The sequence below is a fragment of the Calliphora vicina genome, chromosome 5, assembly GCF_958450345.1.
Source record: "Calliphora vicina chromosome 5, idCalVici1.1, whole genome shotgun sequence".
Classification (NCBI taxonomy): Eukaryota; Metazoa; Arthropoda; class Insecta; order Diptera; family Calliphoridae; genus Calliphora; species Calliphora vicina.
This window is the reverse complement of record NC_088784.1, coordinates 6,784,010-6,928,188: the sequence shown is the minus strand read 5'-3', so window position 1 is coordinate 6,928,188 and position 144,179 is coordinate 6,784,010. Positions and strand designations below refer to the sequence as shown.

Sequence of the window (144,179 nt, the reverse complement as noted above, 5' to 3'; positions counted from 1 at the left end):
AAAATATATTTTTTTGTACAATTTGTTGTTAGAACTCCGAAACTACTAAAACGATTAAAATGCAATATATAAACAGATTAAAGGCTATGTAAATCTAAACTTCAGTAAATTTATTTTAATAATGTCGGATGAACCGGTTTTCAGTTATCACTAATTCTGTGGAGGAACGTTTTAAAAAATTTATAATTTTACTAAAAAAAATTTTTTTTCATTAGAAGAACGAAAAAGTACTATTAGTTTGCTCTATGTTTGATTCGAAATTCACTTTTATGTTGATAAGTTTAATAAATTATAATATTAAACAAGTAAGAGAGCTATATTCGGCTATGCCGAATCTTATATACCCTTCACCAAATTATACTTCAACATACAAATTTTTAATATTTTTAATTAAACAAAATTTATTTTTTTTAATTTTTTGGAAAAAAAAATTTTCGAATTGTTTTAATTTTTTTTTTTAAATTTTATTTTTTTTTTTTTTAAATTTAAAATTTAGTTTGACCCATTGTAGGTCCAACTTATTACGGTCTTATATACGTCGTTGCAAAGGTCTTTGAAATATCTATCATTAGATATCCATATTGTCTATATTAATAACTTAGTAATCCAGATATAGGTCAAAAATCGAGGTTGTCCTGGTTTTTTCCTCATATCTCAGCCATTTGTGGACCGATTTTAAATAGGAAACTTCTCGAAAGCATGTCTGACAGAATTAATGAATATTTGGATCCTGAAGATATCTGGGGCTTCAGAAAAACAGACAGACGGACATGGCTTAATCGACTCCGCTATCTATAAGAATCCAGAAGGAAAATTATATTGTGGAAATAACAAACGGAATGACAAACTTACCCTTCTCACGATGCCACAGTGGTTTAGAAATTTTTTTTTTTGGAAATAATTCGGTATCTTGTGAATTATTGGATATATTGTTACGAAATTTCACATGGTTTGAGCTGAGGTGTTGACTTACGTTTGTTCAGCTTCCTAGCGATAATGGGGGCCAGTGCGTAGCCCCCCAAAGTTGGTCACCACGGGTCTCATTTTTTTTTAAAAAATCGCCAAAAAATCCATTTATGATCCGAATTAGTTGAAATTTTAAATATAAATAGATCTTGAGAAGGTCTACAAAAAATACCCGTACAAGTGTAGGTTATCTCTATTAGTTGAAGAGATATTCAGGTTTATTGATTTATTTTTTTTTTAATTTTGGTCGATCTTTTTATGGTTTTTTATATATGGCGGGCCTACGGAGGGTCGAAATTTATTTTTAAAATATCAGCTGTATTGACGATAAAATTCTAAATAAAACAAAACATCCAAAGTTGGAACTTGTAAAAAGAGCCGTATTTTTACGTTTTTTCCCAAAAAAGTCCATATTTTTCTTTAGTAGAAAAAAAAAATTCTTCTGGACTATATAGAATTTTTATATGATCCGGAAAGATAACTTAATGCAAAAGCGTGTAAAGAAAAATTTGGCTCAGTTAATCGGACATATCACCTCGCAGACCTATCCAAACTTGGCCAATTTTTAAGAAAAAAATTCAGTTTCAGTAAAAATATCAAAAATGGCAAAGCACGGATCCACAATAAAGCTCCATATTTGTATAAATCCATATGTTTCTTAAATACTTACTAAGTGTTTTTACTATCACACGGTATATAACGTCACAGTATGCACTTTTCTGAAAAAACTCAGTTTTTGGAACACATTTTCCCCGTTTTAGGAATTTCGGTATTTGAAATTTAAGGACATTTGAGTCTATATTGCTTCCAAATTTTGTTATTAGATATTTTGATATAGATATTTGGAGTTTCAAAACTCCATCTTCAAATTTTTAATATTTTTGTTAAAAAAATTTCAGAATTTTTTGATCATCACAATGGGATTTTTTGAGAATATAATGGAGAATAAAAATATGAAAAAATTATGACAATAAATCCTATAGTTTTTCTGTATCTGCGATTTAAATTTTGAGATTTTTGAGAAAAATTAATTTTTTGGTCATATTTTGGCGAATAACCTATTCAGAATATTATAGTCCAGATAATTCTAAATATACTCTGAAAGTTTTACTAAAATTGGATAGCGAAATGTTATTTATTTTTGGGCCGATTTTGATGAAACTTAAGAAAAATATGACAAGAAGTCTAGTATTTGTAATAACAGCACAAAAATATAAATTAACCCCTAATGGAACTTTGGGGTTAAAATGACACTCAAATTTTACACTGTATGTATATAGATTTCATGCACTGTAATAGTTAAACTCCAAGGCTGTTTTTACCATGGTTTAAGTCATCAGTTCGTCATTCATTGTTAATGCATAATCGCATGAAAATATCTTATCATTTAGTCAACAGCACTATCTTTAAGGAAATCTTGAGAACATTGTTTAACATTTTAAAAGATTTCAATCACTTAAAAGAAATTTGGAATTGGCAAATATATTTTAATATATTTTATATATATATATTTTAAAATTGTGGTAGTTTTCAACTAATAAGATAAGCCAAAACAAGTTTTTAATCCCATTTTTCTTCATTTGTATAAAAGTGAAGCATTCCATTTTATTAATTTAGTATTTTAAAAATGTTTCAATTGAAAGTGTTGCAATTTATATTGTTTGTAGCTTTGCTATATAACTCACGGGCATGTCAGGATAAAGCAGAGGAGCAAAAGCAATTGGATTGGTGGCAAACTGCCGAATTCTATCAAATATATCCGCGTTCATTTATGGACTCAGATGGTGATGGTATAGGAGATTTAAAGGGCATTACCTCAAAGTTGCAATATCTTAAGGATATTGGTGTGACAGCAGTTTGGCTGTCACCCATATTCACCTCGCCTATGGTGGATTTTGGTTATGATATTTCCGATTTCTATGGCATTCAACCGGAATATGGCACCATCGAGGATTTTAGAGACATGATCGAAAAGGCAAATGAACTTGATTTGAAAATTATTTTGGATTTTGTGCCCAATCACAGTAGTACGGAGAATGAATGGTTTAAGAAATCAGTGAAACGTGAAAGAGGTTATGAAGATTTTTATGTGTGGCATGATGGCAAATTGGATGCCAGTGGTAACAGAATACCTCCCAGTAACTGGTTGTCTGGTTTCCGTGGCAGTGCCTGGCAATGGAATGAGGAGAGACAGCAATATTATTTACATCAATTTGCAGTGCAACAGGCAGACTTGAATTATCGCAATCCTTTGGTGGTGCAACAAATGAAACGTGTGTTGAGATATTGGCTAGATCAAGGTGTGACAGGTTTTAGAGTAGATGCTATGGCCTTATTGTTTGAGGTAAATATGGATGCAAATGGCCAATATCCTGATGAAGAGGTCAGTGGCTTGACCGATGATAAGGATGATCGTAATTATTTGAAAATGGATTTGATGGAAAATCAACCAGAGAGCATTGATATGGTATATCAGTGGCATGAAGTTATGCAAAATTACCAGAGTGTTAATGGCGGTGATACACGTGTTTTACTTATAGAGACCTATGCTCCTCCGGCATATTCAATGCAAATGTATGGCAATGCCACTACCGAGGGCGCTGAGTTGCCCTTTAATTTCAATTTGATCACTGAAATTGGCAAGAGTGGTATGTCGGCTAGAAGCATAGAGTCCGGTGTTAGCAATTGGCTTAGCAATATGCCAGCGGGCAGAACAGCCAACTGGGTTATAGGAAATCATGATCAGCGTAGAGTTTCTACACGTTATGGTGTAAGGAATATTGACGCCATGAATATGTTGGTTATGATGCTGCCTGGGGCAAGTATTACTTACCAGGGTGAAGAACTGGGCATGTTAGATGGTGATATCACATGGGACGATTCCGTGGATCCAGCTGCCTGCAATTCCAACCCCGATATTTATAAGCAATTCACTAGAGATCCTGCCCGCACTCCCTTCCAATGGTCGGCCGATAAAAATGGTGGTTTTTCAACAGCCGCTAAGACCTGGCTGCCAATGGCTCCCGACTATGAAACCATTAATGTGGCCACAGAGTCGGCTGCCTCAAATTCTCATTTGAAAATCTACAAGTCATTGGTGCAGCTGAGAAAATCTTCAAAGACTTTACAACAGGGTTCTTATAAGTATCAAGCTTTGAATGATAATGTATTTGTTTTGGAAAGGTGAGATGATTTATGAAATTGTTTACTATTTTTACATTTTAATCGATTTTAATTTGTTTCCTTATTATACAGATATTTAGCTGGTGAAGATACTTTGGTTTTTGTGGCCAATTTCGGTGAAGGCTCTTATAGTGCCAATATTGTGTCCAATTTTGACAATAGTTTACCGGTGTCCATGAATGTGAAAATCGCCAGTTTAGCTTCTACTAAGTATGCAAATGCTCCTTTGTCAACAAACTCCATATCTTTGGCTGGCGGAGAGGCTGTTATCTTGGGAACTAAATAAGATTATTCATTTAGCTTCTACAATCATATCTTCAGTTGATGGAGAGGCTGTTATACTGAAATTAAAATTATATAAACTTAGTTTTTAACCCAAAACGAAAAAATAAACCATTTGGCAGAATATGAAATTTATAATGTTAACAAATGATGTAATACATTTGTGTTTTATTTATAATTTCGTTTTACAGCAATTATTTATTTTATTCTCCCTTATAGTTATTAGAGAGCAATTATATTTGTTACTCATGCATAGTTGCATGAAGTGATCTTATCAGGCCGTAAACATTTCTATCACCCGTGTTTCATTTTACAGCTAATATTTACCGTATTCTTCTTTAAAATTATTAGAGAGCAATTACAATTGTTACTCATGCTTAATTGCTTAAACTTATTGTTTCAGGCAGTAAACATTTCGATCACCCGTGTTATTTCAATATAAGAAAATCTTCAAAACTTAAAAGCTGTCCAAATACTGTTAAGAGTCCTCCAACGTTTAAAGATATTATTTTGGACTGTTAATGTTACGCATTAGGGCGGCTCTTTTTTTATCTTGAATTGTTTTCCGTCTTCTGAAAAATCAAATACTGAAATTTTGATGAACTCATCAACTCGACAAGGTAAATTGAAACTGTCAATTCACTTGTGTTTTTTGTGTGCGAAAAATACAACAAACCTAACCTAAACCTAACACCAGGCTACTTTGACTATTGTAAGTACTTGTTTTGCCTACTTCTATAAATTCGTCTTGAGTTCTATCTCAGCTGACTTTGACATATATGAATCCAGATATAAAATGATTAAAAATGTAATATAATTTTAAATTGAAAATCCTAAATTAGCAACCCAATAAAACAATCTAATTATACCCTACACCACCATAGTGGGGAGGGTATAATGCCTTTGTGCAGATGTTTGTAACGCCCAAAAATATTAGTCTAACACCCACCTTATATATACCGATCGACTTAGAACCACTTTCTGAGTCGATTAAACGAAGTCCGTCCGTCTGGCTGGTCGGCTGGCTGTCCATGTATACCTTGTGCGCAGAGTACAGGTCGCAATTTTGATGATATTTGGATAAAATTTGGTACATATAATTGTTTTGGCCTAAGGACGAAGCCTATTGAAACTGGCAGAAATCCGTACATTATTTCAACTATCCCCCATACAAATGTCCTCCCGAAATTGGACTTGATCGGTCATAAATGTTTACTTTATATAGGTATCTACACAAATTTTGCTCCAAATAAGTTTTAAATATACAAAATTCATGTCACCAAATTTTATTATGATCGGTCCATAATTAGTCATAGCTCCCATATAAGACCCGCATCCGAAAATCACTTTAATGTGCATAAATCACCTAAAAATATTGGTATACACATAAAATTCAACATAAATAACTTCAATACAGACACGCATCACACGACCTAATTTCATTATGATCGGTTTATAATTGGTCATAGCTCCCATATAAGGCCCACTTCCGAAAATATCTTTAACGGGTATAAATATTTTAAAAGTGTTGGTATATACATAAAATTCAACACAAATAACTTTCATATAGACATAAATAACACAACCAAATTTCATGGCGATCGGTTCATAATTAGTCATATCTCCCATATAAGGCCCATTTCCGAAAATCACTTTAACGGGTATAAATCTCTTAAAAATGTTGGTATACACATAAAATTAAACACAAATAGCTTTCATATAGACATAAATAACATTATATAATTTCATGGCAATCAGTCCATAATTAGTCATAGCTCCCATCATAGCACTCTTCCGAAATTCATTCACGAAAATAAATTATTGAAATTTTAAAAGAAAAATTATTTTGCTCATTCACTTAGTGTAGGGTATTATGTGGTCGGGCTTGACCGACCATACATTCTTACTTGTTTTTTTTCTTCTTAACCAGCACTCAGGGGATGACCCCTACTCATGGAAAATAGGTTATGGGAGGGGGAAAGAGGGATTAGTGTTTGTGGACATTAGATTTGAACTTTCCATTGAAAATGACAGGAAACACTTCAGCGGGAAGTTTGTTCCACATACGTACAGTGCGGCTAAAGAACGAATTTCCTCTGTAGTGTGTTGTGCCGTCCACTGGCCAATCGACCACAAAGGGATATGTTCTTGATGAAAAACGTGTATTACGTAAAAATCTTCAGATACCTGCAAGTTCCCTAATTTCATCAGAACACATTCCATTGTAGTATCGATAGAACAGTGAAACGCAGCCAACATTGCGACGGTGTTCCAACGAATCAATAGAGTTGGATACCTTTCTGCCACCGATAATAACCTTCGCCCTCTCCTGTACACGGTCGAGAAGCTCCAAAATAGACTTTGAAGCACTGGCCCATACATGAGAGTTGTATTCCATTTTCGGTCGGATATAGATGGTGTAAATAGTGAGGAGATCAGATGGAGTGAAGTAATTCCTACACCGTTTCAGAAATCCGAGACACTTGAATGTTGCTTTCGACACTTGAAAAATGTGTTTAGACCAGCGGACATCACATTGTATTCTCATGCCCAGAACATTAAGAGTGTCTGATTCCACAATATTTACACCACCCATAAATACAGATGAAGCGACATGGTCTGTCGTTCGTTTATGTGTCAACATGCAACACTGAGTCTTGCGACCGTTGAAAGCGACCCTATTCGCTTGACCCCATTCAGAGATTGTCAGAAGGTCCCGATTAAGGAAATCATTCATATTTTGCCTCATTGCCCTAATCTCTGACAGGCTTGGTCTGCAACTGAATGAATATGAATGGCAAATGTTGCTGTCATCTGCAAAAGAATAGATAGGGTTGGAAGTTTGACGTAGAAGGTCATTTAGAAAAATAAGAAATAGAGTAGGAGAAAGAACGGAGTCCAGCTAGTCTGAATTTGTTTTGTTTACAGTGGGTCAAAGTTTTAATTTTTTGATCGACGGCAGCATTATACAAACTGAAAAAAATGTTTTAAGTTAATGTCTAAGAGAATTCTTATTGTTAGACTTATATTGTGGAATTTGATGGGTATAATTTTTGTGGAAGATATTAACCCTCTAGCTCCTTTCTTTAGGGGTCAATTTGACACTTTTTTCGGGAAATTAAAAAAAATTCTTTAAAAAAGGACAAGGATTAAAATATTCCACGAAAATGTTTGCCGGAAAATTTCAGTGGGGATCACCGAAGTTACCAAAGTTGTAAATAAAGCTCTTTACGCTTAATTATCGAAATAATACCCCACCTTGGGTCTCACATTTTTTAAAAAAAATCGCCAAAAATCTATTTATGATTCGAATCAGCTGATATTTAAAATATAAATAGCCCAAGAGAAGATCTACAAAACACATTTTTTGTTACAAAAGAAAAAATATAGGGATGATGCCGTTTCAGAATAATTTTTGCAGCAGAATCGCTATTCTGCTGCAAAAATGCTGTTGGACAGTGATATTAAAAAATATTGGCAACGAAATGTTTTTTTTAAAACAAAAATTTAATCAGAGCTTATTGGGTATATAACTTAAATATTTTTAAAGTAGTTTTAGTCTTTAATAACTTGTATATCATAAGGGTAAGTATCTTTTATTTATTTTCACTCAGATATTGAACATTAAAGTGTAAACAACAAAGTTTGTTTACTTCGAAACTGTTGAATTTCGTGCCAACAAAGCGTTATATGCGGGAAGTTTTGCTTTACTTCTTTTAATTTGAAAAAAAACTGCAGCTGAAGCACACCGAAATTTATGGTAAATGTGTTCCATAGGTTTCAATGAGCGAGAGCTGTTTTGTGCGGTTCAGAAGTGGTGAATTTGACACGGAAGTCAAATATCGTTCAGGCCATTTAAAATGCGTCGAATCTTTACTTTCGATGAAAAATGGATTCATTACAATAACCCAAAGCTCAAGTGATCATATGTGAATCCCGGCCAATCAGCCGAAACGACAAATATCCATGACGCTAAGGTAATATTCTGTATTTGGTGGGACTAAAAGGGCTGAAATCGGTCCACACCATCACAAGGAACGTGTACCTAACTCAACTGTTTCGTTTGAAGCGAGCATTGATCGAAAAATGCCCAGAATGTGCGCATGAACACATGAAACAGTAATATTACATAATGGCAACGCTCGGCCACACGTTGACTGCCTTATAGTCCAGATCTTGCCCCTTCCGACTACTATTTGTTTCGATCGATGCAGAATGCTGTCTCTGGTATACGCTTTACTTCTTTGCCTCAAAACCAGTTCCATATATCGAAAGAAAAATGATTCGAACAAATTTGTATGAAAACTATTAAAACGAATTTTAAAAACCGAGTGTCTTTCATACAATTTTTTTCGACTCATTTTCGACATCAATTAAGTGCAACGCTACTACACATACAAATGCATCTCAATAAAAAAAATATCTAATTCAAATAACGTAATATCAACTCGAAAATTGTCGTAGGTTTGAAAAACAAACAAAGATATCTGTGTGAAACTAACAAATGTAGCTAATTATATATAAAAGTGTTTTGTACTTAAAACTCATTTAGTAGTTTGAAAATGTTTCGTTTGAAAACATTGCAATTGCGTCTTATATTCTTAGTAGCCCTGCTACATTGCAGTCTACAATGTCAGGATACCGGCGGGCAGCAGGAGGCTATGGATTGGTGGCAAACTGCCCAATTCTATCAAATATATCCCCGTTCCTTTATGGATTCAGATGGTGATGGTATAGGTGATTTGAATGGCATTGCTTCAAAACTGCAATATCTTAAGGATATTGGTGTGACAGCTGCTTGGCTATCACCCATATTTGCCTCTCCTATGGTGGATTTTGGTTATGATATTTCCGATTTCTATAGCATTCAACCGGAATATGGCACCATAGAAGACTTTAGGAATCTGATTCAGAAAGCCAATGAAATTGGTTTGAAAATTATTTTGGATTTTGTACCCAACCATAGTAGTACGGAGAATGAGTGGTTTAAGAAATCCGTGAAACGTGAAAGAGGCTATGAAGATTTCTATGTGTGGCATGATGGCAAACTGGATGCAAATGGCAATAGAATACCGCCCAGTAATTGGTTGCAGTCTTTCAGAGGCAGTGCTTGGGAATGGAACGAGGAGAGACAGCAATATTATCTGCATCAGTATGCAGTGCAACAGGCTGATTTAAATTATCGCAATCCCGATGTGGTGGAACAAATGAAACGTATTTTAAGATATTGGCTAGATCAGGGTGTGGCTGGTTTTCGTGTGGATGCTGTGCCCGTTTTGTTTGAGGTAAAACCTGATGAAAATGGCCAATATCCAGATGAGGAAGTAAGTGGTTTAACAGATGACACTGAGGCACGTAATTATCTGAAATTGGAGTTAATTGAAAATCAACCAGAGACTATAGATATGGTGTATCAGTGGCGTCAAGTCATGGATGATCATCAGCGTATTTATGGCGGTGACACTAGAGTGTTGCTTATTGAGACTTATGCTCCTACCTGGTTTAGCATGGAAATGTATGGCAATGCCACTACTGAGGGGGCTGAATTGCCTTTTAATTTCAATTTAATCACAGAAGTAGCAGCCAGTGGCATGTCGGCCACAACTGTTGAAAAAGCTGTTGTCAATTGGCTTAACAATATGCCAGCGGGCAGAACAGCCAACTGGGTTATAGGCAATCATGATCAGCGCAGAGCTTCCAGTCGTTATGGTGTGGCTAATATAGATGCCATGAATATGTTGGTTATGATGCTGCCCGGTGCCAGTGTCACCTATCAGGGTGAAGAATTGGGCATGTTAGATGGTGAGATTTCGTGGGAGGATACAGTAGATCCAGCTGCCTGTAATGCAAATCCTGATATTTACGAACTATCCACTAGAGATCCTTGTCGCACTCCCTTCCAATGGTCGGCCGATAAAAATGGTGGTTTCTCAACAGCCGATAAGACCTGGCTACCAATGGGCCCCAACTATGAAACTATTAATGTGGCATCAGAGTCGTCAGCCTCAAATTCTCATTTAAATATCTACAAATCCTTGATACAGCTGAGAACTTCGTCAAAGACTTTGCAGCAAGGTTCCTATAAATATAAAGCTTTGAATGATGGTGTTTTTGTTTTGAAGAGGTAAGCAATTTTGTTTAATATTTTGTATTTGCAAATTCTAATAAAAAATTTTGAATATTTTTTTAACAGATATTTAGCTAATGAGGAGACATTGATTTTTGTGGCTAACTTTGGTGGAGACTCTTACAGTGCCGATATTAAGTCTAATTTTGATGCCACTTTGCCGGAGTCTATGAGTGTTAAAATAGCCAGTTTAGATTCAACAAAATATGCAAATGCTCCTTTGACGACCACATCTATATCATTGTCCCCCGGTGAAGCTGTTATTTTGAGTGCGAATTAGGAAATCATTTAGAATTGTTTAAATTAATTTGTTTAGATTTTTAAGGCAAAAATATAAAAATTATATAAATAATGTAACGAGCAAAAACAATTTTAAACGTTTTTAATATATTTTATTTAAACCATTACTAGAGGTACTGCCCGTCCAAATTTAAATTGTCCGCAGATAAAAATGCTGATTTTATAACAGGCGCCAGTACCAAAGGCTATCTATTGCGTTAGACTATGAAAGGATTAATGTTGTCACAGAGATTACAGACACAAATTCTCGTTTGAAAATATGCAAATCTTTGATGGATCTTTAATAATCTTCAAAGGCTTGAAAACGGGGTTTTCATAAGTTTCAAACTTTGAATGATAACATCGTAATACAAAAAAGGATGTTGTAGAAGTACTTGGGAATTCTAGCATCACTTCCCCAATTTCTAGTTGGTTTTGTCGAGTGCAATAGGATTATGGAAATTTGCGTTAACATATTACAATGACTTTTTGATAGAACATGTTAAGTTGGAAATAGATATATGATAGAAAGGGGATCATGAGCCATAGGGGCACATTTGCCAACACCGATTAACTAGAAAGCAGAGCAATTTAAAACAATAGTTAAATTTGAACTAATTTTTTTCATGCTACACTTTTGGGGTACTTTAAAATAAAATTCTTAATAAATGCGAAATTAACCCTAAGCTCACTTTTGTTGTGTCTAATTTCTGACTTTCTGGTTAAATTTTCCGTTTTGATGTATTCAGGGACTTATAGTAAAATTTCGCAGATAATATTTTTGCGGAACATTTTAATCCCTTAAATCCCTGTTTTAATTGTGTTTTCTGCTCTATTTTAAAATAAGGACAAAAAAGACCCATGTCTTGAGGATTTAGAGGGTTAACATATTCTACAAAAATGTTCTTCGTAACAATAAGAATGTGCCAGAGTTGGGAAACTTTAACCCCCCCTCAAATGAAATTCATATGTAAACTTTTAAAACGCCGATACACGTTTTTTTTTTGTTTCCTCTATCAAAATTTATTGGTCGGACCTAGTAATTATACCCTTCACATTTCGTTTGTAATTTCTACATTTTTCGTTTCCGACCCTATAAAGTATATATCGCACTTGATCAACAAGAGGGTATTAACTCAAAATTTTAAAATTTTCAGTAGAGAATAAAAACTGTTTGTGGTTACATTTTAAGAGAATTTGATAATCTGAATACATCATTGTATGTAAATTCCATTTAAAAAAATAATTACTTTGTTTTTCTTTTAAATTCTTCCAATTATTGCAAAAAAATCTATTTTTTGAGTTAATACCATTTTTCTGACAAAATGTAAACAATTTTATTATAAAAAGAGTCACATTTCGAATTAAAATCATAAAATAAAACCAATTTTATCAACAAAACAGTATCAACTCAAAATATTTTAAAATTCTAAATTTAAAAAAAAATTTAGCAAAAATTTAGCAAATTTAAGCATTATCTATTACAATGATATAACACAGCTTTTAAAGCTGATACACAGTTAATGTTTGTTGCCATAATTAAAACAAGTAAGAAAGTATAGTCGGTCATGCCCGGCAATATGATACCCTACACCATTCTAATTATGGACCAATCGCAATAAAATTAGGTAGCATGACTTCTGTATATATGAAACCTATTTGTGTTGAATTTTATTAAAATACCAAAATTTTTAAGAAATCTACTCTCATTTAAATGATTTTCGGAAGTGGGCATTATATGGGAGCTATGACTAATTATGCACCGATCGTTATAAAATTTAGTGACATGACTTTAGTATATATATAAATTATTTGTGTTGAGTTTTATAAGAATACCAATATTTTTAAGAGATTTATGCTAGTTAAAGTGATTTTCGGAAGTGGGACTATATGGTAGCTCTAACTAATTGTAGAGCGATCATCACAAAATTTGGTGAGCTAAGTTTGACTTATATAAAACTTATTTTTGCAGAATTTGGTTTAGATATCTATATAACTAAGGTATTTATTAGAGCTTAAATATTTTCAGATAGGGCAATCGTATGGGGACTAGGAGAAATAATGGACCGATTCTTACCAAATTCAAGAGGCTTTGTAATTGATGTAATAGAATAGTACCAAATTTTATCGAATTATATTTTAAATTGGGACATGTAGTTTGATTACAAGTTTACATGGACGGATAGACGGACGGACGGACATCGCTAAATCGACGGACATCGCTAAATGGGACAATATTTAGGCATGTTATAAACATCAGCACTAACATAATATACCCTCCCCACTATGGTGGTGTAGGGTATAAATAATAACAGTTTACTATCAACATTGTTTATAAGTAGAAGTTTCTAATGATTGAAATGTTGATAAACATGAATGTTACTAGGAGCCGTTACGGACCGTTAAGTTCAAATTGATAACACAATTTCGTAACAGTATATCGTCACCTAAAATGCAAAAGGCCCTATCAAAACTTTTTAAATTTTACAGGAGCGACAAAAAAACATAATAAAATTTAAAGTGTTGTTGTTAAAAATATGATTATCTTTCTTCAATAAAGTCGTTATTTTTAAAAATAGAAAGCTAAAAATTTGTAAAGACGTGTGCCTTGATGCGCATTTTAATTTGTTGGTTGTTACGTAAGTATAAGGAGTGCTCCTATGATAAGAAAATTTGGTACACTTGGCTAGTTTCATATAGAAAAGCTAAAATATTAAAAATGGTTTATATCGGATAGTCCCTAGGGATACCTCCCATACAAGGGTCCTTCCAAAATATCGTTGTATCAGTCATAAATTCTTAAATAATGCAGCGATCTTATTTAAATTTTGCATATTTTAGTTCCAAGTGCTCAGATATTATACTACAAAGTATGAAGAAAATCCGTCCATATTTGAACCTAATCCACCTGTAGGTCCCTTTCTGAAAATAGTTTTATCGTTCAAAACTCACATAAAAATAATAGTATCGTGATGAAATTCGACATAAACAAGTTTTATATAAACCCAAATCTAACTGTTAAGTTTCATAAGGATAGGAGCATAATTGCTCCTATCCCTCATATAAAAAGTAAAAGCCTAAAAATATGCAAAACCTTTTATTGTAAATATTCATAAAAAATACGTGAGTTTTATCACAAAATTTATAAGTTTGTTCAGCGATCGCAAAAAGTGGCAAAATTTTTTTACATAAAATAAAAGAAAATATTCCAAAATTTCATTTAGTAGTAGTACTAATACGGAGGTAGACCGAGCTAACTTATTTTTTTTCTAATGAAAACTGCAAATGCTAAATTTTTTGGAGCCATTTTGATTTGCTCAGATCTCTTAAACTATATGTATATGTAATTTAAATATTTTTTCTTTCCTATTAAATTCAAAATACTACATTTTAATAAAAATGCTCTAAAACTATTGGAAAAAATGCTCTGAAATATAGTAAAATTTTCGAAAGTTTTCTTTGTATAATATTTAGATAACTTTACCACACTCTCTTTTATACCCATCACCTTCGTGAAAAGGGTATATATAAGTTTGTCATTCCGTTTGTAATTCTTACATTTTTCATTTCCGACCCTATAAAGTATATATATTCTGGATCCTTATAGATAGCGGAGTCGATTAAGCCATGTCCGTCTGTCTATCTGTTGAAATCAATTTTCTGAAGACCCCTGATATCTTCTGGATTCAAATCTTCAATAATTCGGTCAGACATGCTTTCGAGAAGTTTGCTATTTAAAATCAGCAAAATCGGTCCAAAAATGGCTGAGATATGAGGAAAAAACCAGGACAGTCTCGATTTTTTACCTAAATCTGGATTACTAAGTCATTAATATAGACAATATGGATATCTAATGATAGATATTTCAAAGATCTTTGCAACGACGTATATAAGACCATAGTAAGTTGGACCTACAATGGGTCAAAATCGGAACAAATATTTGTTACCCCGAATTTTTTTTAACAAAAAAAAAAATTTAAAAAACAAACATTTTTTTTTAAATTTAAAAAAAATTTAAAATTTAAAAAAAAAAATTTGAAATTTTTTTTCCAAACAAAAATTTTTTTTTTTAAGTAAAATTTGGTGAAGGTTATAAAAGATTCGAATATAGCTCTCTTACTTATTTATAAAATTTTTTTCGAAAACAAATCATGGTTTTCTACTAATGAAACATTTCTCTACAGAATTGCATCATTAGATTTCTAAAAAATAACTGTAAAAAATAGACTTTTTGCCAAAAAAAAAAATACCACTATGCCCCATTTTATAATTGCTATTCCGTTTGTAATTCTCACATTTTTCATTTGCGACACCAAATAACTTTTAGACAAGATTGACACATTAATATTTCCGCTATAGTCCAAAATAGATTGTTATTAAATCGATTTTTTTCAACTATATCCTACCAAAAATTGTTTTCCTTAATTTTTAAAGTGTTCTTTGGTGAAGGGTATGTAGGGTGCATTTTGAATGTAATCGGTTGTTAAGTTATGTCAGATCCAATTTATTATAACATTTTTAAATGCATATATTTTATTGTACCAATCAAAGGCTTTGTGATTTTGCCCCACTACACAGAAAAAACTATTTCTTAAACCATTTCAATTCAAATATTTGTCACATATTGAACTGTTTTCAATTATTTCATAATTAAATCAAGTATTCATTTGCTCAAAAACAAAATTTCTTGATATTTTCTACTCAATAATTCAATAATTTTTGTATTTGAAATTCAACCGATAACGAAAATTTTATATTCAATTGTCAAAATTATCAAATTCAAAACTCAAAATTCAATAGAAAATATCAGAAAATTTTGTTTTTGAGCACATGAATACTTGATTCAATTATGAAATAATTGAAACCAGTTCAATATGGGATAAATGTTTGAATTGAAATATAATTTTTTTCTGTGTATGCAAGCTGCTAGAAAGAACAATTACTCGCTAAAGGGTTATATGATGAGCACTTGTTCTTTTTAATGATTTCGTTTGAAGATGACAACGTCAACGATATAGTTACTTAAGTAATATATACTTCCTTAAAGAGAGTAATTACATTAATTAGTCATGCATAGTTGCATGCAAGTATTTTATCAGGCAGTAAACAATTCTCTCACCCCTGTTATCTAAGTATCAGAAAAACTTCAAAAGTTAAAAGCTCTTGAAATGTTGTTAAGTGTCCTCGAACAACTGAAGGGATTAGTTTCAATTGTTGTTGCGATACATAAGTGAATACAAACAGCTCAATAAAAGAAATCTAATTGTTATAACTTAATAACAACTCGAAAATTGTCGTAGGTTTATCAAAAATACTAAAAGATTAGTATATTTATATGAAAAACTTAATGCTTTTTATATATAAAAGTGTTTTGTACTTTAAAAAAATTTAGTTGTTTGAAAATGTTTCGTTTGAAAACATTGCAATTGCGTTTTATATTCTTAGTAGCCCTGCTACATTGCAGTCTACAATGTCAGGATACCGGCGAGCAGCAGGAGACTTTGGATTGGTGGCAAACTGCCCAGTTCTATCAAATATATCCCCGTTCCTTTATGGATTCTGATGGTGATGGCATAGGAGATTTAAATGGCATTGCTTCAAAACTGCAATATCTTAAGGATATTGGTGTGACAGCTGCTTGGCTGTCACCCATATTCACCTCGCCAATGGTGGATTTTGGTTATGATATTTCCGATTTCTATGGCATTCAGCCAGAATATGGCACCATTGAAGACTTTAGGAATCTGATTCAGAAAGCCAATGAAATTGGTTTGAAAATTATTTTGGATTTTGTACCCAATCACAGTAGTACGGAAAGTGAGTGGTTTAAGAAATCTGTGAAACGTGAAAAAGGCTATGAAGATTTCTATGTGTGGCATGATGGCAAACTGGATGCTAGTGGCAAAAGAATACCGCCCAGCAACTGGTTGCAGGCTTTCAGAGGCAGTGCTTGGGAATGGAACGAGGAGAGACAGCAATATTATCTGCATCAGTTTGCTGTGCAACAGGCTGATTTAAATTATCGTAATCCCGATGTGGTGGAGCAAATGAAACGTATTTTGAGATATTGGTTGGAACAAGGTGTGGCTGGTTTTCGTGTGGATGCTGTGCCCGTATTGTTTGAGGTAAAACCGGATGAAAATGGCCAATATCCGGATGAGGAAGTAAGTGGTTTAACAGATGACACTGAGGCTCGTAATTACTTGAAAATGGATTTGGTGGAAAATCAACCCGAGACAATTGATATGGTGTATCAGTGGCGCCAAGTCATGGATGATCATCAGCGTATTTATGGCGGCGACACTAGAGTGTTGCTTATCGAGACCTATGCTCCTCCATGGTATAGCATGCAAATGTATGGTAATGCCACTACCGAGGGTGCCGAATTGCCTTTTAATTTCAATTTAATCACTGAAGTAGCATCAAGTGGCATGTCGGCCAGAACTATTGAGAAAGGTGTTAGCAATTGGCTTAGCAATATGCCAGCGGGCAGAACAGCCAACTGGGTTATAGGCAATCATGATCAGCGCAGAGCTTCCAGTCGTTATGGTGTGACTAATATAGATGCCATGAATATGTTGGTTATGATGCTGCCCGGAGCCAGTGTCACATATCAGGGTGAAGAATTGGGCATGTTAGATGGTGAGATTTCGTGGGAGGATACAGTAGATCCAGCTGCCTGTAATGCAAATCCTGATATTTATGAACAATCCACTAGAGATCCTTGTCGTACACCCTTCCAATGGTCGGCAGATAAAAATGGTGGGTTTTCTACAGCCGATAAGACTTGGCTACCAATGGGTCCCAACTATGAAACTATTAATGTGGCATCAGAGTTGGCAGCCTCAAAATCTCATTTAAATATCTACAAATCCTTGATAGAGCTGAGAAAATCTTCGAAGACTTTGCAGCAGGGTTCTTATAAATATAAAGCTTTGAATGAGGGTGTTTTTGTTTTGAAAAGGTATTTGTTATATTAGGAAATTTCAAACATTTTAATAATATTTTCAAATATTTTTCCGACAGATATTTAGCTGATGAGGAAACCTTGGTGTTTGTGGCCAACTTTGGTGAAGGCTCTTATAGTGCCAATATCGTGTCTAATTTTGATAGCACTTTGCCTCAGTCTATGACTGTTAAACTTACCAGTTTAGATTCTACAAAATATGCAAATGTTCCTTTGACAACTACATCTATATCTTTGGCCGCAGGTGAAGCTATTATTTTGGGTGCAAAATAAGTATTTTTAATTGAACAAATTTGTTTATTGTAGATTTTTACAGCAATAAAATAAAAAAATGTAATTAAACCAAGTAAGAGAGCTGTATTTGGCTGTGAAAAACAAATTTTAATATTTTTAGTTAAACAAAATTTAAAAATTTTTGTTTAATTTTCATTTCAAAATTTTTTAAAATTTTTTTTTTTTAATTTTTCATTGAAAAATTTTTTGCCAAAATTTTTTTTTTCAAAATTGATTTTTCATAATTTTTATTTTGAAATTTATTAAACACAATTTTTTGGTGAAAAAAAAATTTGGGTTTAAAAATATTTTTTTCGGTTTTGACCCTTTGTAGGTCCAAATTAAACAATTTTTGTTAAATACTAATTTCAAAATTTGTTTAAAAACAAAATTATTTTTTTAAATTTTTTGGTGAAAAAAATTTTATGGCAAAATATTTTTTCCAAAATTGTTTTTTTAATTTTTTTAATAAAAAGAAATTTTAAATTTATTAGCGAAAAAAATGTTAAAATAAACAATTTTCTTTGGTGAAAAAAAAAATTCGGGTTAAAAATTTTTTTTCCCGAGTTTGATCCATTGTAGGTCCAACTTATTGTGGCCTTATATCGTCGTTGAGAAGGACTTTAAAATAGCAATTATTAGATGTCCATATTGTCTATATTAATGACTTAATAATCCAAATATAGGTAAAAAATCGGTCAAAAATCGAGGTTGTCCTGTTTTTTCCTTATGTCTAGCCATTTGTGGGCCGATTTTCTCTACTTTAAGTATCAACTGAACCGGGTTTATAGCGGACATATGTATGTAAGTTATTGGGTGATACAGAAAGTTGATTTCAACATACAGACCGACAGTCGGCCATGGCTATTTCGACTCAGAATATATATATTTTGTGGGGTCGCAAATGAAAAATGTAGAAATTACAAATGGAATAGCAAACTTATATATAACCTTGCCACTAATGGTGAAGGGTATAATAACGAGTGTAGAATTCGATATAAATACATTTTTTTTAGTTTGTCTTATATCTTGGTCCATAACTCTGGTTCTACATTAGCGATTTTGCAGATTTTCAATACCAAACAGCTTAGGGCAATAATAAACATTCCTTTTGAAGTCCTAATAAGTTTTTTTTGTATATTTTCGACGTGAGAGTTGACTTAGAATTTCATAACGATATAATTTTCATGGGTCTTAGATGAATATTTCTCAATGTTACACTTATAAATATCCCCATTCACTATTTATGGTGGATTTTTAATTTTTCCATTTTTTTTGGAAATTTGCTTTGACTTTAGTTTTATATCTGAAGCCTCTGATAGCTTGCTGCTGACATTAAATCTGATCCCAATATAGATGGCTATTACTGCTAACAAATAAAACTCAGTTTTTATTTATATTTTTAAATACATTTATTTTGTTATTTTCAATATTAAATTTTTCTGATTTTTGTTTTCATTTTATAAATCTTAAAGATTTTATTTGTGATTTTTTTTATTTATTTACTGCAAATTTATAATCTTTGCTGCAACAAATTGTAATAATTTAAATATAAATAAAGTTTTTGCACAACATACGTTTTGTATGTTGTAGATCTTTTGTTTCATTTCTTTTATATCATAACAATTTAAATATTTTTAAATTTTATTTAATATTTTTTCTATCAAAGACAATTTATTTTTAAACTTTTATTTGTTTAAATATAATAGATTTTAGGTATACAATACAGAACTCATAAACTTTATAAGTTTTCATTTATTATTAAATATTTATATGTATTTTAGTTTTATCTCAAACATCCTAAAGGTATGCTAAGTATTTTTCATATATGTATATATTTAAAGTTTCTTTTAGGCGTTGGTTAGGTTACAAGAAGAGGATTTGTAGTTTTATTTCAATTTCTTTTATATACAAACTTATAATAATTTAGAAGAGTAGAAAAAAACACTTAATTTTATATAATAAATAATTTTGTGTAGGGTTTTTTTTACATTTATAAAAATTCATTAAGTCTAAAAGTATTTGTATTAAATTTATATAATTTTTTTAAAATAAATTTATTTATTTAAACTAACCAACAATTGTATATGTATTTATATTATGTTAAAGTTTAAATTTATTACATTTAGTTTACACACATTTACACTTATTTGTATATTTACAAGGTAGAGAGGAAATTTATTTACATAAATACAATCTAAAACCAAAGTAGCTGTACGGAAGAATATTGGTTTTAGTTGAAAATAAAATTCATATTTATTTCTCAATTTTGTTGATTTATTAAGCAAAGAGTTGCTGTTTTAATTAAAATTAGATTTACAATTTGTTTTGATATCGACATGGTGTATAGTGTTATAGAATGTAAGAAAATTATTTCTTATTATTTCTATTATTTACATTTTTAATTTTTTTTGATTTATTGAATTTGAAATAATATTTACTTGTTTTTAGCTATTTATTTGCTTTGGAAGTGTATTTTGAGCTTTGATTTGTTTTTTGTTGTTGTTATTAATTTGTTTAAATATTTGCACAACAATTAGATTTTATTATGTTGCTGGGCTCAAAGCAACATAAATAAATTAATTGTTGACAATTGTTTTCATAAATTTTATTATTTTGTTTGTAATTTAATTAAAGAAAATTAAAACTGTGATTTATGTATTTGATTAGTGTAGCAAAATATTTTAATATCAATAAAGAATATCACATTTTTTTTTGTTTGAGTAAAAACAAAACTAAAATTTATATTTAATTAAAATGTCAATAAAATAAATTAAACATTAATAGAGAAATTGTGCAAATAAATTTTATTAAAATTGTTGCTGCAGAAAAACGTTTTCTTTCTGAACATTAGCATAGAGTTTTCATATAAAATTATTTTCTTTAGACAGATAAAACAGATTCGTAGAGCAATCGAATTTATTGCCGATCGAATGATACGGTTGCACACATAGAATTTTTGGGTTCTATTAAAAGAAAGTCTGTTCATATAGAAGAATTTCGCTTGAAGCAACCAAACTGTTGTTACCTCTTCTAAAATTATGTAGCCATAGCTGTAAAATTCAGTCACTAAGGTAGAATTATTCTGTTGCCAATCGAATTCTTTTTTTTTAATTTATTTGGGAATAATTATTTTTTTTTAATATAAAATTTATTTTTTTTAATTTATTTGTGAAACAATTATATAAACAAGTAAGAAAGTAATACCCTACATTAAGTAAAATGGCAAAAACATTTTTCTTTTAAAATTTCAATAATTTATATTTTTGAGTGATTTTCGGAAGTGGGCCTTATATGGGGGCTATGACCAATTATGGACCAATCACCATGAAATTAGGTCGTGTGATTTATGTCTATATGAAAGTTTAGTATGTTGAATTTTGTGAGTATACCAACATTTTTAAGCGATTTATGCACGTTAAAGTGATTTTCGGAAGCGGGTCTATATGGGAGCTATGACTAATTATATACCGATCGTAGCAAAATTTGGTGACATGAATTTTGTATATATAAAACTTATTTGGAGCGCAATTTGTGGAGATACCTTTATAAATTAAACATTTATGACCGATAAAGTCCAATTTCGGAAGGATATTTGTATGGGGGCTAGGTGAAATAATGGACCGATTTCAGCCAGTTTCAATAGGCTTGTGCCGAAGAACTAATATGTACCAAATTTGATCGAAATATCTTCAAAATTGCGATCTGTACTCTGCGCACAAGTTTTACATGGACAGCCAACCAGACGGACGGACGGACATTGTTTAATCGATTCAGAAAGCGATTCTAAGTCGGTCGGTATACTTAAAGGTGGGTGTTAGACTAACATTTTTGGGCGTTACAAACATCTGCACAAACGTATAATACCCTCCCCACTATGGTGGTGTAGGTTATAAAAAATATATGTTTGAGTTAAAAAATTCGGGTTAAAAAACTTTGGCCATATTGTCTATATTAATGACTTTGTAATCCAGTTATAGATCAGATAGAGGTTGTTCTGTTTTTCTTCCTTATATATCAGCCATTTGTAGGCCGATTGTCTTGATTTTAAATAGCAACCGAAGCGGGAGAATTCTCGATATATTGATGTATGAATCATTTATGTTAGTTATTAGGGGGCTACTGGGAGTTCATTTCAACATACAGATGGTCAGACGATCCAGAATATATATACTTTGTGGGTCACAAAAGAAAAATGTAGACACTACAAACGGAATGACTTACATATTGCTCACAATTTGTTAAAACACATTCAAAATGTTTACATCAGTAATGAAAAAGTGGAAAATATTTATGATTTTTGTTAACATGTTTATTTCAATATCAAATAGAAGAATCCATTTCAAAGCGGACAGCAGTTGGGATTTGACTTCTTCAATTTTAATGATATTTACCACAGTTATTAGTAATTGCAAGCAAATTGTGGTTTTTGTAGAGTCTGTGGACTTTAAATTGAAGTAAAATAGAGAAATAATTCTTTAATATTCATGGAATTGGCTTTGTTATTTAGATAATTTGAAGGCATTAATGTTTAAATATGATTTTGGATATATTGCCGACACGGCTATTGCGTATATAGCTTAACCTGGAGATACAATTTTCACTCATTCTCGTGGCACCATCCTGCTTGTCAGCCTTACAATTAAAACAGTAGGCATGACTCTAAAGGGCTCACCGTTGACTGTAATATTCCGACCATCATTCTTTACGAAGAAATACGGACTAACCATTACACTGGCCCATAAATCTCACCAGTCAGTGATTTTTTCTTGATATAATGGTGTTTCGACAATGGTTTGATGATGCGATTGTTCTGTTTATTGACATGTTCATTTAACCAAAGTGCTTCATCACTGAACATAATTTTGAAATAAAAAGTGGACTTAGTCGAAATCACATTTAAACAATAATTTAAGGCATTTATCTAATTAAGAAAGCCAATTGGATGGATATTTCTCTGCTTTATTTCAACTTAAAAATCTCCACCTCTATAAAAAACACCCTTTACATAAATCAAACATTATGACTTCAGGCACTTTTCGAACCAAAAATTTTACATTTTGCATAAAATAAATTAGAAATTTCCAGTTGCGTATGAGTGTTAATCAATTAACGAATATTACGTATACGCTATCATGTACTAAAGCTTATATAAAATGGAAGTAAATGGGAGCATTTATTTCAAAAAGGACATCAGTTGGTGTTAAAATCTCCGATTTCTCTGATATTTACCACAGTTATTATGAATTGCAAGTATATGTCAAATCAAAAGCATTTTGATTTCAGATCCTTTGGGTTTAAAAAATATGATGACTTTTTGAAAATTTAAAAATTTCATAAATGTTTATTCACATAATTGCACATAAATTTTAAACTACTCAAGGTATAACTTCAAATATTTATGACCGATTTCGGGAGGACAGAGTAGACCGATTTCAGCCAGTTGCAATAGGCTTTGTGCTTGGAGTGTGTGTGTTAATATTGATTGAAATATCTTTAAAATAGCGAACTGTACTTTGCGCAAAATGTTTATATGGACAGTCAGCAAGACTGAGGGATGGTAAGACAGACGGACATCGTTTAATCGACTCAGAAAGTGATACGGTATAATTTATTATGGGTGTCAGCACAAAAAATACATCAGGTTATAACAAGTAAGAGTGCTATATTCGGCTGTGCCGAATCTTATATACCCTTCACCAAATTATACTTCAAAATTTTAAATATTTTTAGGTAAACAAAATTTAATTTTTTTTCCAGTTGTTTTGTTAATTTTTTGGAAAAAAAATTTTATCGATTGTTATTTTAAATTTTTTAAAATATTTTTTTTTTCTAAATTTTAATTTTTTTTTTGTTTTTTCAATTTTTTGATTTTGACCTACTATGGTCTTATATACGTCGTTGCAAATGTCTTTGAAATATCTATCATTAGATATCCATTTTGTCTATATTAATGTCTTAGTAATCCAGATAAAGGTCAAAAATCGAGGTTGTCTTGGTTTTTTCCTCATATCTCAGCCATTTGTGGAGCGATTTTGCTGATTTTAAATAGAAAACTTTTCGAAAGCATGTCTGACAGAATTATTGAAGATTTGGATCCCGAAGATATCTGGGGTCTTCAGAAAATTGATTTCAACAGACAGACGGACATGGCTTAATCGACTCCGCTATCTATAAGAATCCAGAATATATATACTTTATAGGGTCGGAAATGAAAAATGTAGAAATTACAAACGGAATGACAAACTTATATATACCCTTCTCATGAAGGTGAAGGGTATAAAAATAATGATTAAATTTTATACATAACAATTCTACCAGCAATTGTATCTCTTTTTAAAATTGAAAATATTAAATAGCAAATTTAACTTTTTCATCAAGAACTATAAAAATCCCATGTACTTCATTTATCAAAAAAAAATTATAACATAAAATTTGTTTCTTAAATACTGTTGCCAACAAGTTTTACTGTAACAACAACTTTTAAATTTAATACCCATATAATGTTTACTCAATTTTATTGTTTTGCTAATTGCAGCAATTATATAAAATAATAGTATTATTTTCAAAACTCAAGATTCTTCTACACTTTATGTAAAAACAAATAAATAAATATTTAATTGTTTGTTTTTAGTTAAATCAATATGGAAGCAAATATTTTGTAGTAAGTATGTTACTTTAGAACTTAATAAATCAATTTTCATTATTATTTTTGTATTTTCTTTCATTTTTTTTTGTTTTGAGTTTAAACTATTATTTAAAAACTAACTAATCTTAAGTGGAAAACTTTTATAATTCGGCTTTAGTTTATACATACACATTTACACGAGCTTTTCAGTTTTATGTTACTTTATTTAAGTTATAGTAGTTTAGTTTTTTTTCACTTTTGGCTTTTGTTTATATAGTGGAGAGTTTTAGTTTTTTTTTTTCAAATACAAACGATTTAGTTTTATTTATAAATATTTTAAGCAGTCCTTTTTATACATTTAACATACAAATGGGGAACAGTTTTTAAGATTAAGGCAGGGTAACTTATCAAAATTTTGAACATAGTTAAGTCATAATGTTTGAATATATTTTTTTCATACAAAAAAAATTATTTAAACATTGATTAAGCTTAACTATGTTTACAATTTTGATAGGTTACCTGGCCTAAGTAATTTAACAAGAGTTAGTTAAATTTATAGAATTTACGTTTTTTTTCTATATAGAAATTTAGTACAGCATTTGGTGTTTATTGTATGAACACATCTTGAATGGAAAAAATTGATAATATCGTAATTTATGTAAATTTCAAACAGCAATTGTATTAGATATTCCCGTTTTTAAGATATTTGCCACACAAGCAGAGAAAAAATATAGTTTTGCATGTTTACTGTAACCATTTCAATATAGTTAGAAGTTTTTTTTAACAATAATATAGTTACAGTAACTATTTACATGATTGTGGTAACCGTAATATGGTTTATTTACGATTAACATGATTGTATCAACCATATACATGGTTACAGTAAACAAATATACATATGTTTGTGACAATCATATATTAATGATGAATAATTTTATCATAATATGTTGTTCTCAGATTATGATATTCATAAGCCGAGAGCAACATAATATGGTAAGCCCTTAATCATATTAATGGTTGTCACAAACATATACTCGTTTACTATAACCATATATATGTGTGATACAATCATGTGAATTGTAAATTAACCATATTATAGTTACCACAATCATGTAAATGGTTACTGTGACTATAAATATAGTTATAAAACTTGTAACAATATAGAAATGGTTACAGTAAACATACACAACTATATTTTTCCTCTCCATGCAGTTACTACGTATAACAAATCAAACATATTATGACTCCATAAGTTTTTCTTTCCAAAAATATGACATTTTGAAAAATTAAGGATTTCACAAAATCACTAAAGAAATCAAAGGACACCATGGCGAATGAGTGTTAATAAATTAGCAAATATTACGTATTCGTCACCATGTAGTGTAGAATATATTAAATTAAAGCAAGTAAGAGAGCTTGCCGAATATATAAACTTCACCTAATTACACCGTACGACACTCAATATTAGACAAGAACCGGATGATATACGTCTGAAACAATATATTAAATTGAGAAAAACTACGTTTTCAGTTTTTCATTTCGTGGTCCTGTTTTCTTTCAAAAGTACTTCAAATTTTCAGAGGAGTACATTTTTAAAAAAAATGTTTTGAATACTTCTGTCATCGTACTGTATAAAATTTGGTGTCAAATGATCAAGAAGAGTTGCAAAATATTTCGTATTATTTTTATTTTATTTAAGGATCAAAAGATGTCAAAAATGTCCTTTCAAATTTTTTCCTTGGATATCCTTTTAGATTTCCAATAATTTTTTTGTAAAAAAATAGTGAGTTAAAGATCCAAATATTGAATACCACATGCCAAAATTTCATCTTTCTATCCTAACTACTTAAGTGTTAAAAAGTATTTTAAATTTGAATTATTTGATTTTTTATATTTCATTCGAAAAAAAATATAACAACAATCCGTTGTGAAAAGCAACGATGAAGACTTTTTAATAAACAAGTAAAATGGTATAGTCGGACAAGCCCCACCTTATGATACCCTACACCGGGTATATGATTATAAAGAGTTTTCTTTTGATATGAAACTTATTTGTGTTGAATCTTATTTGAATCTTACACACATTTTCGGTAGTGGGCCTTATATGGGAGCTATGACTAATTATAGACCAATCGTCACAAAATTAGTTGGGATGAATTTTGAACATATGAAACATGTTTGTGTTGAATTTTGTTTGGATACTGACATATTTCAGAGATTTATGTATATTAATGACATTTTCGAGAATGTTGCTTATATGGGAGCTATGGAATATTGTTGACCGATCGTCACGAAATTTGGTCGCGAGAGTTCGGCTTACATAAAACTTAATTGTGCTGAATTTGGTTTGAATATGTTTATAAATAAGATATTTATGAGAGCTTAGCTATTTTCAAATAGGACAATTGTATGGGGGCTAGGATAAATAATGGGCTGATTGTAACCAAATTCAATAGCCTTTGTCCTTGGGGCAATATAAAGGTTTGTGCCAAATTTTGTCTAAGTAACTTTAAACCTGCGACCTGTAGTTTGATTACAAGGTTTACATGGATGGACGGACAGACGAACGGACATTGCTTAGTCGAGTCAGAAAGCGATCCTGAGCAGATTGGTATACTTTAAGGTGGGTGTTGGGACAATACTTTTGTATGTTGCAAACAACAGCCCTAACCCATTATACCTCCCCCACTATGGTGGTGTAGTTTATAAACATGCACTTTTCTTAATAAAACTTTAACTACATTTTTTTATATTTTAATTTGACCTTTATATATATAAAGGATGAAATTTTGACATTTAGTATAGAATACTTGGGTCTTTAACGCACTATTTTTTTAAAAGGAATTTATTGGCAATCTTAAAGGATATTAAAGGACATTTTTAACATCTTTTGATCCTTACAGGATAAAATAAAGATAATACAAAATATATTACAACTCTTCTTGTTCTTTTGACATACAATTTGTCATTGTGGGAATAGCAGGAGTATTTTTAAATATTTTTTGAAAAATGTACTTCTTTGAAACTTTGAAGTCCTTAAAAAAGGGACACAGGATCACGAAATGAAAAACTGAAAACACAGATTTTCTCATTAAATTTATAGTTTCAGACGTATATCATCCGGTTCATGTCTAACGAATTTTATCTCTCTTTGTCGAACGGTGTTATAGTTTAAAATAAAAATTTTAAATATTTTTAAGTAACAATGCTAAAAAAAAAAATTAAAGTTTTGATTTATTAGTGAAACAATGGGGCAGAAACAAAATTTTTTGAAATAAATCTGGCATTTCCAAAGAGCTCCTCCGATTTGGACAAAATTTGGTGTTTGCGTAGACAAGGAGTATTCTAGTTTAAGTTATTAAAATGGACCTCACGAATGCTCCAGGAGCGGTGTTATGGGTGCTCAAATTTGTGTACCTTCGACAAGTAAAATTTAAAAAACGTGACTCTTTTTTGACAAGTTTTTTTTATTTTAACACTTTATTTAGAATGACAAATTAAAATAACGTTGAAAATTTCATAGACAAAAGATGAAAAGGAATCCCGCAATTCCTGAAAATTGCAGCGAAAATCCCAAAAATTCTATTTTTTACAATTTTTTCCATAAGGTCCATATTTCTGGGAAAATATTTTAAGGATGAATAAGGAACACATCAAGGTTTCCAAGGATGCTTTCCGTTTTCTGATCCCAGCTTTGAGATTTTAGAGTATGTGATCAAAAGTAGAAATTTTGATAAAAAAATCTGAAAAGTGGGACATGTTTTTTTTACCAGAACTTTATCCGTAAAGATACCTTACAGAAAAACATAAAATTGTTATATATTCTTAAGCAATTTTTTTTAAATAAAAATAGAATTAGGTCTCCTTTTCGGCCAAAAATCAGCAAAAATCAGCAAAAATCTACTGTTTTTTGAATTTTAAAATTTGAAAAATTTTACATGTCGAAGGTACCCTACTTTGAGCCCTCATAGCACTGCCCCTGGAACTGTAGAGTGCTCATTTTAATTAGTTAAACTCGAATACTCCTTGGCTATGTTCATGTCAAACTTTATCCCAATCGGACCAGTCGTTTAGAAATGCCAGATTTTTTTCTAAAAAATTTTGATTCTGCCCCACTGTGCAGTGTTTAGAGTTTGGTAAAGGTGGAGAATTAAATCGGAGCATTAGGTTGTGCTATATTCCAAAGTGCTAAATTACAAATTTTTAAGTTTATGTCAAAGATTATCAATGTTTTAAAGTTGAGGTTTCAGAATATACTGCCAACTATAGCGATCTAAGTTGTATTTTTCCAAATTTTGTGCGTCATTCAAATTAATGTTTTTTTTTTAAATTAATTCTTTAAAACTGTTCCCCTTCTTAAATCCAAATTAAATTTTAACTTTTATTTATTCTATACTCTTACAGCCTTAAACTAAAATTATTTTAGTAAAATATTTCTAAATATTATATTACGTTATGAACGTTCTATTTATATTTTCTTTTATTCTAAATATTCTAAACTGGTATAGCACAACGTTTCTTGCCGGTACTACTTTCACGACTTAAAGAAGAATTGAGGGCCGAAGTACTTACATTATTATTACTAGTCTGGGAACCTTTGGTGGAGTCATTGCGCGATGATAAACTACCGCCATTGCCTATGCTACCGCTAATATCACAACCAATGCAACCAGTGGTAGCCATAGTAGCTGCTGGACTTATGCCAGCACTACTGCTGCTATTGCTACTGGTGCTGCTACTTACGGAAGAATTAAATAAATTATCGGTCGACTTGGAGTCGCCGATTTTTTTATGTTTTTCATTGTTCAATGAACTAGTTTTAGTTGTGGCAAATTGTGCTGTTGCTGCTGCTATTGTACAGTCAGTGGTTGTTGCTGGTGCTGTTGTTGGTGGGTTGGTAGCAGTTGTTGATGGTGGCAGCAGTGTTGTTGCATCAACATAATTATGTTGACACTGTAAGGGCTATAAACTGGTGGTTAACACTGTATTCGATTTCATACACCCTGTTGATTCGTTGTGTAAATGTGTTGTTGCTGTGGCAGCATTTGTTGTTGTAGTTGTTGCTGTTGCTAATATATGATTACTACAGCTGCTCATGTTTAGTGGAGTTGTGGTGGCACAAACTATGCCATTAATGGTTGCAGACATTATCATATTATTCGATGTTATAGGTGTTGTAGTAGCTGCTGTTGCACTCACATGATTTGTATTGTGATGTTGCTGCTGATTAATTTTATTATTATTTGCCACCGTTTGAGCCATTTCATTGACAGTACCTATGCCCACCTTTACACTATTGTGATGGCTTTCCTTGTCACTGACCTCATTGTGATTATTATTTGGCACATATTGATCGGCGTATGGTATTTGATTGTAGGTGCTGCTATCTAAATTTGTAAATATGCTGGTGATGGTTATTGTTTGCGTGGCCATTTCGCAGAGTTTCTTCTTTTGTACACTGTGCTCGGTGTTGGTGGGTGTGATATGTTTTTGGATTTTCTCCTCCTGGGCACAGGTGGCCGCTGTCACCACTGCTGCTGCCATCATGGACGATGGTCCAGTATTTGCGGTACGATGCATATTGGTATAACGTGGTGGCATCATACTTTGCCTTACATTACGCTCCGGTCTTATTAGTATTATGTACAGCTGTTGGGTAGAAGAAAGAAAGAAGTAAAAAAACATTATAGTTTGCTATGTTTTAGGCATTTTTGTTAATTGTAAAACTTTTTTTGTTTGGTTTTTAATAGGAGTTACTGAGGTATTCAGCAGGTTTTTGTGGAAATTTCATTAAGGAAAAGTTTCATTCTTTTTGGCTGTAGAGCATTACAAGTCTAGTTTGTTGGACAAGCTAATTAGCTTGAGGTATAACGTCAACATTTCTTTTTAAATAGTAAAGTGGGCGTTAATGAAGTGATTTTCTTTGATAAGCTTGTTGCAGAATTTTAATTAATATGAAATTTTATTATGATATTGTTTTCACATGTGATAAAATGTTTACAAATAAAGGTGTACAGAAAATAGCTTTTCCATGAAGTCTTTTTGAAAGGAAACAGTATCACGAAATGAAAAACTGAAAACGCAGTTTTTCTACATTTAATTTATTGTTTCAGACGTATATCATCCGGTTCGTGTCTAATATTGAGTGTCGTACGGTGTAAGTGATTGTACTCTAAACATTTCTGACTTGGTATATAAATTATGACGAGATAAGAGTCATCGGATATGATAAAACCAAATTCTGAGGGATCCTTCATATATTATTTAAAAGTTCTATTCCTGCATATATTTTCTTTTCATATCTGTAGAAGAATTTGAAAATAAATTTTCATTATGTAAATCATTTAGACCTAGAATGATTCATGCTAATATTTCTTATGTTTTTTTACTTATTCAATTAAATTTACATTTAACTTTTTTCCATAATACTTAGCATTGAGGAAGAATTCCTTAACATGACTCAAAATTAAGTTACTTATACCTATCGATTATTTTATTTAAAATAATCCTAATATTTTTAGAAAAATATTAGATAAATTATAATTAAAATTTTATTACAGTTTCTTATTGAAAAACTTTGTGCAGAAAGTAAATTTCATAAAAAGACAAAAGTTAGTCTTTTTATAAAATCTACTTTCTGCATAGTTGTTATGCAATATTTAAATTGTAAATTACGAGTTTTAGTTTTCATATAAATCTCTTACTTTTTCCCTCTCTGGCTCTCCCATAAGTTCTGATAAATTGTATACGTATGAGTAATATTTATTACTTTTAAGTAATTTAATAATACTCATACATACTGTAGCCCAACAGTGTTGCAACTTTTTGTAATGTAATTTAAAAACAAAAATAAAATAAAAATTTATGTAGTTTGTAATACCTCCAAAGGGATATATGAGATTACTTTTTTTACTTAATAAAATGAATTTCCCTAGTTACAGCAAACATATGCAGGGACTCTAATAAATTGCTTACTAATTTTTTATATATTGAATTTCAATAGAAATATAAGAAAATAAGAAAAAAATAAGCACAATTACCAGTATATTCAATATAAAGGGAGACCCTTGCAATTGTTACATATGAAATATATTTACGAAATAAACAACTATCTATGACATACAAAATATTTGAAAGGATCCCCTTTTATTTCCTCATTTCCCTTACTTACCTTGGGTGAAAATAGACAGGCTATGGTAACACTGGCCGACAGACTTATTGTCACCGACATTGATGTTATTCTCAGGGGTACATGATTACCCGTACCAAAATACAATGGCACAAATGCCAGCCAAATGACACATGTTGTATACATTGTAAATCCTTAGGGGAATGAAAAATGAAAACACGAAAAATTAGATGGCAATAAGGAATTTCAACAACAAGCTAACAAAAAAATAAAGGAAACAAATGAATGAATAAATAAACAAACAAATAAAAATTTATTAATAGCAATAAGTTGTACATGTGTGCAACAAATTATTTAATAATAACACTGTGCTACGCTAAAAATATGCAGAGGTTCTCATATAGAAATCCTTGGAAATACTTATCGTTTTTCTAGATCAATTCATTTAGTATATTTTTTATTAGCAAATGTAGTGAAAGTTAAAAATTCAAAAACTCATACGTATGTTTTTCTAAAACTGATTTAAAAAATCGTTGTTTTATTTAACTTAAAAAGGTTTTACCTTTCAAACAGCAAAGACTTTATGATAACACTGTTCATCAAATGAAGGAGTTTTGGAAAAATTCACGGACTGAACAGTATAAAGGGTAGTAAAACCCTGTACTCAGTTTGGCGATCAATGTTTTTTATGGGCCTCCAAAGAATTTGAAAATTCGCTGGCCCTCAAAAAAAGGTGTCTTGAGTTTTTGGCCAACAGTTAGTTCGGACTTAATGACACCGCTAACTATATATGGAAATAATATAGCTAAGAGTCCAATGAACTAATTTTGTTTATATTCTTTTACCAAAAAATTGATTTTTGGGTCTCTCTTTTTGAAAAAATATATGAAAACTTTTTTTTAGAATAATTGATTTTCAGAATCTTTGGATGTCCATAAAAAGAAATTGGTCACCAAAATCGCCAAACTAAGAACAGGGATTTACTAACTTTTGGTAGGAGAGTCTAAGTTTTACTGTCATGGCCGCCTGGTTTTTTCTCAACTAAACTGTAAAGCTGGGTTTCCTCATACACCATAATCGGCGCCGATAACGAAAACTGAAACTGAAAAACGTTGGTGTTCGTCACCGTCTTGTTTCTGAGTTGTTTTCGTTTCAGTTGGGTGCGTTACGGCATAAAACAGAAACGAAATTATTTTTTAAGTTGTCATTTGAAAATTAAACAGAATGTCATTATTTTTGACAAAATCGATTATTTTTTCCTATTCCAATTAAGAAAATTTATTTTTTTTATTCATTTTGATTTTCTTTAAATTTGAAATAAAAAAATAATTAAAATAATTTCGTTGCTATAGCACCGAAAACAACCTACTTGAAGTTGTTTTCGTTCCGGCCCCAAATGTCAGGTTTTTCTTTACTGATCGGTGCCGTTTCGTTCCCAATTTTCGTTGGCGATTTCTGAAACGAACTTTTTTTCGGTGCAAATGTATTGAATTTCGTTTTCGGTGCCGATAACGGTGTATGCGGAAACTTAGTTTAATCGGTTGGAAAATGACTACGTTACGGCCGTTTATATTTCAAAAACCGCACTTTCTCAACTAATTGTTCATTGAAAAATTCGATCTTTAGGCTGTAGAATTTGTATATATTGGTTGTATGACTGAAAAATCCAGAATTCAGAAAGATGACATATCTTTTAATAAGTTATATGTCATTCTGAAGCAGATATATCAATCATTTATTCTCACTTAGCTATTAATCATTATAGTGTAAACAAAAAAGGTTTTTTTTGCTTCGAAAGTGCCGAATTTGTTGCCAATAAAGCCTCGTATTCGGGAAGTTTTGCTTTACACCTTTAATTTAAAAAAAAGTGTCGCTGAAGCAATACGATAGATCAGCAAAGCTTATGGTGAATGTATTCCATCGGTTTCAACGTGCGAGAGATGATTTTTATGGTTGAGAAGTGGTATTTTTGACACGGAAGACAAAGCCAAAAAGACCAAGAAGTGGAGGCATTACTCTATGAAGATTGTTGCCAAACTCAACCATAGATTGTAATATAATTGGGATCTACTCAAGCAGCAATTTTAGAGAATTCGCGAGTTGCAGGATTCATCCAAAAGCAGGGAAATTTGTTACTATACGAATTAAAGTCGAGAGATCTTGAAAGAAAATAATTTTTGTACCAATTACTTGCGATGCAAAATGGATCCAATACAATAACCCGAAGCGTAAGAGATCATATGGTGGAACCAAAAGGGACCTATCTGTTGTGAACTGCTAAAATCTGGCCAGGCCATCACAGGGAACCTATAAAGAATGCAATTCATTAATTTGAAGAGAGAAATTGCTGAAAAATTACCAGAATATGCAGCCAGTAATATATCATCATGAAAAAGCTCGGCCACATATTGCAGTACCTGTTGAAAAGTATTTAGGGAGAAGTGATGGGAAGTTTTGCCTCAACCGCTTTATAGAGCTACTCAATCAGCAATTTCAAAATATTTGCGAGCAGCAGTATTCATCCAAAGCAGAAAAATTGGGTACCATACGAATTGAAGTCGAGAGAGCTTGAATGTCGATTTTGTATGTCTGAAATGCTATAAAAGAAAATCATTTTTGCATCGAATCATTACTTGCTATGAACAATGGATCCATTGCAATAACCAGAAGCATAAGAGTCGTATATAAAGTTGGAATGAATCGATACCATGGCAATAAGGAAATGCTCTGTATTTGGTGGGAGCAAAAGGGTCCTATCTATTATGTTCTGCTGAAATCTGGCCAGACCCTCAAAGGGCAACTGTACCGATCACAACTGATTTTGTTTGAAGCGAACATTGGCTATAAGCCAGCAGAATATAAAGCTAGAAATGAAGCTGTAATATGCCATCATTACAACGCTCGGCCACATGTTGAAATACCTTTTAAAAAGTATTTATAATGAACTAGTTGGGAAGTTTAGCTCACCCGACTTATATCCAGACCTTGTCTCATCCGACAACTATTTGTTTCGATCGATACTGAACGCTCTTTCATTAATACGCTTCACATTAAAACAGAGTATCCAAAATTGGCTTGATTCGTTTTGGTCACAAAAGATGAGCAGTTCTTTTGGCTCGGAATCCATGGAAAGATGGGAAGAGATCATAGCTAACAATGACCAATACTTTGTATAAATTTATATTGTACAAATGTTTCAAAATGAAATTTAATCATTTTGAAAAAATCTCGAATTTTTAAGTTATACACCCAATATATGGTTGCCACAATCATCTGATAATCATGTGGCTGGTAAATTTACCATATTGTAGTTATCAAAATCATATAAATAATTACAATGACCATAATATTGTTAAAAACCATGTAAAAATTTTGAAATAGTTACCGTAAACAATTACAACTAAGTTTTTCCTTCTGGGATGTCACCGGAGGAGTCATCCAAACTTCAATATCACAGAGTTGAAGTCTCCCCCGAGGCATGTCAGACAGGACCTACGGAAATACGAGGAGAGCATACAGAGGTATGTGCAGGATCAATTTGATCGCCGCTTGTATATGACAGCTTTGAACGACATTCACAGAGACGCCATCAATTCCGCGGTAGCAGGATACCGTTCGAATATCGTACTTGGAGGCCGACCACCACCGATAGCAGACGTTGAGAAGATTCTGTCGCATAAAACAAGAGTTGTTCTGGCACAACTTAGACTTAATGCCTTTTGGTTACGCACAGACCGTGCCGTTCTAAACTTATGCCCAGCTTGTTGTCAGGGTCCTCATGGCATCCCCCACAGATTTAACTGTTCAGCCAACCCTACTTCACTACGTCCTATGGATTTATGGAGTCACAATTTCTTGGACTTGAACAAAATGCAGAACCCCCAGAATACCCAGATTGATTATTGTTAAATTGTTTATGCTGCTATAACAAGAGCAACAACAACAACAACTATAGGTTTTTCTCTTTGAGTAAGAACACCTGCTTATTTTTCTAGTTCATTGTTTTGTTTCACTGTGTAATGTACAAATAATAAAATAACAATTGTTTATGAATACATGTAAACAAGGCAATAACAAATATAATAAATAGCAAAAAAAAATATTTACACTAGTAAAGACCACTTACCGATATGTTTAGATTCATTGAAGGCTTCCGGTATTTTGCGTGTCAATACCGCATACACTGTGCACACTACAATCAGCACAATGGGATAAAAAAAGGCAATAACATACGAAGCATCGATGTAAGAATCACACACCAACAGATTATCTTCGCGTGTCGGATGATAATGCTTGGCATGTGACGGAGCTATTAACATCCAAACACCATTAATTAATATCTGTAATTGAAATTCAAATGTTTGGTGAATTCAAACGAAATTAATATTTAATTGTTTAACATAATTAGCACAGGTAAAGTTAATTAATAAATATGCATGTATGTTTGTATGTATTTATGTACCTGTAAGGATATAAAGAACGAACATATAACCAACTGTGACTTGGGACTAATAAATGAGGGTCGTTTGGCTGACTGTTTGCCAGCTTTGAAAATGCGTGCTATGCGATTGGTTTTCGTTAGCAGAGCGGCATAGACCACGGTAAAGCAGAAGCCAACGCTAAATCTGTAAGAGATCAAGAAAAGTAAATAAGGATTTAGAGAAATGTGTAATTAATTATCAACAACTAAAGTAAATAAAATATTAATCATGTAAGGTTTTTTTTGTAAATGAAATCTTAAGCTGAAAATATTTCAATTAGTAGTTTTAACAAAGAAAAATGTTAACAGAAGATTTATGGCAAAAACAAAGGGATTAATATAATTGTGTGTGAAAAATTTATAAAAAGCTCAGTTTCACATGAATCTTGGTTTTTAGGTGAAAACTGTTTTTATACACTTCACCATGATTGGCAAGGTTATATATAAGTTTGTCATTCCGCTTGTAAATTCTACATTTTTCAGTTGCGATCCAACAAAGTATAGGCATATATTCTGGATCGCTATAGAAAGCGGAGTCGATAAAGCCATGCCCCTCTGTCCGTCCGTCCGTCTGTCTGTTGAAAACAACTTTCCGTAACCCCCATATAACTTACATACATGATTCATACATCAATATATTTGGAACTCTTCCGGCTCGGTTGCTTATTAAAATCGACAAAATCGGCACACAAATGGCTGAGATATAAGGGAAAAAAAATAGGACAACCTCGATTTTGGCCTGTTTTTGATCTATATGTGGATTACTAAGTCATTAATATAGACAATATGGATATCTATTGATAGATATTAGTAAGTTGAACCTACAATGCGTCAAAATCGGGAAAAATATTTTTTAACCAGAATTTTTTTCATTAAAAAATGTTTTCTTGTTCAAAAAAAAAAAAATTTTAAAATATTAAAAATAGAAAATAAAAAAAAAAATTGGAAAAAACTTTTTAAAAAAAATTTGGAAAATTTTTTTTTTTGAAAACCAATTAAAAATAAGTAAGATAGTATGGTCGGTCAAGCCCGACCATGTAATACCCTACACCAAGTAAATGAGCAAAAACATTTTTCTTTTAAAATTTCATTAATTTATATTCGGAAGTGGGCCTTATACGGGAGCTATGACCAATTAAGGACCGATCACCTTGAAATTAGGTCGTGTGATTTATGTCTTAATGAAAGTTATTTATGTTGAATTTTGTGTATATACCAACATTTTTAGGGGATTTATGCACGTTTAAGTGATTTTCGGAAGCGGGTCTATATGGGAGCTATGACTAATTATGGACCGATCATAACAAAATTTGGTGACATGAATTTTGTATATATGAAACTTATTTCGAGCTAAATTTGTGTAGATACATATATAAATTAAACATTTATGACCGATAAAGTCCAATTTCGAGAGGACATTTGTATGGGGGCTAGGTGAAATAATGGACCGATTTCAGCCAGTTTCAATAGGCTTCATCCTTGGGCCGAAAAAATTATATGTACCAGATTTGATCGTTATATCTTCAAATTGCGACCTGTACTCTGCGCACAAAGTTTACATGGACAGCCAGCAAGCCAGCCAGACGGACGGACGGACGGACGGAGGGACGGACGGAGGGACGGACATCGTTTAATAGACTCCGAAAGTGATTCTAAGTCGAATTAAATCTTTTTTTTATGGACAGATTTTAGGATTTTCATCATCTTAAAAAAAATCAAATAATTTTTGGTGCTTACTCACTTTTGAAGCCCACTGTAGCTCTCTTTCTTGTTCTTAACCTAAATTTTGCTCTAACTTGGTTTTTTTAAAACCTGGTTTTTAGGAAAAACAATATTTTTTGCGTTTTTCTCTTTTTCAGGAAGAAAACCTTTTGTTGATTACAGCTCTTTTTTAGAATCATATAATTTCTGATTAGCTGAAAAATTGTTTTTTAGTAAAATTACTTTTGTGTGAAAAATCGAGTTTTTGTTGAATTTTTATAAAACTGTGAACATATAAAATAAAAACACTTCATCTACAAAATCAAAATCGCAAAATACTTTAAAAAATTCGAAATATAAGCGCCTAAAAATATGCTTTAGTTTATAATAATTTAATAGTTTAAGACCCAAAACAATTAATTCCTGTAGTTTTTTTTTCTTACTAACATATATTGGCCTACCTAAACGGTGTTAAGACTCATTCCTAGGAAGTTCATATGTTCTAGAAAGTTGTTTACTGAGATCTTAGGTACATTTTTGTAGTCAATTGTTTCCTTGAATTTTGAACGGTTTGCTACCTATGGACCTGAACAGAGGAAAAAAGGTAAAAATCTAATTTTTTAACGTTTTTTGCGATTTTGATCTTGAAGATGAAGTTTTTTTGAGTTTACATGTTCGCAATTTTTGTTCTTTATGATAAGGGCTTCAACTTTGCCTCAGAGAGTAAATCAAAATTCCGAACTGTTTGCAAGATATGATCCTGAGAATATTATCACTTTTTTGCAAAAATGACACCTAGGCTCCAAATCTTGTTGGGGCCCATAAAAAAGTGCATTACTTTGGGCAAAACTGGGAGACACTGGTATTTTTAGATAAGTAATCAGAGTTAAATGGGCATCGAATGAAATATACGTAGCAGCGTTACTGAAAGACAAAACACTTAATTATGTTGTCAGAAACTTTAGTCTTGCTCAGAGTGGTAAATGAGTCATTCTTTTTTGATTTTAATTCATTATGAATTAGCTAAATTTTGAATTAATTCATTGAATTGAAAAAATGAATTGAATGAAATTGGAATCAATTCAAATGAATTAGGCAGAATCGAGTTGCAATTCATTTCCAATTCATTTGAATTGAATTGATTTTGAATTAATTCAAATGAATTAGATAAAAGAATTAGCAATTCAAATGAGTGAATCAAAAATGAGTTGCAATTAATCAAATTCAAAAGCAAATTTCTAGGGGGAATGAACAATTTCTCCTACCAAAATGAAAATATACAGTTCAAAAATTGAAAAGCCTTGTTCTGTATCCGCGCCTGATCAATGAAAACATGGTGTTTGGAGTTTGTTTCTTCAATAAGAACTGATTTTTATTTTGAAATACGCTGAACGACAAAACACATTTAATATTCAAGAAGCAATTAATAATTTTTGAAATTTTGTGACCCACGACCACCCAACAACAAATTTTTTCCTAACATTTATATTATATTTATTTCAAAAAAATAAAATTATCTTCCACAAATAATCAAAAATCAGGAAAAATAACAATGTATGTAATGTTTGCTGTCTTTTATATAAAAAATTAATTGAATGACAAAACGACAGTGATGTTTATTATAGATTTACTTACAAAATCAATTCAAATTTCAATCAATTGTTGGAAATGAATTCAATTCAAATGAATTGCTAATTCTTTTTTCTAATTCATTTGAATTAATTCAAAATCAAATAAATTCAAATGAATTGAAAACGAATTGCAATTCATTTTTACCAAATTCATTTGAATTGATTCAAATTTCATTCAATTAATTTTTTTTTGTGTGAATGATTAGCGAATTAATTCAAAAATGAATGATTCATTTACAGCTCTGGCCTTGCTACAACAAAATAAATGTATTTAGACATAATTTAAAGGGACTCATTATTTTTACTCCCAGCTTTTTCTCCTCTAGTTCTACCCGATGGCTCAGAACTACATTCTGCACTTCCGAAACACAATCGGAATCTAAGCCAATGTCTGCTCTTGTAGTTTGCCGATTGTAACAACTCCAAAATTTGTTTACATTCATACTATATAGAATTGTTATAACTAATTGAAAGAACTCCCAAATTTCCCTTACATTCGTATTTTAGTAGTCGTAGTCAAATTCAAGAACTATTGAGTTCATCTTGAATTATTTGTAGTTTAGCCGATTATAAGAGCCCACGAATAATTCTTATTTTTGCATCCTTAGCCGAATTCAAGAACTTCCAACTTATACCGTCTCGCCGTTATTAAGTTTCATCGTTTAACGCATTTGAATTGCTGAATAACTTTTTAAATTTAAGCAGATAATAAGTAGATTAGGGCTTCATTAATAAGATCTTTATTTTGAATATTTTTCCTAAAACCTACAAAACTATTCGTGTTTCTATTTCAAATTAAGCTGTAAAATTAAACTGCATTTCAAGGTTTAACCCTCTTAATATTTTTTTTAAACTAAAATCAATAAACACTCTGTTAGCTGCCAACAGTAAATATTAGTTTATCTCGTTTATCCATTCCATTTGAAAACATTAATGGCATTTTTCCCTTTTCATTCTTTTTTGCTTATTTGGCAATAACTATTTGCACATTTTTTTTAACCACCTATAAAATGCTGACATTTAAAATATATTAGTAAAATACTGTATATATGATTCTTGGAAATGTAAACAACTGCAACCACGGAAAACCCAGGTAAACATTTTAAAACATACAAATGATATAAAGAAACCTTATACAGAAAAATATTATAATAAAGTAATAACAATGGCAAATACAGCTGGTTTGGTGTTTTTCAACATTTAAACAACTTTTTTTTTAAATATATAGTTTCACTTAACAAAAAAAAATAAAGAAAAATTAAACAAAAATCTAAAAAAACTTACCTTTGTATGGCACACACAATATTTGTGGGCTTTAAGACCAGAGCAAAGGTAACCGCATAACACATTAAAATACCAGCCAGTAAAATGTAACTCAGTTCTCGGCCGGATGCACGTACGATTGGTGTATCATTGTGTCTGTTTGAAAATAAGGGGTTTTTCCAAATACCATGTGTGTAAGGAAGAAAATGAAAAAAAAAACATAGAACAAAATTGTAAAATATGAGAAACATTATAAGTGCAAATGAAATTATAATAAAAATTTATTTATTTTTCCCTCATATACTTAAGTATGAATGTATTTATATTCATATAAACTTTAGGGTTAAACTATGACCTTATTTTAAATGTGTGTGTATACATTTATTTTACTTTAGATTAAAAGATTTAAAAACAAAGACTTAGGGATTTGCTTTGAAATAGAGTAAATATTGTAAAGTGATGTTTTGTTTTTTGATTTTTTTTTTTGCAAGGGTTTGTTAAAATGACATTCTCAAGTAATATGTTCGTATAACCTTGGTTACTACTATGTATTTCTACGTATGAGTTATATTTCAATTCATATAAAAAAATTAATATTAATCATACGTACTGTATGTTGTAGAATTTTATAATAACACTGTCCAACAAACTGAGACTTTTTGATTGAAACAGCATAAAGACCCTATAATTCTGAAAGGTCATAATGAGTAGATCTTTTTTGTAGAATAAACTTATAGTCCAGCTGGTCTGAGTTTTTATTTTACAGTGCGTCAAAATTTTTAATTTTTTGATTGAAGCGAGCATTATACTAAATGAAAAAAAATTAGTATGTTAATGTCTGACGGAATTCTTTTTGTCGGAATAATATTGTGGAATTTTATGGGGAATATTTTTGTGGAATATCTTAACCTGCTAGCTCCTCTCTTTAGGGGTCAATTTGACCATTTTTCAAGAAAATCAAAAAAAGTCCTTTTAAAAAGGACATTTAAGGATTAAAATATTCAACGAAAATTTTTGCCGGAAAATTTTAATGGGGGTCAAATATAACAAAGTTGTAAATCGGTCAAGCCCGACCATATAATACCCTACACTAAGTAAAAGAGCAAAAACAGTTTTCTTTTAAAATTTCAATAATTTATATTTTTGAGTGATTTTCGGAAGTGGGCCTTATATGGGGGCTATGACCAATTATGGACCGATCACCATGAAATTAGGTCGTGTGATTAATGTCTAAATTAAAGTTAACTATGTTGAATTTTGTGTGTATACTAACGTTTTTAAGCGACTTATGCACGTTAAAGTGATTTTCGGAAGCGGGTCTATATGGGAGCTAGGACTAATTATTGACCGATCGTAACAAAATTTGGTGAAATGAATTTTGTGTATATAAAACTTATTTGGAGCGGATTTTGTGGAGATACATATATAAACTAAACATTTATGACCGATAAAGACCAATTTCGGGAGGACATTTGTATGGGGACTAGGTGAAATAATGGATCGATTTCAGCCAGTTTCAATAGGCTTGGTCCTTGAGCAGAAAAAATATCATGTACCAAATTGCATCGAAACATCTTCAAAATTGCGACCTGTACTCTGCGCACAAAGTTTACATGGACAGCCAGCCAGCCGACCAGACGGACGGACGGACATCGTTTAGTCAACTCGGAAAGTGATTCTGATGATCTAATGATTCTAATGATCGGTATACTTTAAGGTGGGTATTAGACAAATATTTTTGGTCGTTACAAACATCTGCACAAACGCATAATACCCTCCCCACTATGGTGGTGTAGGGTATAAAAATCGCCAAAAATCTATGTATGATTCGAATAAGCTGAAATTTAAAATATAAATAGGCCTTGAGAAGATCTACAAAAAGCCTTATGTAAGTTTGATCTTTCAGTTCAAGAGATATTAAGGTTTGTTTTTTTTATTTTGCTATTTTTTGTTTTTTTTAGGTTGGCCATGATTGATTGAAATTTTATTTTTAGAACATCAGCTATATTTGTGATAAAATGCCTAAAAAAATATGAACTACTTGCTAATAATTATCTCATCTCTATACAAATTTACACTCATCCAAAATTGGAACATGTAAAAATGGCCGTATTTTTTAACTTTTTTCCCAAAAAAGTCACTATAGTTTTCCTTTTATAGAATAAAAATTTCTTCCGGACTATAAACAATTCAAATATTATCCAGAAGGAGAACTTAATGCAAAAGCGTGTTAAGTAAAATTTGGATCAATTACTTGGACATGAGCTCCCCCCAGATCAATCAATAATTTGACAATTTTTTTTAAAAAAATTAGGTTTGAATAAAAAATTCTACAAACATAGAGCATCGTTTCTAGAAAAAGCTTCACATTTATATGAGCCTATAGGTTGGTTAAACACAAACAAAGTTATATTTTTATCGCACGGTAAATAACAGCACAGTGGGCACTTTTCTAAAAAACTCAGTTTTTGGAACACATTTTCCTCGTTAAAGGAATATCGGTATTTAGACACAAAAAATGGCAATAAGTATAATGTAATTTATTTAACAAATTTTCTGTCTATATTAGTTTTAAATTTTTTTATAATATCTTTTACCGTTCAAATTTTACATTAATTAAAATTTTATATTTTTCTTCAAAGAAAATCACTATATCATAATTTTTAGTTTCTAAGGTAAATAACATCCGAAATATTCATAAAATTTCTTCATTTTAATAAATTATTAATCTCCAGGTCCTAGGGTTTTTACCAGTACTACATACTTATATTAAAAGTTTATACTTAATCTGCAGAAGTGCCACAAACCTAGCCCCCTTTCAAAAATTTTAACGTTTTTTCATATATTTCTTTTTGGGATAAAACGTCCGAAAATTTCATATTTGTTTTTCATTTTACAAAACTATTAATCTCTAAGTCCTAAGATTTTCAGCAATGCCAAATACTTATATAGCAAGCTTATATCTAATCTGTAGAAGCTCCACAAACCAAGCCAACTTTCAAAAATTTTAACGTTTTTTCATATACTTTTTTTTGGGTAAAAACATTAAAAATACGTTTTTTTTTTTATATGTTTCTAACTTTGGATGAGTGTTAATTTTTATGGAGACAAGATAAATTTTAGCAAGTTGTTTTTATTTTATTCGGAATTTTGATATTTAAAAAAAATCGACCAGCCATATCAAAAAACCCAAAAAAATGGAACAAAATAAAAAATTAAATCTAAATATCTCTTGAACTTAAAGATATAACTTACATATTTATACAAGGTTTTTGAAGATCTTCTCAGGGACTATTTATATTTTAAATTTCAACTCATTCGAATTATAAATGGATTTTTTGCGACTTTTAAACAAAATGTGAAAATTAAGGTGGCGTTTAATTTTGCTAATTAAGCTTAAAGAGCTTTGTTGACAACTTTAATATCTTTGGCGACCTGCACTGAAATTTTCCCTCAAACATGTAGAATTTTTTAATCCTTAAATGTCCTTTTTGAAAGAACTTTTTTTATTTTCTTAAAAAAAGTGTCAAATTGACCCCTAAAGAGAGGAGCTAGATTTAAGATCTTCCACAAAAATTATCCCCATAAAATTCCACAATATAAGTATGGCAAAGAAAATTCTCTCAGACATTAACTTACTACATTTTTTTTAGTTAGTATAATGCTCCCTTCGATCAAAAAAACACACAAAATTCAACATAGTTAACTTTAATTTAGACATAAATCACACGACCTAATTTCATGGTGATCGGTCCATAATTGGTCATAGCCCCCATATAAGGCCCACTTCAGAAAATCACTCAAAAATATAAATTATTGAAATTTTAAAAGAAAACTGTTTTTGCTCTTTTACTTAGTGTACGGTATTATATGGTCGGGCTTGACCGATCATACTTTCTTACTTGTTTAAAAATTAATTAAGCGTAAAGAGTTTTATTTACAACTTTGGTATATTTGTTTACCCCCATTGAAATTTTCCGGCAAAAATTTTCGTTGAATATTTTAATCCTTAAATATTCTTTTTGAAAGGGTTATTTTTGATTTTCTTGAAAAAATGCTCAAATTGACCCCTAAAGAGAGGAGCTGGAAGGTTAATATATTCCACAAAAATGTTCCCCATAAAATTCCACAATAAAACTCTGACAATAAGAATTCTCTCAGACATTAAATAATTTTTTTTCATTTAGTATAATGCTTCGATCAAAAAATTAAAAATGTTGACCCACTGTAAGAAAAAACTCAGACCAGCTGGACTATAAGTTTATTCTACAAAAATTATCTACTCAACATGTCCTTTCGGAATTATAGGGTCACTATTCTCTTCCAATCAAAAAGTCTCAATTTGTCGGACAGTGCTATTATAAAAATTCAACAACATACAGTACGTATGATTAATATTAATATTTTTATATGAATTGAAATATAACTCATACGTAGTAATACATAGTAGTAACCAGTGTTGCCAGGAGCTGGCGAAAAAAGAAGCTATATTGGCTTCAAAAAAAGGCCAGAAAAAGCTAAACTGCTTTAGAAAAAAAGCCAAAAAAAAAGCTAAAATATTATAAATTAAGAATTTTGGTTTATATTTATTTTTAAATAAAAAATTAGAAAATATGTTCATAAAATTCATCTGCTTTACTTAAAGGAAGTACTAAAAAGTTAAATACTAGATTAACCATGTCAGAAAATGGACATTGTTGGTTCTATATTTGTCCATTTGTAGTTTAATATATTCTGCCCCTGAGCCTTAAGCTTCGTAATTTTATTAGCACTTTAATTTTTCACTATCAATATGACATAATATATTTTTTTGGTTTTACACTTTATTATCAACGGGAAAAAAAATTGATTTTGCGTAGAGTTTTCATATGGTAATCTTTGTCGCAATTGCTCAATTAGTTTAATTTGTCGTATTATTTTTGTCATAATCTTCACTAATTAAAACGTTCTTTATTTTATCTCTCATTCATCAAACTAGTATGAAAAATGTGTCAAAATCATTAAACAATTTTCAATTGGCGACGATAATGGATCAAGTTCCTTGAATTTTAAATCAGAAAACAGCAAATGATTTATTTACTTTTTGTACTTTGTGCAATACTGGTTTTAACGAAAATTAAAACAAAAACGACGAAATTAAAACAAAATGGGTTTTAACTCGAAGCATAGATCCACAAGACGTTTAACGGCTATTGATCGCATCGAATATCACAAGCCTTCAAGAGTTTGTGGGGCTCTTGTCCATTATATAATGATGAATATAATGTGTAATAACAATTTTGTCTTGAAAGAGAATTTGCTAGACATTTAAGCTTTCAGATATAAAATACTCTATTTCATTTTGAACCACTTGATATTGGCAATTATTATTTGTTCTTTTAATACTGCACAGTGTTGCCAATTCATGGTGAGCAAAAAGGGCTAAATACTTAGAAAAAAAAGGCTAAAAAAGGGCTAAAATTTTAAATTAAAAAAATACATACATTTGACACAAAAAAGAACTTAGAATGTTACATTTGGCTATGCCGAATAGACAAACAAAAATTTATGAATATAACACACGTTCAAATTCAAGAAAATAAGAATATTTATTCCTGTATGTTGATCCTTAACTTTAAAATATGGGGCCACACGTATATCATATGCCGATGTTTTTAAAGCCTCGTATTTATCACCTGGCCTGCAAAATGCTCCTATGCAAATTTATTAATATGAAAGACAAATTATGTATAAAGTAATCCTTTGTGATAACTTCGATGGAGAATATTTTGATAAGTGAATATATGGCAAATATGCCTCTCATGTAATGCAGAAAAAAATATTCTAAAAATTATACACGTCGCCGGACAGAAATGATTTTCATTGGCAAACACATAAATTTTGCCATTAGTTAGTAAACATATCAAAACTAAGGTAGCCAAAATATGTAAACATAAATATTTAATTTAAATTTGGAAAAAGTTAATTTTCTATATTTGATCAGATACAAATGATCATACCTAAATTATTATCGATAATGAACTGAATTTTTCTTTCTAAATTGTTTGGATTGTAGTCTTTGAAAACGGTATACTACATGTCATGTGTTATAAAATATTTGTTAAAGTACTATATTTACTTCAATACATCGCCCAGATAAAGTTAAAAGTATTCTCTTTAACCCTATATATGATTTTATAAACGCCCGGACTCGCTCGTAAAACATTAATACATTTATTAACAATTTTTATTTAAATAACGTACATTTTCTCTATATTAGTTATGGCATGTTTTTAATGTATGGAAGGTCCAACCATTTGTATGTGCTTAAATTGTTTACTGGTTCAACATTTTTAGTTAATTTTTGACATAATATCCCTGCCAATTTTTTTGAACTGATTTTACTAATTTTCAACAGTAAAAATTTCAGATCATTAGAGTAAATATATAATTTTCATTAGAGTAAATATATATGGCTAAATGAAAATAAAAAAGGCTAAATTAATTTTTTTGTGGCTAAACAAGATTGAAAAGGGCTAAATTTAGCCCAAAAAAAGCTAAATTTAGCCCAAAAAGGGCTAAATTGGCAACACTGATACTGCACAATTCTTGAGTATGTTGAAAAGCTAAATGAAAATCAGTAATGAATTAAAATGAAAATGGTTCACAAATATAAATTTAGCCTTTTTATTTACACTTTAGTCTCGAAATTTTTAGCCTTTTTTAATTTCAAAAAAGGCATTTTGAAATTAAGAAAAGGCTAGAAAAAAGCCACGAAGCTAAAACCAAAATTTCGAGGCTAAAGAGTAAATAAAAAGGCTAAATTTAGCCTCAAAAAGGCTAAACTGGCAACACTGGTAGTAACCAAGGTTATACGAATATATTACTTGAGAATGTCATTTTAACAAACCCAAAATAAAACATCTTCCACAAAAATTATCCCCATAAAATTCCACAATGTAAATCTGACAATGAAAATTCTCTCAGACATTAACTGACTACATTTTTTTGCATTTAGTATAACGATCAAAAAAATTAAAATTTTGACCCCCTGTAAAGAAAAACTCTGAACAGCTGGACTATGAGTTTATTCTACAAAAATTATCTACTCAATAGGACCTTTCAGAATTATAGGGTATCTATTCTGTTCTAAAAATACTGTTGGACAGTGTAATCATATGCATTGAGCCATAGACAACAACTAGATAGGTAACTGAGAGCCAAAAACCTAAGTCTGTTGTCAAAAACCTAATTCATGAGAATGTATTGCATGTATTTTGTTGTTGTATCACCTGTATGTGTGAAAAGAGAGTAATTTTTCCATATATATTACTCTCTTCTTCCGTTCTATGTGTTTATTCTATGCATTCAGCAATAAATGTTTAAATTTAATATCTCAACGAAGTTTTCAAAAACATGGTTTGCTACTATTGTTTTAGAAAACTTTTTTAAATAAATTATAAAATACAAAACAAATAATATTACTTTTTGTGTTATATTATATTTTACAAAAAAAAGAAAATAATACAAAACCACTTGAAACAAAAAATTCTTAACCTTGATATTGGTAGCCAATAAGTTCAAGCTAAAAATCTCGAATTTCAATTTCTTAAAAAAAATCAAGTTACCCAGAACTTTTCAACATGTTGTATATTAAACGTCGTAAAAAGCTAAACTTTATATTTAAAAGTACATACAAAAACTAAACAAAATTGAATAGAATAAAATAAAGCAAAGACTTTAGCATCTTTAGCATTTCATCTCTTATCTTAATAAAACTATATATAAAGAACAAAATAAAAGAATAAAACTATTTCCACAGAAACCTCTTCTTCGTAGTCATACAATCCCCACTTGACCATGATCATATAACTACAACACGTGCAAGTACCTCTTGGTACTTTAAAAAACTACAGGCAATTTGATGCTAGATTTTTTTTTTAAGTTCTCTTGCTGTTGCATTCCACTTACCTTACAAAGACACCAACAATAAATAAAGTCACCAGTATACCGGTGGCACTAAAAGACATGGCACCAATGGCCCAAGCTGACTCGGGACGTAAATACACTTCAGGTATAGTTTGGCAGAATTGTTTTGTCGCATCTGGCAAAGTACCCAATTCACACTTAATACACTGCGTCTCATCTAATGGATGGCGTATCTGTAAGGAACAAAGATGACAGAATAAGTGGAAAAATAAGTAAAAAGAAATATATAAATAAAGCAAATAATAAAAACTATTGAAAAGGGAAATGATACACCATTGCCTTTTAAAGATAAATGTAGATTTTCCATTACAAATTGTTTTTAGGAATTTTGCTCAAAAGTAAAGGGTATTTCTATAGGGACCACCGAACTTTGGCAGTTGCTAAGGGCTATATCTGTCAACTTGGCTCTCATTTATTTAGTTTGTTTTGGCAAATCACCATGACAAAATTGTTTATCAAAATGGCTGTTCTTTTTATTCAACATTCCGCACGCTTAGCTCGATCAGACACACTTCTGTCGAATTTGGGACGATATCAATCCACATGAGATCCAAGGGTGTCGAATACATCCCTAAAGGTCACTAGTTTTTTGAGAACGACTTAGATCGATGAATACCAATCCTTTGGCCTGAATGTGTTTTCAACAGGATGGATCTACATGCCACATAGCTCAAGACACATTGAACAATCTGCTCGATCAATTTGAGGGCATAGTCATCTCAAGAGGAGGTGATTTGATTTATTATTTTAATTTTAAACTAAAACATCAAGCTAAGTAAATAAATGTCTTCTTTACTAAATGGTGTTCTTCTCAATCAAACACCCCCAACTCAACATGTTTATAAAGTATAAAGGAAACAGTTAAAAAAAAAAATATTGCCAGTACTATATTTAAAAGTTAATGGTCTTGATATTGTTAACTCATGTAGCAATAATAGTTTTGTATTCAACTTTCATTCTATCTCACACAGCCATTCAACATTTAGCCACTATAAAATTCCAAGAATCAACAAAAAGAAAAATACAAAAAACTCCTTGAATAGTTTCTTAGGTTACAGTTTACAAGTACTTTTGACAAATTGCAATTGATAGCTCTAGTGCTAGCTTATGTTTGGCCATTTTGGGTTCGTTCTAAGATAAAATGACCAGTTTGTAGTGGAGACCAGAAAAAAAGGTCATACATTTTTTCATAGTTCGATTGTAAGTATGCAATGTAAAACTATGAAATAGGAATTTATTGGAATGTAGGCTTTTGTTTCTAACTAGATTTTAATATTAAAAGAAGGTTCTCTTTTACTGGCTAAACTGAGCGAAGCAAAAATGTTGTAAATTTTTGTTTTACAATAAATGAAATACATTTAAAATTTTATTTCGAAGAAACATTTCAATGCTTTTAAATAAACATGTTTTTCATTTGTAATTTCCAAAATTTTCATTAATATAGATCCTCACTGATAGAGAAGTCAATATAGCAATGTTCGTTTGTTGATTGTAATAAATTTTCTGAAGACGGTAGAGATTTCATAAAACCCATTCATCAATTTATCAGTCATGTGCAGAGTGCACGCATGGAAAATATCCATGAATTGCTCCAGATTTAGCCCCGAGTGACTAGATCTTGTTTCCAAACCTGAAGAAATGGCTAAGCGGAAAGAGATTTGACTCCAGATCACCTCCACAAATCTTGTGTTTTGAGGGATAAAAAAGTTGTAGAAATATTGGACAAAGTGTATGGAGCTCACAGGCGATTATGTTGAAACATAAAATTATTTTTTTTTCCAAAATCAGAGCTTTCTTCAAAAAGACATGGACTTATTGACCTGCCCTACTATAAACACTTTGATGTTGATATCAATAAATGCATGAATCTAGCATTTGATGACAAATACTACAGTTCTTGGTGCAAAATACATATGTGTGGAAAACCACACACACATTTTTGGTTGAAAGAGTAAATTCGACAAAAAATGCATTTATAATTGCAAAATACATAGAAATTACATACGTGTGAAAAACAACACACCAGGTTAAGTAAGATCACAATAATCCAATTTTTGGTAGAAACCGTAAATTTTGCATTACATATGTGTGAAAAACCACACACCACTCTAAGTAACGTCTTTAATAATAAAATTTTTGGTATAAACAGTAAATTTGATGACAAAAACTGCAGCTCTTAATGCAAAATACATATATATGCGTGGAAAACCACACACTAGGGTAAGTCACATTACAATAATCCATTTTTTTATACAAAAACAGTATATTTGACGACAAAAGCTGCAGTTGTTAGTGCAAAAAACATAGAAAATATACATGTGTGTAAAACCACACACTAGGGTAAATAACGTCACAATAATCTAACTATTGGTAGAAACAGTAAATTTGACGAGAAAAACTGCTGTTCTAAGTGCAAAATATATAGAAATTACTTATGTGTGGAAAACCACACACAAGGATAAGTAACGTCAGTTTTTAAATATCTCGATATAAAATATATTTTTGAATAAATGAATATGTTTTCTGAGCTAAATTGATGCGGCAGAGAAATTTTATGAACATTGCCTTACAATTTTTTTGTTAAATATATAACTTTTGTTTAATATATAACTTGTGGTTTTCCACACAAGGTATGTATTTTCTAGTTGAAGTATGTATTTTCGAGTTGATTTACGTTTGTTCAGCTTCCTTGCGCGAAAAGGGGCCAGTACGTAGCCCATCAAAGTTGGTCACCTCGGGTCTCAAATTTTTTAAAAAAATCGACAAAAACCATTTTTGATCCGAATGAGCAAAATTAAAAAAAATAAATCAATCAACCTGAATATCTCTTCAACTACTAGAGATAACCTACACTTGTAAGCGTATTTTGTAGATCTTCTCAAGGACTATTTATATTCAAAATTTCAGCTCATTCGGATCATAAATGAATTTTTGGAGATTTTTTTGACCCGAGGTGACAAAATTTGAGGGGCTACGTACTGGCCCCCATTCACGCTAGGAAGCTGAACAAACGTAAGTCAACTCAAAAATATCTCAGCTCAAACCATGTGAAATTTCGTAGGAATATTTCCAATAGTTCCCAAGATTCCGAATTATTTCCAAAAAAAGTTTTTAAACCACTGTGCATCGCTTAGATATTTGTATACCCTTCACCATGAGTGGCAAGGGTTTGTCATTCCGTTTGTAATTTCTATTTTTCTATAGTAAGTTGGACCTAAAATGGGTCTAATGCGGAAAAATATTTTTTAACCCGAATTTTTTTCATCAAACATTTTTTTCATATATTGTTTTTCTAAAAAAATTTAAAAAAAAAAATAAAAAATAATTTCGTAAAAAAAATTGAAATTTTGTTTACCTAAAAATATTTTAAAGTATAATTTGGTGGAGGGTATATAAGATTAATACAAGATAAGCGACCAAAAACCTCTTAAAGGAATGTAACTATTTTTTCTTATGAGCAAACAAAAATATTAAAAAGGTCCCATTTTGAAAAAAAGTTCGATTTTTGAAAAAAGTCAGAAATTGTATATTTGGAGTTACAAAATATTTATTTTGATAGATATCCCACTCATATTCCTCAAAGCGACAAAAAAGTCTTTAAGGAAAAGAAATAAGCTTTTTTTTGAGCAAAAAAAATAAAAGAAAAAAAAAAGGTTTTGAAAAAAGTCAACAAAATTTTTGATTTTCCAAAAAAAAAAATAAAAAGTTTTATGTTTTGAGTTACAAAACATTTATTTTGAAAGATATCCAACTCTCATCCCACTAAGTGACCAAATAGGTCTTCAAGGAAAATAGCAAAGCTTTGTTTGTGAGAAAAAAGGGTTCTTTTTGAAAAAAATACAAAAAAATTTGTGATTTTTTTTATTTTTTTTTTTTTCGAAAAATTGAATAAATAGCTATCTAAACTATTTGGGATACATTTTGCTAAGAGCAATAAGTAAAAAAAGTTATATGGATAAGATAAAAACCTGTTTGGCCAAAAGGCCAAATTTTGACCCCCTCTAACTCAGAGAGTTCTATACCGATGTTGTTGAAAAATTTTGTCTGAATTACTATTCAATAGGACTAAACTTGCAAATTTCATCCCAATCGGAAGACATCAATTTCAAAAGTTGGTTCACTTGACATGAAATAAAAAGATTAATTTTGTGTGTTTTTCCACACAAGGGGGAGATGAGGTTTAAGTTCTATTTTTGAAGTTAATGTTTAATGTTTATGATTTAAATACCAATATTCTTAACTAATTTTCCGACCTAATATCTTATTTTTTTTATTTCAATGTTTTCATAAAAGAGTAACTAAAACTTATAGAAACGTTCCTTAATATTTGATCATAAACCTATCAAGGGGTTTCAAAATGGTGTCAAATTTCAGACTATCTTGATTGAAGTATTTAATTTCCCCTATGCCAAATTAAAAATTTCACACTCATATATAAACTATTAAGTTGCATGTTGAACTCCAAAAATCTCATTAATTTAATAAATCTACAATAAGTTACTCAAATCACTGTCAAGTTGAGCATTAAAATCAAATGAAATGAATTTTCCACCCACATTTAAAACTAACAGCCAACAGTAAACTACTTACTAGCAATGCCATCTATAAATCACTCAGTTTATTGGTGTGAAATTATAGTGAAATTCTACTAAGTACGAGTATTTAGTCTTATAAAACCATTTAATACACATTGCCGCACAGTTGCGGTTGAGCGAAGACTAAAATTAAATGAAATACTTAGTGGTATGTGCGGCATCAATTTGTATCTGTAGAATGTCTGTGTTTCTGATTGTAAGATTGAAAATATAAACAACTGATTACTTACTTGATAAGTTGAACAATTGAAACAATGCCAACAGCAGCTTTCACCCTCCACATATTTTTTAGCCTGACCACGTTCACAAGGCAAACTGCACACGGACTCAGGTGGTTTGGGATGCAACAATTTAAATTGAACTTCTGCAAAACAACAATAAGAACGAAAAAAATAAATCACAAAAAAAAGAAATAAATGAAACTTTGTTTAAAGCTAACAGATTGGAAAATAAAATCTGATGTAAATTACAAAAAAAAAATAAAAATAAAAGGATACAATATCCTGTTAAGTATCTGTGTTAGTAAGTAAATAATACTGTCGTAAGTATGGTAAGTGATGGTTGTTTTTGCTGTTCTTATATTTCTTCCATTTAGTAGAATTTATTGTAAATTGTCTTTTATGCCAGAGTATATTGTAAGTACTATAGACAATATTCTATATTAAACAAGTGTTTTTACTTACAAGTATGTTTATATATTTGTCTATATTTTGCTCTATATGCATGTATTTTGTTGATAAGAATTTTCCAGTTTAATACCTCTTTTCATCTCCGCTTTATTCAATCTTCTAGCATTGTCATCATCTGTTCTAATTGAGTTTGTACTGCTGCTACGCTTTCCCACATTCCCCTATTGTCTTGTGGCTAAAAATTCCCTAGAGCCCAACTTTATTTACAATCTAGTAAATTGTTTTTAACATCATGCTTCAATACAAAATCCATGAACAAGTTTACACTCGCATGTATTGTAGATACATATGTTTGAGTCAGTACAAATTGTTGATTTATTGTGGGTATGACATGAAATTCTAATCTATTTATTGCTATTTATTCATCGTAGTTAATTTTTTCTCAATTTGATTTGTTTTTTATATTTTTATATTTTTTACATGTCCTCATTTACTTTATATTTTTATATAAGAAAAAAATTTTATTTAATATCAATATGGTTCAATGAATTGAATTGTGGTTAAATGTGATTGAGTTTGGTTTATGTTTATCTCTTTTGAGTTTGATAGAAGTCCATGAAGAAGAAATCCAGGACTAGATTTTTAACATGAGTTTCTTTAAATTTGGGAGATAACTCTTTCAGACACGCTTTTTTGTGTAAAATATAAAAAATTCACATCATTCCAATGTTTTTTTTTTTTTGGAGGGGTGGTTAGTTTGCTAACCACCGAACTTTTTGACTAAATTTTCTGACCAAACAAACGAAATAGCAAAGTAACACTGAATTCGCTGAACAATAAACACTCTGTGCTTTTTTTATTGAATGCGTGAAAGTCTCTTTCTTTTGAGTTAGTTCTGTGACCTATCACTGAGTATTTAAAAGGTGTAAATGTATGTCCCCTAGACCTACTATCATCGACCATACGGTTGTGACATTGTCCTTATATATTGTCATCGACGAAAATGTGGTAGATCAACGAAAAGATAAGTCGTTTTGATAGTCTTCTAGGAAATGTTTATTCCCATTGTTGCGTAAATAATTTATATTTTTCTTTTTTACATCCACTTACCAGACATATTCAATCTCAACTCTCCCTCATAATATTCGCCCACTTTAATCCAATGATATTGACCCTCATTGGACTGCTTAAAATGGATGATATTGTAACGTGCTGGGCCATCGCCATTGCTATCGAAACGAAAATGATCGCCGCTTAGACCTGAAAAGAAAGAAAAAAAGATAAATTAAGTTAAAAAATAATATGTTTTAGATTTTCTTTATTTTTACATTAATCATTCAGAATTGCTTAATTTTTAAGATACTTTAATGATTTTGTTCAAATTAACAAATTTTCTAATTCTCTACATTGTTTATATTATGTAAAACATTTTTTTCATTTCTTGTATACATTAATTTACCTAAAGCAATTGTAATACTTTAAGCAAGCTTTCTTATTATACCCTACACCACCATAGTGGGGAGGGTATAAAGCGTTTGTGCAGATGTTTGTAACGCCCAAAAATATTAGTCTAACACCTACCTTAAAGTATACGGATCGATTTAGAATCACTTTCGATTAAACGATGTCCGTCCGTCCGTCTGGCTGGTTGGTCGGCTGGATGTCCATGTAAACCTTGTACGCAGAGTACAGGTCGCAATTTTGAAGATATGTAGATAAAATTGTATACATATAATTGATTTGGCCTAAAAACGGAGCCAGTTGAAACTGACAGAAATCGGTCCATTATTTGTCCTCTCGAAATTGGACTTGATCGGTCATAAATGTTTAATTTATATAGGTATCTACACAAACTTTGCTCCAAATAAGTTTTATATATACGAAATTCATGTCTCCAAATTTTATTATGATCGGTCCACAATTAGTCATAGCTCCCATATAAAACCCTCATCGAAAATCACTTTAACGTGCTTAAATCGCCTAAAAATGTTGGTATACACATAAAATTCAACATAAATAACTTCAATATAGACACGAATCACACCAACTAATTTCATGGTAATCGGTTCATAATTGGTCATAGCTACCATATAAAGCCCATTTCCGAAATTATCTTTAACGGGTATAAATCTCTTAAAAGTGTTGGTATATACATAAAATTCAATACAAATAACTTTCATATAGACATAAATAACAAAACCAAATTTCATGCCGATCGGTTCTTAATTAGTCATAGCTCCCATATAAGTCCCATTTCCGAAAATCAATTTAACGAGCATAAATTTCTTAAAAATGTTGGTATACACATAAAATTAAATACGAATAACTTTCATGTAGACATAAATAACATGATATAATTTCATGGCGATCGGTCCGTAATTAGTCATAGCTCCCATCATAGCATTCTTCCGAAATTCATTCACGAAAATAAATTATTGAAATTTTAAAAGAGAAATGTTTTTGCTCTTTTATATGGTCGGGCTTGACCGACCATACTTTCTTACTTGTTTTTTGAATTGTTTACACCAGGTAACTAATGGATAATTTGTAAATCTTTGATTTTCTTTATGTTTTGACTAAGTATTTATATATGGGGGATTTCATGTCAAATGAACAAACTTTTGAAATCAATGTCTTCCGATCACGGTGAAATTTGCAGTAATTTAAACATAATTTTTCAACAAGATCGGAAATTTGCAGTAATTTAAACATAATTTTTCAACAAGATCGGTTAAGAACTCTTTGCGTTAGAGAAGGTCAAAATTTTACATTTTGGTCAAACAGGTTTTATTCTCATACATGTAACTTATTACCTATTTTTCTTAGCAAAATCTGTCCCAAATAGTTTAGATAGTTATGTATTTCATCAATATTTAGAAAAAAAATTTAAAAAAAATATAAAAAATATTTGACATTTTTTTTTTCAAAATCAAATTTTTTTTTTGCAAAATCAAAAATTTTGTTTTACTTTTTTTCAAAATGGATCCTTTTTTTATTTTCATCACATTATGTTGCTTTATTTACATTATGTAAAATAATTGCTTACATTATTTGTATGATGTAAAAAATGTTCTTTTTGTTTTTTTTATTTAAGAACTTTAAAATACTTTGCTTTGTAATTTATTTACAATATGTAAAATAACTTTTACATAGTTTTTATAATGTAAAACAATAATTTAATGATTTTTACTATTTTTTGTATTAAATTTTTATATTAAAATTTATATTTTTTACATTATTTACATTGCGTAAATAATATATTAATTGAATAAATTCTGGTAAATAAAAATATTTATTTTAAATTGTAAAATTTTGTAAAATTTCGTATATTTAAATTATTTACTAAATGTAAACAAAAATTTTGCATTGTTTATATAATGTAAATATCAAATTATTGTAAATAAATTTAATTAAATGTCAATTAAATTATATTATCTTGATTCTAAATATTTTATTTTATTCTTTACATAGTTTACATTATGTAGAATATTGTAAATTTCTACCTTTTTTGTATAAAATTCATAAATTTAAAGCTGTTATTGATGAGAGAAGTTATTCCATATTTCTACATTGTTTACAGAGTCTATATATACATTAAATTTAATCAAATTTTACATATAAGTTTTTCCAAAATTTTATTCTACTTGACATTGTTTACTTCATGCAAAATTGTAGATTTATTTTTGATCATTTGCTTTAAACAAATACTTTGTGTTTTATAAAATTTTTTAAATTTTACCTATTTTACATTATGTGTAAACATTAGTTTACATTGTTTACATAATGTAAAAAATAAAAAAAAAAAATATTTTTTTAATTTTTTTTTTCATTGTTTACATAATGTAAAGAATTGTTTATGGAAGTCTGAGTAAGTTTTCTAAGCAAATCTGTATTTTTGACATTGTTTTTATAATGTAAAGATATGTAAAAATTACTTTAACAATAGAATGCTATTTAGTATTCATAATAATTCACACAAAACGAAAGTAATAAATTCATGACAACCTATGTCGGTTTCAAAATCTATTTTCATCACATATATTTTGTATGACTTAGTTTACATAATGAAAAGTTGTAATGCTTTTCTTTAAATTTTACAAATAATTTTTGGAAATTTTTTAAAAAATTCCTTCAAACATTTTTTACATTAAATAAAATAATGTTTAAGTAATATTTTAATTTCTTACAAAATTTTTAATTAAATTCCTTTAAAATATTTAAATTTTTATTCATTTCTTGTTCCCTATTTATTCCATTATAAAATTTATTTTTGTTTTTAAGCTAAATAATGCTATCGTTCATTTTCTTTTATATAGCTGCATAATTTCTAAATGTATTTGCCCTAATTATATTATAAATTATGTAAAACCTTAGAAATCTATTGTAAAGTAATAATAGAATTGATTGTTATGGCAAGTGAATGAAAGCGAACTCACCTTGAAATTGTACTTTTCTTAAATATTTCAATAAATCAGCTCCTTTTGTTGGTTTCATGGCATCACACAGCGATGGCTGCCCACCACACAAATCACGATGCATGTCTCTGCATGATATGGAATAGAAAACAAAATTAATTTAATATTAGCATTAATTTATTATTCGCTAATGCTAAACATTTAGTATAATATTTAAGTAATATGTATTATATAGCTAATTTACCTTAAAGCATAAGCAAATGCCATGACAGCATCACTGACAAACTGCAGTTGATCCTCAAAATCGGTGTCTTCGCGAGACAAACGTTCAGTGGTGGTGCAAGTACGATTGTAGTTATTGTAAGGAGTGCTAGTGCTGCCCGGATAACGACACTGAAAGTGATCTTCCCAGAATTCTAATACAAATAAAGAGGATTTAGACATAAATTTAGGAATATGTGATTAGTTTTAGTTAGTTTTCATTTAAAAATTGCATTATCAATTTGAATTAAACGCCCTGTAAAGGCTGCTTGCCACATTCTTCATGTTTATAAACATTTAGATCAACAAAAACTTCTATTTATCAACAATGTTAATAATACGCTGTCATTAACATTATTTATAAGTATGACAACATTAACAGTTAAAGCCGCTAACATTCACATTAAATCTGCTAAAAGCTTTCTGTGATTTGACGTTGTGGAAATAGAGCATCTAAAATTTTGTCTTTTAGAATGCTATCAAATCATATGTTCTTTAACGTCATATATTTAAATAAATTTCACCAGATTTTTCCTACAATTTTTCCAAACCAACCATCAAAGTTTTCCAGCTTTTCTTATTCAGCCATATAAGAAAGAAATTTTGCAATTTTAGAAAAAAAAAATGGATGATTTGAAGCAACATATTTTTCCTCAAAAAATGTCAAAATTTTTCTTCATAAATTTCTCAATATTTTATTTCAAAACAACGATTTTTCGGTTTTATTTGAAAGAAACGTGCTTACCACTAGTCTTCCATAAAAACTCATATAGAACTTGCTATTTTATTATCTCGGGAATTTCCAATTTCTTGTGTTTCCACATCTTTTAAAGTTTTTGACATTTTGGTTATTTTTTTTTTTGAAAATTGACTTTTTGCAAACTATTTGCATTATTTAGGTTCAGCAAATTTGTAATTCAAACATGTTAGTTCATTTGCTAACTGGTTTTAAAAATTTTGCTGATTTGCCAACAATTTCTGGCAAAAAACGCCAGCCGAGAAAATATTAATTTTTATTCTATTTTTTTTTTAAATTCTTCCGTACTTCATACATCCGTTCATGACTAAAAAATATGAAAAATGTTTATTGAAAAATTTTCTAAAATCTGATATTTTTCATATCAGAAATATTTATTTCTCAGCCTACTGTGTTGGAAAAAATTTTAATAGAAAAATCCATAAAAAAGTTAAAGTAGGTATTTCATGGAAATTTTAGAAACTTTATTAGTATTTCTTGCAGAATTTATCATTTTAGAATTATATTTATGAAATAAAAGTTGTCTTCTTAAGCTTTATGTCAACAGCAGAACTGCTTTACGCACGTCAACAGCAACATACCTGGGTATGTTCATACGTTTTTTATGGTGAATGGCTGCCGTTAGCATACAAATGCTAATATCTAACTCTTTTGAAGGAATTTCTGTATAATTTTTTTATTTTGTTAGAAATAGACAAAAGGTTCAACAATTTTATGATAATCAGTTTTATCCTTACATTTAATCATTGTTTTTGAAAAAATGGTTGTGTAGGTAAGTATGACAAAAAATGCTTTTTATTGAGTTTTTGCAAAGATACAAATTTTTCAAACTAAAATAATTTTTTTATTTATTAATAGTTTTTAATGAAATTTTACAGTTATATAGACGTTTCTATTAGATAAAGAAAAATAAAAACAAATTTTGAAATTTATAACCACTAATCCCGTAATTCCCAAAAAAGTTTTGAAAAATTCCAGTTTTTTTACTATAATATCCATACCAGGAGCGGGGTTATCGGATCTCTTTACAAACTAATTAAGAACATATTTGGCCATCTAAAATAGATTACTTTATTTTGATATCGACTATGCGATTTGAGAATTTTTGCCCTTAATTCGAATTTTACATAAAAAATAGGCGTTATTTGAATGGACCTGATCCCCTCCGTATCAAGGATTTTTAAATTTATTTTCATTTAAAATAGTTAGTGTAAAGTTAGCTTTTCAAAAAGTGTAAATTCCAAATTCACCATCTTTGAAATTTTTTAGATATCTTAAAAATAAAAAAAGTACTTTTTTCCCAAAAACTAGAGAAAAATCGCCTTTTTGAATTCAAATACATATAACTTTGGAGTCAGTCACGAATTTCAAATAACTCTTTTTTTGTTTGAGATATACATTTGTTGTTAGTCCAATAAAAGAAAAATGGAGAAAATCGGGATATATTTGGTCCCGCTGTTATAAAAAATGTGGAGCAGGGTGGGTAAAAACGTTGAAAAAATACTATAATTTTCAATTTTATCATTATATTTGCTTGCGTTTTACTACTTTGTAAATGGGCATTATCTTCCAAACGGGTGATCCTATGCTAACCAAACTTGGGACAATTTCGGAAAACAGTTTTGTATATAGTATATCAAGAAATTTTGATTCAGAGCTACAGAATTTTAAAAATGCAAAACATACTTAGGTATGTTGCCGTTGACATAAATGTTAAGTGTTCATTGTTAATTGGGGGTAATTTGTAGAGGTTACTTACCCACAAACCAGGGATTACGCTGATTATTTTCTACGGTTAAACTTAGGAAATACTCTTCAAATCCCTTTACCGGATTGGCTTGAGGTTGTACCGATAAAGTACCTTCCACCTGAAATAGACAAAAAAAAAACAATATTAACTGTGTTCAAATTAAATCTGCAGAATAAATTTTTTAAGACTCATCCCAGAGAGAAAATACGGTAATAAATACTTATAAGGGGAATATAACTTTTGAACAAATTCCAATTATATGAGATGGGTAACAAAGTCAGTCATCCAGCATCACACCCAAAACTTTCATTCTATCTATATAATTGATATTTACCCATTAATCTTAACTATAAAAATTTGAGCAAGAAATTCACTAAATTTTATAGCCTTCGTTTTAGATATTTATAGAAATGTATAAAGTTTCCACCATACACAAAGTATTATTTAACAATGTCTGTTAATTAATACTTTCAAGATCAAAATCGCAAAAATATTTAAAAATTCGAAATAAATAAATGTTTTTAAAGCTACCTAAAAGTATGCTTTAGTTTGTAATAATTTAATAGTTTATGGCCCAAAACACTTAATTCCTGTAGTTTTTTCTTACTAACTTACTTTTTCTTATTGACCTACCAAAACGGTGTTAAGAATCATTCCTAGGAAGTTCATATGTTCTAGAAAGTTTATTGAGATCTTAGGTACATTTTTGTAGTTGATTGTTTCCTTGAATTTTTAACGGTTTGCTACCTATGGACCTGAACAGGGGAAAAAAGGTAAACAAAATCGATTTTTTTAATGTTTTTTGCGATTTAGATCTTGAAGATGAAGTTTTTTTGATTTTAAATGTTCACAATTTTTGTTCTTTATGACAAGTGTTTCAACTTTGCCTCAGAGAATAAATCCAAATTCCAAATTGTTTGCAACATATGAGCCTGAGAAAAGTATGACTATTTTGCAAAAATGACACCGAGGCACAGTGGATTATATAAGGTGTATGCATCTCATAATTGATTTTTGCAAATGATTGAAATTAACCATAAAACAAGTTGTATTGTAAAGATAAGATGTCAACCAATAATTATTTGTAGAAATTATAGTTATTATGTCAACAGAAGTATTCGAAAATGGCGACAGAACACACTACTTTCGACTTTAAAGATTTGGGGAGTTAAAATTATACCATATTCAAGGGCGTATTTTTAATATTTATAATTATTTTTTTAGGATTGTTTTACCTTGTTGGAAAGGGTATCTTGTCCAGATTCTATCTTTGAAATGAGCTTTGTAAATATTGTTAGCAGATTTGAAATTTATTCATTTAAAATATATGTTTTTTGGCTACCTACGCAACTTTGACTAGGATTTTAACTATTGGCGCCGTATGCCGCTGATATAGTTTTAACATAGAATTAAAGCTTAACTTATTATGTAAAAGATATATCAAAATTAGCTGCCTTTTGGTGCCTATAATCAAATAGCATGCAAAAATGTTCAGCAACTCAGAAATTTAAAAAAAAAAATTATCAACTTTATTTAATTTAGTGGCTTTTCATTGCTTATTTTGCTATGATAGCTTATAAACATTTTTAATTATATAAAAAGTAAATTTAGTTCTTAACAAAATATTGTTTTAATTTTTTTAACCGGATGAAAATTGTAAAAGTTATTCAACTTTTCATTAACAGCTTTTATAGTATTTTCACCGTCAGCGCAATAAGTGTAAAAATAAAATTTTCTACAATTTTTAATTTACAAGGTAAATTTTTACGATATTTTTTAGAAAAAGTTTAATAACTTTTGCAAATATAAACCAATTTTAACAAATAATGTCTCATTTTTGTTTATAAAATTAAAATTATCTTAACTATCTTAATTATCAAAACACTGTGCAAAAAAATAGGTTTTCATAGAAAAAACTTAAAATAACTGTTGTTGAATTTGAAAAATTACGAAAAAAACATACATAATTTCATAGGATATGCAGACAATGAAAGGCTAATTCGATGCCTCTCCATAATTGTTTAAAATTTTGAAATCGGTCTAAAAATATGTGAGTTAGAGGTACTATAGTCCTATAAGTTTTAACCAAAAACTAAAAAAAAACAAGTAAGGAAGTATGGTCGGTCATGCCCGACCATATAATACCCTACACTAAGTAAAAGAGCAAAAACATGTTTCTTTTAAAATTTCAATAATTTATATTTTTGAGTGATTTTCGGAAGTGGGCCTTATATGGGGGCTATGACCAATTATGGACTGATCACCATGAAATTAGGTCGTGTGATTTATGTCTATATGAAAGCTAACTATGTTGAATTTTGTGTGTATACCAACATTTTTAAGCGATTTATGCACGTTAAAGTGATTTTCGGAAGCGGGTCTATATGGGAGCTATGACTAATTATGGACCGATCGTAACAAAATTTGGTGACATAAATTTTGTGTATATAAAACTTATTTGGAGCGGAATTTGTGGAGATACATATATAAATTAAACATTTATGACCGATAAAGTCCAATTTCGGGAGGACATTTGTATGGGGGCTAGGTGAAATAATGGACCGATTTCAGCCAGTTTCAATAGGCTTGGTCCTTGAGCCGGAGAAATATGTACCAAATTTCATCGACATATCTTCAAAATTGCGACCTGTACTCTGCGCACAATGTTTACATGGACAGCCAGCCCGCCACCCGACCAGACGGACGGACGGGCATCGTTTAATCGACTCAGAAAGAGATTCTAAGTCGATCGGTATACTTTAAGGTGGGTGTTAGACTAATATTTTTGGGCGTTATAAACATCTGCACAAACGCATTATACCCTCCCCACTATGGTGGTGTAGGGTATAATAAAAAAAATGTATTTTTAACCGTTCATAACTGTTTTTTTAATAATTCGATTTTTATGATTAAAAATGCGTAGTAAAGCTTAAAGTCTCACCTATTCAACAAAAGAAAAGTCTTATAAAAATTTTCATCCATTCAAAACTTAAAGATTTTTGATCTGAAGATTACCAAAATTTTCCACTGTGCGAGGCCCCAAATCTTTGGGGTTCCATAAAAAAAAGTGCATGACTTTGGGCAAAACTGGGAAACACGTGTCATTTTGGTTATATTTTTGCATATGGTTATATTTTTGCTTGTTGCAGTGTGTAATACTTCATCATAAAATTGATTGCCATATACATGTTGTTAATTACTACAATCATATTGTATCTATGATTGCTACAATCAGGTGTATGGTAAATTTAATATATTATGATTGAAGCAATAATTTAAATTATTACAGTGACCATAATATTGTCCATTTCAAAAAAGTTGAAATGTATATGATAAACAGTTTTCTTTGCTCGTATTTAAATAAATATTCAAGTTTCTAAGAACTCCTTCCAGATAGATAATTCCATTGAAAAGTGGCTATATCAGCAATTTGTAGTCCAATATCTTGTATTCTATTGAGTACCTTTTATATTTTTCTAGTAATATCCCTAGTATAATAAAAAAGCAAAAAATATTTGCTGTATTGCCTGGCTTGCTGGGTTATTTGTGTTTTAAGTTTTCAACAGTTTCCTATTGTTTTAGTTTTTTGTATTAATTTTCCTATTATATTTCAATTTCCTAGCTGTCATTTATATGATTTAGTTATATTTTATGTCAATTACTTTTCAAATTTGTAAAACGATTTTAATTAATCTTGCTTTAACTTCACCCTCATGCTAAAAGTAACTATTGGGCCGACTTAAGGTGTGCTATTTATATATTAGTACAATCCATTCCTTAGACTTCACCACACTTACATTAATTTAGTAAATGTTCATATGTATGTTGAAAGTATTTGAAGGCAATTAATTTCAATTATTGAATCATCAATCATTGGGATTAAATATAAACCATGAAAATTCAACAGAAATACAATATTGTTTTTTTTATTTATTTTAAGTGTCATCGCCTATCCAGCTGTCTTTCAATAAATAATTTTTAGTTTTTTTGGTAAATAAACCAATGTTTGGTAGGGTGGTGAAAAGAAAAATATTTAAATTATGTCTTGAATTAAAGGAGATAACCTAGACATATATATTTCTTAGGGATTAGAATAATTAAACAGTCTCTTTGCCTACCACTGGCTCTCTTATTTCCCCTTTAACTGTTTAAATATGTATCCAAACATTTGTACTTTCAACTATTTATATATAATCTATAAATAGCTTAGTTTTTCATCTCTAACACCTTTAATGGCTGCTTTCATTCAGGATTAAATAAATTAGTTATTTACCACAATTGCCCATCATTATAGTAAAATGTGGACAAAAAACATGAAATAAATTTGAATAGCAAACATGACTTCCTGAAATTGGAAATAGTTATACGTCCATTTAGGTAAATTGGCTACAAAATGATTCTGCTGTTTTCTTATAGAAACAACTATCATAGAAGGCTTTGCTATCCCTATTTAGTAATTGTGTTTATATCAGGGTCAACCAAAAAAGAAAAATCTTTAAATGAGATTTTCATAAAACGACACCAACTTGCTTTGTTGAAAGCTAGCATGCAAGCGAATGAAATGAATACTTATTTTAAACTCTTTGTTGAGTTGTGCAAAATGCCGAGAGTTCGTGCATTGGTGCTGTGTATGGTTATCACTGGTCTATATTTATTAGGGTAAGATTGTTTTTATCAGCTATAAATACTAGTCAATTATTCTTAAATTTGTAGCCTACTTTTAGTGTGAAAGTTTCTCTTAAGAAGTATACTTTTATTTTGGTTGCTACTATTTTTCAGTCCACCCTAGTATACATATATTCTGCATAAACTTAAACATTTAAAACATTTTCAGCTTTATCCTTGGACAATTTTTCTATGCTATGTTTTATGGCAATGTCTCCCCCACTTGATGAAATGTTCATTAATCAAATTTATTTTTGTCATTTAATCTTATAAATACTACACAACATTCTTATGAAGTTTAACAAGGCGGAAAGTCTTCATTGTGTATGGAACAGTGGTTAAAATAAGAAATAAAATCAACTGAAAACTACACAACAAAGGAGGTTAAGCTGACTCTATACAAGTGTGTCACATAAGATAAGAAAATGTGGCCAGAAAAAAAAACAAAACAAAAGCTTTGGTTCATGTGTAAAATTTAAAGAAATGTTAATTGGTGAAACATTAATTTTTTGTAAAAAATTTGCTTACGAAAAATGTTTGTAATAGTTTTTTAAAATACTTTTAGCGAAATGGTTTAAAAATAGCTTTTGATGAAGAATTTTTTTTGTTATTATTAGGTAAAATAAGCTTTTTTGTTTTAAAAATTTTTGGGTGTGAAAAATGATTTTTTTATGTTAAAATTTTTCAGAAAAACATCTGTAGTTTTTTATGAAGAACCATTTTTGTTGGTGAAAAAAGCTTTAATATGATAAACTGCCTTTATGGATGAAGAAATTTATTTTTTTAAATATTTTGGTGAAAATTCTTTTTATAAAGAAGGTCTATCAAGGTCATTTGTTGCAAAAAATTTTAAAAACATTTTTAATGAAAATGGCTTTTTTGTTTAGAAAAAAACTTTCCTTTGTGAAAAAGCTTCAGTTCTGAAATAAATTGTTTGATGGTCAAAACTTTCTTCTTTCATAAAAATAATTTTTTTGGAAAAGTTTTTTTGTTATAAGACGAAAAAAACCTTTTTGTAACGAAAGCTTTTTTATTCAAAAGTGTTTTGTATAAAAGCCTGAATTGTGAAAAATTTTCTGAAAAAAAGGGTTGCGTAAAAAATTAATTGTGAAAAATCGTTTGTGTTTCTTTGGTAAAGAAAGCTTTTTTTTAAAACCAGTTTTTTTTAAAAAAAAAAACTTTAGAAAAATATTTTTGTAGGAAAACATAATAAAAACCCCATATAGATAAACTGTTTTGGTGAAACTGGAAAAAATTGTTTTTTGAAAAAATCTTTTTTTTAATAAATTTTTTTTGGAAAAAAGTTGTGAAAAATCTTTTTGTGGAAAAAAGTTTCTAAAAACGCCTGTAGATAAATAACTTTGTGACAAAAATGCTTTTGCAAAAGAGCATTTTATTAAATAAAATAAATGAAATAAAAGCTGCGAAAATAGTTTTTTTGAAGAAAGCTTCTAAAAGGTGATTGTTGATAAATAGCTTTGCGAGAAAAGATCTTTATAAATGGAGCTTGTGATTAACCAAAACTTTTGAAATAAAGCTATTGACGAACCTTTTAATTAAAAAAACATTTTTTTTTTTTTGCAAAAGCTTGAGTTGAGAAAAATATTTTCATAACTCAAACCTTGAAGAAAGGAGAAAGCTTTTTTGTTTAAAACCAATTTTTTTTTGTTAAAAGCTTCAGCAAAATCTTTTTGGAGAAAAACAAAAGAAAATTTTTCTCAAAAACGTCGAAAAAATGAAGAAAAAATTTAGATGAAAAAAAGCTTTTTTTAATTAACTACTTTTGAGGGAAAGAGTTGTGAAAAATCTTTTTGTGGAAAAAAGCTCTTAAGAAAAGCTGTGTATAAATAAAAAAAGCTGTCAAAAAAGAGTTTTTGATATAAAACTTCTGAAAAAAGCCATCAATGGCTTTTTGCTTGTGAAAACGCGTTTTTGAAAAAGCTTTGTTTTGGTTGAAGAATTAAAAAACTAAATTTTAAATTAACCTTTCTATGAAAATGTTATGTAAAACCTTTTTGTGGAAAAAAGCTTATAAAAAAAGCTGTTGAGAAAAAAACTATTGTTAAAAAAAATCTTTAAATTTTTTTTTTGGTGAAATCTTATTTTTAAAAAGCTCTAGCATAAGACATTTTAGTGAAAACTATTTTTGTGAAAAGGTTTTAGTGGTGCACAAGTTGTTTTATTTTAAATAAAGATAACTTTGAAAAAAAGATTTGAAAAAAGCTTTATTGTTTTAAATAAAGACATTTTATATTTAAAAAAATTGTATATAAAAGCTTTTTCATGAAAAAATTTTGTTTGATAAAAACTTTATATTAAAAAAAAGATTTTTTGAAAAAAAACGTTATTTTTTTGGAAAATGATTTTTAGACGAAAAAACTATTTAGCTAAAAGTGCTTTTTCCGTTAAAAATTGATATTTTTATGAAAAATGTTGTTGTAGAAGATCGTATTTTAATGGAAAATATTTTTTTATAAAAAACTTTTGTTTGCACTAGAAAGGTGTCACAAAATTGTTACCAATATGAATAACATTTTAATTAAATTCATGCTTAAGTGTCCAGTTTTAATAAAACTATGTTACTTTACCACAGTTTACCATACTATTCATTTATATTCCCCACATACACTTTACACAAAAGAATTTCTGCCAAAGTATACATAACAAAGCTGTCATTTATTTAAATGAGATCTATGTTTAAGCATTTTCGACAAATGTCCACCTTTCACATTACTCCAACAAAGCCCAGTATTAACATGTTTTAAAATACTGTATTATTTAAATGGTGAGAAGCACACCTTAATATTTCTGCTTCCTTTCCTGACACAAATATGTCTTAGCTACTTTCATAAAATTTTAAATGAATTTGTTAGCCCAGCTCCAGCTCTTAACAATATGCTGCTCTCTGTCTGGCATTGTTTTCATTTTAATAAATTACTCTTATAATTAATTCAAATTTAAAAATAGTAAAGAAGTGGAAATATTTAGTGGAGCAAAATACCTACCTCAGGCTCATTGCCATCAGAAACCAAGTTACGTGCACTCCAGCCATCCGAGCCAATCCAGGAAAACGCGCCAGTGGCATTATTACGTCTCACGGCACGCATTACTTCACGTACTTCCTGATCGGAACCAAATATTATGGCACCTGTTTAAAAGGAGCAGAAATAATGAAATAATAAAATATTTTTCATATTTTTCTTGAATGTAAAATGTAAAAAACAGCAACAACAACAATGACATTAAATAGTTGTGTAGTAAGAGAGTTAGGGAGGGGTATTATAGCTAAAGCAACCGGAAGTCAAGTATTTAACAGTGTTTTGTAGTAAATGTTTGTAATTTTGCCTACAATTAATAATTTGTCTAAAGAGCTTTTACTTTAGCTAAAGCTGAATGGCAGAGACATAATTTGTTGGATGAAAGTTTGTATTTTTTTTTGTTAAATAAATTTTTCATAAATTTAGAAGTTGAGTGTTTAAGTTTAAGTTTAAATCGATTTTGCTTTAGTTAACAAATTATAAACATTTAGTAATTAATCTTTAGCCACTAATGAGTTGTTTTGGAATTTCAGGTTTTTGTGAAAGAAAAGTTATTAAAACATAATTATTGGAAATTTTTAACAAAACAAAAGTAAATATTTCGAGCTACACATGTTTTCCAGTTTTTTTTTTGGAAATTAACATCATTTATACCCCTCGAATTTATCATATTATTTTAGATTTATTTTCTATTATTAGAATGAAACACGCTTATTTGTGTTTTCTCTTATCTTTATCCTGGAAAAAAATTGACCCAATGTTGCTTAATATTTGATTGATTAAACCGTAAATGTAGTATTTAATTAACCAATTAAACGTGAGTCATAAATTAACCACAAAAAGGAAAAGCAAATAAATTAGAAAAAAAGTAAATGGAAGAAAAAAATAAAATTCGACAACATATTGAGTAAGATGCCAAAGGTAATCAATCAAAATAATTAAAATTAGATACCAAAAATAAATGAAAATTATACTTGCTCTTACACTTTTGCATAAAAGAAACTTAATTATTGTAAAAGGAATGGAAAAAAATACACTACATTACGTGATTAAACAATTTCAACAATTAATATCAATCATACGTCCCGTTTGGCCATAACAAAATTAATTAATATTAATCATACGCTGTGAGGTACAAACAAAAAATGTGATAATAAAGGTATGACATTTTTATAGCAATTTCTTTGCTTTAAAAAACTTTATATTTAAACAAAGAACAGAAGAAAAATATTATTACTTTGGTCACGTTTTAGCAAAGCTGTAAATGAAAAAAAAGAACATCTATTAAACATGAACCATTAAAATCAATTTAAAACATCATTTAGCCACTGAAATGTAATAAATAAAAGAAAAACAAAATCTGCAACACCTGTGGTTTTCTTTTGCTTACAGTGCCAAATGTCTTGTAGAACAAATAAAATTCATAGTCATTAGAAAAAAATCCTTTTTGGCAATTTTTCTTGTTCTGCTATTATATATTTCATATTACTTTTTTACAACAAAAGAATATAAATGATTGTTTCAAAATCACCAAAAAAAGATAAAATAAAAATGATTTTCGTTTAACATAAATGGCTAATAAAAATTGATTGATTTTCTACACGGTTTTCTTATTAGATTTTATTTCATGATTTTTCAACATTATTTTTTGTTCAAAAGACATTTATTTCTCTTGGTTTTGATTTTAACTTAAAACCTTAAACCAAAAAAAAAAAATGACTTTTTGGAAACAATTTTAAAAATCTTGCTTCACTAAATCTATTAATCATGTACAATTCAATACTAAGGCTAAAGGCATATCTAAGTTGTTACAATTTTTCAATAGCACAGCTAGAATATTGAAATGACTTTTTGGTTTAAAGACAACAACAGCTTTTCAAGAAAAAAATTAAGCCAAAAAACACGAAACAAATGTATTATTTTAAATGAAAGTCTGTCATAAAAATGACTTGCAGAGTCATAGCCGGAAATAAAAACAAACACATATAGTAGACTCCGCAGGCGATTTCTGGATGTTTGGCTTGATTTAAAGGAGACAAGGCAGAAAGTTTTTTTAAATAATTATAAAAACAAATAAATATAAATTTATTTTAAAATACTCTTAATTTTTATTTTTGCAATATAATGAAAATGTTGTGGTACAACAAATTATAGCTGAAAAAACAATTCAGTTGAAAACATAGTTTATTGGTAACGAAAACTTATGAAAATTATTGGTAAAAAGCTTTTCTGATAATACTTTTTATAAGGAAAAAACTTTTTTGATGAAATATGTATTAAAAATTTGTTAATCAATATCTTGTTTGATTAATTGTTTGTTTGGGGAAAAGTCTTGTATTAAAGTTATAGCATTTTGCTGAAAAAAACGTGAAAAATGTTTTTGTACAATTATTGAGAAGTGAGCTTTTTTTGGTGAATTTTTTTTTTTAATGGGAAAGAAACACATTTTTTTTTTGATGACTTAAAAATACGAAATTTTTAGCTTTTATTTTGAAACACATGTACAACATAATTTATTCAAGGTATTGGCTATTGTTAGCTATGACCTTTTCCCAAAAAAACTGCTCATCATTTGAGGCCAAGAACGAATCAAGCCAATATCGGATACTCTGTTTCAAAGTAGTAGTCGGACGGGGCATGGTCTGGCCTATAAAGCAGGTGAGGCTAAATCTTTTCAAAATCGTCTTTCATGATCTCTCGGCTTCAATTCGTATGGTACCCAAGATCCCTGCTTTTCATTGAACACTGCTGCTTGCAAACTGCTGATCCCAATGTTTTTGCAAGCTCTTCTTAATATACCCTACACCACCATAGTGGGGAGGGTATAATGCGTTTGTGCAGATGTTTGTAATGCCCAAAAATATTAGTCACTTTCTGAGTCGATTAAACGATGTCCGTCCGTCCGTCTGGCTGGCTGGTCGGCTGGCTGTCCATGTAAACCTTTTGCGCAGAGTACAGGTCGCAATTTTGAAGATATTTCGATCAAATTTGGTATATATTACTTTTTTCGGCCCAAGGACGAAGCCTATTGAAACTGGCTGAAATCGGTCCATTATTTCACCTAGCCCCCATACAAATGTCCTTCCGAAATTGGACTTTATCGGTCATAAATGTTTAATTTACATATGTATCTCCACAGATTCCGCTCCAAATAAGTTTTATAAATACAAAATTCATGTCACCAAATTTTGTTACGATCCACAGTGCTTTGTTCAATGGACAAAAATCAAAAACAAGATTATGTCTTTGATGTTAATGAAATTTATATTTTTCAATAGACAACTAAATAACTCATTCGTGTAAAAAAGACATTTTTATAAATATCTCTTTTTGTCGTCACTAGAGGTCGCTAAAGTTAGTACATTTTCAACATAAATTTTATGGAGAAAAATATATTTTTTTTATGGTTAACTAAAATCATTGTTAAAAGTTCGTTTTAAAAGATATAAACTCGCGATTGGCTGCAAATGAAAGAATATGAATGTGGAATTATGGAAAATGACTGTTTTTGTCAAAAAATTTTTAACAGTTTAATCTGCGCAATTTTTAATAATTAAAATTTTTTTTAATGTAAGCCTGAAATTCTAAAACTTTGTTGGAATATTAGTAAAATACGTGTTAATCTATTTTGATTATGTTTTACTATAGAATAGCCATAAGTATTATCTATAAGAAAATGTAATCATTAGTTGTCCTTTCGTATGAAAACTATTAAAATTTTGTTTTCGTTTAAATGTATAAATTACAATTTCGTAAATTTTCAATTTGATGGTTTTGGGAAATAGCTCCAGATTTTTGGTTTTTTATAAAATAAGTAATACCGTTTTTTCTTTTAAATAACTAAGAAATATTGCGTTATTTAACAAAAGTAGTTTAATGGCATAAAGTGTATTAATAGGTCTTTATTTGGTTCTTGATGTTGTATGTTTTTTTGCTGAAATCAAAAAAAAAATCCAAAGTTTGATTTAATTTTGAAAAAAAACATGTTAATCAATTTTAATTTTATCTAATGCCTATCTCTTATTTATTATAATGTGAAATCATTATTTGTCCGTTTTGACTAGAACTTTAAAAAAAAATTGGTTTTTGATGGCACCCATAAATAATACATTTTTACCGTATATGTAAGTAACTCAATAATTTAATATAACCTACATAGCCTTAGATTGAGATATTAATATGAGCTTCTGCTGATATTAGGAACACTTAAAATATAATCCAACATCCAGTTTCTAATTTTACAGCTGAACCATAAGGCTATCAATACTTGAAAATGTCCGTCCATCCGTCCTTCCGAATTTAGAAAATATATAAAATATTTCAGTATTTTTTTTACAAAAGGATATTTGGCAGTTATGTAAATCCTTGCTAGAATTAAAATGTTAATTACTAAATTAATCTGATATTATAAGAGAACAATAATTTCTGAAAATTAATAATTTTATTCAGGTTCATAGGTTTTTTAAGGAAAAGGATGTATGGCAGCCACCCGAATCCTTGCTGCGATTGTAATAAAAATTTTCACAAACAACAATAGCTTTATTAAAATGATTATAACCAAATTGGTTCCAAAATAAGAAACGATTTTTACGAATTTTTTAAAAAAAAAATTAGATGTTATACAGGATATTAAAATCTTGATGTCTTGGAATTATGAATATCCTTCCGATAAAATTTTCATAACTTTGCATCTAATATTATAAGACAACAATAATTTCTGAAAATTAATAATTTTATACAGGTTTATAGGTTTTTTAAGGAAAAGGATGTATGGCAGCCACCCGAATCCGTGCTGCGATTGTGATAAAAATTTTCACAAACAACAATAACTTTATTAAAATGACTATAACCAAATTTTAAAATGTTAGGAGTATAACTGTGAATTTTATTCAAAATTATATGTTCAGGATATATGGGAGGTACCCGTGTCCTTTCACGGATTTTTTCAAGAATTATATTTTTTCTTAATCTTACCAAAAGGTAATATTCCACTAATTTTTATTCGTCTGCAATAACTCCTTCTATTTTTGTCCATTGCCTATATGAAAACAAAGCACTGTGCGATCGGTCCATAATTAGTCATAGCTCCCATAGAGACTCGCTTCCGAAAATCACATTAACGTGCATAATTCGCTTAAAAATGTTGGTATACACACAAAATTCAACATAGTTAACTTTCATATAGATTTAAATCACACGACCTAATTTCATGATGATCGGGCCATAATTGGTCATAGCTCCCATTCCGAAAATCACTCAAAAATATAAATTATTGAAATTTTAAAATACCCTACTTAGTGTAGGGTATTATATCGGGCTTGGCCGACCGTACTTTCTTACTTGTTTTAAAGAGTATTTCTGGTGAAAAATTTGTTGGTGTAAAAATGTTATGATTAACTATTTGTTTGAGAAACAGGGATTTGTTGAGAGATGTTTTTTATTACTAAAGAAAAACGAAAATCAGCAAAATGGATTCTGTGATTTTTTTTTTTTTTTTTGGAAAAAAAATGTGTGGTTTTTTGATAATTTTGGGTGAAAAAGCTTTTTTGGTTAAAAGTATGCTCTTTTATGATCGAATACTTAGTGAAGAATTTTTGGTAAAAAAGCGTTTTTTATAAAAAAGTTGAGAATTGAGTTTTCTATAGGTAAAGAAGAAAAAAATCATCGCCAAATTTTCTTTCTGGCAAAACCACTTTTGAAAAATCATTTTTGGTTAAAAATATTATGTTAGGAATTTTTGCTGAAATAGAAGAAAAAATCATCGGCATGTTTTTTTTTGACAAAAAAATTTTTTCTGAAAAAATCTTTTTTTGATAATTTTTGGTGAAAAAGCATTTTTAGTTTATTTTTTGGGGGAAAAAAGTTTTTCTCAAAAAAGATTTTTTGATAATTTTTGATGAAAAACTTTTTTTGGTTAAAAATATGGAAAAATATTTTATGAAGAATTTTTGCTGAAAAATCCTTTATGCATGAAAAGATTGAGAATAGAGCTTTTTCTATTTGTAACTGGCAAAAAAAATGTTTTTCTCAAAAAAGCTTTCTTCATCATTTTTGTAAATATATTCTGTGAAGAATTTTTGCTGAAAAAGCTTCTTTGGCATATAAAGATTAGGAATAGAGCTTTTTCTGTTCAAAAGTAATTGTTTTTTTTTCGCAAAGAAGAAAAAATCAAATCAAAATCAAAAGCTTTTTTGGTTTAAAAATGTGTGTCCAAAAATTGATTTTATTGGTAAAGTAGAAACTTTTTTTTGATGATTTGTTGGTAAAAAGGTTTTTTTTAAGAAAATACATTTATTTTTTATGAATCTTCTTGCATGAAACCTTTGTTGTTGAATAGATAATTTTAATCATCATATTAAAAAAAAAAAACTTTTTGTTTAAAAAGAGCTTTTTTTGGAAAACAATTTGTATGTTTAAAATAAAACAATAAAATTAAAATATTGAGAACATTTATGAATCATTTTTCCCGGTTTTCAAGTGCAAAATTCTCAGAACCATATACGATAAAATGAATATTGTGGAAATCGCAAATGGTCTGTGTAAAAAACTCTCACATCCAAAATACTTAACTGATATTAATGAGCTTCATACAAAAATAAAAAAATCAACCAAAGCGGTTTAATAACCAAAAACTTTATGTCAACAGCAGAACTGTTTTACGCACGTCAAGAGCAACATACCTGGGTATGTTCATACGTTTTGTATGGTGAATGGCTGCCATTAGCATAAAAATGCTAATATCTAACTCGTTTGTTGGAATTTCTGTATTATATTTTTTTTATTTTGTTAGAAATAGACAAAAGGTTCAAAAAATTTATGATAACCAGTTTTACCCTTACAATTAGTCATTGTTTTTTGAAAAAGTGGTTGTATAGGTAAGTACGACAAAAAAAGCTTTTTATTAAGTTTTTGCAAAGATAGATTTTCAAATTAAACAAATTTTTTATTTATTAATAGTTTTAAATGAAGTTTTACAGTTATATAGATTTTTCTATTAGAAATAGAAAAATAAAAACAAATTTTGAAATTTATTAGCAGGAATCCCGCAATTCCCAAAAAAAATTTGAAAAATCCTAGAAATGGAATTTTTTAGTTTTTTTGTTATAATATCCACACCAGTAATGGGGTTATCGAAATCCTTTACAAAATAATTAAGAACATATTTGGCCATCTAAAATAGGTTACTTTATTATGATATCGACTTCGCGATTTGAAAATTTTAGCCCTAAATTTGAATTTTACATAAAAAACAGACGTTATTTGAATGGACCTGGTGCCTTCCGTATCAATGATTTTTAAATTTATTTGCATTTATAATATTTAGTGTAAAGGTAGCTTTTCAAAAAATGTAAATTCCTAATACATCTTCTTAGAAATTTTTTAGATAACTTAAAAATAAAAAAAGTACTTTTTTCCCAAGAACTAGCAATAAATCGCCTTTTTAAATTTTTGAATTCAAATACACATAACATTGGAGTCAGTCACGATTTTTAAATAACTCTTTATTTGTTTGGCATATACATTTGTTGTTAGTCCAATAAATCGGGATATATTTGGACCCGCTGTTATCAAAAATGTGGAGTAAGGTGGGTAAAAACGTTGAAAAAATACCATACTTTTCAATTTTATCATTATATTTGCATAAGTTTTACTATGGATAACCAGGTATGTATGGGCTTTATCTTCCAAACGGGTGATCCTATCCTAACCAAACTTGGGGCAATTGTTGAAAACAGTTTTGGCTAGGATATCAAGAAATTTCAAATAGATCCGATTATTCAATTCAGAGCTATGACATTTTAAAAATGCAAAACATACCCAGGTATGTTGCCGTTGATATAAATGTTAAGGTGTAGAAGCTTCAAAATTCGGCTATTGCCGAATATAGAGCTCTTAAATTGTTTTAAATTGTTTTCGCATATTTTGCCATTTTTATATATTTACCAGCACAGCCCTCAACCATTTTCATTGCCAGGTGAATGGGTACGTGTAACCCATTTGCAAAATGTCGCCATCAATGTCAAGTATAGAATGTTAATTTTTTTTTTTTACTTCTTTGGTTAACGAAAAGAGGATACGATATAAAATGCGTTGAAAGCTTTTATTTCTACCTTAAGTTTCGCTTAATAGTGAAACGATTTTTTAACATCAATTTGAAATGTTCTTGAAAAATTAATGAGAAGTTTTCAAACGTTTTCTTTTTCAACTTCATTTTTTTTTTTGGTTTACCATTTTTTTCAAACATGGAAGTGATTTTTATTAAAGATTTTTTTTTACATTTTCTGTTGCTATTTTGGGGGGGGGGGAAAGAAATAGTAGCAAAATACATGCATAATGAGGAAAAAGTTGGAAATAAAAAAATAGAACTAGAGTTTGCCTGAAATATAACAACCAAAGTTTAGTGAAAATAAATGAAAGAAATAAAATAGAAAATTTAAAAGCAGCAACTAACCAGTATTAGAATTTAATATGTAAAGGTTTTTGGAAGGTAGAAGACGTATTTTAAGGTATATTATGACTGTTTTTCTATTTGTAAGTTCAAGTTATATTGTGGTCTGTTTCAAGAAACTCCCTAATTTGTTATTATGTTTTTTATTTAATTTAATTTTCATATGGACTCATTCAGAAAAAATTGTCTTTTAGGCTTTTGCAAAATGTCAATCATTTCTCCTAACAAATTATTTTATTAGATTGTCCAAGACTACGTGTGACATCTTTCTGCTGAAAGTTTCCCCCAAATCGAAATTATTTTACCAAATTTTTGTAAACACTTTCTTTCATCAAGTAATGAATACTAATCTCTGTGCAATAAAATGAAAGTTCATTTACCCAGTTTGTAATGCTGGACATTGTTAAAGCTTTTATGCATTTCGAATATTTGAACAATATTTTTTCTGTACTTAAAACTCAAACATTTCCAAAAAAAAAAGAAACAAGACCAAGAAACAAAACAACTCATTGTGTATGCTGGTCATTGTTTTTAATATTTTAACTTACAATACTTGAACAAATACACATTCATACATAAATATTCTAGTTCTTGCCCTTATAACAAGAATCCTTTCAAAATTTATGAATTCATTTACATTTTCAAAATTCTTTTCTAAGAACTTTAAGTGCTTACTTATAAGGGCGGCCCATATTTTGTATTTTTTTTGGATTTTTTTTTATCCAAAACTACAGACTTCAAGTCAAATGTCTTCTTTTAAGCATTTTCCGATTTTGCTCAAATTCCCAGCATCCAAAAAGTACCAAATAAGTACCATCCTAGTTTTGTTTGTATGTTTCTGCTTACTTATGCTTCATTTGATGTTTCATTCCCTCATTTTGTTCCTTACAAAATACACAAAAACAAAGAGCATAAAGAGAAAAGAAACATGGAGAATGTTATTGTCTAACAAAACAGCATCTGTTATTGACATTTCTTAGTTATAGCAGTATTTTTGTTGTTATTGTTGTTTTTGTTACTATTGTATTTATAACTTTTATCAACTCTCTTTTGTATTTATGTTGTTAATGTTATTGAATGTGTTTCTTTTTGTTGGTTTTTTTTTTGATAATTTTCATGTTTCCATTTGATCTTTCTCATCTTTAACCCTAGAAGAACGATAGAATTTTACAATGTTAAAAGACGACATAACTGCATATACTTATTACTAGGGGGCGGATTTTCATGCATTTATTATTGGAAAATATGCGCCTTAAATATGCTTCAAAAAAATCAAAATATGACCTAAAAATTTAAAAAATATGCACTTATATTTTTATTCAGAAACATAAAATAATTAAGTATGGATTTCGAAATGTACAAAAAATACACAACACTGTTGCCAGCAGTTAGAACTCTTTAAATTATACCAAGAATTAATCAATAAAAGTTCTAAAACAATTTTTAAAATAATTTTTCTTCTGAAAAAACGATGAAAATATTAATTGTAATATCTAGGTATGAATACTTGTTTAAAGCCATAATCTGTAGAGCCTCTATATTGTGACTTTCCTTTTAAAATCATCAATATTTTGATCGTGCTGTAAATTAGCATCCAACCTTAATTTTTTATTCGTAATAACGCAGCAATTAAGCAATTAGTAAATGTATCCCTTATAGACGGAAATTTTTAATAATATCTGATCACTTGGCTGACTTCAATTAATATATTTTGGGTCATTTGACGTGATATTTGTAATGCAGAGAGAAGTCAATTGGTTACTTGATATGTACATCCCATGCAATCTTGCATAAAGACAATTGTCACTTAAGTGTCTCTATGTAATCTATAGTGTAGGGATTTAAAATCACTAGTTTACGACAGTCTCGTAGAACTGCTTGTGGAGTTACAAAATCTTTCTATAACGAAATCTCTTGTAAATCCAATTTGCAATGAAAACAAATATACTTATGAAAACTAAACTTTTTTGAAGAAAAATGTTTTGAAATGAGAATTTTCAATTACTGATAGAGAAATGAAGAAATTAGTGCCAGTTTCTCGATGTAAAAAGAAGTTATTCGATAACATTTACTGCTATTTCTATAACAAATTCGACAAAAAAAATTTTGTCTAATTTTTTTTTTAAAATTGGCATAATATGCATATAAATATACATTTTGAAGTAAAATATAACTAAATATGCATTATCAATAAAATATGCATAAATATGCACTAACAAATCGATGCCATTTTGCAGCAAAATGTGCGATTCGGATAGATAATTAGTCTAAATTGTATTTGGACCTTCGAGAAAAAACATGCATTTGCATATATATCCGCCCCCTACTTATTACTATAAACTAGTTTATCGCCTCGGCTTCGCCCAGTATCATTTACTAATGTTAGTTCTTCAAGTTTCTCCAACCCACTCACACCAGCCTGTTCTTATTTATTTGCAAATAAAATATCTAAATTTGTACTGCATACTTTTGGGAGCTTTTTTGTTAAAGTTGATTGGACTCACAAAAAAAAAAGAATTTCCGAGTTTTACCCGGAATTTTTGATTTTTTTTCTTTACAAACCATCTCCTGAAAATTTCGAATCGAATAAAAAAAAATCTGCCAAATCGCTCCATCCGTTCTCACGTGATGACATTACATACATGGACCATTTAATTTTTATATATATAGATTAGACTTTTTGTATTTAATGAATTACATTATTGTTCTCAAAGATTCTGAAATAACAGATAATGAGCTAAAACGACGACCATGAGGCTACTCGAAGGAAGATGGCGCTGCGTATAAATAGTGGCAGAGGTTGCAGTCGGTAGTTAGTTGATTATAGATGCTGTTAGATTTAACATCAAATGTATTCTTGTACATTATAAAATGTTATTAATTGTGTCCAGTTTATTTAATAAAACACCATTTTTAAAAGGTAAAAACTTAACAAAAACGTAACTAGAAATTCGGAGATGTTAACTATTACTTATGTTAAAAAGATGAATGCAATTTTAAAACGAATTAGCTACAATTGTGGATGTTCCGTTTGACTAGGGTTAAATTGATACAGATGGACCTGTAAGTCTGCATATAAAAGAGTTAAAAAGTTCTTACATTTTGCAAAATTAGTTTTTTTTAATTGTATTTGATTAAAAAAGTATTCTATCAAAAAAGTAATTCTATAACAGTTATTTTCTAACTTTAAAATTAAAAGCTCGGATGAAATAAAATAAAACTTATTTCGGGAGTTTTATTTTTCCCTTCAGAAAATAAAAATCATTTGAGGAGTTTTATTTTCCCATCATAAAATAAATCTCATTTGAAGAGTTTTATTTTTCCCGTCATAAAGTAAATCTGATTTGAGGAGTTTTATTTTTCCCGTCAGAAAATAAAAATCATTTGAGGAGTTTTGTTTTCCCATCATAAAATAAATCTCATTTGAAGAGTTTTATTTTTCCCGTCATAAAGTAAAACTGATTTGAGGAGTTTTATTTGCCCGTCATAAAATAAAACTCATTTGAGGAGTTTTATTTTCCCGTCATAAAGTAAAACCGATTTGAGGAGTTTTATTTTCCCGTCATAAAATAAAACTCATTTGAGGAGTTTTATTTTTCCCGTGAGAAAATAAAACTCATTTGAGGAGTTTTATTTTACCCATCATAGAGTAAAACTGATTTGAGGAGTTTTAGTTTTAAAGCTTGCCGTTGGTCAGATCATTACAATTTGTATATGATCTGAATAAATCGCTATTGAAATAAAAACTATTGGGATTTTAATTTGTTATTATTTGATTCCTATTATTAAATTCTTGTTGTTTTTATACTCTTCACCTTCGTGAGAAGGGTATATATAAGTTTGTCATTCCGTTTGTAATTTCTACATTTTTCATTTTCCGATATTCTGGATTCTTACAGATAGCGGAGTCGATTAAGCCATGTCCGTCTGTCTGTCTGTCTGTTGAAATCAATTTTCTGAAGACCTCAGATATCTTCGGGATCTAAATCTTCAATAATTCTGTCAGACATGTTTTCGAGAATTTTGCTATTCAAAATCAGCAAAATCGGTCCACAAATGGCTGAGATATGAGGGAAAAACCAAGACAACCTTTATTTTTGACCTATATCTGGATTACTAAGACATTAATATAGACAATATGGATATCTAATGATAGATATTTCAAAGATATTTGCAACGACGTATATAAGACCATAGTAAGATGGACCTACAATGGGTCAAATCGGAAAAAAAAATTTTAACCCGAATTTTTTTTTATCACAAAACAAATTGAAAAAACAAAAAAAAAAATTTAAATTTAAAAAAAAAAGAAATTCAAATTTAAAAAATTAAAAATAAAAACCGAAAAATTTTTTTTCCAAAAAATTAAAAAAACAACTGGAAAAAAAATTAAATTTTGTTTATCTAAAAATATTTAAAATTTTGAAGTATAATTTGGTGAAGGGTATATAAGATTCAGCACAGCCGAATATAGCACTCTTACTTGTTTTATTATCAAACTAATAAATTGCTACACACATTATATCAGATAGACTCTATAATGAAAGATACTGAAAAAAGGAGAAAATAAACCAAATCAGTTTTACTTTATGAGGGGAAAAATAAAACTCCTCAAATGAGTTTTATTTTTATGACACTCTTTTTAACAGTTTCATACGAAATTTTATTTTTACGTTGAAAAATAATTTATAACTGTGGAGTTGAGATCGTTTTTTTTTTTTTTAATGTCACTATAGATTCAATACGAATTTATTGGTACATGACAGTATTGGTCTCCGTTGAGTCTAACAAGGAGAGGATAGCCGTTGTTTACGGTCCCTGTTTAAAAGTAATTGTTTAATTCAATTCATAAACCTCTTAGTTAATGGTTCTTTTATGTATATTCTGTATGAGTTTCCTATAAATGAGATAATGTTCAGTGATATTTACCACGGTTATTATGTACTGCAATAATGTAAACCAAACCAAATACATTATGACTTCAGTCATTTACCGATCCAAAACAAGTAAGAAAGTATGGTCGGTCAAGCCCGACCATATAATACCCTACACTAAGTAAAAGTGCAAAAACATTTTTCTTTTAAAATTTCAATAATTTATATTTTTGAGTGATTTTAGGAAGTGGGCCTTATATGGGGGCTATGACCAATTATGGACCGATCACCATGAAATTAGGTCGTGCGATTTATGTCTGTATGAAAGTTTACGATTTATGCACGTTCAAGTGATTTTCGGAAGCGGGTGTATATGAGAGCTATGACTAATTATGGACCGATCGTAACAAAATTTGCTGACAAAATTTCTATGGGGGCTAGGTGAAATAATGGACCGATTTTAACCAGTATCAATAGGCTTGGTCCTTGGGCCGATTTGATCGAAATATCTTCAAAATTGCGACCTGTAATATGCGCACAAGGTTTACATGGACAGCCAGTCAACCAGACGGACGGACGGACATCTTTTAATCGACTAAGAAAGTGATTCTAAGTCGGTATACTTTAAGGTGGGTGTTAGACTAATATTTTTGGGCGTTACAGACATCTGCACAAACGCATTATACCCTCCCCACAAGGGTATAAATATGTTATCTTAATTAAATGAAAATTTAGAAATCTCAAAATTTTCATATGGAAATCAAAGGTCACCTCATCGTATGAGTGTTAATGAGTGTACTTATGTCATGTATACGCCACCATGTACTGTAAAATATATTAAATTAGCATAAATGGGAGGACTCCTCTGTAAGCCGAAAACAGTTGGATTTGACTTTCTTTTTTCATTAAATTTCAATTCAATGATATTTACCACAGTTATAATGTTTTGCAAGAATATATCAAACCAAAATATTTGATTGCTTTCTTCTTGACTTTTTGAAAATTAAGCAAAATTTAACAATTTCACAAAAGTGTTTATACATACTTTGTATGGGAATCCTTCTCATATTTACAGAATTTTTAATTATTTCACAGAAATTCAATTACATATTTAACGATAGCCATATTTTCGTCGTTTAAGTTCCTTTAGCTATGGGATTGAAGGCGTATACTTGATTTTTTAATTCAATAACAAGTATACGCCTTGAGTAAAAATAATGCGCTCTATTGGAGTAAATGAGCTCGATATTCTTATACAACCTTCAACAAAGTATACTTTAAGATAAAAATTTAAACAAATTGAAACTAATTTTATGGTAAAAAAAAATAATTTTTTTGGTGAAAAATACATTTTATGCTCTCAGTTAACATTAAAAAAATCACAAAAAGCCTGGGCTTCAATAACAAGAATTCGTTTAATAAAATTGAAAAATATTGAATATTTAAAAAATGTTTCATTTTAGCATCATTTTTAAAGGATTACATAGAAATAACATGCATTTATTTCTATGTAATCCTTTAAAAATGAACAAAGTTTTCCACTTGATATATGGACACCTTCATGTACAAGTGTTGTAAATGTTTATATATCGTCACCTGAAATGCAAAAGGGCGTAGCAACCAAAAAATTCAAAATTTACTTTTTAATGGATATTGGTACAGCGCATTATGGCTTAAGTCTTCACAAAGTTTTAGCTTTCTATTTTTAAAAATAGCAACTTTATTAACGAAAGAAAAATATTTGTAATCAAAACACTTTAAATTTTATTAAGTTTTTTTTCTCTCCTGTAAAATTTTGCAATCTAGGTGACGATATGTATGTTTAAAGTTGGTAGGTTTTATGTTTCACTTGTTTTCAACAAAAACAACTTGGCAACTTTTATGTAAAATATTTATTTTATATATAAAACACTTATGTATGTAGTTGCTGCTGTGATTTTAGTTGTATTTATTTAAAATATTTGCATGTAAAAACTTACCACGTGCTCGTGGTTTGGTTAGTAACTTTTGTACAATGCTATCGTATGCAATTTCATCGGCCACACCAGAGTCCTTAACAAGTTTTTCCTTAACAGCAATGCATATGCTATGACGTGCCAACAGCTCTTCCAATTCCTCAAATGCCTAAAAGAAAGTCAGGGGGAAGGAGTAAAAATAAATTAAAATACTTTAGCTTTTTTTCATGTTTTATTGGGGGGCTCAAACTTTTGTTTAATTATTTTAGTAATTTTGATTTATTTCTTTAAATTTCTTACCTTAATGCCATAATTACTTTCTTCATATATAATGGACACATAACTCCAGCCCATGCGTTTGACTATCTCCACCATGGCTTTAACTTGATAATGATCCGAGGGTATAGTGCGTGAAAAATATTCAAAACGTTGTTTGTTGCTTAGCTCCGGACTGGTGGAGAAAAATGAGACCTGCAAGAAAATAAAGAGGAACAATGTAATGTATAAAACTACAAAAAACTATTTAAAAACCAACTGAATTTAACAAAGTATTTTTTATTTAAATTTTAAAGATTTCTTTAGAATTCAAATTCTATTTAAACATCTCTCTTATATATTTGAGACTAATTCTATTTTTACAACTATTACCTGCAGCTATGTGCATAAAAACTCTAACTTTTTTGTGCTAAATGTAAAAAAATGTTGATGAGACGAAAAGAAAAATCATAAACCTTAAACCACTATGGTAAAATGTCTGCAACAATAATATTTACTAAGCGAAAGAAACCATAAAAAACCAAAGCATACTTTTTGGCATTTACACAAAAAACAGTTAAATGTATAACAAAGACAGTGGGTTATAAATATAAAGACGATCGTTAAACTCATTTAAAAAATGTCTTTGTTTTATTGAAAATATTTTAACATTTAAAGTTTTTTTTCTTATAACTACATATATAAATTTTAAATTTTCCTTAAATTTAAAATTTTTTCATCTCCTATTTTTTTTATTAAATTCAAAAATTCATTAGAAAATTTCTGGTTTTTTTTCGCATTTTAAAATTCATAAAATGTCTTGTTATTTAGTTTTCTTGTCACGTTTATTTTCAGTTCTTTTCTCATGCAATTTCTCAGCATTTAAAGCAAGTACAACTGCAATTTAATTTTTAGCATTTAAGAGAAGAAAATGGAATAAGAAAATTGTAAAAAGTAAAAAATTACAATTAACCCTTTAAGGGGCCAAAAGGATTTATAAATTTTCTCTAAAATATATGGTAGAAAAAGAATCGAAAATAAATGGTTATTATTGCAATTTCAGCTTATTTAGGATTTTTTTGCAGAGCTTCCATGTTTAACAAAATAAAACTAATTCCATTTTTAGCTTCATTTTATGTGTAAAAATGTTAAGCATTATTTTCTTTTCACATTTTGCGATTTCCATCAAACCAAACAGACCACAAAAATCAGTCAGAAACCACAACAATGTTGCAGCAGCCTTAGACAAATAGCAGCAGTGGCTGTAGCTGTATGTGATTTTATTTTTTTTTTGCGGCTGCTACATTTTTTGTTGTTTTTGATGCTGCTGTGATTGCTTCAGGCGTGTCACATTTAACGCTTCTTTGTTTACATTTCAATGCGTTCGAATTATTTATATTGTTATTATTCTTATGTTTTTTTTTTTCAGGGGAAATTTTATAATTTCTCTATAAAATTTATTTGTGTAGTATTTGTATATTTACCGTTTTCAATTTCAGTTTTTTTTTTGTGTGCTTGTTTATTAGGTGAAAACAAAAACAATAATATTTAAATATTGTGCAAATACTTAAAAATATTATTTTCGTAATAAATATCAAATTTTTTTTATAGCAATTTAAGGCAAACAATTGACAATTCAATGGAAAGAGATGTTTTTGTACAACAGAATGTTGCCAAAAAAAAGTGTTATTTAGAAATTAATACAAGCTTAGGGGGTTACAATTTAAAAATAAAAAATTATAAAACATTTTAGCTATGTCCTTCTCTCAATTTTTGTGTTTGTGTAAAACATGCTCATGTCCCATTTAAATCACCAAAATGAATGAAATTTACTGAGAATATTACCAATTGTTCTAGTTGGTTTGGTATTGATAATCAGTAAAATCGTTTTACAAGAAAAAAAGTTATGTATCAAAATGTGAGACCACATCGAGATTGATGAATTTTCCCAAAATAAATTTCAATATTGTTACGCTAGCTTAGTTTTTTGTTTATTTTCGGAATGTTTAAGAAAAATGCAACAACAACATGCTTTGGCATCAAGACGACCATAATTTCCCAGTGGTTCAAAAATAACTGAATGTGTGTGCTTTTGTCTATCCATTTGTTAGTGTAAAACATGCTCATGTCCCAACTAAACCACCTAAATGAATGAAATTTATCCAATATATTGACAATTGTCCTAAGTGGTTTGGTATTGAAAATTAGCGTAATCTTTTCACAAGAAAAAAAGTTATGGATCAAAATGTGAGACCACCTCGAGATTGATGAATTTTCCCAAAACAAATTTATATATTGTTAAGCTAGCTGAGTTTGCTGTTTATTTTCAGAATGTTTAAGAAAAATGCAACACCATCTTGCTTTGGCATCAAGACGAGTATAATTTTCCTTCTGTCTATCCATTTGTTAGTGTAAAACATGCTCATGTCCCAACTAAACCACCTAAATGAATGATATTTATCCAACATATTAACAATTGTCCTAGGTGATTTGGTATTGAAAATCAGCAAAATCGATTTATTAGAAAAAAAGTTATGGACCAAACTATAAGATCACTTCTAGTTTGATGCATTTTCTCAAAACAAATTTATAATATTGTTACGTTAGCTTAGTTTGTTGTTTGTTTTTGGAATTTTAAAGAAAACTGCAACAACAACAACATGTTCCGGCATCAAGACGATTGTAATTTCCCAACTGTTCTACAATAATTGAATTTTATTGAAAATTAATTAATTCAGATTAATTTTCAATAATATTCAATCACTAGCCTTACTCCAATTTATGTATTTTAGGGTTATTTTTAATGTATGTCTGTTTGTATTACATACATAACTCAATTGGTTACTTAATGCATCCTCGGTTATATATCATGAAATCAATTGGCCACTTTACTGTATCTTAGTAGTCTAGAGTGTAGTCACTTTAACTTTTTTTTTAAATTAACTTTAAGAAAGTTGTAATTTGAGCCACCATAAGTAATCTATTGAAAATCTCATTAAAATGTATCAAACTTTTGTTATCCGGGGTGTAAACTGTTTAAAGTATTTGTATTTTGTTTAATAAAATTTCCTTATTTTGCTTCACCCTTTAACAAATGATTGTCTAAATGACAAGTTTATATAAATAAATTGCAGGTTCCAGCAGTTGACAAGTGTTTAAACATGGCATTAAGTAGTAATAAATTGAACTCATAGAACAACAGAAAATATTTATACCGACATTTATACATAAATAGATGGCTAAATTGCCAAATAGTTTAACTACACTTTCACATTTTTTAACACTTCAAAATATTTAGCACAGACCTACAAAAGTATATATATTCTCGGTCATGATAAAACTCTAAGAGGATCAAGCTATGTCCGTCCGTCTCTCTATCAGTCGAAAACCCTATAGGGCCCAAACAAAAGGGGCTAGCAAATACTCTCTGTTAATAAGGTTTGTTTGGTATTTAATATGGGCAGTTAGTTACTGATTTTGCATTATAAATATTTTTTGAAAATTTTCTCCTTTTCATAATTTAGGGAGTTAATTTTTTTTGCCAATTTAGTCATGGTTTATGTTATTTTGTTAAAAATAGACCATTTAATTAAATTTATAATACAATTTAAGTCATTCAGGACAGCTGCCATAGCACTTGTGTTTTATGTTTAGTTTTTTTTCAGTGTGAAGCATAAAAATAAATGGAATTTAAATAAAATAAATTAAAGCCCTTTAAGCTTTTATTTTTATTTGGCATTTAAAATTTTATAAAAAAAATTGTTAATTGATTAACAAAAAATTTAAATGTAATAAGTTTTAAAGGAATTTGCTTAAATTGAAATTGTTGAGAAACAAAGAAAATTTATTGGAAAAATTAAAATGAATAAAAATGCCATTTAAATTCTTTGTTTAAGATAATTACTAAACAGATTAATCATTTTCCTAGATTTCCTAGAGAAATATGAAACAAAAGTATTGAAATATTTACTGTTTATAAACCAAAACTGAAGAATTGCCACGTTATCCATTTGCAATTAGTTGCTGTTTTTTGAAAAGAACACAATCAAAAGATTCAATCAAAGATTGAATAAGAATTACAGAAAAACGTATAACAAAATAAAAACTTCAAGATGGATAATTGGAAATGCAGTCGTACTACTAGAATACCAAATAAAAGCAATGATTTCTAATTACAAGACAGTTAGGTAAGATGACGTGAAAATGTTAAAAAAAAAAACATGAAACAGGAAGATGAAACGTGCAATCAAAGTTGTACAGAATATTTACAAATGTTAAACGATATCATAGAATTTTGAAAACAATAGTGGTATTTGTTGAAAAATACTACAAATAAATATAGCTACAATATGTATGAAAAGAATTTTCTGAATTGGCAAATTTTGTGAAACTTTTATTTAAACGAAATTATTAAAATACTTTTGTTATTTATTACACAAAATATGTAATCAGAAATTTTAGATTTTAGAGATAATTTTTTTAAATAAATTAATGAAAACTGTTTGAAACCTTCACATAATAATGTAAATATTTGTTTCCACAAAATGATGAATTGTTCTCAAAAATTAATTTTTCAGAAAACCACTTTTCTGACTAAAGCATTTTTAATTAAAATTGAGAACATTCAATTCAATTCAAAATTTTCATATTAAATTGAGAATAACAAATAAAATTGAGAATATCAATATTATATTGGGAAAATTCCTAATAAAATTGAAATTGGGAAAATTTTAATTGAAATTGAGAATGTCAATGCGGAATTGAGAAAAATCAAAATGAAACTGAGAATTTTCCTTTGAAATTGGGAAAATGCCAATTAAAGAAAGATTGGTTTAAAATAAAAATTTTAAATACTTTTAAGTAAATAAAATTAAAAAAAAAATTAATTTTTTTTAAAATAAAAATTTTAAATACTTAAGTAAATAAAATTTAAAAAAATAAATTTGTTTCTAATTTTTTAGTGAAACAAATTTATAACAAAAATTTTCTTCAAATTATTTTTTAAAAAATTTTTTTGAAAAACTTTTTTTCGAAATTGTTTTTTTAATTTTTTTAAATTTATTAGTGAAAAAAAACTTTTGTTGATAAAAAAAATTCGGGTTAAAAATATTTTTTCCCGATTTTGATCCATTGTAGGTCCAACTTACTATATATAGCCTTATATACATCTTTGCAATATCTATCACCAAATTGAGCTTTAAAATAAAAATTTTAAATACTTTTGTAAATAAAAACCAAATTATAACAAATTTTTTTTTTTTTAAATTTATTTTTAAAAAAAATTTAAAAAAATAAAATAAATTTGTTTCTAATTTTTTAGTGAAACCAATTTATAACAAACATTTTTTTTCAAAATTTATTTTAAAATTTTTTTTTAAAAAATTTTTTTTCGAAATTTTTTTTTTAATTTTTTAAATTTATTTTAAAATTTATTAGTGAAAAAAAAATTTTTTGGTGAGAAAAAAAATTCGGGTTAAAAAATATTTTTTCCGATTTTGACCCATTGCAGTTCCAACTTACTATATAGCCTTATATACATCGTTGCTACGGTCTTTGAAATATCTATCATTTGATATCCATTCGATATCTATATTAATGACTTAGTAATCCAGATATAGATCAAAAATTGTCCAAAAATCGAGGATATCCCGATTTTTTCCTTATATCTCGGGCATTTATGGACCGATTTTGTCGATTTTAAATATCAACCGAGTTGGAAGATTTCCCGATATATTGCTGTATGAATTATGTATGTAGGTTATTTGGGGGATACGGAAAGTTGATTTCAACATACAGACGGATAGACGGACAGAGAGACGTGGCTATATCGACTTCGCTATCTAAAACGATCCAGAGCATATATATTTTGTGGGGTAGCAAACGAAAAATGTAGAAATTACAAACGGAATGACAAACTTATGTATATATGAGGCCATCAGCTCAAAAGTGGCGTAACCCACAAACGAATTTTTCAGCTATGTATCTGCAAAATTTTCGTTCAGAATGAATTCTTTTCCAAACGTTTTTTTTTTATTATCAGTTTGAAAAATTGTCGACGAGTTATTTTCTGCCAACATTTTTTTTCAGCTTTTGTACGAATTTTCTGTCCGGAATTTTTGTTCAGAGAATTAGTTTGGTCAGATTTTTGACGAATTTTCCGGCCATAAATTTATCTTGATCAGACTCTGAACGAATTGTCTGTGTAGAAAATATTGATTTCGAATGAATACTGTTTCTGTTTAAAAAAAATCAAATTCAGAATGAATTTTGTTGCTCTCTAAAAAATTTTAAAGATTTTCTTTCAGATTGTAGACGAGTTATTTTCTGCCTAATGTTTTGTCAAGAGTGTTAGGATTTTCAAGAAATACATACATTTTTCTTAATGAATTTTCTGTATAGAAAATTTTAAGTCAATAGAAATCTGCCTCTCTAGAGAGTTTTGGTAAAATTATGAATTTATTTATTTCGATTCTGAAGAAATATTCTACTTCGTACATAATTTTTGGTAAGTTTCTGAACGAATTTGCTATCTAGAGGATTTGATTTGTAAGCGTCTGAAATAATTTTTTGGTTATAGACTTTGTTTAGCCAGATTCTGAAGAAAATTTCTGACCAAATATTTTTTTGGTCTGATTCTGAGTAAATTTTCTTTTTTGCAAATATTTTATTGAGATTCTGAACGAACGAAATTTTTGTGCTGATTCTTAAGAAGTTTTCTGCCTTGAAAATGTATTTCGACATATTTTGGACATATTATGTGTCCAGAACAAAATTTTCGGTTTCAGAACAAAATTTTATGCCTATGACATTTTTTTACCAGATTCTCGAAAAATTTTCTGGTCAGTTGCCACATTTTCTGTAAATTATTCAATCAGATTCTGAAAATATTTTCTGTCAGATTTTTAATATTCTGTCTTTAAAAGAGATGAACAAAACTTGCACACACAGAATCCTATTCGTGACGAAGCAATTTAAAGTAAAATAAAATTTTCTGTAAAACATTTTAGTTCTGATTCTCTTTCTTATATTCGGTGTAGTTTTCTTAACAGTTCCTATCCTAATTTAAATATTGTTTTCTAAAACTTGTGAAATATAAAGTAAAAATCTTGAAAAGCTTGCTTTGATCATAATATAAAAAAAATTATATTCTCTAATTTCTTTATTACTTTCTTATTCAATATTGTTTATTGGTTCTCATACCCCAAATAATTTATAGTTTAAACATATAAAAACACACTTTTTTTATATCCATTTAGCTTTAGCAAATAAATTTTCTTTCTATTGTTCATATCCAGATAACTTATTTAAATTTATCACTTACTTTCCAGTTGCATTTTAAAAATAACTAAATTTCATTGGTTTTAAATAGAAATATTTTATTTTATAGCTATTTTTTTTTCATGCTGATGCAAGTGCATTTTTATGCTGAAACTTTTCCCCTCTGGAATTCTATTTGCTTGCAGCTGTTGTCTGCAAAAAAACTATAGATGTGACCTTTTTTTTGCATGTTGCAATGCAGGAGTTTTTTTTTTAATAAGATAAAAAAAAAATGTTGGTAATATAAATTTGTTTTGTACAGTAGCAACAGCATAACATTCCACACAAAAATACAAAAAACACAAATATTTTTATGGGAAAACGAAAAGAAAAAAAATCGAGGGTGTTGAATTTCAAATTATATAAGTATAATGAAATAAAATAAAATTATATGATGCTCGTATCAATAGAACTGTACAATGAAAATGTAATAGCATCACGAACAAACTGGAAAAATAAGCAAAACAAAATAGCAGTATTTTATGGGTATTGTACGGTTTTAATAACATTTCCCCGGTAAAAATTGAATCTATACACGGAGTTCGAAATGCCGTGTGAATATGTATGGTGGATTATTAAGGGCAACTTTCAAATGCTCTAACAGCAAGTAAAACAAACGTAGATCATTGACAATTTTCAGTATGTGTCAGTATAATAACTGTCGGTAGTTGTAAAAATGTTTGAGTCTCTGTATGTGTTTAATTAAAGTGAGTCAGTATGCTGAATATATCCATTTCGCAATACGTTTTCATACATTCGAGGGTTGTAAATATGACAAATGTTCCAGTTCTTGTGTTTTAATAAAAAAAACCAGCATAATAACAAATAAAAAAAAAATGTACGAGACTGGAATTGTAAATATGCTTAACGAGAAATATCTCTAGGGTCAAATTATTGTAATAGAAAGAGAAACTAACATGAACAAATTTTTTTTTTGTAGAAACCTTAATAATAAATAAAATTATTAAAGTTTGGCCAACATAAAGATTTTATGGAATTTAGAACCAGTACTCAATTATTAATTAAACAATATTAATCATACGCAAGGTAGCCTCAGCTACTTTTAACAGATTCTGGTAAAGTAAAATCGCTCAGAAACCGATTGATAATATTCTAGACAGAAACATTCTGAACGTTAATATTCTAGACAACAACAAAATTAGTTTAGAATGAACATTTTCTACACAGAGAAAACTGATTTTTAATAGCAACCGAATTTGTTCTAGCAACAGAAAATCATAAAGAATAAAGGATAAAGAAGATTTTTGTTAACACTTGTGAAATTTTATAGTTATAGCTGATAGATTCCGTCACTAAGGCAAAATCATTCAATTGGAAAAAAATTCATTTGCTATTACGAATCTATTTTCTCTGTGTTGATAAAAAACACAATTCATTCTAGACAGAAACAAAAGTTGTTTAGAACAAATATATCTAGACAGATAACACCGTACGACACACAATATTAGACAAGGACAGGATGATATACGTCTGAAACAATAAATTAAATGGAGAAAAACTCCTTTTTCAGTTTTTCATTTCGTGATCCTGTTTCCTTTTAAAAGGACTTCAAAAATTTCAGAGGAGTACATTTTTAAAAAATGTTTTAAAATGCTTCTTATCATCCTACTATGTAAAATTTGGTGTCAAATGATCAAGAAGAGTTGTAAAATATTTCGTTTTAATTTTATTTTATCCTGTAAGGATCAGAAGATGTAAAAATGTCCTTTCAAATTTTTATCCTTGAATATCCTTTTAGAATTCCAATAATTTTTAAAAAAAAAAATAGTGAATTAAAGATCCAAATATTAAATAGCACATGCCAAAATTTCATTCATCTATCTTAACTACTTAATTGTTAAAAAATATTTTAAATTTTAATTTTTTTATTTTTTATATTTTATTTTAATATTTCATTCTATTCTAGACAAAAATATAACAAAATCCCTTGTGAAAAGCAACGATGAAGACTTTTTAATAAACAAGTAAAATGATGTAGTCGGGCAAGCCCGACCTTATGATACCCAGCACCGGGTATATGATTATAAAGAGTTTTCTTTTGATATGAAACTTATTTGTGTTGAATCTTATTTGAATACACACATTTTCGGTAATGGTGCTTATATGGGAGCTATTACTAATTATGGACCAATCGTCACATAATTTGGTGGTATGAATTGCGAATATATGAAACATATCTGTGTTGAATTTTGTTTGGATACTGACATATTTCACAGATTTATGTATATTAATGACATTTTCGAGAATGTTGCTTATATGGGAGCTATGCAATATTGTTGACCGATCGTCACGAAATTTGATCGTGAGAGTTCGGCTTACATAAAACTTAATTGTGCTGAATTTGGTTTGAATATGGTTATAATTAAGATATTTATGAGAGCTTAACTATTTCAAATATGGGGGCTAGGATAAATAATGGGCTGATTGTAACCAAATTCAATAGTCTTTGTCCTTGGGGCAATATAAAGGTTTGTGCCATATTTTGTCGAATTATCTTTAAACCTGTGATCTGTAGTTTGATTACAAAGTCTACATAGATAGACGGACATCGCTTAGTCGACTCAGAAAATTATCCTGAGCAGATGGTATACTTTAAGCTGGTTGTTGGGACTATATTTTTTAATATTGCAAACAGCAGCCATAACCCCTTATACCTCCCCCACTTTGGTGGTGTAGTTTATAAACATGCACTTTTCATAATAAAACTTTTTTGTATACTAATAATTTTTTTTATATTTTAATTTGACCTTTATATATATAAAGGATGAAATTTTGACATTTAGTATAGAATATTTGGGTTTTTTTAAAAGGAATTTATAGGCAACCTTAAAGGATATTAAAGGATAAACACTTTAAAGGACATTTTTCACATCTTTTGATCCTTACAGTATAAAATAAAGATAATACAAAATATTTTACAACTCTTCTTGTTCTTATGACATACAATTTGTTGGAATAGCAGGAGTATTTTTAAACATTTTTTTGAAAAAATGTACTTCTTTGAAATTTTAAAGTCCTTAAAATAGGACACAGGATCGCGAAATGAAAAACTGAAAACACAGTTTTTCTCCATTAAATTTAGAGATTCAGACGTATATCATCCGGTTGGTGTCTAACGAATTTTTTCTCTATTTGTCGTACGGTGTAATATTTCATTGAGAGTATGTGCGACCGAAAATTCATTTAAAATCGAAACGAAAATTCGCTTGTAATTGCACCAATTAAGACCAACAATTTCTTTGAAAATTCGTTGAGAATCAAACACAAACTAATTCACCACACAGAAATGAATTTTAGAATCGGTATAAAATTCTGTAGATAGAAAATTCGTTCAAAATCTAAGTGCTGATTCACACACATTAAGTTTACTTCAGCAAGTCTTAAGTTTATAGAAGAGAGAGGAAGAAAAAGTGTAAAATTTTACATCATAACAACGGTCGGCCACATATTGCAATAACTTTTAAGAATGAAGTGGTTAGGAAGATTTACCTCACCCGCTTTATAGTCCAGACTGTGCCCCGTCCGACTACTATTTCGATCGATACAGAACGCTCTCTTTGTTACAGAATACCCGAACAGAATACACGAAACTGGCTTGATTCATGGTTGGCCACAAAAGATGAGCATTTCTATTGGCGCGGAATCCATATGTTGCCAGAAAGATGGGGAAAGTTCATAACTAACAATAGCTACATATTTAACTTTGAATAAATTTATATTGTACAAATTCTTCAAAATGAAAGCTAAAAATTAAAAAAAAACTCATATTTTTAAGTTGTACACCTAATATATGCATAAACTTCCTTCTGAAACCGACTAAACAAATTAAGCAGACAAAAAATTCTTTCAGAATCTGACTCAAAAAGTTCACTTAATTGAAAATTCTTTCAGAAACTGCCCAAATTATATTTTAGACAAAACATATCTTCAGACAGACAACTTTTTATAATGTGTTCAAACAAATTCGTCTCCATTCATACTGTGAAACATTTGCTGCAAAACATTTGAGTTTGTCGTTGAAAGGGGAAAGAGGAATAGAAAAGGGTACTCTGTTTCATGTACATGAAGTTTTTGTTTAGTATGTCATCCACATTCACGTAAAAAATAGGTCATTTTTACATGTTCAAACTCGATGCGAGTAACTTTTTATAGGAACGAGATAACTGTTAGAAAGTTGTTTTTATAGTATTTGGAATTTCATTGCAAATAGTTATATGTAGATGATATTTGACTAAGAAGAGATCGAGCAAAATTAAAAAAAATGAATAAATAAACGTAAATAACTCTTGACCTAAAAGTGATAACTTACATATGTATATATAATTTTGTAGATCTTTTCTAGGACTATTTATATTTTTAATATCAGCTCATTCGGATCATGAATAGATTTTTGGCGATTTTTTTAAAAAAATGTTAGACCCAAAAAATTTTCGTACAATATTTTAATCCTTAAAAGTGTCAAATTGACCCCTAAAGAGAGGAGATACAGGGTTGAAATCTTCCACAAAAATGAACCCCACAAAATTCCACAATACAACTCTGACAATAAGAATTCACTGAGACATTAACTTACTATTTTTTTTTTCATTTAATATAATGCTCCCTACCATAGGGTACAACTAGAGGCGCAACTGAGAGTATGCTGAGAATAACAATAATTACTCTCTTCACACGTACTTATGATATGTTAATTCAACATACATACTTGTGAGAGAAATTAGCACACCAAAATACTTGAAATTTTACCTTTGATTTTCCGACTAAATACAGACCGAACCAATTTATTACACTTCTATACACTATTTTATGATTTTTTTAACAATTTACAGCACACTTTTATTTCCGAAACACGTTAATTTTGCGCAAATGAAAAAAATATTTTTTTATAAATTTTTGACACTTAATTTTATTTGTGGTAGAATTTAATTTACAAAACAGTGTTTCAATTTTTGGTATTGAAAATAGAACAAAATTTTAATAAATTAAAATTTAAAAATTTTTATAGAACTCTGTGTCTGGTGAAAATTAAAAAGGCACCAATACAACCTCAAAACTATGTACATTCTCACGACTTAGGTTTTTGACAACAGACTTAGGTCTGTTGCTTCTAGAAGCGTTACTGGGAGGGAAAAACCTAAGTCTGTTGTCAAAAACCTAAGTCTGGGAATGTATTAATGCATAGTTTTGATATTGTATTGGTGCCTTTTTAATTTTCACCATACACACAGAGTTGTATAAAAATTTTTAAATTTTAATTCATTTAAATTTTCTTCTATTTTCAATGCCAAAAATTTAAACTCTGTTCTAAAATTTAAATTCCACCACAAATAAAATTAAGTGTTAAAAATTAATAAAAAATATTTTTTTTCGTTTTAGCAAAATTAACGTGTTTCGGCAAAAATGTGTCCAAAAAATGCCAAATATTGTGTATTTAATCGGAATATCGAAGTTAAACTTTCAAGTATTTTTATGTGTTTAATTCTCTCACAAGTAATTATTTTACTCTCAGCTTACTCTCAGTTGCGCCTCTAGTTGTAACCTATGCTCCTTACGATCAAAAAAATGCCCTCTCAGAATTATAGGGTCGCTATTCTGTTCCAATCAAAAAGTCTCAATTTGTTGAATTATGGACCGATATTGCATATTTTCAATATCAACCAAGCCTTATAAACAGAGAGTACACATTTATAGAAAATTTTAGGATCCAATGAGGACCCAGAGTATATACACTTATGTGGTCCTGCGACACATATTTTCATGTGTTACTAACGGAACGACAAAATTTATATACCCTTTTCCATATTTTTTGTTTTAAAAAAATTCGTCCATAATGAAAAATACCTACAATTCAATCACAATCTTTATCAAATTCATTTTCATTTCAAAATTAATAAATGTTTTTATCGTTTTTGTTTTTATTTAAAATATATTTCTATTATTTTTGACACTCACCTGTGGTATGCGAAACAATCTCAATAAATTCGCCACCTGTATGGAGGTCACCGATGAAGCAGCACCCACCACTCCCGAAATAACTTTACGCACAGTTGTTTTGTTGCAGTGATATTCTGCGTCATCAATATTGCTAATGGAACCTATAAAAAGAATACAGAATTTTTGTTTGTGTTAATAATTCAATATAAACTAATACCCTTTCCATCATAGTATTGAAGGGTATTATAGAAATATGTACTTAAAAAAAATGACATGATAATTTACATACTTGCTCCCTGTAACAACCTAAAAAAAACTGGCTGTTTTTGTGAAGAGAATGAAAAATTGTAATAAATTCAATACAAATTCTTAACCATAGAGAAATACACATGGAGCTGAAACTCTGCTGTCAAAAACCTAACTCAGTTGCCAAATACCTCAGAGAATGTATTATTAAAAAAAGCTAAGTGAAAGCAAAGTCACCACTTGTATGTGTGATTATATTGAGTAATTTTTTTTGTTGGAGTTTTTTTCTAGTTTCCGCTCTATGTGTATTTCTCTATGATTCTTAACACAAAGTTTTTTTTGTGCTTTTTTCAGTTTTTGTTTTCGCTTTATTGTAAAAATATTTCTGATGACCCTTGCATTATGCACCTGTTAAATAAATTGCATAAATTAACTGTATGCTTCGTACAGAGCTTTATTAGTAACACAAAATTTTCAATAACTTAAAGGCATGTCATCGTAACACCCATGGAATATGCAAAATATATTCCAATAATAATTTGAAATTCAATTGTTTAGTTTAAACAGCTTTTGTCCAATGCGTTTATTTAATTGTATAGGTTATTGTGCAGTCAGTTTTCTATTGCAGTGTTTCAAATCAGCTATAATTTCATTTTAATTTATACTAAACACTATTTATTACCATTAGGGCCACCTAAACGTATGATTGTTTTCATTGCATTTCAAATACATCATACGTATTGTTGTACCATTGCTAATGTATTGAATTGATTGGTTTTAAATATAACTTTTTAAACAGAAATACAAAATTTTTTATTCTCAGTGATATCTGTACGATTCATTTGTCATATTACACGCAAATAAATGTTAATGTATGAAAGGGATTATTATTAAAGGGTGTCTTAAAATGTATGCAAGATTTTATTTAAACAAAAAACAAAGTAGTTCTGTTTATATTGTTATTTGTTACCTCGGAGTAATGTAATGACATTTCTAAGCATGAATTTTGCCAAATCACTAACAAAAAGAACTAGTGTTTCCATTAATAAATAATCAGTACTTAATTCCAATATTACTTGCTGGCTTACTAGGCAAATAGAGTTTTAGCTGGAAAGTTTTCAATTACAATTTACATTTAATTTAAAGCTGTTTAGCATACAATTTCAAATTGATTATAAACCATGTGAAAATTCGCTAATTATTTTTGTTTTAATATCATGAGTTTTAATGTACATTAACATAAATATGCAAATAATTTTTTTATAAACAAATAAATTGTGTTTATTTATTATTTTTCAAAAATAGCCTTTTATTCAAATTATTGTTTATTATTTCTAAATATATATTTACATATCCATATACATATAATAGCATTATTGAATATTTAACAATAACAATAGTATAATTTTAGGGGCATGACTGAAAATTCCAAGAACTACAGCATACTTGCTAGCCATCATAGTAGTCCTGCTAATGTAAATTTATATTATCTCAGTTATTCTCTAATTTAAATAAAACTACTTATTTTATAAACAATATCATGTAATCAGGTTTGCAAAGGAAGCCTTTTTAATTTATTTTCCCTTTTCATTCCTCTTCCATGTTAGATGTTACGCAAAATTTATGTGCTTGGGGATTTTGATACATGTTCTAACTTCCTGCTTAAGTTTTTATGTAAAATAAATTTGTGCATTTGAGCATTAAATTGAAAAAAAAAACAAATAAAGTATTTAAGATTTGTATCTAAATTAGGATGGCCCAAAAAAATAAATGAAAAATATTCATTCATAAACAAAATTCAAAATATTGCCTGCCTCAAATAATGTTAACTTGAAATGAAGAACACCTTAATATTAATTGAAATAACGCCTACATGTTGGGCTTATAATAATGTTTTATAAATGTTTAGGTACATTAATTATGCTTAGTTGCACAAATTATAATAGCCTATGTATTTAACCTGCTGTTTCGTATTCTACTTAGGAAATTAAATTTATTTTGCGGATTTTAGTTTAGCGCTGTTTTCCCTCTTGATTATTTGAGTAGTTTCATTTAGCTCATTATTAACATGTATTAGAAATAAATTTCCAGCTTGCTGATGTTAAGGTTGATGCCAAGCAACTAATTTCATTAAAAATTTAAAACAAATAATATTAAGATAAATTTAGGCTATGATTGCTATATTTTTGTTAATTTTCCACAAATTTAGATTTTAGCAAAAATATCTAATAAAAATATGCCTGATTTATTTAACTGTTTAGGTAAAAATAATAAAAATTAAAACAAAAAATAACAAAGAATTCTAAATACAGATATTTACACTGTGTGTAGTTTTTTGAGTCATGGAAATATAACCATATACGGACATCACTACGTGATAAAATATCAAAATAAAGACCCTTGTCTCGCAGTTATGCCCAAAGTCATGCAGTTTTTTTGGACCCCAAAAGATTTTGGGCCTCGGTATTATTTTTGCAGAAAAGTGATTTTTTTCTCAGGCTCATATCTTGCAAACAGTTCGGAGTTTTGATTTACTCTCTGAGGCAAAGTTGTTGCCCTTGGCATAAATTGTGAACAAATAAAATCAAAACAAGTAAGAAAGTATGGTCGGTCAAGCCCGACCATATAATACTCTACACTAAGTAAAAGAGCAAAAACATTTGTCTTTTAAAATTTCAATAATTTATATTTTTGAGTGATTTTCGGAAGTTGGGTTATATGGGAGCTATGAGCAATTATGGACCAATCACAATGAAATTAGGTCGTGTGATTTCTGACTATATGAAAGTTAAGTACGTTGAATTTTGTGTATACCAGAATTTTTAAGCGATTTATTCACGTTAAAGTGATTTTCGGAAGCGAGTCTCTATGGGAGCTATGACTAATTATGGACCGATCGTAATAAAATTTGGTGACATGAATTTTGTATATATAAAACTTATTTGGAGCGCAATTTGTGGAGATACATTTATAAATTAAACATTTATGACTGATAAAGTCCAATTTCGAGAGGACATTTGTATGGGGGCTATGTGAAATAATGGACCGATTTAAGCCAGTTTCAATACGCTTTGTCCTTGGGCCGAAAAAATTATATGTACCCAATTCTATCGAAATATCTTCAAAATTGCGACCTGTACTCTGCGCACAAAGTTTACATGGACAGCCAGCCAGCCAGACGGACGGACATCGTTTAATCGACTCAGGAAGTGATTCTAAGTCGATCGGTATACTTTAAGGTGGACCAATATTTTTGGGCGTTAAACACATCTGCACAAACACATTATACCCTCCCCACTATGGTGGTGTAGGGTATAAAAACTTCATCTTCAAGATCAAAATCGAAATAAATTTAGAAATAATTTTTTTTAAAGCTGCCTAAAACTATGCTTTAGTTTATAATAATTTAATAGTTTATGGCCCTAAACACTTAACTCCTTTAGTTTTTTTCTTACTAACTTATATTGACCTACCTAAACGGTGTTAAGAATCATTCCTAGGAAGTTCATATGTTCCAGAAAGTTGTTTATTAAGATCTTAGGTACATTTTTGAGGTTACCTATGGACCGGAACAGGGCAAAAAGTTAAACAATTTTTTAAAGTTTTTTGCGTTTTTGAGATCGAGCAATTTGATCCCGTTAGGCTGTTTCTTGTCGAGTTTTCTTACGGCTCTCAAAGCCAACATAAACCCATGCCAAATTCAAATTCAGCCTGATTTATGAGCCAGAGTCATGGAAAATATTTACATTTAGGATGCGCGGCGAACATTTTCACGATGTATCTTTCTGAATAACAAACCCTTTATATTAATTAAATTGAAAATATTGGAAGTCCTTAATGAAAGCCCCTTTACTATTATTTTGTAAATATTGAATTTATAGTTTCTTTATTTATTATGCCTGATTTTGTTATTATTGTTAAATTTCTGGAAAAAAAATAAATATTTGCTGTTATAGACAATGCAGGATTTATAAGCACACATATATTCACCGCAATATATAAGTAGATGGGCTGCAAGCAGCAAATATAATTTTCCAAATCACTGAATTAAATTGATGTCATATAAGCAGCCATATTATTGTTACTGGTTGATACTGGCACTTTATATCAATATACAAGCAGACATAAATAACATACATATAACAATTTTACTAGATATTAGGAGGGAACCTAAAAATAGTTGTCATTGATCTCTGAGAAAATTTAAGTTATGTTGTTTCATTCGCTAAGTGTTTTTCCCACTTCTATCATTTTGAAAGGTAATTTTATTATATGAAAGGCCACTGAAGAATACATAGACTTATATATACAATTGGTCAATTCACAAGGTCTCCTATCATGTCGTATTGTCATAAAATCGTAATATTTCATAATAATTTGAAAATGTTGTTATTGACTTTCAGGCAAAAAATGTTGTAAAATAATTGAGGGATTCAAACGATCTGCTATTAGGTCGTATTGTCATAATGTCCTAAAATATTTTTTTAGTTTAACCAAATTCTTGTTGTGCTGCAATCAAAAAAAGTGTTATTTTATGACAAAACAATAAACATAGTTCAAAAAGTCTTATTAGTTTAAAACTTTTTTGTTTGAAACCCAACAAAAAATTGTTTAAACTAAAAAAATATTTTAGGACATTATGACAATACGACATTATAATACCCCAAATATTACTCTGTTTATTATGTTATCGTAACCAACCAGCAGTGACCTGCTCCGAACGCCTAAAAGTCGATTAAAACGAGCCACCGAATCGTGAAATATTAGGATATTATGACAGTGTGACATGACAAGAGACGTTGTGAATTGAATTATAAATGAATTATATAAAAACAAAACTATATATCGTATCATTGGTATAAATAACAAATAATTTAAAATCTGGGCTACAAAAATTGTTCGAAAATGTATTCTTAGAACAGACTAAATCTTAGTATTATTGCCTACAGAGAGAGCTTTTATTACATCCATTGAAATGAGGTTAAACCTAATGAATCTATCGTTCAAACTATAAACAAACATGATGAGTGCCATGTTTTTTTCTTGTCACTTGTGGTATGTTGCTTTGCACAAGAATAAGGACAAAGACTGGTGAAACTGCTGTACAAAAATATAATACAGATGTCATGGTATCCTTATCTAATGCTGAATTTAGTTTGTAAAAATATTTTATGGAATATGCTCAACTACTTTTACAGTGAATATTAGTTTCATCTTTGACTGTACTGTAACTGACTGTACTCCAATAGTGCTCTAACTGCACTTTAACTTAACTCTAACTGAACTATAACTGTACTCTAAATGTACTCTGACTGTGCTTAAACTATTCTCTTACTGTACTCCAACTCTCACTGTAGTCTAACTGTACTCAATCTGTACTCCAACTATACATTATTTAACCCCATTCTAACTTTACATAAACTGTGATCTAACTTTACTTAAACCCTACTCTAACTGCACTCCAACTGTACTCTAGCTCTTCTCGAAATGAATTTTCACTCAGCAAAAAACTATTTCATCGGAATTTTGAACGATTCGTTAATATTGTCACAAAATTGTATTTGAATTGAAATATATCGGTTTCTGTATGCATCATGTTTCTCAATATTTCTATTTATGGAGACTTCTAATTGTTGACAATTTTTTTACCGGCCGATTAGCAGCAGTTAACATAATTGTGGACATTATTAACATATCTGTTATTATACCCTACACCACCATAGTGGGGAGGGTATAATGCTTTTGTGCAGATGTTTGTAACGCTCAAAAATATTGGTGTAACACCCACCTTAAAGTATACCGATTGACTTAGAATCACTTTCTGAGTCGATTAAACGATGTCCGTCCGTCTGGCTGACTGGTTGGTTGGCTGGCTGTCCATGTAAACCTTGTGCGCAGAGTACAGGTCGCAATTTTGAAGATATTTCGATCAAATTTGGTACATATTATTTTTTCGGCCCAAGCCTATTGAAACTGGCTGAAATCGGTCCATTATTTAACCTAGCCCCCATACAAATGTCCTCTCGAAATTGGACTTTATCGGTCATAAATGTTTAATTTATACATGTATCTACACAAATTTCGCTCCAAATAAGTTTCATATATACAAAATTCATGTCACCAAATTTTGTTACGATCAGTCCATAATTAGTCATAGCTTCCATATAGACCCGCTTCCGAAAATCACTTAAACGTGCATAAATATCCATAAAATATTGGTATATACACAAAATTCAACATAAATAACTTCCATTGAGACATAAATCACACGACCTAATTTCAGGGTGATCGGTCCATAATTGGTCATAGCTCCTATATAAGGCCCACTTCCGAAAATCACTCAAAAATATAAATTATTGAAATTTTAAAAAAAAATTTTTTTGCTCTTTTACTTAGTGTAGGGTATTATATGGTCGGGCTTGACCGACCATACTTTCTAACTTGTTATTAATATAGCTGTGGAGCATACAACATTGAATAAAAGCTTTGAGTTGATTATTGTAGAAATAGAACTTTCATGAAGCTACTGGAAGAAAGATGGCGCTATAAAAATAGTGGCAGCGGTTGAAGTCAGTAGTTAGTTGATCATAGGCGCTGTTGGAGTTAACATCAATTGCATTCTTGTGCATTATAAAGAGTAATTTAACCCTCCGATGGGTGAAAAGGTCCTGGGGACCTTTTTTATTTTCCAACTGAAATTACTCCTTGATGGTCTATGGAAAGTATATCCGACATCTGATTTTGATGATTTTCAATACGGAATTCTTATGAATATATCTGGTACTTGTGGGTAAAGGGTTTACTAATGTAAATATGATTGAAAAATTCATTTTGAGGGTAAATTTGTATAAAATACAAAAATACACGAATTGAATTATTTAAATATACAAAACTTAAGCTGTTTTCCTATATTTCCACAGATTTCTTTGTATACTAGTTTAACTGAACAAATCCCTTAGTTATATAAGTATAAATACATATGAGAATATTAGTGGGTGGCAAACAATAGCTGCGTTGCCACGATATGCTGGCTGAAATCTGTACATTTAATTTAAATTTCATATTATGAAAATTATCTGTTTAATCAACAAGAAACCATGTAGTAGTAGTTATTTATGATTACAAATACTACATACATGATGGTTAATAAATTTATCTTAAAGGGTAAAAATTTATAAAATTTGAAATGGCATGTGTAATAATAAATAAATTAATATGAAATATTTTGCAATATCAACATGAAACTAATTTTATATGACAGCTAAGATTTGTTATATAAGATTTTTTCTTTTTATTTCACTAGAATCTGTATAAATTCTGTATTTTATAACATGTAGCTCAAATTACTTAAATAAGGCCGGAAGCATGGAATAGTTTTACTATAACCGCTCTAGCTTAAACTAATATAAATATGTTCAAATAAAATGTATTGTGTTTTTTTGTATTCCAAGTATTAGTTTGCTGTTTTTTTTAGTTTTGTAATAAGTTTTTTATTGGCTTAAATTAGAGAATACTTATGAGAAAGTTTTTATTTCCTACAAAACTTTAATTCAGTTCTATATCATAATGTAATTTAATTTTGGAGTTTTGTAACTTTATATGCATACATACATATTAGAAGTATCCAAATAAAACTTATAACAAAAAAAAAAACATGTATGGACTAAACTAAATTAAAAAGTTTTTTATTTCAACTTTATTTAAAATAATACTATGTGAAATAGGGTGGGACCTTATGTGGATTTTTAGATGGCGGAGAACAATTTTTGAACCTTGTGAGTATCAATAATTCAAAAAGAATAAAATTAGAGCCACCGTAATACGTAAGTCTTAGTTTGGAATAAACAGAAACAAGATTGAATGTTATGAAATTGGGATATAGAATTGTAGACTACATATTTTGTGCAATACATATGTATTGTCTTAAAATAATATTATTTTAAGACAATACACGCAGAGAAATACACATGGCTGTGGTATTAATAAATAAAAGTTGGATTTTGGCCAGTCTCACCCCTCAGTTTGGTGAACATTGGTAAGGAAATCATCGGTTGGCCGCAAAGCCTCTGAAGTTTTGAGATGGGAAAAAATGCAGTTTATTCAGTTTTTGTAAAAACTTTGCCATTAAAAAATTATTTTTGCAATTTAAGTTAAAACAAGTACGAGAGCTATATTCGGCTGTAGCGAATCTTATATACCCTTCACCAAATTATACTTTAAAATAAAAATTTTAAATATTTTTAGGTAAACAAAATTTAAATTTTTTTCCAGTTGTTTTTTCGAAATTGTTTTTTTTTAATTTTTTTTTTAAATTCGGATTAAAAAATATTTTTTCCGATTTTGACCCATTGCACAGGTGTTTGAAATATCTATCATTAGATATCCATATTGTCTATAATAATGATTTAGTAATCCAGATATGGGTCAAAAGTAGGTCAAAAATCGAGGTTGTCCTGGTTTTTTCCTTATATCTCAGCCATTTGTGGACCGATTTTCTCGATTTTAAATAGCAACCGAGCCGGAAGAATTTCGGAGATATTGATGTATCATTCGTGTATGTAAGTTATTTGGGGGCTTCAGAAAGTTGATTTCAACACACAGACGGACAGACGGACATGACTATATCGACTCCGCTATCTATAACGATTCAGAATATATATACTTTGTGGGGTAGTAGGATTTATTGTGAGTATAATAGGGAATAAAAATATGAAAAAATTATGAAAATATCTCCTATAGTTTTTCCGTTTTTGAGATTTAAATTTTGCAATTTTCGAGAAAAACAAATTATTTGGACATATTTTGGCGAATGAGCTCAATTTCGTTACTGTTATGAATTTTAAGTAGAACCTATTCAGAATATTATAGTCCAGATAATTATAACTATATTCTAAGAGTTTTACTAAAATTGGAAAATGTTAAACCTTAAAAAGGGAAGGTCAAAAATCAATTTTTTCAATATTTGGAACTAATGGAAAGATAACGAAATGTTATATATTTTTGGGCCGTTTTCGATGAAACTTATGAAAAATATAACATGAAGTCTAGTATTTATAATAACAGCACAAAAATGGAAATTAACCCTTAATGGCACTAGGGCTTAAAATGACCCCAAACTTTTTTTATGATGATTTTTTACCAATGTTCACCAATCTGAGGGGGTGAGACTGACAAGAATCCAACTTTTGTTTATTAAGTGCAAACCTACTGTGGTTTACATAATCTAACAGCAACATATTATGATAAAATTTATGATTATAGTTCTACCATATTATGATAATACTTTAGTCGTTTGAAAACTAATAATGTTTCAGTGAACCATGCTCAAATTTATAAATACGATGAACATAAACATGTTTGCAGTAACTAAAATATTGTTAAAACTAAATTAAAATAACAATTATTTGTGTACGATAACAATATATTGTTTCAAAGAATACAGTAGGTAAAGTTGCCATAACCATGTTTTTTTCTCTGCGTGCAAATTCCAATTCAATGAATAGGAATTCCTAAAATAAATTCTTCTTAATACTATGACAATCCTGTGTTAAATTGTGCAATGAAAGGTAAATTGTGCTGTTTTTTTTATGAATGGAATTTTTGTATTCCAATTGTATAATAGAGACTTATTAAAATGCATTTAACTACATTTCCATACTGTCTTTTGTTTGTTCCTTTTTAAAATAACTCACTGCTCTTTGTTTGAATTGTGCGTTTTTAAGGCATTTCCCCTCTATTGTGCTGACATACCAGCATTCCCGTTTCATTTCAGTTAATATTTCTCTCATTTATTTCCTTCTTTTTTTTTGCATAAAAGCAAAGAAAAGCACTTTTTTTAAGACATGTATGTATAAGTAAACTGTGAAACTCGCTGTGCATGAACTGCAGTTTCATTGTAGGTGACGAAAGAAAAATTGCTTCATTTCCTGTTGCAGACAAATATTTATACACTTTATTATTTTTTCTGTTGTCAGTTCTGAGTTTTACCTGGTATTGTTGTGCAAATATTTTTGCAAAGAAAAAAATTTCTTTGTTATATTTGGAATATTTTCTGTTTCTTCTAATTTGTATGGTTAGCATGGCAAAAAAAAGGTTTGAAAATGTCAGTAGACAGCTAAATAAACACAAGTGTAATGAAATTGAATAACTTTTTGTGAGTTTGTTTTGTGAAAAGTTGCTGATTTTAAAATATTGATGTCAGAGCAATTTAAAGTGCAAAAAACTAAGAAAAAATTATTAGACTGAGATGAATCTATTTATCTTTTTGTTGGTGTTTGAAATTTTTTTCCAAAAAGTACTTTTTTATCTTATTTTTTCCCCACTTACCTTTAATAAAATCCACAGCCATTTCCAAACCATACGAATCCTTATCACAGTCATCCAAAATATGAGCACCCAAAGTAATATTGGGCAGTAGGCCCATTTCATTTATGCGATCGATGGTATACAACATGGCCTCGAGAGCTTGAATGCCGCCCTGAGGCATAATGGGGCCACAGGTAATGGTATCCTCACGAGAATGTACCATCATCAGGCCACCCAATATAACATCACCCTCCACAACAGCCTCGCGCTTAACGGGCCAATGTCTTTGAGCGGGAGGGGCATAAAGTAAACGTTGCATTTGATAGTCCTGTTCGGTTTCGGGTAGAGAACGAAACTTTTTCGAACCCATCGAGTGCAATAGATTATGACTGGCTATAATGTGAGAAGTGGCACGGCCACGATGTCGGCCCGAGCGAGGAGAAGCAGCAAAATAATCTCCAGTTTGAGCGCCAGGAACATGAGATTGTAAGTGATGTTGCTGATGCTGCTGCTGCTGGTCATGAGATTGATGATACAAGTGTGTTAGATAGGGATATTTGTTGTCATTGTCAAAAAAGAAGTCATCGGCAAATGTTTGAGCATCACTGTCAAAAGGATATTGTGTGGTACTCTCATAATCTGTTACAAAAGGCAAAGACAAAGATGCTGCATCATAATAGTTGGTAGGCATTGATGCTGGTGTTGTAATTTTATATTGTTTTTCGTTGTCGATGTCGTTTTCATTAACATTTTCCCTTTCATTTTGCCACAGCATTTCAAAATTATCATCGCTTTGATAATTAAAATCCTCTGGCAGTATGCTTACAATATCATCAATATTTCCAGTTCTCAGAGATGATGGTTGCTCGAGTATTTCCGGTGGTATAGATAATTGTTTGTTTTCATACGAAGACAAAGAAGGATTATGTTTTATTTGTGATTTCCTATGATGCTGATGATGTTTCACATGATGTTTATGCTTTTCTAAAGGATACTTGTTAGAGTAATAAGTTGCAGGATATCGATGTTTGTGATGAGAATTATGATGATGATGATGACGATGTTGCCTAGTTTCAGGCGCTTGCTGCTGCTGTCCATGATGATGTTGATTTTTGTGATGATGTAGTTGTTTGAGAGATTCATGTTTTTCTTTGTGATTGCTATAATATTTATAAGCCTGAGGTGTTATATTATTATCGTTGTCGTTATCGTCTTCCTCATCAGCTGCGTTAATATCTGCCTTATGGTTTGTTGTTTTATATAGATTTTCCCTGTTAATGGCAGGGTGTGTTGACGGAGTGTTGGTCATGCTAATGGCAGTGGCCTCTATATCTCCCACCACCATCACAGGCAGCATGTTGGAGTTATTAACAAAACCGCCTCTGCTATTTTCTAACTCATCTTCCTGTTGGCTGTATTCACCATTGATTTTCTTTATAAATATGATGGCTAATAAAACAGTTAACTTTTTCACTTCTGTAGCTTGGTAGGTCTTCATTTTTTGCTTTTAGAGTTGTTTTTCTCTGGCGCCTAATATGCTGCTTAGTTTAGTTTTTGAGCCCAGAGATGGTTTATGTTTTCAGCTCAAATTGCAAATTTCCTAGACGATGTGTGTGAGTGGGTGCGTGTTTATCCTTTTGATTTGTTTGTTATTGGCTTAAGTTGGGGATATGTTTTCATAACAATATCTTTATAGGTATAAATGTTTGCAGATATGCCTTTATTTGTATCTTGGGTTGAGTTTTTTTTTCGTTTTTTCTTTTAAGTATTTTGGAAATTCGATTCTATTTACATTGATTATACAAGTAGACATTTGGGTTGGGTGTTTATTCTTTGGCCGTTTGTTGTTAAACATTTTATGTAAATTCACTTTAAAAGTTTTCTTTTTTTAGCCATTGCTTGTTTTTGCTTTTATATTTAAGCAAATATTTAAATTTTTATATTGAAAACTAAGAAAATATGAATTTGTTTTAGAAAATAAATACATTTAACCTTGACTCCTATAAGTATGCTTTAAAATGTATATATTGTAAATAAACAGTTTTTAATGAAGAAAATGCAGAATTTCATTTGTTTAAATGTTTAACCATGTTGTAGTGCTTTAAACTATTTATAATTATTGGGTTAAATATGTTCTTTAAATTTAAATTTAGTAATCTTTCCATAAATAATATAAATATGCCGAAAAGTATGCTTTAATAATAAACTATTAATTACTACGAATTTCACTTAAAAGTTTTAATTGATTTTCAAAAATTTGCTTAAAATTTAGATAAGTGGAAATACAACTAAAATTAGTATTACTTAAAAATCTATTTATTAAAATTGTTTTTAGTAACTGCTAAAAGTATGCTTCAATTATTTGTTCAACCTTCAAATTTGTTAATTGTTAAACTAAATTATTTCTCTTGGAACAAGTTTCATTTAACTCTAAAAGGTGTAGAAAACTACTTTATGTAAAGATAATTATAAATACGAAAATAGTTGCAGGGTAAATAATTTCCAGTTTTAATTTAAAATTTCTGCTTTATATATTTTATCAATTTTGCATTACTCTCCATAATATTATTCCAGGAAATATGTTTAAATTTTGAATTGAATTTCATGTAGAAATAATTTACCAAAAACAATGATAAACATTTTTCCATTAACTTTTGTTCTTTGAAATAATTTTGAGGAAAAACTGTTTTTGCTTGAAAATATATTCTAGCGAAACATTTTTGATGGAAATTATTTACTGGTTACATTCTTTTCCAAACTTAAATTATGGACAATCATTTTTTTGCGGATAATTTACAAGCTTTTGCGGGAAAGTTTGACTAACTGGTATAAATGTTACAACAATGAGGCAAATTCCTTGAAATAAATTCAATAGTCAGCGATGTTTTCAAAATGACATGATATTAAAGTCTCCTTTTGTTTCAAATTTAACAGGTAAATTTATTTAGAAATATAAAAACGTGCCACATATTTCTCTTTAATTAGTTGCATAAATGTCTGTAAATCCAAAAGTTGTGCAGATTTTCTACAGTCTAAAATATAAACGATGTACTAGAAATAACAAAAAGTATTATTCAAGGAATTAAGAAAAAATGTTATTAGCTTCCCAGCTTTATAATTAAAATTTATAGAGCTAGGTTTATGAATGTGGCCGAAGTAAGAACTAACTCAAACTAATGCCAGAAAATGTTTTTGTTGCTCTAGTCTAGGCAAAATTTCTATAGAAAATGTTGCTCTAGTCTAGACAACATTTCTATAGAAAATGTTGCTCTAGTCTAGACAACATTTCTATAGAAAATGTTGCTCTAGTCTAGACAACTTTTCTATAGAAAATGTTGCTCTAGTCTAGACAACTTTTCTATAGAAAATGTTGCTCTAGTCTAGACAACAATTCTATAGATAATGTTGCTCTAGTCTAGACAACATTTCTATAGAAAATGTTGCTCTAGTCTAGACAACATTTCTATAGAAAATGTTGCTCTAGTCTAGACAACATTTCAATAGAAAATGTTGCTCTAGTCTAGACAACATTTCTATAGAAAATGTTGCTCTAGTCTAGACAACATTTCTATAGAAAATGTTGCTCTAGTCTAGACAACTTTTCTATAGAAAATGTTGCTCTAGTCTAGACAACTTTTCTATAGAAAATGTTGCTCTAGTCTAAACAACTTTTCTATAGAAAATGTTGCTCTAGTCTAGACAACATTTCTATAGAAAATGTTGCTCTAGTCTAGACAACATTTCTATAGAAAATGTTGCTCTAGTCTAGACAACATTTCTATAGAAAATGTTGCTCTAGTCTAGACAACATTTCTATAGAAAATGTTGCTCTAGTCTAGACAACATTTCTATAGAAAATGTTGCTCTAGTCTAGACAACATTTCTATAGAAAATGTTGCTCTAGTCTAGACAACATTTCTATAGAAAATGTTGCTCTAGTCTAGACAACATTTCTATAGAAAATGTTGCTCTAGTCTAGACAACATTTCTATAGAAAATGTTGCTCTAGTCTAGACAACATTTCTATAGAAAATGTTGCTCTAGTCTAGACAACATTTCTATAGAAAATGTTGCTCTAGTCTAGACAACATTTCTATAGAAAATGTTGCTCTAGTCTAGACAACATTTCTATAGAAAATGTTGCTCTAGTCTAGACAACATTTCTATAGAAAATGTTGCTCTAGTCTAGACAACATTTCTATAGAAAATGTTGCTCTAGTCTAGACAACATTTCTATAGAAAATGTTGCTCTAGTCTAGACAACATTTCTATAGAAAATGTTGCTCTAGTCTAGACAACATTTCTATAGAAAATGTTGCTCTAGTCTAGACAACATTTCTATAGAAAATGTTGCTCTAGTCTAGACAACATTTCTATAGAAAATGTTGCTCTAGTCTAGACAACATTTCTATAGAAAATGTTGCTCTAGTCTAGACAACATTTCTATAGAAAATGTTGCTCTAGTCTAGACAACATTTCTATAGAAAATGTTGCTCTAGTCTAGACAACATTTCTATAGAAAATGTTGCTCTAGTCTAGACAACATTTCTATAGAAAATGTTGCTCTAGTCTAGACAATTTTTCTATGGAAAATGTTGCTCTGGTCTAGACAACTTTTCTATGGAAAATGTTGCTCTAGTCTAGACAACTTTTCTATGGAAAATGTTGATCTAGTCTACACAACATTTCTATGGAAAATTTTGCTCTAGTCTACACAACATTTCTATGGAAAATGTTGCTCAAGTCTAGACAACATTTCTATAGAAAATGTTGCTTTGGTCTAGACAACATTTCTATAGAAAATGTTGCTCTAGTCTAGACAACATTTCTATAGAAAATGATGCTCTAGTCTAGACAACATTTCTATAGAAAATGATGCTCTAGTCTAGACAACATTTCTATAGAAAATGTTGCTCTAGTCTAGACAACATTTCTATAGAAAATGTTGCTCTAGTCTAGACAACATTTCTATAGAAAATGTTGCTCTAGTCTAGACAAAATTTCTATAGAAAATGTTGCTCTAGTCTAGACAACATTTCTATAGAAAATGTTGCTCTAGTCTAGACAACATTTCTATAGAAAATGTTGCTCTAGTCTAGACAACATTTCTAACGAAAATATTGCTCTAGTCTAGACAACATTTCTATCGAAAATATTGCTCTAGTCTAGACAACATTTCTATCGAAAATATTGCTCTAGTCTAGACAACATTTCTATCGATAATGTTGCTCTAGTCTAGACAACATTTCTATAGAAAATGTTGCTCTAGTCTAGACAACATTTCTATAGAAAATGTTGCTCTAGTCTAGACAACATTTCTATAGAAAATGTTGCTCTAGTCTATACAACATTTCTATAGAAAATGTTGCTCTAGTCTATACAACATTTCTATAGAAAATGTTGCTCTAGTCTAGACAACATTTCTATATAGAAAATGTTGCTCTAGTCTAGACAACATTTCTATATAGAAAATGTTGCTCTAGTCTAGACAACATTTCTATATAGAAAATGTTGCTCTAGTCTAGACAACATTTCTATATAGAAAATGTTGCTCTAGTCTAGACAACATTTCTATATAGAAAATGTTGCTCTAGTCTAGACAACATTTCTATATAGAAAATGTTGCTCTAGTCTAGACAACATTTCTATATAGAAAATGTTGCTCTAGTCTAGACAACATTTCTATATAGAAAATGTTGCTCTAGTCTAGACAACATTTCTATATAGAAAATGTTGCTCTAGTCTAGACAACATTTCTATATAGAAAATGTTGCTCTAGTCTAGACAACATTTCTATATAGAAAATGTTGCTCTAGTCTAGACAACATTTCTATATAGAAAATGTTGCTCTAGTCTAGACAACATTTCTATATAGAAAATGTTGCTCTAGTCTAGACAACATTTCTATATAGAAAATGTTGCTCTAGTCTAGACAACATTTCTATATAGAAAATGTTGCTCTAGTCTAGACAACATTTCTATAGAAAATGTCTTATAAAATTTCTGAGCCCCGTTAATCAGAGTAATCACTTTTCTCTTCTCAAGAATTTATAATCAAAAACAAATTTCATTTCTACATGATTTCGTAAATAATGACACCAAATAGCATAAATAGCGTGCAGAGTTTTTTCGTGCTCATTTAATGTTTCTAGATGATTTTTTCGTGGTTGTTATATTTAATCATTATGCGTTTAACGCGCTTTCATTATAACATTATATTAAATGATAAGCAATTCTTTACTTGTGGCAAAGGTTTTTACATCGCTTTGATACTGCTGGTGCTTTATTTATGCTACATTTTATTTATATTGTACTTTCGGCAGCAAATTGGCAGGATATGAAAGAGCTGTGTGGGTAGTGAGGCAGATTGAGTGAGCAAAAAGGCGTTGGCAGTGGCAAGTAGAAAGACACATTAACTAATAATGTGGCTTTAACTCAGTGTTGATTAGTTTTAAGGATAACAAATGCGGCCTCAACATAATGTTGCTGTTTGTTGCCAACATTGCTGTTACAGATGATGACGCTGTGTATAATAATGATGATGATAAAGATGGGATTTCTCTTATTTTAAAGAAACAATGGCAAAGGCAACACAAGGACATACTCTCAGTTTAAATGAAGGTATTCATCAGGATGTTGCTTTCAAACAAAAGAAAACAGAAATTTAACAAAAAAAAAAAGACGCATAAGAAAGAAAAAAACAGATTCGACATATTTTGTATTAAATAAGAAACGTGCTTGGCATACTTGATAACATTTATTTGGTCTTTGGCTCTTAACTAAACTTGTTTCAAAATGAAAGCCATAAGTGTGTTAAAAAAGTTAACACTGAAAAATTAAAAAAAAGGAAATTTTGTATTTTGTTTTTGTGTTGAAACTTTTAGTAACCACTGTTAGACGTTGTATGACCAAAAAGAAAAAGACACAAACAAAACTTGTTTCTCCTTATTTTGTTTTAGTTTTCTGTTTTGTAATTTTATTTCGGTTTATTTCATTAAGACAAAAGTTACTTTAACTTTTTTATCTGGTTTATGGAAACTTTAAATACTGTTGATGTTTAAAGCAGTTAAGACAAAAGGCTAAAACAAATTAAGAACAATACCAACAAAGTTGTTTATAAGGAATTATATATTTCTGTACTTTTCTGTTTTGGCTTAACTGAATGCTCTTACCACAGGTTTCAGTTAAGTTTTGAGTGAGAAAAGTAAGCAATATGTGACTTTTGGTTGTGGGCTATATGTTAGTTCCAAAATATTAGAAAAGTTGAAACAAAACTTAGACTTTTATAAATTTTTCAATAATCAACATTTAGACTTTTTCTAATTTATTAAAAGTTCACACTATGACTTTTTTTATACAACAATTTTCTACTTTTTAATATATTTTAATGTAGAAACTGTATAATTGCAAGATTTATTTGTGAAAAAATTTTTTGCAAAAAAACCAATTGACGACTTTTTTCAAAGAGTCGACTTTATTTAATTCACATTTTTATATTTTTAAAATCTACATCATTACCATATTAATTTATGGAAAAAATTCATTTGTTAATATTTTTGCAATAAAAAATCGACTTGACAACTTTTTTCAGTTGGTCGACTTTTTCGGAATATTGATTTCGACTTTTTTCCTAGAAATCGTTTGCAACTTTTGAAACGAAACTTAAACTTTTATAAATTGTTCAATAGTCGGCTTTGCGACTTTTGGTAATTTTTGAAAAGTCAAATCTTCGACTTTTTTAATCCATATTTTTCGATTTTTATACTATTTATTATAAAACCTATATCGTCACCAGACTAAATTATGAAATGAATGTAATTTTTAAATTACTTGCAATAGAAAGGCGGCTTTACGACTTTTTTCAGTTAGTCGACTTTTTTGGTATATTGATTTCGACCTTTTTGGGTGAAGTCGGTTGTGGCTTTTGAAACGAAACTCTAACTTCTATACATTGTTCGAAAGTCGACTTTACGACTTTTTTAATTTTTGAAAAGTCAACTCTTCGACTTTTTTTAATCCATATCATTCGATTTTCATCATATCCTGTAAAAACTATATTATTTTCAAATTAATTTATGCAAAAAGTGCATTTGTTAAATTTTTGCAATAAAAAGGCGACTTAACGACTTTTTGATATATTGATTTCGTTTTTTCGGAGAAGTCGATTGCAGCCTTTGAAACAAAATTTCAACTTTTATACATTGTTCAAAGTCGACTTTGAGACTTTTTTTAATTTATGAGAAGTCAACTCTTCGACTTTTTTTAATACATATTTTTAGATTTTTATCCCATTTTAGTGTTAAAGCTATTGTACATCGTTACCATATTAATTTATGAAAAAAAGCGTTTGTAAAATTTTTTTAATAAAAAGGCGACTTAACGACTTTTTTTAGTTAGTCAACTTTTTGGTGTATTGATTTCGATTTTTGTCGGAGAAGTAGATTGCGACATTTCAAACTAAACATTAACTTTTATATATTGTTCAATTGTCGACTTTTGGTAATTTATGAAAAGTCAACTCTTCGAGTTCTTTTAATAAATATTTTTAGACTTTTATCTCATTTTAGTGTAAAAATTATTGTAAATCGTTACCATATTAATTTATGCAAAAAAAGCATCTGTAAAATTTTTCAATTAGTCGACTTTTCGACTTTTCTCGATTTCGACATTTTTCATCCAAAAGTCGTTGTCGTTCAAAAGTCGATTTATAGAAACCTATTACTTTATTTTGACTACTGCATACGGAATGCATTACTTGGAAGTAGTTTGGTAATGGCTGGATTTGAAATTGTTATATAATTATTGATATATTTACATCTGCATGAATATATTTGATTCTTATCTCCTAGCTGTTTAAACCATTTTTTTAAACCTAGTATTCCAGTAAAAGCAGCTCCACTTTGTAGGTCGTTTTCTTACCATTTCTTAATCATGCAAATTTTTGTTTTTATTTTGGTTCCCTTTACATATTATTAATTACTTACAAAAGATTAATGCATGTTTTGAATAAAATAAAAATCAACTCATATTTTATGCAGGACCAGTAAAAATAACACAGAGACACATATTTCATACATAGATTAATGTGTCAATCAGTCCAAATGATTGATTGAGATCTTATTTAAGCGGCGAAAAGGGCAACAAACACCAGTCATTATTAATGAAACAAAATTTGAAAAAAGTTCGCATGTAAAACAAGGTAGTAATGGAAAAGGGTTAGAATGATAAGTTAAAGTTTTTTTTTTATTTTTTGTGTATTGTTGAATTTAGCCAAAAGCTAAATAAATTTTTTTTTACAAAAAAATTTTTAAAAATTTGGAAAAAAAAAATATTTTTATTTTTAAGCTTGTTTTTGAAGTATTCTTTCGTTGTAAATTACAACTTTAAATGTATTGACAGAGTTATTTTGAGTATCGACTACTTAAAAAAATAACACAATTAAACCCTTACCATCATAATGAATAAAGATGTTTCCTTGACTTTTTAATCTCTTTATAATTTTGTTATTAAGTGACATATGTATGTATATTAAATTAAAAAATAAATTTTAATCCTTCATTTCAATGCCCCAGGTTGACACTTAAAAGTATGCAATTGTTTATATATTAATAATGAATACTACACACACGTCCATACATATATATGTATGTAATCGTACATTTAAGAGCATTTCATTTATTTGTATATTTAATTAAACCCTTAATTTACACTTCATATTTTTCCCTAACATGAATGTTGCATTTTTTTTATTGCAATTTATAGCTCTCGAGTGATTTCAGATTGTTTTATTTTACTTATTTATATATACAACATAAATGCATATGGGCAATTTCATAAATAGTCAGAATATATGTATATTTGATTACTATAAGAGAAAAATCTGACGCGTACGGAATTTTATTTATTAAACAATAAAATCATCCAAACATTGTAAGGAAACGAAAAATCAAATGATTTAGTGTAAGACATTAGAAGAAAACCTCCAGTGATTCGAGGATTTTTGTATATTTTTATATGTTCCTCAAAAGCAGTGCCGTTTTATGTCACGTAAGAAATACCCGTATTTCGTATGATATTTTGGTCAACAATGTTTCGAATGTTTTTATTTCTTTATAATTTTTTTAAATTTTGCAAAATCTATTACACTCTACGATGACATGGAAATGCCCATACGCAGGAATACAATGTGTAATATGCACGTTTATAAATACAAGGCAACCAATATGTACTCATACATACTTTATATGTTTTAAATTTTTTTTTTATAAAAATATTTGTTTTATGGTAATAAAAATTGCAGAAATTTTATCAAAAAATAAAAATCATTTACATTGTTTACATTTGATTGATTTTACCAGAAGAGAGAAAGAGAAAACCCGTTAAATAATGAGTGACGACTATGCAGAGGCATCACAGTTTCGTATAAAGCTATTTTATACATACTCATGTAATAACTACAAAGCTAGTAAACTATAGCATAACTTAGGGATGTACAATTTATCAACATATACAATTTTGTAACCTTTACCAAGAGTGGCAATGTAGAAATGTAAGGTTATACTATTTGAAAATGTTTAATACTCTACATTGTATTTTTATTTACTTAATTTATATATGTATGATTACTCTTAATACTCATATCGTATTTCATATTCAATACGAAAAATGCTCACATTATTGTGGTCACCTTTGAAGTGATTTTATGATGGCCATTGCATTTCTGCTGACTTGTGCATAAATAAAATATTGCCATTGATTTATTGAAAATATTTAATTTATTTACATATTAAACCATTTTGTGTGGACATATTTTTATATAAATGAAAATTCAAGTGCAGCTCTACATATTTGAATTAATTTTTAAAATCTACACCTCAATATTGAGGGAGATATTATCCGTAAATGGTGATGTTATGTAACCCACCTTAGAGTATACTGATCGACTCAGAATCATTTTCAAATGTTCGTCCTGCCATCCGTCCGCCTGGCTGGCTGTCAATGTAAACTTTGTGCGCAAAATACCGGTCCCAATTTTGAAGATATTTCGGGTTTTACCGACCATACATTCTGGTACATATTTGATAATAGAATAGAAGCCAAATAATACTTCCTTTTGTCATTTATTGTAACATAAATTTATGCATGAGATCACACATATTCTGGTGTTTCTATATGTTGGTTTGTTTGACCTGTCAAAACTTTTGAAATTTCAAAGAATTGTTTAGTTTTGTTCATCAAATAGAATGTATGTACATTAGGCCGGGTCGATTTGTATGGAGGATCATAAAGTAAAAAAATCGTATAGCAGAAAAGCAATCTACGGAAAATTCTAAAAAATTTTTCCCAAGAAACCATAGGTCTAAAATCAAATCCTATCTTGCGCATTTCGTCTTTTATACAATAAAAAGAGATACCAAAAAAAAATATATTGAAATATCATTGGATAAAAGACGAAATGCGCAAGATAGGATTTGATTTTAGACCTATGGTTTCTTGGGGAAATTTTTTTAGAATTTTTCGCAGAATACGTTTCTGCTATACGATTTTTCGTGAAAAAAATCCACCCGCCCTAATGTACATATATGGCTTGGTAAATGTAAGTTCAAACATTTTTTCCATTTGTTTAAAATTTATATATTTGAAACACACACATTTTCATAGAAATATTTTTGTAACTTGACCATGAATATATGTATAAAATATTTTCAATATTCTCTGCACCACTACTCATACCGATGAATTTGTGTGTACAGCTGAAAAATATTTGTTTAAAATGAAAGTATAAGTTGATTTAGCTATGTCCCTTTGTCTGTGTGTGTAAAACACACTCATGTCCGAAATACAAAACCAAGTTAAATGAAATCTAGTCAATAATATTAACAATTATCCTATGTTGTTTGGTATTGAAAATCAGAAAATTCTGTTTAGCAGAAAAAAAGTTGTGCGTTAGTTTATAATTTTTACATTTTTCATTTACCATCCCAAAAAGTATATATATTATGGATCGTTATAGATAGGGGATTCGATATAGCAATGTCTATCTGTTTGTCTGACCGCCTGTATGTTGAAATCAACTTTCCATAGCCCCCAAATAACTTACATACTTGATTTATACATCAATATATCCGCTATAGAGCCGGTTTTTTTGCTTTTTAAAATCGAGAAAATTGCTGGGATATATGGGAAAAACTAGGACAACCTCCAGTTTTGACCTATTTTTGATCTATATCTGGATTACTAAGTCTAATATAGACAATGTGGATATGTATTATCAGGAAACATATTTTTTAAACCGATTTTTTTTTTTCATAAATTTTTTTTACTATTAAATTTAAAATAAGTTAAATTAAAAATATTTCAAATTTTTATTTTAAAGTATAATATGGTGAATGGTATATAAAATTCGGCACTGCCGAATATAGTTAGTTTATATGTTTTTTTCCTGTGTATTTAAATTTTTACTTTAAATTTTATTCAGAATATTTCATATTTATAAGTAGATTTTTCCTAGTAAGTTAATGTAATGATAGTAGTAAACACTTCTTGATAATTTTTCGAAAAAAAAAAAAATTAAATTTAGTTTTCTTTGTAAAAGCAATTTATGAATAAATAAATAATTATTTATTATTAAAAAAACAAAATTTAAATTATTTATTATTTGTTTGCAGTAGTTAAAACATTTTAACAATTCCTCAATATTAATAAATTTTTTCCAGGGAAATTCTTGAAATGAAAATATTAATATATTAATATTTTGTTATTGGTATTGTTAAACATTCGTTACAAACTTCATTATCAAAGTCAATAAATAATCTAGCTTCTAAAATTAAGATTTTCCTAAACGATTTGCTAATTGCAACAAGAATTAAGGAAAATTTTCGATTCGATTCGAGATGGTTTGTAAAGAAAAAAAAAGAAAAAATTACGGCTAAAACCGGCTTTTTTGAGTCCAGTCAACTGTATTAAAAAAGCCCCTAAAGTATGCAGCACAAATTTTTGATATTTTATTTGCAAATAAATAAGAACAGACAGGCTTGGAGAAACTTGACGAACTATCATTAGTAAATGCTACAGGGCGAAGCCGGGCGGTCAACTAGTTCTGAATAAATCAAAAAATTCTGAAATTTGTTTAACAAAATTTTTAAAAATTTTAAAATGGAGTTTTGAAACTGTCGTTAAAAAATAGTCAACTAGTTTGGAATAATTTTCGATAAATAAAATTTTTAATAAATTAAAATACGGAAAATTTTGAATAATTTTTAGTAATGAAACTTTCGAATTATTTTCAATAAGATTTCGAATAATTTTTAATAAGAACAATTTTAGATAATTTTTAATACGGAAAATTTCGAATAATTTTTAGTAATGAAACTTTCTATCCGAAAAATTTCAAAAAACTTTTAATAATTTTCAATAAAGTATACGAAAAATTTTAATAATTTTCCATTAGCAAAATTTTTAATAATTTTGAATAAGAAAAATTTCGAAGAATTTTCAATAAGGAACATTTTGAATAATTTTCAATAAGAATAATTTTAGATAATTTTCAATACTGAAATTTTCGAATAATTTGTAGTAAAGAAAATTTCGAATAACTTTCTATCAGAAAAATTTCGAATTATTTTTAAACGGAAAATTTTAATTCAAATTTCAAAATAATTTTTAATAATTTTCAATAAAGAAAATTATTAAAAATTTTCCTTATTAAAAATTTTCCTATTGAAAATTTTTCAAAATTTTCTTTATTGAAAATTATTAAACATTTTCTTTATTAAAAATTATTTTGAAATTTGAATTGTCTCACGTGATGACATTACATACATGGACCATTTCATTTTTATATATATAGATAATTCGAAACTTTTCTTATAGAAAATTATTTACAATTTTCCTTATTGAAAACTGTTTAAAATTTCCCTGTCTTTTTAGTGAAAGTTATTCAAAATTTTCAAAGAAAGTACAAAGATTTTTTAAATTTAATATATATAAATAGTTCCAAGTGCCACAAATGGTCTGGCTGAATTGTCTAAGCTCATTTACAGGGAGATTGTTTATTGGACAAAACCGTACTCTTTAGAATTTCCTATTTGTAGCAGAGAACCCTTATTTAATCAAACACAAATTTGAAATTACAAAATTAAGAATTTTGGCTTTTCTACACCATCAATTAATACAGACAATATAGCATAAGCCATTAACAAATTCGCAAAGGAAACAAATAATTATAAAAAAAAATACGAAACTTTTAAAATTAATTTTTATTTGTTAAATGTATGACTTCCACAAAACATTTGTGGCCCATTCTATTACTAAATAACAGCATTTGGTTAAAGACTTAGTCTTTAGTCCTTATTTGCTCTCTAGTTCTTAAGGTAATTGTTATTTATAAAGTTTAGGCTTAATACTGAAATAACCCTAAGAGGGAAGGAGTGTAAATAAAATGTGTAACGAAATATATTCAATATGAAAAGGAAAAGCAACAAAATATTTCAATTCTTATACAAAAAAACAATATATACTGTATTTAGTATTTGACCAAGAATGAAATTGGTAGAAAATATTCTTGACCAACTAAACAAAAAAATGTTTGCTAAGGCATGTTAAATATGCAAAGTTTTTAATAAGAACAAACTAAAACAAAATATGCTTACAAAGCAATTGCAGATAAAACAGTAGTGGCTAGAATTAAAAATATAGTTTTAAAATAAATTCTGAAAATTTTGTAAGTTTTAACTTAAACTAATTCAAATATTTTATATAATAAAACTATGTTAATATATGGCTTGCTAACTATCCTTATAGTAAGTTCTCCTACTGTCAAATTTAATTTTATACTCTATAACAGTGATCGGCGTCCATAGCCATTAGGTGCCGAACTTATTTAGTTATTTAACTGTAAATAACAATAGAGTCAATGAAGTTAATAAATATTATAAAATAGTTATAAAATCACAATTTATGGCTGATTGAATTGCAATAGAGACAACAATTTATAAGACATTATTATTATCCATGTTCTCTTTATGCCGACCACTGCTCTATATGTTCGGATATGTGGTATGTTAAGTTATGTAAATAAAAAAATATCTTTCTTATGTTATAATAAAATAAAAAAGCTTGCTGGATATTTGTCTTAGTTAATGCTAAACAAACATGCGAAATGGATGAAAAAATGTAGTCTAAACAAAAAACAACTGCTTTAGAAGTATCCGGCAAATAAGAATTTGTAATACAGTACATCAATATAAAAATGACATTAAAGGCAGCAGCATAAATTGAAGATCAATCGATAATGTGAAATTAAATGGTTCGAAAATTTTCACATAGAAATTTTAGAAACTCTTTTCATTGACAATTTTTCAAAACTTTTTCATAAATTCCCTCATAGAAATTTTTTCGATATTTTCCGTATGTTTAAAAATTCGAAATATTCCGTATGCTCGAAGTTTTTTCACAAAAAATTTTCAAAACTTTTCTTATAGAAATTTTTTTAAAATTTATTCGAAATTTTCCATATAGAAATTTGTTCGAGATATTTAGTAGAGAAAATTATTAAAAATGTTTCTTATTAAAATTATTTAAAATTTACCTTATTTTCGAAATCCAAATTTTTCGAATAGAAAATTATTCGAAATTTTTCTTTAGAAAGAATTATTCGAAATTCTCCTTACTAAACATGTTCGTTATTGAAAATTTTTCAATATTTTCTTTATTGAAAATTAATCCAATTTTTTCTTATTTAAAATTATTCAAAATTTTAAATTTATTCAAAATGTTCCTTATTGAAAATGATTCAAAACTTTTTCTAAAATTCCCTCATCGAAAACTTTTTTTTTCGAAATTTATTCGAAATTTTTCGTGTAAATGTTTGCTCGAAATTTTTTTCACATAAAATTTTCAAAACTTTTCTTAATAGAAATTCGTACAGAAATCTATTAAATATTTTCCTTATTGAAAATTATTCGAAATTTTCCTTATTGAATTTATTCCAAATTTTCGTTATTGAAAATTATTCAACATTTTCCTTATTTAAAATTGTACAAAATTTTCAAAAAATTATTCAAAATTTATAAAAATAATTTGAAATTTTTCTTATAGAAAATTATTCGAAATTTTCCTATAGAAAAAAATTTAAAATTTTCCTACAGAAAATTATTTAAAATTTTCCTACAGAAAATTATTAAAAATTTTCCTTATTGAAAATTATTCAAAATTTCCCTATTGAAAATTATTCGAAATTTTCCTTGTTGAAATTTATTCGAAATTTTCCTTATTGAAAATTATTTGAAATTTTCCTTATTGAATATTATTCAATATTTTCCGTATTAAAATAATAATAAATTTTTCGGATAGAAAATTATTCAAAATTTTCCTTATTAAAAATTATTCAAAATTTTGGTCATTGAAAATTATTCAACATTTTCCTCATTTAAAATTATACAAAATTTTCATTATTGAATTTATTCAAAATTTTCCTTATTAAAAATTTCCTTATTATGTTAAAAATAATATAAAAATAATCTGAAATTTTTCGGATAGAAAATTATTCGAAATTTTCCTATAGAAAAAAATTTAAAATTTTCCTAAAGAAAATTTTTTGAAATGTTCCTCAAAGAAAATTATTCAATATGGAAAGTACAAAAATAATTCGAAATTTTTCGGATAGAAAATTATACGTAATTATCATATAGCAAATAATTTAAGAGGTTTCTTATTAAAGATTATTATGTATTTTTTGTAATTAAAAATTATAAAAAAATTTTCTTTTTTGAAAATTATTTAAAATGTTCCTTAGTGAATGAAAATGTTCCTTATTGAAAATTTTACTCATAGAAAACTTTCTTTCATACAAAATCTTTGCGAAATTTTTCATAAAAATTTTTTTTTCGAAATTTTAAGTTTAGAAATTTGTTCAAAAATTTCCATATAGAAATTAGTTTAAAATTGTATGTGTAGAAAATTTGTCAAAATTTTTCCAAGTGAAAATTTTCAAAATATTTTTATGAAAATTTTTCAAAATTATTTCATACAATATTTCATACAATTCGTAGTTATTCTTGTAGGAAACTATTGGAAATTTATCTATTAACAGTTTTCCTCAGAAACTGTTTGTCAATGATATAAATATAGATAGTGATAATCGAAATTTGATATATATATCAATATATATATATTTTTTGGCGTATTTGGATTTTTTATTAGTTCTTGATATTTAAAAATTTTTCTTATAGAAAATTCATCTTCTGAAGATTAATATTTAAACATTACAAATCTGTCTTTGCTATATTTTATTTAATAAATTCGATTTGTTTTTTTTTTAAATTTTTTTATGTTAATGTTACAAACATTTCGAAGAATCTAGTATACTAACACCTCCACCTTTAGGGATTTGGAATACATAAATTGCTACAGTACACACACGCAAACCCCACAAAAAAAGAATAGACAAAAACAATAAAATAAAAACAAGTTTTTTGTATACACCTAAATATGCATACACACATCTACACATACTTACATACATATATTTTTAGTCTCGTATACAAAAAAAAACATATATTAGACACATACTTTTAGGCTTCAAATTTATTTCGTTATATTTTTGTGAAAAGTTTTGGCATAAGCACAAGAAATCTAAAAAAGGAAAAACAGACTTTCGACCTTTTAAGTGATGGCGTTTAAGGGCTCTACTTACAGACATACATTTCTAAATTATTATATCTATATATGTACAATATGTAGGTAGAGAAGTATATAAGTTTGTTAGATTTTTTTGTGTAAAAAAAAAACTAAAGAAATTTTCCTTTTATTTAGTTTCCTGCCATTTATTTGTTCTCAGTAAGCATTCAATGAAAAATTATTCTAGTTTTTATTATTATTATTATTGTTTGCTACTTTCATGTTAATAATTTTCAAGGAATTCTCTTTATACTACATAAAATTGTATCTGTTTCATGTTAATGTGTATGCAAGTAACTAAGTGTTTTAACTTGTAGTTTTCTGGCTTTGTACTCTTTTGTTTGGAATGTTAATGAAAAATTATTTGCATGCATAGTGAAAAAATAACAAAATAAAACGAAATATTTTCTTTTGTATATATAGCTTTTTTACTTTTATTATTAAGGTTTTTTTTTGGTAGCAATAAAACTAAAATGCTATTCATAATGAGAGATATTATTATTGACAAGAAAATATTTAATAAAATTGTGAATTTGTTATTCAAGCAAAATTTCAGTTTTTCTGAAGAAAGAAAAAAATTATGTTTTGAATTCGTTTAATAATATTTGATTAAACTAATGGTGACTTTTTTGTCTACACAAATAGGCAATTCAGTGGTCGGCACTAATAGACACCAGGGTTAGAACACAATTCATTATTCAGATATACACAACATGAGTTTGAGTAAAATTCATTTAAAATTATCAAAATCATGAAAAACACATATAGAGAATTTGTTGTATACTAATGTCGTACTAATGTTCTCTTTGTGCCGACCACTGCTCTAAATCTATGAAATAAATTTATTAAATTATTTTCCATCTCTTGAGCTAAAAACATAACTTAAAACTTAACTCTCTTATTACAACATTAATTAATAATATTATTGGAAAAACTACTAGTGTGCTTTTCCTTTTTATTGGGTTATTAATAAAAATAAGATTCGTTATCTAATGTTATTATTAGTTATTTGTAATTACACCGTACGACACTCAATATTAGACAAGAACCGGATGATATACATCTGAAACAATAAATTAAATGGAGAAAAACTGCGTTTTCAGTTTTTTATTACGTGATCCTGTTTCTTTTTAAAAGGACTTCAAATTTTCAGAGGAGTACATTTTTAAAAAAACGTTTTAAAATACTTCTGATCATCCTACTATGTCAAATTTAGTGTCAAATAATCAGGAAGAGTTGTAAAATATTTCGTATTATTTTTACTTTATCCTGCAAGGATCAAAAGATGTCAAAAATGTCCTTTCAAAATTTTATCCTTGAATATGCTTTTAGATATCCAATATTTTTTTTTTTAAAATATTGAGTTAAAGATCCAAATATTGAATACCACATGCCAAAATTTCATCCTTCTATCTTAACTACTTAAGTGTTAAAAAATATTTTAAATTTGAAATAATTTATTTTAATATTTCATTCGAAAAAAATATAACAAAATCCGTTGTGAAAAGCAACGAAGAAGACTTTTTAATAAACAGGTAAAATGGTATAGTCGGGCAAGACCGACCTTATGATACCCTATACCGGGTATATGATTATAAAAAGTTTTCTTTTGATATGAAACTTATTTGTGTTGAATCTTATTTGAATACACACATTTTCGGTAGTGGGCCTTATATGGGAGCTATGACTAATTATGGACCAATCGTCACAAATTTTGGTGGGATGAATTGAGAATATATGAAACATATTTGTGTTGAATTTTGTTTGGATACTGACATACTTCAGAGATTTATGTATATTAATGTCATTTTCGAGAATGTTGCTTATATGTGAGCTATGGAATATTATTGACCGTTCGCCACGATATTTGGTCGTGAGAGTTCGGCTTACATAAAACTTAATTGTGCTGAATTTGGTTTGAATATGTTTATAATTATGATATTTATGAGAGCTTAACTATTTTCAAATAGGCCAATTGTATGGGGGCTAGGATAAATAATATGCTGATTCTAACCAAATTCAATAGCCTTTGGCGTTGGGTCAATATAAAGGTTTATGCCAAATTTTGTCGAATTATCTTTAAACGTGCGACCTGTAGTTTGATTACTAGGTTTACATGGATGGACGGACAGACAGACGGACATCGCTAAGTCGACTCAGAAAGTGATCCTGAGCAGATTGGTATACCTTAAGGTGGGTGTTGGGACAATATTTTTGTATGTTGCAAACAACAGCCCTAACCCATTATACCTCCCCCATTATGGTGGTGTAGTTTATAAACATGCACTTTTCTTAATAAAACTTTTTTGTGTACCAATAAATTTTTTAGTTATATTTTAATTTGACCTTTATATCTATAAGCGATGAAATTTTGACATTTAGTATAGAATATTTTAGTCTTTAACGCATTTTTTTTATACCCTGCACCACCATAGTGGGGAGGGTATTATGCGTTTGTGTAGATGTTTGTAACGCCCACAAATATTAGTCTAACACCCACCTTAAAGTATACCGATCGACTTAGAATCACTTTCTGAGTCGATTAAACGATGTCCGTCCGTCCGTCTGGTCGGCTGGCTGGCTGGCTGTCCATGTAAACATTGTGCGCAGAGTACAGGTCGCAATTTTGAAGATATTTCGATCAAATTTGGTACATATTATTTTTTCGGCCCAAGGACCAAGCCAATTGAAACCGGCTGAAATCGGTCCATTATTTCACCTAGCCCTCATACAAATGTCCTTCCGAAATTGGACTTTATCGGCCATAAATGTTTTATTTATATATGTATCTACACAAGTTTCACTCCAAATAGGTTTTATATATACAAAATTCATGTCACCAAATTTTGTTACGATCGGTCCATAATTAGTCATAGCTCCCATATAGACCCGCTTCCGAAAATCACTTTAATGTGTATAAATCTCTTAAAAATGTCAGTATAACCACAAAATTCACCACAAATAACTTTCATATGGATATAAATCACACGACCTAATTTCATGGTGATCGGTCCATAATTGGTCATAGCCCCCGTATAAGGCCCACTTCCGAAAATCACTCAAAAATACAAATTATTGAAATTTTAAAAGAAAAATGTTTTTACTCTTTTACTTGGTGTAGGGTATTATATGGTCGGGCTTGACCGAACATACTTTCTTGTTTGTTTTAAAAGGAATTTATTGGCAATCTTAAAGGATATTAAACGATAAACATTTTAAAGGACATTTTTGACATCTTTCGATCCTTACAGGATAAAATAAAGATAATACAAAATATTTTACAATTCTTCTTGTTCTTTTGACATATAATTTGTCATTGTTGGAATAGCAGGAGCATTTTTAAATATTTTTTGAAAAATGTACTTCTTTGAAACTTTGAAGTCCTTAAAAAAGGACACAGGATCACGAAATGAAAAACTGAAAACTCAGTTTTTCTCCATTAAATTTATGGTTTCAGTTTCTCTATTTGTCGGACGGTGTAATACATGAGAACATAGCAACTCTCACTAAATGTAAATGTTTCATAACATTTCTAATTTAGAAGCAAATTATAATTGTTATTGACACAATAATTATAATTGTTGTCATTTCCACTCATAATTTAGTTGTTTTGATTACTATTATTTGATTTTAATAAGATTAATTTTGTTATACAAACAAAATTTAAGAGGTCACATTTGTCAAAATACAAATTATCTTAAGCGTCTTTCATAATTGTCTAATATTAACACGCAACACTTTAATATGTTTTTTTTTGATTGGTTAAGTGTGTTTGCTTAAATATTATTATTAGTAATAATTTAGATCAGAGTCCCGCAAACACATTGAGTTAGAGAGCAACATTTTGCTCTCATACTTATTTACAATCATATATATGATTGCTGCAATCATGTAAATCATAACGTTAAATAATTATAGTGACCATAATATTGTAAAAAAACTTGTAAAAATTTTGAAATGTTTTACAGAAAACATCCACAACTATATTTTCTTATATTTTCCAACTAAACAACATATTACAATAATAACTGAAATTGTACTTGTATGTTTTGTTAAATAAACAAATAACAGCTTTTATTTAGCATTTTATGTATCCTCTATTGTCTGATACACCAACCACCTGTACTGAAAAATTCTATGTAAATTTTAGATTACATTTACAAAACACGAGTAACTTTTAACATAAACCTTCACTAGAGATTTGTCATGGCCAGAAGGCTTTTTTTATAATGTTTTTCTTTAGCCCAGCTTTTATTGCTACAATAAAATAAAACAGAAAGCAGAACTTAAGTTTATGAAATTTAAACTAAATGAAAAAAAGAAAAATATTTAGAAAAAATAAAACAGAAACTGTTTTAAACAGATGAATTTCCTTGTTTTGACAAATGGAAAAAAGTTTTTATTTCACACTCATGCTCCAGCAAAGACATCATACATTCCACACGCAAATATACAGATTTATTTTGACATGAAATCTAAACAGACACAACTCATACATTCATTTTTTAGGCAAATCTTTTTGTTTGTGTTTCACATAACAACCCAAAAGGACAAAGTTACACATCAACAATGTGACAATATTTCAAAATAGATTTTTGTTATCCAAATCTAAAAAACACAAGGTAAAAATAGTTGTGTTTTTTCTCCTTTTGAAAGGACAGAAATTAATGATATGCCTTACACATGGTTACCATGTTACATATTTTTCTTTTTTTTTTAATTTTCTAGAAAAAAAAAAAACAAATAAAATCCAACTAAAATGAAAAATTCTTAACAATCATATAAATGAATGAAAAATGTAACAACATTAATAAACTTAAACAACAGCATCGGAACATAAAAAACATTATAATAAGCAGCTTTAGTAAAAACTTTTTTTCTGAAAACCTTTTTAATGCTTAAACCTATTTGTAGAGTTGAGTATTGAAATGAAATGCGCTATTTTTTTTTTTTTTTTGTTGACAATCTTTGGGTTGTGAATAACAATTTAAGCTTTACAGACAAAAAGTTGTATATAAATTACCATAAAAGCAAATAAATTCTTAACAATTGCAACTACGGCCGACAGTTGGTCAATATAAATTATTTAAATTGCTCAAAAACAAATAAAGTAAAGGGTTCATAGACTTTAAATAAATTGGATTAGTTACAGGAGGACAGAGTTATTAAAGAAAGTAAGTAATATATTAAATTAGTGAACAATAAAACTTAATTTATTTAAAAATTGTCCAATTAGCAATACAGGGAATTCTTAAACATTAAATTTTTAAACATAACAACAACTTGATAACTTAAAAAAAATTCTTTGGATAAAAAAACTGGTTTATACCAACACCACTCGTTGTGACTGAAATCACATATATGGAGGTCTGTCATTCCTTGAGTAACTCTGATAATTTTGATGCTTATGAAATTCGATGAAAGTCCATTTAGCTATATTCGTCTGTTGTTGTAAAACACAATCACATTTTAACTGAACAACCGAATCTAACGATATTCTATCACAAAATGTTATCTTTGTCCTAAGAAGCATAGTATTGAAAATCAGTAAGATTATTGTTTCAAATGATTTCTTTTATAGAAAATTTTTAAAATTGTTTCTTTTATAAAACATTATTCAAAATTTTTTCTTTTATAAAAAAAATGTTTATTTTTCAAGATTATTCCTTATAAATTGGCTAAATTTTTTCTTTAAAGGCAATTTCTCAAAATTTTGTTTAATTTAAAAATTTTCCAAATTTTTTTCTTTAATACAATTTTTGTTCTTTCTTTAAAGAATTTCTCAAAATTTTTCATATTTATAGAAAAATGTTCAATCTTTTTTTTTCTTTTTTTTAAAAAAAAAAATTTTCAAAATTCTTTCTCTCCTAGAATTTTTTTAAAAATTGGATCTTTTATAAAAAAAACATATCGAAAATTTATAAAAACAAAATTGTTATAGAGTATATCTCAATTTTGTAATATATAGAATTTCTTAAAATAATAAAATAAATAATTCCCTATAATTCATAATTTTGTTCATTAAGAAAATGTTTCATAAATTTGATTTTTTAGAATTTTTATACCCTTCACCTTCGTGAGAAGGGTATATATAAGTTTGTCATTCCGTTTGTAATTTCTACATTTTTCATTTCCGACCCTATAAAGTATATATATTCTGGATCCTTATAGATAGCGCAGTCGATTAAGCCATGTCCGTCTGTCTGTCCGTCTGTCTGTTGAAATCAATTTTCTGAAGACCCCCGATATCTTCGGGATCCAAATCTTCAATAATTCTGTCAGACATGCTTTCGAGAAGTTTGCTGTTTAAAATAAGCAAAATCGGTCCATAAATAACGGAGATATGAGCAAAAAACCGGGACAATCTCGATTTTTGACCCAATGAACTTACATACATGATTCATACATAAATATATCCGTTATAGACCCGGTTGCTACGATTCCTATTTAAAATCGAGAAAATCCGCTCACAAATGCCTTAGATATAAGGAAAAAAAACTGGAAAACCTAGATTTTTGGCCTATTTTTGATCTCTGTTTTATTACTGTAGATTATTACTGGATATCTAATGATAGATATTTCAAAGTCCATTGCAACTATGTAGATAAGGCTATATATATATAGTAAGTTGGACCTACAATGGATCAAAATCGGGAAAAATATTTTTTAACTCGAATTTTTTTTTCATCAAAAAATTTTTTTTGTAATTCATTATTTTCCAAAAAAACAAAATTAAAAAAAAAATTTGGAAAAAACTTTTTTTAAAAAAATTAAAAAACAATTTCAAAGAAAAAAATTTTTGAAAAACAATTAAAAAAAATTAAATTTTGTTTTCCTAAAAATATTTAAAAAAATTTATTTTAAAGTATTTATTTAAAAAATTTATTTTTATATATTTGGTAAAGGGTATATAACATTAGGCACAGCCGAATATAGCTCTCTTTTTTAAATTTGAAATTTTTTTGTATGAAATATATTCGATTATTTTAACATTTATCTTAAAGAATACTTTGGTGTTGTGCCAAATCTTAAAGAATATTTTTAAAATGAAAATATTTATAGAAACTTTCTTATTATTTTGTTTATTTTCAAAATTTTTTCTTCAATAGAATATTTTTATAAAGAATTTCTCAAAATTTTTTTCTTTCATAGAAAATATTTGAAATTTTTTTTTGTAGAAAAAAATAAGTTTTATATCGAATTTGTAAAAACAAAATTTCTACACCGAATTTCTTAAAATAAATAATTTATAAACATTTTTTGAATATTTTCTTTAAGAATTGTTTCAAAATTGTGATTTTTTTATTTTTTTCAAATTATGAAATTTTTTGCTGAAAGTTTTCATATTTCTTTTCAATATACATATATTCAAAGTTAGCCACTGTTAGCTATGACCATTTCCCATCTTTCTGGCTAAATATGGATTCCAAGCCAAAAGAATTCTTCATCTTTTGAGGCCAAGAACGAATCAAGCCAATATCGGATACTCTGTTCAAAAGTAAAGTGTATCCCAGAGAGAGCGATCTGTAGTTCGACTGGACACGGTCTGGACTATAAAACTGGTGAGGCAAAACTTCCCAGTCACTTCTTTCAAAATAAGTAGTTTTTATCTGGTGTTGTAACATCTCAAGATCGTTGCTTTCGTTTCGTTCCCAGCTTTTGGATAAATCCAGCTACTCGCAAACGTTTTGAAATTTTTGCTTGATTAGCTTCCAATGATTTTTCAAGCTCGTATTGAGTTTGACAACAATCTTCATGGAGTTATTACCATTATTTTTCAAATTAAAGAATTAAAGCAAAACTTTTCACATTTTGAAGTAAAAAGAAACTTTGTTATTTACACTATAATTTTCGATAACTAAGTGAGAATAAATGAGACATATGTATGTATAAATTATTAAAAACAAAAAACGCGTTCAAAATATAAAAGATTATAAATCCCGCATTTTTAAGTCATAACCCCAATATAATGTTTTTCCTTTTTTTTTCTTTCATAGACAAATTTTTCCAAATTTTTTCTTTTATAGAAAATAAATTTTATAGAGAATTTCTCAAAATATTTTCAAATTTTACAATTTTTTTTTCACAGAAAAATTTTCAAAATTTTTTCATTCATATAAAAACTAATTTTTATAGAGACTTCCTGAAAAAAAAAATTATAAAAAATTTCTAAATTTTTTAAAATACAAGTTCTTCAAAAAATAAAATAAATAATTCTTTATATATAAATTTTTTAAAATTTTTATTTAAAAAAATGTTTCCAAATAGGGATTTTTTATAATTTATTTTTTGGAATTTGGAAAATCTTTTTTCTAATTTTTTTTTTTAAATTTTGATTTTATCAATTGGTCTTCGAGCCACTAAAGTATATCAACATATATACGTTACATATTCTAAGAAGACCAACTATGTTCCGCCATGTTGAAAGCATATGTAATGAAAATTAAACAAATTCATTTTGCGAATTTACAAAATTGAACGGAATGTAAAACTGCTGTATTGAAATTAGAATGAGCGAGATACGTATTTAAAATTTGAATCGGAAATGTTTCGAAATTTTTCGTATTGTGCTCATATTTAGAATTTTTCGAATTTTTTTTGTATACCTGAAGAATTTTTCAAATCAAAAAAGTTTTGAAATATGAAAAACAAATGTTAAAATTGTATTAGAGAAACAGAAGATTAGGAAGATGATGGTAAATAGAAAATAATTTTAAATTTATTTGTTTTTTAATTAAATCATTTTTCAAAACAAATATGTGGGATGATTTTTATTGCCATGCTCATGCCTATATGTAATACCTTCTGGCCACACATCAACCCAACCATTTTTCCTATATAAATTCTATTAAATTTCTATTTTTTTGTACATATAATTTATTACATAACAAAATGTGTTTTCAATTACGAAAATTATCTATTCAATAATTTTTGTATTTGAAATTCAACCAATAACGAAAATTTTATATTCAATTGTCAAAATAATCAAATTCAAAACTCAAAATTCAATAGAAAATATCAAGATATTTTGTTTTTGAGCAAATGATTTAATTATGAAATAATTGAAACCAGTTCAATATGTGACAAATATTTGAATTGAAACGGTTTAATATTTTTTTCTGTGTACGGTATTGAAATCAGAATGAGCTAGAAGCGTATTTAAAATTTTTGGAAATTTGAATCGAAAATGTTTCAAAATTTTTCGTATTGTACTCAATTTAGAATTTTTCCAAATTTGTTTTATACCAGAATAATTTTTCAATTCAAAAGTTTTGAAATATGAAAATTCTAAAATTATATTAGAGAAACAGAAGATTAAAAAATGTTTCCAATATCAAAATGTTATTTAATTTATTTGTTTTTTAATTAAATCAATTTAAAAACAAATATGTGGTATGATTTTTATTGCCATGCTCATGCCTATATGTAATTCCTTCTGGCCACACATCAAAAAATCCACCTTCTCATACTTTAAAATATTACCCAACCATTTTTCTATATAAATTCTATTAAATTTCTATTTTTTGTACATGTAATTTATTACATTTATATGAAACTGACACTTAATAAAAGAGTATTTATTTCATTTCCTAGCTACAAACCCTTCAATAAATCATAAAAAAATAAAATACTTGTTATCTGCTACTTAAGTTGAGAACATACACATACTTTTAACAATTGCACAATTTTGTACAGAAAATTGAGAAGCGAAAAAGAAACTGAAAAGTGTTCAATAAAGTCAACCCATAAATAATCATTTTCCCAAAGCTATTTTCTATTCTAGTATTTTATGGTATATTTTTTATTTAACTCTAATTTATATTGGAACATACACTGATGTTACAAAGTGATGATCATAATATTTGTATTTAATATAAGAAAATAATATATAAAGTATTGTTCATAAGTAAATATATGAAAGGATATATACATATATTGATTACAACCCACTCATATTATAAGGATTGCACAAGAAACTTACTTGAAAGAGCATGAGTTGGTTCCAGTATAAATAAGTACTGAAATCTTTAACATTGATGTGCATTTTTTACACATCTTTGCACACAGCATTTACAGTAGAAGGAAAATCAAATACTATGAGTAAAAAATGTATTTTTTATAAAAAATAAAATATTGTTGTTGAAAAACAAACCCATATTGTAAGGAGATAATGTAACAAAACATATTCACCCACCCCACTAAGAAAGTAAAGATTCTGGCATAAAGCTCAGCAAGTGTAAATTTGTGTTTTCATACAACCAAACACTTAACACTCGACTAACGCTTTGATATATCAAATTCTTATTCTCTTTTTCTTTCATTGTCATGGGATTTTTTAGCACCATTCAATTTAGTAGATTTTAACCCGGCTTTGGTGTTCAATATTTTTCAGTTTTCTTTTTTATATGCAGCATTATTATATATAGCAGGCCTGCTATATATAGCTGCTGCCACGGCTGTGTATGACTTTTTTCTGATAAGCCATAGTTATTGTTAACACTTTATGTTGTTGCCGCTGTTGTTGTTTGTTTACTCTTTCATTCCAGTTTGCCGCTGCTGGTGTAAAATATATAAGAGCATGGACAAATTTATTAAGATTTTTTTGTTTGCTTTTGTTGTTCATTTCTTTTTTTTTTGTTTAATCATCAAAACCCAGAAATTGTGATTTTATGTCAGCCAAAACCAAAGAGAGATTAAATGGTTTCATGTCGTCAAACATGAAAGCACAGATAGCAGTATTACATTCTTTTTTTTGTTTGAAATTTAATTAATTTCTGGTACAATTTTTTTTTCATATTTTTAAAGGGAAAGTATTTAGAGCGACTAAATTCGAGGATGGTTAAACTAAGTAAAGTTTAAGGGATTTAAGGTGGGATTTTTATTTAAAATAAACAGTTAAATTTAAACTTTTGGCAACGTTTAATTCAACTTATTCAATAAATTCTTGTAATAATATTACTCATACCACCTGTAGGCTTTACACATATTGGCTGGATGACTTAAAAATGCTGCATTTACAATAGATTACGTATCTTTTGAACGCAAATTTTATTTTTAATAACTTACATGTCATTTTGAAGGGTACATACATATCTGTCATTTATTCTCACTTAGAATTTCGAATTTCGGAAGTTTGGAATTTTGATTTACTCTCTGTGGCAAAGTTGTAGCCCTTGTCATAATTAACAAAAATTGTGAACATATAAAATCAAAAAAACTTCATCTTCAATATCAAAATCGCAAAAACCTATAAAAAAAAGATTTTTTTACCTTTTTTTTCTCCTGTTCAGATCCATAGGTAGCAAACCGTTCAAAATTCAAGGAAACAATCAAATACAAAAATGTACCTAAGATATAAATAAACAACTTTCTAGAACATATGAACTTCCTAGGAATGATTCTTAACACCGTTTAGTAAGAAAAAACTAAAGGAATTGAGTATTTTGGGGCTTAAACTATTAAATTATAATAAACTAAAGCATACTTTTAGGCAGCGTAAAAAATTATTTACATATTTCGAATTTTTTATAGTTTTTTGGGATTTTGATCTTGAAGGTGAAGTTTTTTGATTTTAGATGTTCACAATTTTTGTTCTTTATGACAAGGGCTACATCTTTGCTTAAGAGAGTAAATCATAATTCCGAAGTGTTTGCAAGATATGAGCCTGAGAAAATGATTACTTTTTTGCAAAAATGACACCGAGGCCTCAAAAAAAAAAACATAAATGACTTTGGGCAAAACTGGGATACTCGGGTCTTTTTTTTGGTCTTTTATCACGTACTGGTGTCCGTATATGGTTATATTTCCATGACTTAAAAAATTACACACAGTGTTATAAATTCTTGCTAGTTTTTTACATTTTAGCTACTTCTTAAAAAAACTTACAATATCTTAGATACCGAAAAACATTTTTAAGATTCTAAAATCTTTGATGTTCCTTTATATCATCATCGTAATAATATTCTTTGTCATTTAAAATGTTTGCAAATTTGTTTATATAATTTATATTCTTATAACATAATGTTTCTTAGTAAATTTTAAATTCAAATAAAATAAATCTCTTATTTTAACATGTTATTTTACAACACTAATAACTACAATTTTTAATATCTTGTTATAATAATTTTATTTTGCAAAAAAAAGGAAAATTAAACTCAAACTCTGTTTATATGACACAATATATTAAGTTTCTCCTCCTAAGGATACAACTGACATAAATTGTTACAAATGTACAAATCTGTATCTTAATCATAAATGATAAGGATGATATTTTAAAATATATCTACACAGCTCAGAAAATATTATTTTATTTGTTTATATAACATACTCACAAATGAAAGAAGAGACGACAAAAGAGGAATGAAATAGTAAAATAAAAATTGCAGTCAACAAATCTATGGACTAAGGAAGAAGAAAAAAAACAGGAAATAAATTCAAGCAAATAAATACAAATTCAACCAACCAAATATATGTGTAGGTACATATGAATGTACATAAAGCTTTAAATCTACATATATTTACATTATGGTGGTCCTTATTTTTAAGTTTTTTTGATTTTAGATGTTGTCCGTCACACAGTGGTATACAAAAAAAAGTGGGAAATAAAACTGTAACTTCTAAACCCGTAATTAAATTTGAATGTCGAGTATAAATTTTGAATTTTGATCGCTTGGACCCACTAGGAGTGCGGCCAGGGTTGACATTTGAAAATTAAATGTTCAACCTATTTTTGAAAAATATACAAAATCTCCCATTCATTGATTTTTATATTTTCTACGTGGCAAATATAAAACAAGCATCAGCAATATAAAACAATGATCGGTCAAGCGTCCTTCACTAAGTAAAAGAGCAAAAACATTTTTCATTTAAAATTTTAATAATTTATATTTTTGAGTGATTTTCGGAAGATGGCCTTATATAGGAGCTATGACCGATCGTCATGAAATTATGTAGTGTGATTTATTTCTGTATGGTAGTTATTTCTGTTGAATTTTGTGTGTATACCAACATTTTTAAGCGATTTATGCACGTTAAAGTGATTTTCGGAAGCGGGTCTATATGGGAGCTATGACTAATTATGGACCGATCGTAACAAAATTTGGTGAAAAAATTTGACTTATTTGGAGCGTAATTTGTGAAGATACATATATAAATTAAACATTTATGACCGATAAAGTCCAATTTCGGAAGGACATTTGTATGGGGGCTATGTGAAATAATGGACAGATTTCAGCCAGTTTCAATAGGCTTGGTTCTTGGGCAGAAAAAATAATATGTGGCAAATTTGATTGAAATATCTTCAAAATTGTGATCTGTACTCTCCGCACAAGGTTTACATGGACAGCCAGCCAGGCGGACGGACATCGTTTAATTGACTCAGAAAGTGATTCTAAGTCGATTGGTATACTTTAAGGTGGGTGTTAGACTAATATTTTTGGGCATTACAAACATCTGTACAAACGCATTATACCCTCCCCACTATGGTGGTGTAGGGTATAAATATTGACCCAGAAGGTGATTTTCAGAACATACGTTTCGTCATCCATTATGCAGCAGTTATATTTTTTTTCGGTCTCTGTATTTGGCCTCTAATTTTTAGCAGATTTCCTTTCTGAAATAGTCCGAGTACTGATCTAACCGGACTGCTTTCCTATCGGAAGTGTTGGGATTTATTGGTTTTAGAAACATCATGTAGACCATTCCTTCTACCTGAACCAGGTTTTCTATCAACAGAAAAGTTCTCCCGATACTGTTTAAGAACATTGGAATCAGTTTGAAAGCAGACCTCTGATTATTTGGCACCCTTTTTGTAGGACCAAGTTGGGTTTTGTTGAAAATATTTAATAATTTGAGTAAAAAAATTAACATAATTGACATTAAACATAATAACTGACATACTTTTCAAAGGTAACTCGATAAAAAAAATCAAATAATACTTGGGTTAAAAGCAGGGACCGAAAATAATAATTATTCTTGAAATTTCTAAGGAAAAAAGCCATCACAAGATAATATCGGAGAGTCTAGTCAAGCATACCATTTTGATCGTTTTCAACTATATTTTCATAATTTTTTTTTTCTTTATTGAATCTTTCTTTCTAGAAATTTACATAAGTATTCAAATCTTAACCTAAACTAAAATAAATTCATAAAATAACATGCTTTTTAAATTCTTGATTTTTATTTTTTTTTTTGTCAGGAATATTTGTCAGAATTTGATTTTTATTTTTTTTTTTTCAAAAATAATTGTTATTTTTTGATTTTTATTTTTTTTTGTCAGATATATTTGTCAGAATTTGATTTTTATTTTTTTACCCTTCACCACGAGTGGCAAGGGTATATAAAAAATTTGTTTTGGTCATATTTTTTTTTTTACAAAAAAATTTTTTTTTCATAAATTTTTTTTAGCAGAGAAATTTGTTTGCCTTAAATTTATTAGTGAAAAAAATTTATGAAACAAAAATTTTTTGGGTAAAAAAAAAAATCCGGGTTAAAAAATAGTTTTCCCGATTTTGACCCATTGTAGGTCAAAGCCTTATATACATCGTTGCAATGGACTTTGAAATATCTTTCATTAGATATCCAGAATGCCTATATTAATGACTTAGTAATCCAGATATAGATCAAAATGGGCCAAAAATCGAGGTTGTCCCGTTATCTCAGCCATTTGTGGGCCGATTTTCTCGATTTCAAATGACAATCGAGCCGGAAAAATTCCCGATATATTGATGTATTAATCATGTTTGTGAGTTATTTGGGGGCTACGTAAAGTTGATTTCAACATACAGACGAACAGACGGGCATTGCTATATCGACTTCGCTATCTATAACGATCAAGAATATATATACTTTCTGGGGTCGCAAATGAAAAATGTAGAAATTACAAAGGGAATGACAAACTTATATACACAGGTCTCGTTTCATGCGGATTCAAATTTATGCGGTTTTTAAATAATTTTTTTTTTTCGAATTTTAAAAGATTTTGAAATTTAAACCAAGTTTGATCTGTTTTACGGATATCAAGAGTTGCATGAGCAACTTAAAAATTCAAAATCGCAAAGTTTAATGACAATTTATTATGCAAGAAAAGAAGCAATTGAATAGAAAATTGCTTCTTTTTGCAATTGAATAGTGATAAAAATAATATTTCACCATATGATGACAATATGATTATATCATCTAGTGATGAAAGTGACGTTCAACCAATTTCAAAACGATGCAGACAATTATTCAGTGACTCAGATTAATCATATATATTTACAGAATTTCCTTAAAAAATGTGTTAGCTCATTTTTTTTGGATCATTTTCACTTTTTCTGTAATTAATGAATTAATTCTATATTTTTGTTTATTTTTTTAACGTATTTGGTTTTTATTGTTTAAGTAAATTATATAAATATATTTTTTTGTTGATTTTTTTATGCGATTTTGTTCTGATTTTTTAATTAAAATCTGAATTTATGCAGTTTTTCAGTATTTTGGAACGAATCATTAATTTTTATATGAAGCTAGAGTATCGTTTTATGCGAATTCAGTTTATGCGATTTTTTTTGGAACGCATCTATCGCATAAAACGAGGCCGAGTGTATATATATATAATTAAATGTATATATAAGTATATATAATTAAAAAAAGTTGACAATTTTTGCCACTCGAGGTGAAGGGTATAAAAATAAAATCAATGTCTGACAAAAAATAAAAATAACAATTATTTCTGACAAAAAAAATGAAAATCATAGTCTGACAAATATTCCTGACAACAAAAAAAAAACTCAAAATCTGACAAATATTCCTGACAACAAAAAAAAAAAATCAGAAAATAACAATTATTTCTGTCAAAAAAATAAAACTCAGAAAATAACAATTATGTTGTGATTTTTATTATAAATGTCATAATTGTTACGGTCCCTGGTTAAAAGTTTTAAGGAAAAACGTGTGTTAAGGCTTTCTCGACCTCACTCCTTATACTTCAAATAAAATTCGCAACTTCTAACCTTTATCAGATTTTGCTAAAATTGTTTGAGTTCGGTTTTTATTTAGCGAAAATAAAAAAAGTGCAAAACAGGGGCCACCCCAATACAGATTTTCAAAGTTATTTATACTTAAATGTGTGCATATATGTTTGTACATATGTATGTATATACATTTGTAGAAATGTAAACATATGTATTTGTATGTGTTTATTTTTTGTTTGTATGTAAGCAGGAATACGTACATTTGTTAAATAAATCAACACCGGAAGCACATATTTTCATGTCAGCCTTAGCTTGATGATAATAATAATGTAGTTTTTGTTATTGTTGTTATAAAACTACTACAAATTCGCCATTGCCGTTATTTGCTAACGGTAGTTGTACTCTTAACTGAGTGTGGGAGAGAGAGTATGTTTGTGTATAAACTAAATAAATACAGGTTTGTACACAAATTTACATTTATACTTTAAACATAAAACCTCACAACCACTCCCTTATACAAATGCACATATATACAAACATATGGAGAGTATCAATGTTGAGTGAAAACAAAAACAACAGAAAATCGGGTTTTTATTATGCAGAGTCTATCTACTTTTAGTTTAACAACAAACAAACAAACTAAAAATTCTCTCTACTCTCGTTGGTTTGAAAAACTGAGTACCTGCTATAGTGATGTGTACATTTTATTGTCACTTACAGTACATGCAAATTTCTATTTATGTGTTTTTGTTTTCTGTCCTTTTTCATTTGTAACAATTCATAATACAATTGTCACTATTTTTGCTTGGCTCATTTACATTTACACATCGTCTCTGGTTTTATATTTAAAGTATTTTTATGTTTTTTTTGTTATTATTAAATAGATGTGCAAATTCAGGATGGATTTCATCATCATGCTTGACATACTATAAACATATATTATGCATTAAATGAATTGTTGTTGGTTTGTTTCAATTTTATTTATTAAAAATTGTTCGTTTTAATTTGTTGAGGTTTCCTTAACATTTAAATTGGAACACATCAAAAAGTTTTATTTTCTGTTACAATGCTAGCACAAGAGTTTCGTGTAATTTTAAATTAACTGACAACAGGAATTTGTAGCTGCTGTTTTAATGATAGAAATGGATTATAAATATTTGAGAAATAGTTTGTATTTTGTTGAACTGAACTCTGTTGATGATTCTATGAAGTATAGTTAATTTTAGGTTATTGAAGTGTAGCAGTGCAACAGGAATGATTATGCTGTAACTGTGAAGGCTATTGAAAAGTTGTCAACATAATTATAGCAGTAGTTACTAGGTTTCAGGGAAATATTCTTGCAAATAACTCACACATATAAAAATTTGTGTGATTCTAAGCAAACCTAACATTACCTTAAAACTACTAATTAGTAAAACTTAAGCTTACCTTGATTAAATGAATAACAAGAAATAAATTAAAACGCTATTTTCTAAAATAATTATTTATTAGCTGTCAAAAGCTTTTAATTTATTCGCATTAACAGCATACTTTTGTAGAATTTTAAGCTCATTCAATTCGTCACAATTAAAATAACCCTTTATAAGTTACACATGTATTTCCTTCTATTTTTCCATACTACTGTGGGTCGTCCCTAGAAGTATGCTTTGGAAGTTTTATTTCTCTAGAATTTCTTAGATAGCTCAAAAATCTGCTAAAAATCAACCAACAGTAAAATACTTCTTCTTAAGCACACAATTTAATTAATGATTTAATACCTAAAAATGGAAAATGTTTAATAGGTTTTAAATTAAACAAAATGTTTGGCTTGTTAATAGCAATATATGTTTTTTTTGCTGGCAAAAAAAAAACTCTTAAATTTCTAAAGCTCAAGCAATTTTGTTTGCCAAATTATCTTGGAAAAAAATGTATTTAAATCTTTGTTATCCTTAGCTTAGGTTTAACTTAGTAGTGTTCGACTATGTATCTGTACTTGTTCATCTGTCTCTGTAAATATAAGCAAAAAAAGGTAAATTTGATTTTTCCTTTTAATAATTGTTGTTGGTTATTTGTTTAACAATGTGCCAACTCTGAAAATAGGTATATTTCAGATTACGTATCTCTTATTTTTTCCCCCCATTTTTGGTTCGAAAACTTAACGAAACTAGTTTGCATATGTTGCTATTTTTTTTCTTTAGATCTTTAGCAAATTTTTTTCATTTCTT

General features: G+C 28.7%; 4 protein-coding genes across 4 annotated transcripts; 3 read left to right on the top strand and 1 right to left on the bottom strand.

Annotated features, from left to right (window-relative positions):
- The first annotated feature begins 2,593 nt into the window (after positions 1–2,593).
- On the top strand, positions 2,594–4,435 carry LOC135962001 (maltase A1-like). The gene is made up of 2 exons (XM_065513671.1): positions 2,594–4,149; positions 4,222–4,435. Exons 1-2 carry the CDS (start codon positions 2,594–2,596, stop codon positions 4,433–4,435), a joined length of 1,770 nt encoding a protein of 589 aa, XP_065369743.1.
- A 4,562-nt stretch (positions 4,436–8,997) lies between these two features.
- On the top strand, positions 8,998–10,925 carry LOC135960973 (maltase A1-like). Its single transcript, XM_065512406.1, has 2 exons — positions 8,998–10,555; positions 10,625–10,925. Exons 1-2 carry the CDS (start codon positions 9,093–9,095, stop codon positions 10,836–10,838), a joined length of 1,677 nt encoding a protein of 558 aa, XP_065368478.1. The 5' UTR covers positions 8,998–9,092; the 3' UTR covers positions 10,839–10,925.
- A 5,317-nt stretch (positions 10,926–16,242) lies between these two features.
- On the top strand, positions 16,243–18,154 carry LOC135960916 (maltase A1-like). Its single transcript, XM_065512319.1, has 2 exons — positions 16,243–17,801; positions 17,864–18,154. Exons 1-2 carry the CDS (start codon positions 16,390–16,392, stop codon positions 18,075–18,077), a joined length of 1,626 nt encoding a protein of 541 aa, XP_065368391.1. The 5' UTR covers positions 16,243–16,389; the 3' UTR covers positions 18,078–18,154.
- An 11,045-nt stretch (positions 18,155–29,199) lies between these two features.
- LOC135959843 (metabotropic glutamate receptor 2-like) lies at positions 29,200–109,841 on the bottom strand. The gene is made up of 17 exons (XM_065510938.1): positions 108,365–109,841; positions 97,811–97,953; positions 84,566–84,736; positions 84,290–84,434; positions 68,955–69,097; positions 61,294–61,402; positions 58,761–58,932; positions 58,538–58,644; positions 55,212–55,361; positions 53,703–53,836; positions 48,860–49,050; positions 40,931–41,065; positions 36,297–36,459; positions 35,961–36,174; positions 31,877–32,028; positions 29,740–30,354; positions 29,200–29,658 (listed from the first exon to the last, which is right to left on the bottom strand). The coding sequence occupies exons 1-17, from the start codon at positions 109,839–109,841 to the stop codon at positions 29,200–29,202; spliced, it is 4,680 nt and encodes a 1,559-aa protein (XP_065367010.1).
- Positions 109,842–144,179: the final 34,338 nt, after the last annotated feature.

Bases quoted from the DNA above. Each gene is read 5' to 3' on its own strand.
- LOC135960916 (XM_065512319.1), top strand. From the start codon at position 16,390: ATGGATTCTGATGGTGATGGCATAGGAGATTTAAATGGCATTGCTTCA. The intron at 17,802-17,863 runs GTATTTGTTATA...TTTTTCCGACAG, and splicing joins GGTGTTTTTGTTTTGAAAAG to ATATTTAGCTGATGAGGAAA.
- LOC135959843 (XM_065510938.1), bottom strand. From the start codon at position 109,841: ATGAAGACCTACCAAGCTACAGAAGTGAAAAAGTTAACTGTTTTATTA. The intron at 36,175-36,296 runs GTACATAAATAC...TTTCAATTACAG, and splicing joins CGTTCTTTATATCCTTACAG to ATATTAATTAATGGTGTTTG. The intron at 32,029-35,960 runs GTAAGTGGTCTT...CATTCCCCTAAG, and splicing joins CAATGAATCTAAACATATCG to GATTTACAATGTATACAACA.
- LOC135960973 (XM_065512406.1), top strand. From the start codon at position 9,093: ATGGATTGGTGGCAAACTGCCCAATTCTATCAAATATATCCCCGTTCC. The intron at 10,556-10,624 runs GTAAGCAATTTT...TTTTTTTAACAG, and splicing joins GGTGTTTTTGTTTTGAAGAG to ATATTTAGCTAATGAGGAGA.
- LOC135962001 (XM_065513671.1), top strand. From the start codon at position 2,594: ATGTTTCAATTGAAAGTGTTGCAATTTATATTGTTTGTAGCTTTGCTA. The intron at 4,150-4,221 runs GTGAGATGATTT...CTTATTATACAG, and splicing joins AATGTATTTGTTTTGGAAAG to ATATTTAGCTGGTGAAGATA.